At 39.1% G+C, this 110,715-nt stretch overlaps 5 protein-coding genes across 14 annotated transcripts; 4 read left to right on the top strand and 1 right to left on the bottom strand.

Moving 5' to 3' along the window:
* The first annotated feature begins 6,352 nt into the window (after window positions 1-6,352).
* tmed8 (transmembrane p24 trafficking protein family member 8) lies at window positions 6,353-17,668 on the top strand. Of its 3 annotated transcripts, XM_012967991.3 has the most exons (7): window positions 6,353-6,565; window positions 9,803-9,905; window positions 11,929-12,025; window positions 12,458-12,596; window positions 12,766-13,062; window positions 17,006-17,247; window positions 17,398-17,587. In XM_012967991.3, exons 1-6 carry the CDS (start codon window positions 6,430-6,432, stop codon window positions 17,221-17,223), a joined length of 990 nt encoding a protein of 329 aa, XP_012823445.2. In that variant the 5' UTR covers window positions 6,353-6,429; the 3' UTR covers window positions 17,224-17,247; window positions 17,398-17,587.
* A 6,946-nt stretch (window positions 17,669-24,614) lies between these two features.
* Window positions 24,615-36,978, top strand: LOC100490271 (tip elongation aberrant protein 1). Of its 3 annotated transcripts, none has more exons than XM_018096708.2 (12): window positions 24,617-24,880; window positions 26,347-26,520; window positions 29,840-29,945; window positions 30,304-30,420; window positions 30,553-30,769; window positions 30,866-30,988; window positions 32,322-32,509; window positions 33,136-33,326; window positions 33,476-33,573; window positions 33,657-33,731; window positions 36,130-36,227; window positions 36,472-36,563. In XM_018096708.2, the coding sequence occupies exons 1-11, from the start codon at window positions 24,723-24,725 to the stop codon at window positions 36,225-36,227; spliced, it is 1,545 nt and encodes a 514-aa protein (XP_017952197.2). In that variant the 5' UTR covers window positions 24,617-24,722; the 3' UTR covers window positions 36,472-36,563. The 3 variants fall into 3 exon arrangements, with proteins under 3 accessions (XP_017952198.2, XP_017952197.2, XP_002938910.3); XM_002938864.5 differs by having other exon boundaries at window positions 24,618-24,880; window positions 33,671-33,731; window positions 36,472-36,978; XM_018096709.2 differs by having other exon boundaries at window positions 24,615-24,880; window positions 36,130-36,564.
* Window positions 36,979-37,734: 756 nt separating this feature from the next.
* Window positions 37,735-57,118, bottom strand: gstz1 (glutathione S-transferase zeta 1). Of its 2 annotated transcripts, none has more exons than XM_002938867.5 (9): window positions 57,022-57,118; window positions 52,655-52,706; window positions 50,653-50,720; window positions 49,738-49,818; window positions 44,801-44,926; window positions 42,059-42,134; window positions 40,854-40,906; window positions 39,580-39,629; window positions 37,735-37,992 (listed from the first exon to the last, which is right to left on the bottom strand). In XM_002938867.5, exons 1-9 carry the CDS (start codon window positions 57,037-57,039, stop codon window positions 37,866-37,868), a joined length of 651 nt encoding a protein of 216 aa, XP_002938913.1. In that variant the 5' UTR covers window positions 57,040-57,118; the 3' UTR covers window positions 37,735-37,865. The 2 variants fall into 2 exon arrangements, with proteins under 2 accessions (XP_002938913.1, XP_004917111.1); XM_004917054.4 differs by lacking the exon at window positions 57,022-57,118 and adding an exon at window positions 52,962-53,079.
* pomt2 (protein-O-mannosyltransferase 2) lies at window positions 57,087-83,039 on the top strand. Of its 4 annotated transcripts, none has more exons than XM_012969186.3 (21): window positions 57,087-57,171; window positions 60,611-60,695; window positions 63,558-63,662; window positions 64,366-64,474; window positions 65,692-65,800; window positions 65,994-66,153; window positions 66,873-66,979; window positions 69,189-69,271; window positions 69,357-69,466; window positions 69,576-69,642; window positions 69,732-69,792; window positions 70,844-70,922; window positions 71,086-71,231; window positions 75,075-75,166; window positions 76,274-76,350; window positions 76,446-76,517; window positions 76,718-76,777; window positions 76,861-76,966; window positions 81,596-81,736; window positions 82,089-82,200; window positions 82,435-82,778. In XM_012969186.3, the coding sequence occupies exons 2-21, from the start codon at window positions 60,636-60,638 to the stop codon at window positions 82,538-82,540; spliced, it is 1,962 nt and encodes a 653-aa protein (XP_012824640.1). In that variant the 5' UTR covers window positions 57,087-57,171; window positions 60,611-60,635; the 3' UTR covers window positions 82,541-82,778. The 4 variants fall into 4 exon arrangements, with proteins under 4 accessions (XP_012824640.1, XP_002938909.2, XP_031748225.1 ...); XM_002938863.5 differs by lacking the exon at window positions 57,087-57,171 and adding an exon at window positions 57,178-57,427 and having other exon boundaries at window positions 82,435-83,039; XM_031892365.1 differs by lacking the exon at window positions 57,087-57,171 and adding an exon at window positions 57,178-57,368.
* A 6,593-nt stretch (window positions 83,040-89,632) lies between these two features.
* On the top strand, window positions 89,633-104,652 carry ngb (neuroglobin). 2 transcript variants are annotated; one of them, XM_031890486.1, is made up of 4 exons: window positions 89,633-89,709; window positions 97,687-97,798; window positions 102,081-102,200; window positions 103,885-104,652. In XM_031890486.1, the coding sequence occupies exons 1-4, from the start codon at window positions 89,636-89,638 to the stop codon at window positions 104,041-104,043; spliced, it is 465 nt and encodes a 154-aa protein (XP_031746346.1). In that variant the 5' UTR covers window positions 89,633-89,635; the 3' UTR covers window positions 104,044-104,652.
* Window positions 104,653-110,715: the final 6,063 nt, after the last annotated feature.

Genomic DNA, 110,715 nt, shown 5'->3' with positions numbered 1-110,715 from the left:
CGCTCCAAGTGAAATCCTGAAACTGTATTGAAACTGCAATCAGTAGGAGAATATTAAGGAGAATTAAACGGGAATCGTGGTGCCAGGAGAAGTGGTCATGAGTGCATGTCAGTCTGTGGCAATAAGGGTGTTCTTTAGGATCCATTTAGTATGCAGTGCCAAATCGCTCCGTTGATTTCTATAGCAATTACCTGAAAGCTCTAGTGCAATTGCTTGCCAACTAATTGTTGCTTAAAAGTGCTTTATGTGAATGCAAGGCAGTCAATGGCGGAAGCAATGTTGGGTGTTTTGGTTTTGCCTCTTGGGCTAATGCCACACATTGTGTATTCTCGGAAAGCCGAAAAACGCTTGCCAATAATACACCCCTACACTTGAAAGAACTTCTACTTGGCCTGCACCGGAAAGCATTAAATATGCTTGAGTGCAGGCACTTGAAGCCGATATCCACCCAAATTAGAGACTTTTTCAGCAAATATCAACTACATGTTCCTGCAAGCTCATTTAAAGCTTCATGCCAATCATTGCGTAGTCTCGGCAAGCCTAAAAAGCAAAATATTGACTGCACATTTAGATTGGAATTTGGATCTCCATTCTTGTGTTGAAATAATTGTTTTTATTGGCTTTGTTGCACTACTTGCATTTTGGGTCCCCTATGATAGAAAAACAAATTCTGTGTATGCAAATTCTGTGTACAGCCTCCCTGGCTTAGGTGGATACTGTTCTCAAGCTAGTCTTGGTTACTACTACCCTGGCCTTGGGGACAGAGCCACCGGTTTGGCTGTAAGAGCAGTTCTTTGTTTTTTTTGTACTGCGGAGCAATATTCTTATGTAAAAAAAAAATAAAGTCTGTAAAAAGCCTGTGATGACAATATACCAGATTTAGATGAGGAGATGGGGGAAGAGGCCCTTGAGTGCCCCAACTCACTATGTCAGCCAGGGACAGGTACATCCGGATTAAGTTTATCCATAGAGTCTACTTGACCATCCAAAATATATCAGGGGGTCTCTGACCATTGTCCCAAATGCCAGAATTATGTTGGCTCCTTTTTCCACGTGTTTATTAAGCTAAAAACTATTCTCTTAACTTTGAAGTTGAACACTTCTCCCTCTCACTCTGGAAGAAACTAATTAATTAAACTCTCCCTAAATAAAAGCTAGTATTCCTTGCTAGGGCATGTCTAGAAAAATTAAACAATCTGGGAACCCTGACTGCAACAACAGGAACAGAATTAGAAACTGTAACTGTGTTTAGATAAACAAGTTTAACAGTGAAGCATGCAAACATTTATTGGTTCTAATTATTTGCAAAAATTAAAAAAACAAACCATACTATAGCAAACGACGAACAGGTGCATCCCAGTGCCACATGGTCCCCATAAACCTCCCTCCTTACGCCTTTCACACCATTAATCAGGGGAGGTGTGGCATTCACAGATCATTTTCTTTTATTTACCCTCCATTTATATATTACACAGCCACAACAATGTATTGAGCATAAAATTAAAAATTCTCACCAATACTATGTAAAAAGCCACTTAAAGGGCACAGTAAAGTATATAAAAATGCACTGCACAGAGCCCCAGCCATAATCCCGCATTCCAATATAAATTTAACTTAATTTTAGGGCAAAAAATAGAGTAAGAGACCTTAAACAGACATCATATTTCATGATAATCACACCATACTGATCTACCCCCAGTATTGCCATATAATCATACTCCTTATCATTAGACCATTACAAGACCATTAATATTAAATGTTACCATATTCACTATTCATATATACAAAATAAAACTTCAAATACATATAGATACCATATTTCAGTTTACGTAAAGTGCATAATAGTGCAAAAAATTGTATTTAAAACTTTAACAATGCCATTTATCATTAAAATTCCTTCAAATATCCATAAAAATAAATTATTGCCAATATTTCTGTTCTCTAACACCCTGATCAGTTTTTGTTATTATTTTAATCACATATTTTATCATATATAACTCAACAAATACATCACTGTCCGAATATCTATTTCCAAACCGACACAAGCAAAGCTTTTTCCCCCCAGGCTCTTCTTATCTTTCCTTTTTCATTTCTTTCCTCTGTCTTATCTTCTCTTGTTGTAATGAATGTTTATTTGAAAAACTTAAATAAAAACTTGAAAAAAAAAACCCTGTGAATTCTTTGTTCTGACTTGAAAGTGCAGATCCTTCGCAGAATGTGTTCATTAATTAAATGATTAATATACTTTGTTTATCTGAATTTTAGTTTAACTGAATTTCCCCGACACCTACATGCCATATACCTGGGTAATCCTATGCATATTCAGTATCAAACTGTTCACAAGACGCCTGGCACTAATATTTACCTTTGTAAGTAAGGATATGTGGGAAATAGAGTGCTGTAAAATGCAAAATTTGAGGCAATTTTTAGAAATTTCATTGAAACTTTTGCAAAACATTTCAGTTTAGTAGTTTTAGATAAACATATTTAACGTTTTTGAAAAATATATGGTTTAAAGAGTCAGCTTTTTGAGGGGTGATTTTCAAAGTGTTCATAAAATCTGCTAACTTAAGCTTTGCACTTGCACTGGTAGTTGGAGTAGAAAATATATATTTACCCATTTTGGAGTTGTCAGATTTTGTATTTTACAGGATATATGGTTTGAGGTCTGCGTGGCAACTCTAGGGCTGCTGCCTGAGGCACCCCCCCCCCCCCCTCTCCCGCTCTGCGCTTACCACAATTTGGCTGGAGCGTGTCCAGAGGGGGCTGCATCACTAGTGTAGAGAGCACTAATCCTCTCCCGGCACTAGCAGAGCCAGATTTTGGTTTTAAAAAATGAAAATTAGGCCCTTAAATTTGCCAGAGGAGGCTTTTTGCCGTCCCTGGTAACCAGGCCCGGATTGGTGGAGAGGCCGCAAAGGCCCAGGCCTAGGGCGGCACAAATTTGGGGGCGGCATGCCGCCCCGCCGCACCACAATCTTAAGCTTTTTCATCCATATGGAGCAGTGGGGACCTCTCCCCCACTTACCTTTTCTTGCGCCAGGGGGGCCCATGGCTAGTGCAGAGCTGAATTTCAGGGTTAAAAAACAAATTTGGCTCTTATAGTTACCAGGGGCAGGTAGGTGGGTAGGGTCCAAATAGGGCAGACTCCACTGACCCCCAATAAACTGCCTGTTAATTAGCCTTTACAAGTTAAGCATACTCCAGCTCAAAACCTTTGCCCCTAGCTGCATTCACAAACCAGATTTTTAGGTTCCTGTGCAAGCTCTGCAGAATGTATGTAAAGAAAATTCCATATGTAAGCAGACTTTTTATAAATTTCTATTTACATACTACAATCCTGCCTTGTCAAAGGCCAAGCCAATAACCTTATAAACAATAACAAATCTAATCCACGATGCCTGTTTTCTATATGTAATATCCTTCTGCATCCCTCATCAACAGAATAACTCATGCACCCTAATCAGGATTTGCTGATCTCTTCAAAAACAAAGTAGACCCCATCCACATTCAGATTCCCACCTCTACTAACACAAACCAGCTGCTTCTTCTTAAGCACCCCTTCTGCATGTCTTTATTCTTTACATCCTACAGCCTCCAAAGTCTTCTGGCTTCCATTCTCTTCCCCACTTACAACTTGCTCTCCTGACCCTATGCCATTTTCACTGCTTATACTCTGTGCTGCTGAGCTTACTCCAGCTCTTACTCGCATCTTCAATTCTTCACTGGCTTTTGGAACATACCCCTCTCCATTCAAACAGACCTGTGTCAAGTGTATTTTTAAAAAGGCCATGCTAGACCTGTCCTGTGTCTCTAATTACCATCCTATCTCGCTTCTACCACTTCTACAGCACACTCTACTGAGACTGCATTATGCAGAGTTATAAATTATCTTCAGGTTGCAAAAGCCAGAGGTCATTTCGTCTAGCCTAATCCTCCTTGACCTATAAGCGGCATTTGATACAGTTGACCACTCCCTCCTGATGCAAATTCTGTATTCACTTGGTATTGTTTTGCATTGTGGCTCTCTTCATACCTTTCTCATCTCCAGTTCCACAAGGCTCTGTACTTGGTCTCTTGTTGTTTTCATTCTACAGTCTTTGGGAGATCTCTAACTGCCTCCTAGCAATCTCCAGCTGGATGGCCACCTTAAACTGAAGCTTACAAAAACTTAAGCCTAGTCTTCAAAGCCCTTCATTCCTCTGCACCTCACTACATCTGTTCTCTTGTGTCTCCATACGTTCCCCACTGCCTCTTCCGCTCCCCTCAGAGCTTGGTTACACCCCAACTACTACTTCTGTTTCTCGTCTTAAAGGACAAGGAAAGGCTAAGTCACTTGGGGGTGCTGTTCTCTCCTAACAGGGGCACCAGCCCGGGGGAAAAGGTAGGCGATTAAAGTCACTTGGGGGTGCCTAACATTTTGGCACCCCCAAGTGACTTTGCCTTTCCTTCTCCTTTAAACCTCTTGTGAAAATGTAAATTTGTAATGCCATCCCTGAATTTCTACAGAGAGAATTCCCCCTGAGTTTTTTCAGAAATAAACTCAAAGACTACCTCTTGGAGCATCTGCATGGCACCTGAAAAGAGAACTGGCACTTATATTGCAATGTAACCAGCAACAATAAATACCTCATATTTGTATCAGTAAGTTACTCTGTAAGACCTCCATCCGCTTGTTTATTTTGTGGAACATTCAGTCACTGCCACCACCTACCATTAACAGGTGATAGAAAACTAATATGAATATTTTCTTGCTCTCGGGTACTATTTTCCAGTACACAAAACATATCACACACTCTCTCTCACTGTAGTTAGGGTTAGCTTCTACTAATTCAACAAGTACTCTAGCAGCCAAAGGGTTAAATTACAGTCAAATACTCTCTCCTGCTAGCAGCTGGCTAGTTAATTAGCATATAAACAGATTCCCTTTAGGCTCATGCCACACGTGGCATAGGGCTAATTTTTTCGGCAAGCGGAAAAACGCTTGGCGAAAATTCAGCCCTACACCTGCTACTTGTGCCTGCACCCGAATGAATGGAATACGCTCGGGTGCAGGCACATGTAGCCGATATACGCATGAAAACGCGAGACTTTGCATTCTCTCTCGTTTTCATGCGTATATCGGCTACATGTGCCTGCACCCGAGCGTATTTCATTCATTTGGGTGCAGGCACAAGTAGCAGGCGTAGGGCTGAATTTTCGGCAAGCGTTTTTCCGCTTGCCAAAAAAATCAGCCCTACGCCACGTCTGGCATCAGCCTTACATACAAACAAGAAGTTGATACATTGAGGCACAAACTTTTATACAGGTGATGAGTTCTTTTAGAGCAAAAGAACAAAATGTACTCAAATTTATATTTAATATTACAAAAAGTAAACAGTGCATATAAAAAAAATATTACAAGGAAGAGACATACAGGCACAAACAGTAAATAAAATAAAAGGGGAATAAAACACAGAGAAAACCTAGGTAATTTAGAAAGTTTGGAATTTCCTTTGTGTCCTCCTGATGTATGAGAGAAACCTTGGCACATACCCAGCCCCTTCCCCCCCAACAGAATTGGGCCTTCAGGTATGAGCTATAATGGTTAGCAGTTACCCCTTTCTATAGTCTGCTGGGACAGTATCCCCTCACCCTCACCTCATTCCGACTTTCACTTATTGATAAATACACTTTTAAAAATCCCATAGGAGTTAATAGGATGGGCTTGAGTTTTTATGTATTGAGCACCAAACTGACATTTTGATAAATCTGCCACTAAATGTTTCCAGTGTTAACCCCTATAATGCCAGCACAATACTGCTCTGACATGACACCTATTAACAACATTATGATGAAGCGTCATTGTTACTGAACAGGCTGGTAAAACAACCCCCAGGTTGCAATCATATGTACTTCTTCATATTATAAACATTCTGTATTTAGAGCTCTATAAACATATTTGGAAAGGTTGGTATGAAAACAATTAGAGATATATATTTTTTTAGCAAAAAACAAAGCACAACATGTCTAAAACAGTGTGAAACGCTGCTATCAGCTGCTGAGAGGTTAGAAAGCTGAAACAGTGTGGGCGTGTTTGTCTACAAACACATTGTGGCGAGCAGTCATTTTTTTTTCCCTAATGCAGGACAGTGATGCTAGAGGATACAAGGAAGAATTAAACTTAACGAACAGTTGTGTTTTGTTTAAGGTAAATCAACTATATAACTATTATTCTCCAACTGCTACACATGAAACAATAGCCCGCAAAACACTATAGCAAAAACTCGGCTTTATTCGGCTCCCGTCGGCTTTTTTCGCCACTGCACGTTTTCCCCGCCCAAGTTTTTTACCTGCTTTTTTATCATAGGCTGACATTTTCCCCACGTTCGCCTGTCCCGCCCATTTTCCGAGACTGACGAACATTGCTGAGGCAGAGGAAGCGGTTCCATGTCTGCAGCTGAGGATGCAGCATCTTTGCCCGGCGAGGGCTCAGACACTGGTGATACCGAGAGCAGTCAGATGGTCGGCGTGGGAGATCCGGAAACGGACCTGCGGCAACCAGAAGCAGAGAAGACCAGTGGCGGTGAGTTGAGTCCCTAGGCAGAGAAAGCCAGAACCCCTGCTGTAGCTAGTACATGTACCCCGCTTCCGGGTCCCCTTTCTGTTGCTAGATCTTATTTGCCTTTACCCATCATTCAGCTATTGCTGAATCTGACATTTATACAGCTCTTTACTCATATTTAATGCACTTATGTCCTGTTCCAGACTGTGAGTGTGCTACTGCCAGAGGCTATTCACCCTTGGGATGAGATTATTGCTGTTTTCCCTGATATTGCCTCTGCATACTGCCTCTGTTAAGCCACCTGCTGGAAGGCCCCACCTGAATACTGCCCCTGCTAAAAAAAAACAGCCCTGTTGACCCCTCCTGTACAGTTCCCTGCTGAAAGGCCACACCTGAATTCAGCCTCTGCTTATCCCCTTACTGAAAGACCAACCCACCCCTAATGTGTGCAGGTGAGACAGCTGGAGGGCTGCCATCTTATGTACTATTGGATAATGATGGTGCCCCCAGCTGTAACAGAACAAGAAATGCCAGCATCCTTACCTGGAGGTAATTAGGGACAGCTGGAGGGCCACTTTCTCATAATATTAGATGAAAAAAGTTGTGATCCTCTAGTTTTTGAACACAAACTGTTTGTGCCCTTGGCTGGAGCTGAGGCATAATGAAAGCATAGAAGCCATCATGGTTATAAGAAGGGCTAAAAGTAAGGCATGTGGATAACTTTTGTTTTAAGTTCCAGTTTAAATAGGTTGGGAGCAGAAACATGGGGTGGAATTTAGGCTTGGAGCAGAGAGCCATAGGGTGGGACTTGACTTAAGGTGGCCATACACGCACCGATATTATCGTACAAAACCTCGTTTCGTACGATAATCGGTGCGTGTATGGCATGTCGGCGAGTCGACCGATATCGCAGGAAGCTGCTGATATCGGACGACTCGCCGATCGGACCAGTTTGAAAATTTTGATCGGGCGCCATAGAAGGCGCCTGACCAAAATTCTCCCTTCAGAGCTGAATCGGCAGAAGGAGGTAGAAATCCTATTGTTTCTACCTCCTTACCTGCCGATTCAGCCCTGAATGGTGTGTGGCGGATCTTACGATGTTTCGTGCGACCGATGGTCGTACGAAACATCGTCAGATCGCCACGTGTATGGCCACCTTTAGGCTTGGAGCAGAGTGCAACTTGAGCAGGGTGGGACTAAAAGTGGCCATACACGTTGCAATCCACTCGTTTGGTATGGTTGCCAAACCTGCTTGATCAAGACCTGGACAATTTTAGTCCAGATGTCGGCCGGGTAGGCCCGTCGGGGGCCGATAAGTTGCTGAATCAGTGGGAAGGACCTGGATGTGTAGCTGAAATCTGCTCGTCTATGGCCACCTTTGTTCCTGGAACAGAAAGGCCTGGAGCAAAGAGCAGCAGGGTGGGACATAGTCCCGGAGCTGTATTCTGCTTGTCACTTACTGACATCACTAGTTTTAGCTGCTAGTGCAGGAAAGCAGTGGTGCTGAAGATATTTGGATGTTTTGGAGAAACTGGATGCAGGAAAATGTGATGTGGTACAATGGGCTGGCCAGGGTCTCAGACAAGTGATTTATAATCACTGAGGGGTGCCATAAATATACATTGAAATATAAGGTTTATCCCTTTCATGGGATGGTGAGTAATTCCTGCAGATAAGAGACAGAGTTTGCTCCTTCTGGCAAGTAAGATGGATAAAGTATGATTATTCAGATCCATCCAGTCTTCATGCACCATCAGTATTACTCATATACCAAGAAGGTATTTTTTGTCATGAAATTGAATAGCATAGATCAGTGCTGTCCAACTTCTGCGGTGCCGAGGGCCGGAATTTCTCTTGCATACATGGTGGAGGGCCGATAATGGAAGCCAGTTTTAGCCACTCCCCCATTTTAAACCACACCTACTTCAACCCACACCCATTTTATCACAATGGTCGCTGCAGGGATATCAACCATCATTCATATGTTAAAGAATTATATTATGTCATATTAAGACACACCCTTAAATCCATATGCCTCCTCCTCCCCTGTCATAGCACAGCAACCCACAGCACATAATTACACACCTTAGGGACCATATAATGGCTATTTCCAACTGCTAACAAACTCCCAGAACAAACCCCTGCCAGGTTCACCTCCCACATGCAGCATAGGGTAGGCAGAGTGTGGCATATACAGGCAGCACTCTGCCTGTCCTATGCTGCCTGTGGGTGCCAAACCCTCCCTGCCCTATGCTGCCTATGTTCCATACTCTGCCTACCCTATGCTGCCTATACACAGGCAGCATAGGCCAGGCAGTACATACAATGTCTGAGGTGTGAAGAGGTGAACAATGTGGGTGATTATAGCCTGAGCCTGAGGTGTGAACAGTGCTGAGATTGAAAGGTGTGAACAACACAGGGGATTACATTTTTAAACAATACAGAGAGATTACAGCCTGAATCTGAGGTGAGAACCATGCAGGGGGCCAGTTAATCTCAGTACTGATACCATTGAAATCTTACACAAAGTTAAGCCATCAAAGCAGCCAGACAGGTGGGGGGGGCACACAGAGGGGGGTCGAGGGCCGCCAGTTGGACAGCACTGGCATAGATAATGTTTTACAATTTCTCTGCTAAGAAAAAAATATGTTATAGAAAATATGTTTTCCACCATCTTCCATTATTATTCCTCTTCACTTTACTCCTTGCTTGCCCCAGCCCATTACAGTCTCACCTGCGCTTCTCACCTGTGTATTTATAATTGCTTGCAATGATGAAACAAACTTGTCAGCCTCCCAAGGGTACTTCTATTTCAACTGCCTCCCTAGAGGTGGGGTTGTTCCATAGCATATAGTCTATCTCTGTATGACTATTCTTGCATCTCTTCTGAATACAAGACCCTATTTATATGCAGATGTGAATTTGTTGCATGTCTTACATCATGTAAGGTGTTCATTTAGTACAAATGCAAACTGTTACATTATTACTAATCCAAGATAAATGTAACATTATTTTCCAACAAACAAAAATCTGTCTTTACTGGACTTTTACTGGAGTGTTTTCTAGCCCTCTTCACCTCTTGTATCGGTTATTGGTTGCTTTGTATGTAAATCTGTATGTTAAGTGTATAACCCACTAACTTTTAGATGGGGATTTTTTTACATTCAAGTGTTTTGCGAATAATAAATCTCGAACTTTCAAACAAATTCAAATTTGTGCAAAAAAACCTTAGAAATTACCTGCAATTTTTATTCCCAGACAATGAGGGTCAACATAATGAGGAGTGCAAGGCTGAGGAGGAGGAGGTGGCAGCACTGTCCTTGGAAGAAACAGAAAAAGTAGAAGAAATAACATCTGTGAGGTAAGAATTTGAGTAAACTTGGTCAAAGTGCTCTTCTATGCATCAGTTTTAAAGGTTTTACATGTGTAAGCAGCTTTAAAGGGGCTATTTGCCCCATTTAGACAAGTCTCCAGTTTTGACTGATTTTTTTTTTTTATAAAGAAAAGCCCAGGTTCCAAGCTTACCATTTAAAAGATAACATACCATATTCTGCTAAATGGGGCTTTCTGGCACTCCATAAAGTAGTTAATGCAAATTTACTTTAATTTTATTTTGGGTTTAAAAAGTTAAAAATATGCATCAAGTCCAAGTGTGCTGGGTTTACTCGGATGGGTTGAACTTGATGGACAATGGTCTTTTTTCAACCCTATGTAACTATGTAACTATTAAAGTGTACTACCCATCATTGTTGATTCAGAGAAAAACAAGAAAATCCACACAGCACTTGCCAACTGGTCATTATACAGGGAGTATACTATTACTGGTGGTGTATGTGCATAATTCATTTAATTACCTTCTCTTTCACTGACAATTTCAGTTACATTTTTGCCATGTTATGTGCAAGAAATAGTACATAAATGTTTCTTTATTAAAACAATACATGAATGTATATTTAGCACAAGCCCTATTTATTGAATGTGGTCAAAGATGTGTTCTGTTACTTTAATAAATATGCTACCTGTAACCCTGAATATTACACCTGTTCAAGAAGATATGGTCTCAACTAAGCATAAGGTGAATCTGTTATCACGGCATCACCAAGCAGAGAATTCCACAGCTTTTACACACCTTTTAGACATTCTAAAATGCCCCCCAAGGTTTGCTTGTAATTTTTCAGAGAAGACAGCCACCTGCCTTGTAAGTCTTTCCTAGCCATTAATTTGTTGTTGAAAATGTATTTATTTTAGGTATGTCCCTGCACTTTTCCAGCTCAGTAATATTTTTACCTATTAATATGAACTGAAACTGTAAATATTGCGCATCCAAGGAGGTCTTACCATTAGTTTATAAAGGAGCATAAATATTCCTACATCTCTTGTGGCATACAAAAAAGTACTTTACTAGCTTTAGCAGACACTGACACTGTGTCCTGTTTATCTGTGTAAATGTCATATCATAAACATCATATATGCACAGGGCAAACTGAATTTACTCCATGTTTGGTCCTTGTGAGGTAGATAATTAGATTACCTGTATACAACAACAGCTGAAGAAATAACAAAAAAAACATACATTTTTGTTATTAAATCAAAAGCATGTCCAGCATTATCATTTTTTATATAGCACCAGTAAGTTAAACAGCACTTTAATTTATATAATTTACAATAATTATATAAAAAAGGGTTTACAATGTAAAGCACAAGCCCTCTTCATTGAACTTGTGCTGAACAAGAGGGTATGCTCAGCGTGGTTTTCTCTTTTGGCCGCCCCCTTTCTCCGCCCCCTTCCCTTTCGGGATTGCGCGCATACAAATCCTTGTAGCTCACATACGGAGCACAGGGGACAGGATGCGCTGATGTTTTCTGCGTGTTTGGTGCCCGGGGCTCCGTATGTGAGCAAATTTCACATTTATTCTGCCCTAGGCCTGGGCCTTTTTTTGCCTCGCTACAAATCCGGGTCTGGGTATGCTGCCCTTGTAACAAGTATGACTTAAGTTACTTCTGCTTCACCATATTTTCTGACTACACCGCATTCCAGCAGACTTGACTACCAGTTGTTTTCTCTGTGATCTGTGTGAACCCTTAAGCATTTGTGTTTCCAGTCTGAATGTAAAATGATGTTAGAAAATATGTGGCGAATGGGACACTGGAAGGCAATGACTTTAGTAAAGTAATTACTTTAGAATTCTGTAATTGAATTCAAGTCATTTGCAGCCTTTAAACTAGGTACTTCTTGTCTTTGTAGTTGTACATACTTACTGCTTTGAGTGGAAATGTAGCCAGTATCTGCAAACAGTTGTCTGGTATTTTGTTTCTACCAACCTTTTCTTTTAGATGTGGACATGACATAATAATCTCCCTTTTTTTTTTTTTTTTATAAAAAGATCTCTGCCTAACTCAGAGGAAGGTTCCCCTGATGGATCTATACAAAGTTCTGACATGGTTCTGAAACAGGATGTCAAGAAGTCCACATTAGAGCAGGTAACCTTATCTTTACATGGATGTTTACTTATTCAAACAGGTGATGGGTACAGGTATGGGACCCTTTATCCAGAATGCTCAGGACCTGGGGTTTTCCAGATAAGGGATATTTCCTTAATTTGGATCTCCATACCTTAAGTTTACTAAAATATCATTATACATTAAATAAACCCAATAAGGTTGTTCATGGAGGATTAATTTTATCTTAGCTGCATCAAGTAGAAGGTACTGTTTTATTATAAAAGAAAAAAAAATCATTTTTAAAAACTAGTATTATTTGCTTATAATGGAGTCCATGGGAGATGGCCTTCCGATAATTTGGAATTTTCTGGATAACGGGTTTTCAGATAATGGATTCCTTACCTGTACTTCTTTTGTTATATTTGTCTGATATAGTGTCTTGCTCAAAATACACATTAATTTGGTTGTCAGGAGCTGGAAATTATTCTATCTCATTGCTCTCTGGAGTCCAAAACTGATGATGTCCTGATGATCCAGTCAGAAGACAGTGGTAAATTCGATATTGTGAAAGTGGAAAAAATCCAGAGTAACACAGAGAAAGGGGAAAAAGGTAAGAAGAGCAGAGAATTTGTGGGAACAAAGGAAATAACAGGCAGGAGGGTAGGAGTTAGAGATTTACTGGGGAGAAATAATGCCAGTGCACTTTATCAAAAATCAGGGTATATTTTCCTTTAATGCACAAAACTCAGGCTTCCCCTTTTTCCCCCTTTTCTATAAAGCACCTCCACCTCCTCTGGCCCCACCATCCACCTGGACAAGCGCTAACCTGCGTGAATTTAAGAATCGCATGGCAAAGGAGAAGCATGGTGTTCTGACTGTACGAAGAGGAGAGGTGCTAACAGTCAGAGTTCCCACACACCCTGATGGAAAACGTCTTTGCTGGGAATTTGCTACTGATGATTATGATATTGGCTTTGGCATTTATTTTGATTGGACCACAGTCACCAGCACTGCTGTCACTCTACAGATAAGTGAGTCAAGTGACGAAGAGGATGAGGAAGAAATTGAGAGTCCCTGTGAGTAGATAAGTGAACTATTACAGTAATAACAGTACCTTGTAATGGCTATAACAGTATTCAGAGTACATTACTTATACACTCTCTCCTTTATTTTAGATAAAGGCAGAGTTTTTAGTGGAAGAGGTGCCAGTGCACTTTCCTGTAATTTGAAGTTATAACATTAAAAATGTTTTAATTCGAAATACAAGTGACATAGACTTCCCGGCCTTAGTTCACTCTTTCAGGTCCAGTCTCTCCTCCTTTAACGAGATGTCTGACCCTGATACCCTGGTTAGCGAGTACAACAGCATACTAGCCTCCACCATTGACTCCTTTGCAGCCCACACGCAAGCGGACTTTATCCATTATAAATTCCTATTGGCCTGCCTCAACTCTACCTTGTCGAAGGCTAAACGGGAATACTACAATACCCTTAGAAAAAATAATAAATCCAACCCGCAATGCCTTTTTTCTACATTCAATACCCTTCTGCATCCCTCATAGACTCCATTACCTAACTTCATGCACTCTTCCCAGGACTGATTTCCTCATGAACAAAGTGAAGACCATCTGCAATCAGATTCCCCCCTCTACTAATCCAAACCAGCTCCTCCTTCCTCAGCCCCCTTCTGCATGTCTCTTGGCCCTGTGCCTTCTCTGCTTAAACACTGTGCTGCTGAGCTTACTCCAGTTCTTCATCACATCTTCAACTCTTCTCTGGCTTCTGGAAGTTTCCCCTCTTTGTTCAAACATGCCTGTGTCAAGCCTATCCTTAAAAAGGCCACACTGGACCCTTCTTTTCTCTCTAACTACCGTCCTGTCTCGCTTCTACAAACCGGATTCCAAAAAAGTTGGGACACTAAACAAATTGTGAATAAAAATTGAACGCAATGATGTGGAGGTGCCAACTTCTAATATTTTATTCAGAATAGAACATAAATCACGGAACAAAAGTTTAAACTGAGAAAATGTACCATTTTAAGGGAAAAATATGTTGATTCAGAATTTCATGGTGTCAACAAATCCCAAAAAAGTTGGGACAAGGCCATTTTCACCACTGTGTGGCATCTCCCCTTCTTCTTACAACACTCAACAGACGTCTGGGGACCGAGGAGACCGGTTTCTCAAGTTTAGGAATAGGAATGCTCTCCCATTCTTGTCTAATACAGGCCTCTAACTGTTCAATCGTCTTGGGCCTTCTTTGTCGCACCTTCCTCTTTATGATGCGCCAAATGTTCTCTATAGGTGAAAGATCTGGACTGCAGACTGGCCATTTCAGTACCCGGATCCTTCTCCTACGCAGCCATGATGTTGTGATTGATGCAGAATGTGGTCTGGCATTATCTTGTTAAAAAATGCAGGGTCTATGCATATGTTGTTCTAGAACCTGAATATATTTTTCTGCATTGATGCTGCCTTTCCAGACATGCAAGCTGCCCATGCCACACGCACTCATGCAACCCCATACCATCAGAGATGCAGGCTTCTGAACTGAGCGTTGATAACAACTTGGGTTGTCCTTGTCCTCTTTGGTCCGGATGACATGGTGTCCCAGATTTCCAAAAAGAACTTCGAATCGTGACTCGTCTGACCACAGAACAGTCTTCCATTTTGCCACACTCCATTTTAAATGATCCCTGGCCCAGTGAAAACGCCTGAGCTTGTGGATCTTGCTTAGAAATGGCTTCTTCTTTGCACTGTAGAGTTTCAGCTGGCAACGGCGGATGGCACGGTGGATTGCGTTCACTGACAATGGTTTCTGGAAGTATTCCTGAGCCCATTCTGTGATTTCCTTTACAGTAGCATTCCTGTTTGTGGTGCAGTGTCGTTTAAGGGCCCGGAGATCACGGGCATCCAGTATGGTTTTACGGCCTTAACCCTTATGCACAGAGATTGTTCCAGATTCTCTGAATCTTGGGATGATGTTATGCACAGTTGATGATGATAGATGCAAAATCTTTGCAATTTTTCGCTGGGTAACGCCTTTCTGATATTGCTCCACTATCTTTCTGCGCAACATTGTGGGAATTGGTGATCCTAAAATATTAGAAGTTGGCACCTCCACATCATTGCTTTCAGTTTTTATTCACAATTTGTTTAGTGTCCCAACTTTTTTGGAATCCGGGTTGTACCTCTTGCCTCCAAAATCTTAGAGCGAATTGTCTTCTCCCGTATTACTAACTTTCTTAATGGCCATAATTTATTGGACCCGCAACAATCTGGCCTGCGCACTCTACTGAGACAGCATTGTGCAGAGTTACAAATGATCTTCAGGTTGCCAAAGCCAAAGGTCTATACTAATCCACCTAGATCTATCTGCTGCGTTTGATACGGTCGACCACTTCCTCCTAATGCAAATTCTGCGTTCGATTGGTATCTGTAGTCAGGCTGCAACCTGGATTTCTTCTTACCTCTTTAACCCTTCACTATCTCCTATGCAAATAAAACCTCATCTCCAGTTTCATTTAATGTGGGGGTACCCCAAGGCTTTGTACTTCGGCCATTGTTTTTCTCCCTCTACACACTGTCTTTTGGAGATCTTATCCATTCCTTTGGGCTTTAAATATCATCTGTATGCTGATGGTATCCAAATGTATTTTTCGACCCCTTCATTAACAGTTGAAACTGAGACTCAAATCTCGAACTCTCCTAGCTATCTCCAGTTGGATGAACTAACGCCACCTCAAACTGAAGCTAACAAAAAATGAACTAATGATCTTTCCTCCTAAGCCTGGTCCTACCCCCCCCTTTACTATCTCTATTGATGGCACCCTCATCAACCCTGTCGATTTGGCACGTTTGGGGGTGATCTTTGACTCCTGTCTCTCCTTCTCTGACCATATTAACGCCACTGTCAAAACCTGTCACTTTTTCTTATGCAATATTGCCAAATCCGTCCCTCTCTCTCTACTGCAACAGCTAGGCTGCTCATGCATGCTGTCATCCTATCCCGACTTGACTACTGTAACCTGCTACTAACCGGTCTCCCTAACTCCCATCTTTCCCCCCTACAGTCTATATTAAATACTGCTGCCAGAATTCTCTTCCTCTCATCCATCTCATTCAGGCCCCCCCCCTGCTAAAGGTCTTATCGTGGTTTCCCATTAAACAAAGAATATCTACAAACTCCTTCACTTAACCTTCAAAGTTCTCCATTTCCTTTCTGCTTTGCTTCCCTTACATTTGGGATGCCCTCCCTGATTTCCTCCAGAGAGAATCCTCCCTCAATCTTTTTAAAACTAAACTTAAAGACTACCTCTTGGAGCACTCGCACAGCACCTGATCTGGGAACCAGCACTTATATTGTAGTACCACCCACTGTGACCTACAGCACTTATTTTTGCCTATTTGTGTGTCTGTAAGTTACCCTCCCATCTAGATTGTAAGCTCTATGGGGGGCAGGGACCTCCATCCTCTTGTCCCTTTGACTCGTAACTTATTGCAACTGTATCTTGTATTTATTTGTATTTGTTATACTTTGTATTTATGTATCTTAATAACTCCCTGTTTGTATTAATGTATTCTACTGTACAGAGCTGCGTACATAAGTAGCGCTTTATAAATAAAGATATACATACATGCAAAAAATAAAATTTAAAAATTTGCTGTTTCACATAGCTTATCTTTCTACTGTGGAAAGCCTTTCCAGTTTAAGGGACAAGGAAAGCATAATTCACATAGGGTCAATTTGTTTTGCACACCTCAGCAAAAAGAAGCACTTTATCCTCAGCTGGCACTTCTCTTTTGTTTAAAAAAAAAAAAAAAAAAAACAACTTGTGGTACTTCACTCTTAGCCATGAGTACAGATTTTCTTTGGATCTCTGATCACTAATAGCAGCATGCCTCAGATTATTTGCCTAAACAGTAGATTTAATTTTTTTATTTGAGTATACATTGCATATCTATTTTATATAGCATGTGTTTTGCCAGTTTTTCTTTACATCATTTTTGTTTTTTTCAGGGCATGGACGGGAAGGGGACGTGGAGCGAGGTTCCATGTACAGGCTACGTAGTCGGTATGGGGAAATTGTGCAAGTTTACCGCAGAGACAGTCACAGAGAGGTGCAGGCAGGTAGCCACGAGTACCCTGGAGAAGGGATTTACATGCTCAAATTGGACAATTCCTATTCCCTTCTGCGCAACAAGACTCTATACCTTCATGTATACTACAGCAGCTGAGACATCCAGTGCTGGGGGTGTGAGGTATTTTTTGTTTTTAACACAAAGCATAAGTGAGATAGTTGGCATTTGTGTTTATTTAAACAACCAACTTTTCACACCAGCAGAAGTACATTGTTCCACTTTGTGTGAATGTATCTTCCCATTTTCCTTTTTCTTTTTTTTTCTTTGCAGGTCAATTCCATGCATATGGGTGTATGTGACAACCTGTTCCCTGTGATCATTTTGATTCTTTTATGCTTATGCTTCTTGCATGATAGGGCTGGAAGGGTGCATCTTGAGCAGGCTGCCAATCTTCTGGTCTTCAGTCATGTAGGAAATGGTCTATTTCTTTATAAAAACAAAACATTTTTACATGTGTCAATGCCTGTGTTTTTTTGTTGTACTGATCACATATTTTATTTTCCAAAAATTCTTAGAGCAGCAAGTGTGATATGTAATAACTTAAAAGAGGTCTTGTAGTGCGAGAAACTGTTAAATTAGGTTGTGTTGTTGGTATTTAATCAATAGATACTTTTTTAGTTGTGTAATTTTAGTTTTCTAACTCAGGACTTAAGTTGTGAAAGATGTGATCAGATTTGTTCTGTCCTGAACGTTGTCTGTTTGGGTGAACCGAGCCTTCTCTCCTGTCACTTACGCTTTGCTAAGGGAACATATAGTCAGTGGCATGCACAGAATACAGGTACAGTGCTAAATTTGATTTCATTTATACTGTAATTAAAGGAACAGTAACACCAAAAAATGAAAGCGTATAAAAGTAACTAAAATATAATGTGCTGCTGCCCTGCACTGGTAAAAGTTGTGTGTTTACTTCAGAAAGTCTACTATAATTTATATAAATAAGCTGCTATGTAGCCACGGAGGCAGCCATTCAAAGGAGAAAAGGCACAGGCACATAGCAGATAACAGATAAAACACTATTGTACTCTACAGAACTTATCTGTTATCTGCTATGTAACTTGTGCCTTTTCTCCTTTTTTCCAGCTTGAATGGCTGCCCCCATGGTTACAGAGCAGCTTATTATATAAATTATAGTAGTGTTACTGTAGCAAACACACCAGTTTTACCAGTGCAGGGCAACAGTGCATTATATTTTTATTACTTGAAAGCTCGTTCATTTTTTGGTGTTACTGTTCCTTTAATATAGATTAAAGGACATGTCAACCCCCAAAATATTTTTTGCCTAATAAAAGAAAATATAATTCTAAGCAACTTTACAATATGAATTTATTACAAATTTTCAGTGCTTTAATTGTAAATGGAATTGCTATTGAAAGCAGCATTTGCTGAACGCCTGAACATTTTAAACAGTGTTGCAAAGGACAGTCTCCTTCAGCAAGTCAGGTCTGTCAATCTGCTGGCTTGTGTTACATTGTTTCAAGAGTCAGAGCCACCAGGGCAGAGAATAGAAAGGACAGACAGACACTGCTTTTAATAGCAGTTATATACACAAATTACTCAAAAACCATTACAAATTTGTAACAAATGTATATTGCAAAGTTCCTTAGAATTTGTTTTTTTTTCTTTAAATAGGCAAAACATGCCTTTAAATTAATACATGCCCCAAAGAAATCATAAAATTTATTTTTCTTTAAGTATCAGTATATCTAAATATGATCCAAATATTGCTAATTGCTGTGAGCCTCTGTGCACTTTATTTTTTGAAGTCCCAGATTAGACGTTGAACAGCTGCTGTGCTTTGATTTGGTTACTGATCAGTCTGATGATTTATACCAACTTTATTGGATTCTTCACTACTTTTAGTTACTCCACTAAAAGAAACAAACAGTTAAACATGCTTCAGCGCCTCTGCTGTTTCTTACCTAAACTGTATATCTTCTCTAGTTTGTACAGATTTCTGCACCAGCTGTCAAGGTTGCTCTTTGATCCATGTCATGTAGTTGTTAGCTGCTAACAAGGCAAAATGAAAGACAATGGCAGGGTGCTGTAGGATCTATGCTGGCAGCATACTTACAGCTTTTATCTTCTGAGGATCAGAAGGATTCTGCCTGTGTTGCTGCCTTTTTACATCAAAAGAATCCATTATATTAGCAAATAAGTGTTGCAGTAGTCAAAGCAAGCATTTTTTTGCATGAATGAAGCCCACTAAAGTATTTTGAGCCACATTGCTGGTGGTTCATATTTCTGCGTAATCTGTGGACCATAAGCTTTTTAAAAGTGCTTTTTGTGATTAATTCAGTCCTCTCTGTGAAGTTACACAAAACTCAATATTCAACAAAATCCAATTCATTCATTGGAGTAAATGAGCTCCAGCAGCAGGTAGGACATTTGGATATGCATATATGGACTGATACATTTTATGTACTTTGTGTGCTAGTGGTCTTTGATCGTGTTGCAGAAGGGAAAACTGTAAAATCTACAGTGCCAGTACTATGGTATTTAAGAAGCATCACCATTGATTTTATGATCTGCAACACTTCATGGATCAAGGGATTTTTTTCACTGTGCAACAGTGGAGAGCAGGGTGATTGGCATTTGCCGTGTTTGGCCTTTCCAAGGTTCCCTAGCAGTAATCGGCAAGCAGCAGCATGTGCGCTGTAAGCCAGGACCAGGTCATCTTCCATTGGGAATTCTCCTACTTGCCAAAAACCACTGCAGGGAACTCTATGTGACATAACTTAAGCATAAAATAAATATAGCCTCCAGTGGTTTTAGCATCATCTGACAGCCCTGTCTCCAGTCCTTGTAATTAACTGCATAAGGTATATGAATTCAAAAATGTAATTCCCCCCCCCCCCCTCAGTTAAAAACACAAATTTTGCTATTTTATATATATATCACAAGAATTAAGCAAACCAAAGTTTTCTTCAGAAAAAGTGGTCTTACCCCTGTCATTCATTTTTTGCTTATGCTGTGAAATGTTACAACCTGCAAGCATTTTTTTTTTTTTCAATCTAATAAGAATCAAGAGAGACTATACTACCTTTAAGCTACAAATGGTAAAACTGAAAATAGATTTATACTTCACTATGTATGGCTTAAATGGTTATATATTATGTTGGATGTTTATAAAAATTGGAAATTGTTTGATATAATGTGTTTTGAGTGCCTAGTTAACATGTTTAATGTATCAGAATTAAAAATGGGCAGGTGATGTAAATTCCTCCACAACAAACTAGGCATTAAAGGAGAAGGAAAGCTACTCTAGCATTTATTGCCAATATATTAGTCACATTTTAGCTTGGGGTGACTTCACTTACAGGCAGCAGCATGCAGGCAGGGAACAGCTCTCATCTTAAATTACAGCAGAGAGGAAGGGGAGAGAGGACAGAAGATCAGATTGAGCAGGCTGGTGTCATGCCCTGAAGGATTTTTCTGAGAGCAGGAAATCTAACACAGAATGTCATGTATACAGAATAGAAGGGAAGAAATGTGGTGTTTCTTTTCACTGAGGACTCCGAGCAACAGATCTGTTTTTACCTTTCCTTCTCCTTTAGGACAACTTAATAGATACCAGGTCCTGGGAAGGAGATAACAACTTACCTTTTAGCCAATGCTTTAACTTGTTCAGGTAGTTTGGCCCTCGTCTGCATGGCGTAGGACTGTGAAGGAATATTCTTTAATTTATTATCCTTTATATTAAAGCACTAGTGTATACTGCAAAACATAAATATATATTTAAAAAACACCTTAATTTTAATTTTCAGGCTACTGAAGTTACATTTTGCAACACCTTTGTAAAACTCGGAATTGCTAACATAAGAATATTTCTCTACTTAATCTTAAAAATATATATTTTAAAGGAAACCAGAGCCTTTTTAAGTAAGGTTTATCATGTATTTATTTTCCTTGAACAGAATTTGATGTTTAAAGAGCGGATCCTTAGTAGCAGATTTACCGCTTGTATAGAAAAAGAAATGTTCTGTTCAGTGGTGTGGTGGTGGTCCACATTTGCTTTTAAGATATAAAAATATATATAGAATATATAGAATATAAAATACATGATTTTTCAATTTCCTTGCCTCATTTGGCATCTTAGGATTCTCCATGAAGCACATTTGCAGCAGCCATTAGGCCACTGCTTACTAGTTCTGAAGGAATATGGCAGCTTATATGCATGATGTATAAATGCAGATCTGCAAAGGTGAAACGTCAATATACAATATGTTTTACATCAATATTTATTGTGTAAGGGTAACTAAACTGGGTATATTCCCTATTAAAATACACCAAAGTGCAATTAATTAACATTCTGCAAAATGTCATTTGATACATCACTCTTGTATTAGATATATTTGTCTGTAATATTGTCATTTGTGTGTTCTTAATAAAGCTATAAGAGCCTTTGTTGTAGAAAATAAAATGTTACATGTAGTTTCAAGCTGTATTGATTTATTTTATGCACAGTCTTGTGAATAATATAGTAACCTAAGTATTTTCACCATTTTCTGTTTCTGATCTTTTGCCATTGTCTACAGCACTGGCAGATGTATTATTTCCTTCCAATTTTTCTGACTTTACTATTGTGCAAACACCACTTTTACATACTGGTATCCATTGGCACTGCAATTGTGGCTAGAAACTTCCAAGGCTAATCTACTGATGTGGTATAGAAATACAAGCTGGAATATAATCCTTTAGCCACAGAGGCAGGCCAGACTCCTGCCAAAACCAAGCTATCTTATATTTTCTGAATAACTTTAGATATGAGAGGATGTAGAGAAATAACAGTATAGTAAGTGCTTCTACATAACGTGGTTTAACTCCCAGACTGTTGGGGTTGAGCAGACGAGACCTTTGACTTTGCTAGTGCATGCACCTGACCACCCATCAGTCCCTGTCTCTACCATTGTTGCTGAGGGCTCTATATAACATCACAGTACACAACATAAGTCTACATCATGACCACGGGCAGTGCAATATTCAAGAGGATTGATTAAACCTTCTGCTTGTTGCAGGCAGCTGAATCAATCTGCTCTAATATAAACTAAAGTGTGGGAAAAAGAAAGTATATGAATGGATATCTATTGCAAGGTGACTTTTTAAGGCATTCTATCAGAATCTAAACACTTTGAAGAATGCATCTAAATCCCTGTTTATGTAGCAACCAAGCGGTAATGTGAATAGTCACTCTGATTATTATTGAGTAATTAGTTAAATGATAATTGTCTGATAATAACACAATCACACGTAATCATTTGCAAAGATTATGTAAATGTGAATTGCTCCTGAAAGCCATCCAATAAATTTGTAATTGTGTGCACTTTGGAGAGACCTATTGATGGGAAAACTTTGCTGACCTAAACTAGCTCATCACATCTTTGGAGTACTGCTATGATCCAAGTGTGCCATGGTTGGTGATTACCTCCCATGTGCTTTAAAACTAGTGTCAATCCTGGATAAATAATGTCATTTCTGTCATATTACTTTATTGTAATAATACAAGTCACTAAGATGAGCTCATGCTCAAAGGTTATTTTTTGTATTAGAAATTAAAGAAAGCAATTCCAATTCAGAAAATATAATTTCAGCAATGATTCTTTACCAAGTAGTGTTTTATACTTTGGTAAGAGTAGGGCTGTACCTGAGGCATTTTATGGGAGCATGAATGATGCTGGCTCAGGTAACCGAGAGATCCTGTAGTTTTAGGGCTATAAACACAGATCATAAGGGACAAGGAACAATTAAAACTGCTGTACCATGCATGTTCATAGAATTATTTAGTTAATATAGTCTGCATGTAGCTGGAGTGTTGTCTCAACTTGCTTGTGCTTTCACCAGTCTGCAAGTCTAGTGAGACCTGTGCAAGTATCCCAAAGATTCATAAAGCAGTGTGCTGCCTAACAATCAAGAAAAAAACAGTTTTAGTGCATGCCCATCAGCAGCAAAATGCAGGGCCAGTAACTATAATAATTCAAAGCACTGTGCATCCCTTTGCATCTGAAATGTATAACCAAGTTCAAGTTTTTAAGCATATTTTTTAATTCATGTAAGATTGGCAATGTGCTAAAATACATAGGTGTAGATATACTGTATCTGTACATGCTGTAAACCCTATGTTGATTATGCAACCCTTATACATAGCTGTGTTTATCATAGCCTCTTGCGTATCAATCACAGTTCAACTTCCTGTGTTAATAATAAGTGCCGAAGTGACTTACCTTTTGCGTTGAATAAGAATCCATGTTAGCAGGATGTGGAAATAAATCGCCTTTCCATAATGGCTAAACCATGACATCACAGCTGAAGAACAGTTATTAAATTGGGAATTTTACAAAACATTTTGGCAGGGCAGAAGTGGCAATATCCAAAAATGGAGTCATCTGGAGTAGTTACCAATAGTAACCAATCAGAAAATTGCCATTTGTTAGTCATTGCTATTTAGTACCTATGGGTATAAGCCTATGAGCAAATTCCAACCAGAGTATCATCATCAATTTAATAGTAATTGTCAAGCCAAACACATAAAATACCCATGCACCCTGGCATTCAGTCCTGAATACAAACTGCATCATTTTCTAGCTCAGAACTGGCAAGATGGCTTCTGAATGATGGAAGTTTGAGCTTCTGCTGGGTCTCTACCCATTAATGCTGACACTGGTTCAGCCTTGTACCATGCTGCTAAATTACTACAATTTTTCTTATGCACAAAGGCAGAATGGCTGCTATCACATATAGAATACAATTATGCATAAGGCCTTGCTCTAACATCCCTTGAAGTCTGTTAAAGGGCATGTCAACACACAAAAAAACTTTTTGCCTTATGAAAGAAAACTAATTCTAAGCAACTTTCTGATATGAATTTATTTAAAAATTTTAGTGCTTTAAAAATTATTTGCAAATGTAATCGCTATTGAAGCAGAATTTGCTGAACTCCTGGTTATGACTTTTTAAACAATGGTGCAAGTCTCCTCCAACAAGACAGGTCTGTCAGTCTGCTCACTTGTGTTACACCTAGTGATGTGGTAATGGCAGATTCTGTTAATGCCTTTAAGAGGGGCCTGGATGAGTTCTTGATCAATCAGAATATCCAAGGCTATTGTGATACTAATATCTACAGTTAGTACTAGTGGTTGTATATATAGTGTATGTATGTGAGTGTATAGATTGGTAGGTGTGGGTTAGGTGTGCTGGGTTTACTTGGATGGGTTGAACTTGATGGACACTGGTCTTTTTTCAACCCTATGTAACTATGTAACATTGTTTCAAAAGTTTGGGTTAACATATCCTTTAAAGTTAAAATAACACTAGATTCACAAAAGTTAACACAAATTTGTCTTAACATCACTTTTGTGAATGCCCTCCAGGTTACTCAGAATCTGACCCTTAGAATCACTTGTGAAACTCAGAGCAGGTGGAGCAGCAAATGAAACATGTTTCAGTATTTCCCCACTCACACTGAGATGTTAGCCATGGTGAATATACCCTTTATAGCCATGCAGGAGAGAGCAGCACAGGTGAGGCTGTTAGTTGCCTGCTAATGAGGACACCTGTTAAAGTGATCCAGAAAAGGTGCCTTTTTGCTAGGCGCTGGAGACATGTGCGAGAGCTGCTGGCAGAGGCTGCTGCCCACTGATCAAAACGAGACACTTTTTTCTTGTTGGCCTTTAAGTCCTCTTTCACCATTCTATACAATGGGAAGAGTAGAGTTCTACGCTCTCTGGTCTCTTTTGGAAGCTCCTCGTCAACTGATCAGGTGAGGGAAGGTATAATCTGGGGTAGTCATGTTATCTCTTTAAAACTGGATGTCTCCAGTATAATGTAGAAACAATGCATTGCTGATTAGTTCTGCTGGATTTAGTAATCCGTGTTATAAGCATTGTGTATCTCAACATTACGGTCATGCAGTATGTTTTAAAGGCATCATTGGATAACTGTGATAATCCAGCTGCTCTGCCCATTATTGCGGTTCATCTCCCTGTTTGAGAGCCTGTTTATTCTTACACTATTGACTTCTTGTGACTTTCACTATTTCTGGAGCACTGCAGGCCATAACATTTGTTCCACCTAAGAAAGCATTGCTTATGTTGCTTGAATAAACCTGTTCCCACTAATTAACCCCTTGCTGGACTATTTGACTCTTTTTTTTTTTTTTTATGATACATTACTTATGGCAAATGAATGGTGATTGTTTTGATGAATTTGTATTTACCATCTTGGAAACTTGCATATTTAGATATTCATTGATTTATAGTAATACATTCTGTTAACAGAGGAATGCAGCATTTCTTTTATATTGCGATTTTTCTCTTCACTTATTGGGAGGCTATTGGTTGCTATATTGGCCCTGGGCAATGCTGATTCCACTTTCACATTGTATCATCCCTTATGTCTATGCTTTATACAGAGCTGCAAAGATGTCCGTATGTCTGTCAATACAACACTGTCAAGGTAACCTATGTTATAGGTGCTTGATTTGTCTTGTATATTCAGTCATGGTTACTGCTATACACCCACTAGCCACCCCATGTAATACAATAAATGACATACCATAATAACATTATGTAGGATGCAATTGCTTAAAATGGTAGGAGGGATGGAATGAGCCACAATACAAAAATATTACCTACTTTTCAACATGGGCAAAAGTTCTAATTGTAGGTGTTAAAATTTTGACAGTTGAGCTACATTAGTGCTAATGTGCACATTTGCACTTTTCCCTGTGTTCATAAAACACAAACATCCGATAATGAAATGGAGCGAAATGCTGTTGTGCTGAGCGCCATCTGACCCTTTGTGCAAAGATGCCTATTCAGCTTGTGCTCGCAGGTTTACCTGGGAAATGTATACACCACCCTTTGCATGGTAGGTTCAAGTCTTGTGTACTATAACTGGAAAGAAGTGGTTGGTTTTTCTTATCAAAATATGAATGATATTATTGGTGTTAGGAATTTTTTTAAAAAATGGGTTGCGGATGTTGTCACCTCTATACTGCTCTGCTCTCACTTAGCTTGCACTGTACTGTTATTATGGCATCTGAAGCAGAGTGAGCAACAAGTAGTGGTGATCTATTGAGGATATGACTATGGTCATTGAGTTTATTCACTATAAATTGTTTTATAGTTGCAGAGTTGGCAATGGTAAATCAGTCACAATACATCATGACATAGAGTTCTATAAAGTGTCTGAGTTTACAGTTCTGTCCCCAATATATTTTTGCAGCAAGGGAGGACGGCTGAGTTTCCAACTTCCACTTCCACCACCCCTTCCCAAACAACTGATTGTCTTTGGCCTTGGCGACTGGAGCTCTTACACCATGGACACTTGTATCACAGTGCAGCTCATAACTGGAGAGACACAGAAACAGCCTTTAGGCATGCTGTCGGCTGACTCCAGGTTGGATACCATCATGACATAGAGGGGTAACAAAGCAAACTTACAATATTGCTGATTTAATATGCTTGCTTGCCCTGGATGAAGTTTGTACACTTTCCATTTTGCCTCCAGCAAATACATTTCCAGAATACATTAAAGGAAAGGTAGCATCAAAAAATAAAGTGCATAAAAGTATTAACATAATGCACTATTGCTCTGCACTGGTACAACTGGTAGGTTTGCCTCAGAAAGGCTACTGTAGTTTATATAAACAAAGCTGATGTGTAGCCATGGGGGCTGCCATTCAAGCTGGAAAAGGCAGAAAAGGAGAAAAGGCACAGGTTACATAGCAGATAACAGATAAGCTCTGTAGAATATAATGGAGTGTTGTCAGTTATCTGCTAAGTAACCTGTGCCTTTTCTCCTTTTTTTCCAGCTTGAATGGCTGCCCCCAAGGCTACACAGCAGCTTATTTATATAAACTATAGTAGCAAATCTGTAGCAAACACACCAGTTTGAACTGAGACAACCAGACATAAGACAACTCGGGCATATTATTATATATTATACTTTGTACTGATGGCATACATCAAGCTCTAAGTTACATTATTTCCTTTGTAATGGATATTATCTTACACATGTGGAATCCGATTGTTAAAAAAAAAAAAATTAAAAAAAAAGGCTTAAATTTGTTGGTGTTCCTTTAGTGCAGCGGTACACAGGGAGATTAGTCGCGCCTCGACAAATCTCCCGCAATGCCATCCCACTGGCTAGAATGTAAATCGCCGGTGGGATGGCATACGCGGCGCCATGATTTACTGAAGTTGCCTTAAGAGGAAACTTCGGGCGACTTAGGCAAATCGTGGCACCGCGTATACCATCCCACCTGTGATTTACGTTCTAGCTGGTGGGATGGCATTGCAGGAAGATTAGTCGCTTGCGACAACGAATATTTGTTGCTCGGCGACTAATCTCCCCGTGTGTCACTGCCCTTAAGCACCTCTCTGTTGTTTTTTAGCAACTATCTGTTTAAAAGATGCAACAATGATCTCCCTGTCTGTGTTAGTCATGGCCAGAGGAGAAAGGTGAATTGTTTGGAAATTATATATAGCAGTTGATCTCCATAAGGTTAAGGCAACTGCCACCCGGGGGTAGGGGGGATCATGAGCTGCATTTATCTGCAGTAGTTCATTAGGCAGAATAGACTAGGGATGCTCCCAGTTTTATTGGGACTGTTCAGGTCAGCCTTGTAAAACCTAAACAACAATCTGGCTAAAAAATGAAAGCATTTAAATATTAAGAAACTGACCATTTTTTCAGTGAACATGGCTTTATTCACATCATTTACTTTTAACTTTTCATTTCAGAAAGAAAAAGCAAATCAGTCAAAAATGAGGAATTATTTTTCTAAATTAGCATTGCTGTATTTCAGATCTTTCTGGCTTCTGTATAACAGGTCACATACCTTTAATTAAAGCAGAAGGAAAGTCATTTTGGCATTTTACTGCCAATAGATATGCCACATTAGTGCCACCTAGAACAATAAACAGGTATTTATTCTGCAGAAAGCATTGCCATACCTGAGTAAACAGCTTTAGAAGCTTTCTCTGTTTGCTTCGATTGCAGTTGCCATTTTAAGTAGCTTCCTTCTGCAGCTCTAACCATTATAGCTCAGATCACAAATTCCTAGGGGGGGGGGAAGGGAGTTGTTAGCATTCTTGTGGGAGGTGGAGCAGGAAAGGGAAGAGGAGAGAGCTGCCCAGACTCTGGCCCAGGGAATTAAGGAGTTTTCTGAGACAGGAAGTCAGACACCAGAACATCATGTTTACAAAAAAAGACATAAAATACTGTGTTTCTTTTGATAGAGGACTCAGTGCAGCATAAGAACTGTGAGTTCTTATGGCTGTATTTACATAGACCTTTCTGATAAAGCTTACTTAGTTTTTACCTAAGTCCACTCCTTTAAAGGACTGGACTTGCTCATCAGGCAGAATATAGATAGAGCTAGGGTTGCCACCTGTCTGGTTCTGAACATCCCAGTTTGTCAAAGGGCTGTCTGGTTCAAAGGTTTCTGTTCAGTTAAGAACACTGAGAAAAGTGGCTAGAAATAAAGCCAGTTGCTTCTTAGGGATGCAGTAATGTCATAACCCTGCCCAACATCATCGTGCCCACCCCTGACATCATCGTGGCCACCCTCCGCATCACTGCCCCACCCCCAATACCATGAGCCCCCCTTTGTTCAGGTTTAGCCACTGGCAAAGGTGGAAACCCTAGAGTAGACAGAAATAGGCAGAAGACTAGAAGCGATTCTTCCTCTCAAGCAATATAAAAGGGATACACTGGATCAGCATTTGGATTTGGCCTGTTTGCAGATTCATATTTATCTGAATTCCTTGTATTTATTGATGCCACAACTGAGCCCAAGATTTTTATGCAACAAAAAGTGGCTTTTATTATGATGTAGTATTGTGGACTCTGCTGGAATGTTAATATGAAAATTACAGTTTTCATTTGTTTTGGAATTGAGACTAATCTTAAATATGGATATGATGTATCCACCTTTTCTGAGAAAAATACTGGACTTCCTATATTTTTGTCTTTTTTTCCCTGTAAATAACATTGGGATCAGCATGATTTGTACCGGCCAGGTGGCAACCCTAATCCCTACTAACATGCAGTGATTGTTTCCAGTGAGATCTAGTGCAGTGTTTATATTCCATTTGTACAGTTTCACAAAAAAGTACTCTCAGATTTTCCCCCAAAAAATGACACAGAAACAAATAACCGCTTTTTAGAACATGGTATTCAAAGGGAAGACTTGTTCAAATTATATTAGTAATAATTTTGGACTTTGGACAGATTTCTGGCACTTTAACGATTTTTTGAGCACTTGCAAATGTGTACCTCTAGAAAGGGAGAGGATTGATCATACCCGGGGGAAAATTCTACAAACCCACAGAGATAGATGCTGAGTGCACCCAGTTAGTAACTGGGAAGGGCAATGATGCCACATGATCAGAGCACTGAAATATAATTAGTGGCAGAACCTGCATGAAGCAGAGGACCTGGAAAAGATGCCCTGTGGGAAAAAAAGATGGAGACTTCATGCTCTGTTATCTTCATAGATGAAAAAATCTCAGCCTTGGAGCTCCACCCTCTCCATACATCTTTTAGAAGCTAATGGATATTACATGCCAATACATGTATAAATAATCATGGATCATTGGGCTTGCATACATGCACAGATACATTTTGTATGATTTTTATCTGTGTGCATATAGCAACCTTATGAATGTGTTTTAAAAAAAAAACAAAAAAAAACCCTGTTGTTTCAATGCAGGTCCCTTGTGTGGGAAGGAGAATGGAGTCGGAACATTGTCATGGAATGTGTAAAGCTGGCAGCTCAAGGAATTCCAGCAAAGCTTTCCCTTATAGTTACTGGGCAGGTAACAGTGGTGGTAGATTTGATAATCATACCCAACGTTATCACTATGAACAAAACACTATGTAAATATAGTATTCATGTGAGATGAGATAGCTGTCTCCAATCCATCATCCTTTCTTGCATGAATTCCTCACACTCTCCTTCTGGCGCTTTTAATCTTGGTGTAATATTGTTCAACAACAGTTTAGCTGATGTCTTGTCTGCTCAGCCACAAACCTAAAACGAATCTCACAATACACACTGCCAATGACCGTTTTAACCAGTCATCCATTTCTACCTTACCTCATTAACACATTGTATTACCTTCCTCATTGTGGATCCTATGCAGCAGTCAACTTGGTGTATTTGCCCTTTATTAGGTGCTGAAAGCCCCAGGGTTCAGCAGCAGCACTCCAGCTAGAAGGCGACTAAGTGTGGGTCTACCCAAATCCCCTTTACTGTCTGAGAGTACCATTGCACCTGTCAGACCTCTGGAGGTTGGTTTAGTTTCCCTATTTTGTAAATTGGTTTATTTTTAGCTTCCTTTACAGGGCAGCACTGCAACTTAGAACACTAGAATATGTTCTCTTGCACAAAATAAAGATACATTTCATATGTCTCTCTAACAGGACAAAAGTCAGCCAGGAGAGGTCATAGGACTGGTAGTCGGTGGCACACAAAAAGATTCTCCCCCTCTTAAAAAGTTAGCTGTAAATCTACCTCCCCACAGTATACAGGGAGGAAAAGGTGGCCAGGAGAATCTTAAGATGTCAAACTGGAAGCCAAGGAACCCCCGAAGACTACGCTTTAGCAGCAGAGGGTCTGAGGAAGGTTCTGACTCAGCAGGTAACGCAGATTATTGTAGACTCCACCATAATTGTAAACACTTGAGGGTATGAATAAAGCCTGACCCTTATAATGGAAACTGTTTCTCCCATTTAGTGTGCCCCTCTCCACGGTGGTACCATTGCATCTGTCTTTGTGATCCAGAAACTGCAATCTTGATTGGTGGGGAAGGAGCCAACCAACAGCCCTGTAAGGACTCTCTCTGGAAGTTGGAAATTGGTAATGTGCGTCTTTCATTATTGTTATAAGAGCTATGCTTGGTTCCTGGGGTTTTACTAATAAGGGACCTTTCCGTAATTGGGATTGCCATAATTTGTCTGCTAAAAATAAACCTTAAAGGGGACCTGTCAAACAGACTTACAAAGCTGTATAATAAAAATCTTTTTTAAATTAAAGTAGAAGGAAAGGTAAAATCGGGTAAAACTTTAGACGTCCCCCAGTGAGTGTAATCGATTACCTTATACCCGGGGTTGTTAGGAGGAAACTGCTTCAGCCAGGGTGGCTGCAAACAAGCGATCATCTTCCTTCTATTGTCTATCTTTGAAATCCCGGAGCTGGTGCATGCACAGTAAAGTGAAAAAGTTGGCTTTTTTGTTAAAGTTCAGCTTATTACTCTACTCCGCATACATAAGTGGCGCAAAGATAGAAGAAGGAAGAGGATCGCTCTCTAGAAGGTACCCCTGGCTGATGTGGTTTTCTGCTAACAGGAGCACCAGCCAGGGTATAAGGTAAGTGATTACAATCACTGGGGGTGCCTAACATTTTGCCTACCCCAATGATTGTAACTTTACTTCTACTTTAAACATGAAACCTAAATTCTTTATTAAAGCATTAATACCTGTTATAAAGTTATATAAAAATCTCAAATCAATCATATATTACCCTCCACACCTCTATGCATAGCAATTACAATTACTTTTTATTCTGCACTAGATGTCACTACCCCTTACATGCCCCACCCTCCTCACTGTGTAATTGTGTAACCTGTAAATGGGCATGGGCATTAGGGCCTCCTTTCTGGCACATATGCAAGATTTTGGGATGGCAAAGCTTGCCTCTATAACAGTGTCCACAAAATGGCATCAGCTTGCTGTAATTGTAAATTCTAAGACCGAAGGAAACAAGATTTAAATAAGTAATATAGTGTAATTAAAGTGTATTTCACTTTTAAATTATTTCTTGGGGTGACAGCCCCCCTTTAAATAAACCCAATAGAATTGTTTTTCCCTCAGTATGGATTTATGCAGTTTAGTTAGGATCAAGTAGAAAGTACTGTTTTTTATTATTTGAAATAGACTCTTCTGAAAGAGTCCCTTCCTGAAATTCTGAGCTTTTTAGATAATGGGTTTCTGAATAAGGGGTCCCATACTCCATTTTAGTCCCTTTAACTTAGACATGTAGCTGTAATTGATTTGCATTAAAAAAAGCTTAGGTACTAGGTGCTAGGTACAGTCTGGGAGTGCTCAGTATATGCTTTTTAGTGGCTTTCATTCACTGGAATTTGTTTTAATACATCCTCAAAGTTAATCAGTACCTTCTGTTAAATTTCCAGACAACGATTTTTGGTTCCCCATGGATAAACTGTGTGCTGGCCCTTTCCCCCAAAGTTCTCGAGGCCACACTGCAACCTTTGACCCGGAAACAAAAAAATTGTTTGTGTACGGTGGTATGAAGGAAAGAAGTAAGTTTAACAATGTCTACATACTGGACACTGTGGAATGGAAGTGGACACTGGTAACTGTGAGTATTGTTATACCTTCGTTATAATGCCCCTTGACTACACAAATACCTTTTTATATCTTAGTTGGGAGGCAAGGCCTTTTTAAGGCCTGTGGTACATGGGGTGTGTTGTCTACTGTCTAAAAATGCCAGTGGAGAATATGCCTCTTGTGCCATAGGAGAAAGGTGCTTATATATCGCACAGCTTGATAACTAGGCTGCATTTTACACAGCAATGCCTGGCATTCAGATGCGGTGTGGTGTACAGGTATGGGATTTATCTGAGAACCGGTTATCTAGAAAGCTCCGAATTGTGGGAAGGCCATCTCCCATTATAATCAAATAATTCAAACATTTTAAAATTATGTCCCTTTTCTCTGTAATAATAATAACAATACACTTGATCCCAACAACAATATAATGAATCCTTATTGGTGGCAAAACAATCCTATTGGTCTTATTTAATGGCTAAATTTTTTTTTAGTTAGAAAGACCCCTCGGCACAGAAAGGTCCCCTATACCTGTGTATGATTGCTTGATAACAGTTCCCATACTTGTATATGATTGCGGACTTTTTTTTTTTTACTTAATAAAAATGCCTGTACGTGTACTGTAGTAGGAGTTTGTCTATCTCCCTCTCTCTGCAGGCAGTGGGAAAGGTGCCCACATTGTCCCATCACAGTGCTACAATGTACCAGCGAGAGTTGTACGTGTTTGGAGGACTGTGTTCACAGTCTGGCACAGAGAGCTGCTGCAACTCTCTTTATATCTTCAACCCTGATTACAATATCTGGTACCAGCCCATTGTTGAGGGTGAACGGCCACTTCCAAGGTTTGGGTGAGTCACAGAACAGAGTTGCATATCAAGGCAATTCTTTGCCATTAGGCACTGGCACACTTCTTAGGTACCAGAAGTAATCACTTGCTTTTCAATTTGTTTTCATCACTTTATTATACTTTTTTTATTCATTGTTCTATCTTTTGTAGTCATACCGCCACATTGCTTGGGAATCGTGTAGTGATATTTGGGGGCCGTCGCTCCCCTTCACCAGTTTATCTTAATGACTTGTACATCTTGGACCTTGGTGAGAAGCATCTGTCTTTATTCTCAGCGAGCTAAATTCTATTGCTGGGTTCCTTTTCTTGCTAAGTAAGATCTCATTTATAGCAATTTATCTGCAGGTTACATGGAATATTCAACAGTTTCCATTTCTGCTTCTATGGAAAAACCTTCACCACGCAGGTAAGATAAAAAAAACAGCAACTACTGTTAGTCTTTTTTATTTATTTCTTTGCAAGATTTCAAAAATCCCAAGTGTGGGAAAACTCATAAGCTCCAACTTATGTTCCTTAATGTGTTCCTTCACAGGACACGTAGATTGACCACAGTTGATAAATTACCCTTATTTTTTTCCATGTCACAATCCTTAGGTAATTGATTTTCTCACCTTTTTTTAGATGGTAGATGACTCGCAGTCACCTTTTGCAGTGTTCGACTGGGGTTCATCCCCTTACCCCAGTCACTAACTCCTCCACTAAACCTGCCACCGGCTTCCGCACACAAGCCCCCGGCATACTTTTTACTTCTACTTGCAGCTGTAATTTGGGGTGGAGAAGAAAAATTTCTGAGCACAGAGCAGGCCTGGGTCGGTGGGGTCCACAAGCTCCAGGGTTTACTGGGTTTTTTTCCTGGTGCTTGATGGTTTTATTATCACAAATTTCTTGGGATAGTCTGTTTTATTTTCACAAAAAAAAGTCAGGTGTGGAATATATATGTGCCTCCCAAAAAGAATAGTTTTTAACAGAGGCTGATAGGATAATGCACTTCTGCAACTATATCACAGTCCTACCAGCTTGTATAAGAAATATTCTAAGGTCATAGTCATACCTGGCATACAGTCTGTTTCTCTCTGCTTGTTTTTTGTAGGCAGGTGGAGAGGAGCAGATCTGCTCTCTTCCGCAGCTCCATATAGCTGTGCTGAAAGGCACTGTCACTGACTGCTTCTTGAAGCTGCACTCAGGCTGAAGCTGTGCCTGTAAGTGCAGCAACACAGATTGATGGATGAGAGCGGATCTGCTGTTTTCCACCTGCCTACCTTCATCTGTGCATGATGCTGGTCAGCCTTTGCAGGGGTAATATTATGCATACATTACTTTCCTTGTCCTTTTAACACTGTGAAGGTGAAACCCATTTTATGTGACACAAAACATAAACCAAAAAGTATTCATGCTACCCTGCTTCTTCCTGGATTAGCAGTAAAACCACTTTTGGCTGTGGTTACCTAGCAAAGTTACACACACTGTTTGGGTCAAAATCACTCTTGTTCTTCAAGGCATTTTTTTTTCTGTTTAGGTTAGTATGATGATGGATGTGCACCTCAATTTTCAAACCGTACAGCAGACTATAAACTGGATTGAAATCAGTTCTTGCATTGAGCTATTATAGAACGGAACAGTAACATCAAAAAATGAAAATATATTAAAGAAATTAAACTATAATGTACTGCTGCCATGCACTGGTAAAAGTTGTGTGCTTTCTTCAGAAAACACTACTTTATACTACTACTGTATATAAAAACCCTGGTGTGTAGCCATGGGGGCAGCCATTCAAAAGGTAAAAAGACATGGGTTATATAGCAGCTAACAGATAAACCCTGTAGAATGCAAAGGTGTCTTATCTGTTATCTGCTATGTTACCTGTGCGTTTTCTCCTTTTTTTCCAATTAGAAAGGCTGCGCCCTACACAGCAGCTTATTTATATAAACTATAATAGTGTTCCTGAAGCAAACACACCAGTTTTACCAGTGCAGGGCAGCAGTACATTATACTTCACTGTAAAACATTTATTTTTTTTTTGGTGTTACTGTTTCTTTAACTTTTTTTGTTCTTACTCCAATCCAGTCTTACTCTTGTTAAACCAGGCTTGACTTATTTGTAACCTAGTAGTGATCTACTAGTAAACCACAATTTGCTTTTGGCATTTCTATTTTAAGCTATAGGATTACTGTATCTTGAGGTGATGCAAGTGGTAATTTTTGTCACCCTTGCTATATCTCTTCCAGTGTGGGTGACAAAACATCAGAAACAAAAGTCTGTGTGGATCTCTGAAGTTAAAACATTTGAACAACATAACTACTGGAAATTGCAAGAGAAGGCATTTTCTGGCGAATATGCGATGCAAGTGTTTTAGCCTCCTCCTGCATTGTGGGCAGGATGTGTTATTGCCAAATATTACCCCTTTAAATTATTTTGTTGTCCCTGCTACAGAAGATTTAGTGTAGATTATAAAACCTACACTAAATCTTTTGCATTTGTTATATATTTATGACCACCGGAGACGGGAAAGGCTTAAGCTTTTATACAACAGGATAAGGTGAGAAACTACACTAGAAGGTGTGGGATACATTTATTTAAATTATTATTAACTGACCTCCAGAGGATCAACAGAATTAACTTTCTGTAATGGCTCTTCTCTCCCCTCTTTCACTTTTAGCTACATTTTTTTTTTTACCTCACTATGAATTTCTTCTTGCCCATTCTTTGACCTTTGCCACTTTGACATTTAACTTTAACACTCCAATTTTGTTCTTTACCATTGAGCACTTTTCTTGCATTTAACTTATTTTCCTACCCATTTCAAGTTTTCATGCAGCAGTACAGGTCTCTGATCACAAGTTTCTGGTCCATGGAGGCTTCTCTTTGCTTGGGCCCCTTAGTGATGCATTCATCTTTGATATAGGTGAGTGACTAGATCTGGTTTTTATATCCTGGGGTCCAACAGGTTTTGACAAAAATAGTTTTGAGTGTCCAGTTAGTAGTTGTGTTCCTCTTTGTTTTGATAATTTTTTTAGTTGTTGGTACTTGTCCAGAAACCACAACCCATTAACTACAGCTACATATTTATAATAAAACGATAATAAGACTCTCCCAAGCAGAAATGTTTTGAGTAATACATTTTGGGTAAAAATGCTTTCCTCTTGCAGATACTTTGTCTTGGAGCTCTGTTAAGTTTGGGGATTTGCCACCCATGTCTCGAGCTGGTCACACTTTACTGAACCTCACCTCATATCATCTGACTGATGCTGATAAAGAGAAGCACAGGGGACGTAGTATTTGCAGTGTACTTATCACTGGAGGCTCAGATGGTTCTGGAACCTTCTACTGTGACACTCCTAAACTGCAATTGGGTATTGACTGATCCACCTATGCCATGTTGTGTTAAACACAAAAAATAGAGTTTTATAAATATAATGCACTACCTTTTGATAAAAAGTCCCAATTGTGCACTTGAACAATTTAAAGGGGTTGTTCACCTTTTAACTTTTAGTATGATGTAGACACTGGTACTCCAAGACAATTTGCAACTGGTTTTCATTTTTTATTCTGTGTGGTTTTTCAGTTATTTAGTTTTGTGTTCATTAGCTTTTCAGTTTGGAATTTCAGCAGTTATTTGGTTGCTAGGGTCTTGTTTACCTTAGCAATCAGGGAGTGGTTTAAATAAAAGACTGGAATATGAATAGGAGAGGAACTGAATAGAAAGATAAGTAGTAAAGAGTAATAATAATAAAATTATAAGATCACAGAGCAATAGTTATTGGCTGTCGTGGTTAGCAACCCCTATTTAAAAGCTGGAAAGATGTAGAAGTTGAAGGCAAATAATTTGCTATACTATAAAAAGTTGCTAGGAATAGGGTATTCTACAACACAGTTAACGTAAAGGTGAACAACCCTTTTAAAATATATATATATATATATATATATATATATATATATATAAAGCACAAGTGTCCCTTTAAGAGTTGTTGAATCCATTGAAGCTCTTTTGCACTTCTTGGTGTCACTTTCTGATCTAAAAAATGGACTTCTGCAACAATAGCAGTGTATAAACTTTTTGCATAAATGTTATCAGGCATAAGAAACTTTCTCTGTAGTAAAATGGAGAGGTGACAAAAATGGCCTCCTTTGAAGCATGAAGGAGTGGGAGGGGACAGCTAAGCAAACCACACACCCAGCATGGAATGAAAGATTATGATGAGCGCTATAAAGCACTGACTAGTTTATGAGTAAAATATACTTGGCCTTGATACATGATCATCTGTGTCTAAATATCTATATTTAGTCCATTGCAAAATGAGAAGTAGAGGCTTGAAGCACTGTATACTCTTAAGTAGTTGCATTCAAGAATGCCATTGGCTTGGTCAAAGCTGTTCCTCTGCCCTTTTGATTTTTTTGCATTACAACCCCTCTTCATTTCTCATTAAACTTTATTGTTTATAAGTGGAATGAATTTTGGAAGGGAAAGTCTGTCTTGAAGCAAGAGCAAATAAAACCACCCAAACATGATACTCATGATTTAAACAGGCTAAGAGGGTTGAACTTATGCTCTGAGTTCCTCCGGTGTATCAGGCTGGCAAGATGGGTGGCTGACCTGAAAAGCTTCCAGCTGTAGTAGAGACTCATTTATCCCCACAATTGTGGGATAGGGGGCAAGGTCAACCTTGAACCTGAAAGATTTAAATAAAAAAATCAATAAAAAAGTTATTCAATATAACTGGAAGGTAAAAAAAAACAAGGGCTTGAATACAGATCTCCAATAATCATCTAGCCTCAGGTTTACGGACTAACACCCAAATAGCATGTTTCATTTCAGGCTGCAGAGAATCAAAACAAAAAGGAAAATGTTGCTTACACTTATGTTAAAATACTGCTGTTCAAGTTCGTGGCCTGAATTATTATTACACTGATCAAGCAAGGGTTGGACTGACATAATAAAAACATAATATTGGGCTCTGGACTTGTGCATTGTTTTCATAGTAAAAGGAAACTTGTAAAACAAAAGCTTCTGAATGTGTTTCTGATACAAGATGCCTGGTGGAAGCCAAATCATAAAAGAAAATCGTGTGAGAAAGATAGGATGGTTAATTAAACAATGGGGGTTTAGGGGAAAGACAAAAGCCAAATGTATTGTCCAAGAGAATCCAGGAAAGCTGTTATTTATACAGGACTGGTGAATGAGTTTCTCAGGGAGAAGTTGACAGACTGGACCAAATACAACCATATATTCGGTGCTGTAAACAGCACAGGTTAGAGGTTTGACCTGTTCCATGCTCACTCTGCAGCCTGTGTGTATGCCCTGTATTCTCACACAGCTTATACTAGCAAATAAAGCACACTTAAACAAACCGCAAGCAGCTGCACTGGTTGCTCTGATATCTCTAGGTATAAAATATTCCCCATAGGCCTTAAAGAAAATGTGTTTTTTTTTTTATTACTTTTAATTATTTTTAAAAAATTATCACCGCAAGATTTGTTACTAGTACATACACAGCAGAGGAATACACTATTAAAATGTTGGTCATGTCATTGGGACTTTAGAGGTTTTAAGTTACAGAGTTCTGTTTTAAGAACCTATGGTGTAGAATCGAGGTAAGGGGGAAGAGTTGAATGGGGAGAGAAGATGAGAAGGGGAAAACAGGAGATAAACCTTATAAATAAAAAAACAAAAACAGCAATGTGTTGTTATTGTCTATAAGCAAATATTGTGCAGCTGACCAAGAAAGTTACATTAAAAGGCATGGATCCAGGGAATCCATATTTGATCATATTTGTCCAGTTTGTCTTTCAGAATATACATAATTTTCTCATTAGCTGCAATCCACCAGACTTTCCATTCTGACACCTGTGGTTGGGGGCCAGGTCCTTTCTACGCAGAGGATAATGAAAATGCGATCTAGTCTAAATACAAATTGTTTTCAAAATAAGCACCTACTGTAGCTGGTTATATGAAGCAGTAACATTTGGATAACAACCTCTTACCGTGGGCATACTGAGTAAGAAGAAAATGTTTTAAAGAATGGCTTATGATTGGTGGGCCCTTTATTTCAGGTATCCCTTATCAGTGCAGCAACAACAAAAAATCTAACCTGATCCATATTGATTGGCCAAATATATAGTTAAATCCTACAACATTCTCATCTGCTATTATACATGCATTTGAGATGGGTATAAATATTATTTGTCATACTAAATGGTCAGTGGCAACTAAAACACATATAAATGATGATCCCAGCTTGCAAACAATTGTGACTCACCTGACAGCATTTGCCACTTGTGGAACAAGACACAGATCAGCTATGGTCACCTGCATGGCAAAAGATTAAAATTTGTTGAAGTTGGTTAATTATCTAATCTAGGACAAGTGAAATGGACAGTACGAGAAGGGCTCTATGTGCACTTTCAATAGGGCTGTTATTAATAGACGGAATGGTTTATTGCACTGGTCAGCCAAGATGTATGCAAGATTTGTATTGTATATCCTACAGGGTCTTGTAACAACACTGAATGTTAATACATTTATACAGAACTGCAGACCAAGCTAATTTTTTTTAAAATCCAAAGAGATTATTGAGGATGAAGACAAACTTTACAGAGGATTCAGTTTGATAAGAAAGTTATGCTCATGAAAACCCAACCTAAGTTAATGAGAAATGATAAGTCACAAATATAAGTCTATTCATCAAAGTCCAAGCAGGGACCACATACTGGAGAAAAATCAGATTAGGGCTGTCCTTCCAGTTGTATCTATAATATACAGGTATGTGATACATTATCCAGAAACCTGTCATCCAGAAAGCTCCAAATTACAGGAAGGCCATCTCCCATAGATTCCATAATTAATTTTTTTAAAAATGATGACCTTTTTCTATGTATTGATAAAAAAGTACATTGTACTTGATCCCAGCTAATATATATTTAATCTTTATTGGAGGCAAACCAATCCTATTGGGTTTATTTAATGTTTAAATGATTTTTTTGTAAACTTAAAGGGCATGTAAAGCCTACATTTTCCTACCATGTATATTAATTGGGCACATCTCCCCCAACCAAATTATTATCATTTGTACTGATTATATCACCTCCATCACATTTTCTTAAAACATCAGCTTTAACCCGGCGCCCATTTTCCCACTCACACATCTTCAGCAAGTGTGCAGTAAAATTCATAGCCCTTTAAGCCAGCAGATATGTACCTTTTCTGTACCTTATGCTCTGTACAATATTGAAACATGCCTGCTGTTTTTTATATCCAGGGCCATATTTTTTTTATAAAGTCACCAGAGGACCCATGCATAGAGTGGCAGGATTAGAGAGGGGGCCCTTGGGTGCCTATATATAAATATATATGCTTTACAAAAAAGAGAAGTTCCCCCAGCCTGTCACTGGACACTTCTGGCTATATAGAGCTGCCCGGTACCCCTCCATTTGTGATTGGTACAAGTGTTGACTGTACTGCACATGCTACAAACACAAATACAGCCCTGCTCATATTCCCTAGAGTAATATGGGACCCCTATTTAAAATGTACCTCATCTCCCACGCAATAACGTCCAGCGGTGGTCTGCAGCAACTTTTCCAAAGCTGAAAAGGGAAAAATGTCAGTCAGACCATTACCATTACCATTACAAATTTTTCTAATTTTACTTTGCATCGCTTCAGTAATCTGAATTTGTGCAAAGTTTTCTCCTGCAGGCAACTTCGGAAAATGAAATGATGCAAAGGGCTTTCCAACAACGACTCCTATTGTTGGAGGTGGAAAGCCTTTTTGCGGCAGTTTGATGCCTGTAATAGCAGAGATCTATCGTGGGCAACTGAACCGCTCCATGGGTTCTTACCCTTATCCTTCTCCAGATTACCCCCCAAATGGAAAAAGATCTTGTTGCAGGGTATTGAGGAGGTTAATTTGCTTACCTCTGGCTTGGAGGCAAGTTTTGGAAGCACAGAGATGCAATTTTACTCCAAGCAGAGCCTCCTGCAGGCTAGCAGTCCATATGGATCACATGGAGCTACTAAGTAGCCAATTACAGGCCTTATTTGACATCCCCAAAGACATTTTTTCATGGTTGTGAGGCTTGTAAAGTGTCTTTCTATTATGGGTTTTATCTAAGGTGATTTAGGAGATGGATGACCAGAAGCATTCTGTGTTCTGAAACTTCCTGTATATTTACTTGGTCAACTACTCAGTTGATATCTGTCCTAAGATTTCCATAAATAGTCCCTAATGCAAGTTAATGTGCAAATATATACTTTTTCCCTTTTGGAGTAATTTATCAATGGTCAAATTTTTTTCTCGATTTTTAAGTTTTTTTTGTGCTTCAAAAACTCGAATTTGAGTTATGATTCGAAAACTCAAACGTCTGGGATTTATTAAGTGTAAAAAAACCCCCAAAAACTCAAATATAAAACATTCGCCATGTAAAAGCTTGAGAGTTTCTATAGAAGTCAATGAGAGTTGTCATAGGCAAAGTCAAAGCCGTATTCTAAAACTGAAATTTTTTAGTTTTTAGAGCTTGTAAACTTTTACAGCTCGAGTATTCTTTATTAACAAATAAGGAAGCATTCGATATGCGAGTTTATTCTATTTACAAAAACAAACTCGAATTCACACACACAAATATTGATAAATAAGCCCATTAATGTTAGGTTATCTAGGACCATTAACTTCTAGTAGATTTTTGCTGTGTTTTTGACTGGCCATAACCTTTTTGTCTCTGCACAAATCAATTACCCTACCTTGAAAGCCACGTGTGATGAAATGCTTTGCCCATTCCAGCTTTGTCTCTCCAATTTTCTGCAGAACACAGAGATTCTGTAAAGGCAAACAAGACCACAAAAATGTTTTTTTTTGGTTTTAAAGTTATTTGTAATTGCTCTTTTGTTTAGGAAAAAAATTTAATTTTGAGCAACTTCCAATACACACTCATTATCGTTGATTTTAATGGTTTTAAAGGTAAATGCTATTAAAGCAGTGTTTTTCTGGATGTTTTTTTCTGCTTTCCTGGCGCTGACTCCTGGAACAATGTTGAAGGCCAGATGATTTAAGGGGTAGTTTAAAGGGGAACAATCTTGAAAAATGTTTTATAATATTGAAAATATAAAGTGTACACAAACATTTTGACAATTTATAGCTTTTAAATTGTCCCCCTCATGAATCTCTGATTCACTGGTCTGTGTCATTGATTCAGAAATGGGTGAGTGACAGAGAAAAGTGAAAGCTGATTTGGTGTGGCATGTTATGAGGCCACAGCCCTCATGTGCAGAGGGGAAGTAAAGGAACGGGACCAGGCTGGTCTGGGTGCTGATGAAGCCACATTTGTACATATAACAGTAAAGCAGCTTATTGCTTATATCCACATATACACAGCCCTTCACCCTCCTGCAATTTACACATGTAGCCTTTACTCTGCTACAGGGATTTATGCCCAGCCCATATACCATGGGGAGAGGTTGAACTGTGCCCGACAATGTATAGGCAAACCAAGGGAAACCTTTGCACAAACACTATAATTCAGTGGTGTAACTATAGAGAAAAGTCAGGTGGTTGTAAAGAGTTGTAGTTTAGCTTTGCCTAAAAAAGATCAGAATTCTAATCAAATAATACTGCATTTGTGATAAATATAAGGACTGTCACACACACAGGTGCTTTCTCCAAAGGCATATCAACACTAGCGGAGAAATGCCAGTCCGCATCCTTCTGCCATTACTGTGAACTGACATACACAGCACTGGCGTTTTATTACACAGACAAGGCCAATTTTTGTTGCACCAACATATTCTGTGGAGTGCTGTGGAATAGATGGATGTTTACATCTATCATACAAATTACATTCAAAAAGTGATTGATGCAGGAGATGTCTCAGTAGAGCTTATATTAAGTGGTAAATAATATTCTTGAGTTGTATAATTACCGTATATACTCGAGTATAAGCCGATCCGAATATAAGCCGAGGTACCTAATTTTACCTAAGAAAACTGGAAAAACTTATTGACTCGAGTATAAGCCTAGGGGGGGAAAGGCAGCCGCTACTGCTAAGTTTCAATAATCAAATAAATAACTGATAAATAAATAATAGATAACTTTAGGGAAAGAAAAATGCTACAGCAGCAGACAAAAGCAAGTTTGGGAAGGCTAAGGAAGCTGCCATACTAATTATCAAGTACCAGTATCAGTTCACGTGAGGGGGTGTCCTCAGTGGACCCCAGTGTAAAAGTCCCACCACAGTACTACAATAGTAGTTACTAGGGCAAAATAATTCTTGATGCTGGACTTAGTACAAATTGAATTTGGAATGGATCAGTGGGGTGAGTGTCCATGAAAAACTGATTTACGTGATAATTTAATGAAGAAAGAGTTGTGACATTTTTTTTCCCTGGGTGAAGGGCAAGGCACGTTGTTGTATTTAACTGTGGTATAAGTCAATTTGTAATACTGGCTCCAGCATTGGCTGGTATATTGGCTGTAATACCCTTAAACTTAGCCCCTGGATCACCAATTTAAGCTCTCAATTAGTCCCAGTTTTACCTTTTCTCACCTCTCTCTGTCCAGGACCTGTCTGTTGTGTCTAGAATTGAAACCTGCCTGGCCTTATGAAAACTGAGCTGCTGGGGCCAAAACTGCCAATAAGGATTTACACATTTAGAAATCAGGACAGGACTTTGTCTTTCCCCCAACCTTACCCTCACCTAGCATTCCTTCACTATACATTGTATGCCTATGCCACATCTCCACTAGGGTTGCCCCCTGGCTGGTAAAAATGAAGCCTGATGCCAAAGTTATTAATCCCCCATTGATTTGTTTGCTGCTGAGCCAGCACTACCAGGCTGCTTATAAAAGCAGAATCTCCATGTTAGCTGGGATGGCAGTGTAACTGCGCTGTACATATTTGTATACACCTACCCGGTCCTCAGTTCTCATGACGTGCCGTCCAGCACTTCCCACAGCGAAATGCCTTTCTGAAATAACTCTGACGTCTCCTCGGTCTCCGGCCCTCGTTACCCCGGCAACAGTTACTTCTGGCTCCTGTCTGGTGCAATGTGTAGAGTTAACGCGCTCCTTGCGTGCACCCCACGTGGGGTTTGGGGTGCGCGCAAGGAGCGCTTTAACTCTACACGTTGTACCAGACAGGAGCCAGAAATTTGGGGGTTTGGGGTGCGCGCAAGGAGCGCTTTAACTCTACACATTGCACCAGACAGGAGCCAGAAGTAACTGTTGCCGGGGTAACGAGGGCCGGAGACCGAGGAGACGTCAGAGTTATTTCCGAAGGTGTTGCGCTGTGGGAAGTGCTGGACGCCACGTCATGAGAACTGAGGACAAGGAGCACGTTAACTCTGCCAGACAGGAGACAGAAGGTAACGTGTAGCTGCCCATGCCTCAAGTATAAGCCGAGGGTTACTTTTTCAGCACATTTTTAGTGCTGAAAAACTCGGCTTATACTCGAGTATATACGGTATGTAAAGCAGTTTGACATTTTGTACCTGCAAAGGCTGGATCCCTGATGCAATCTGGTCACTGATCATGCGAACCTGTGCCCGTTTCTTGGGATCACGTGGAAGTAGAGGTGGGTTAGGGCGAGTTTCCTCAAGATATTCAATTATTGCAAGCTAAACAAGTAATGAAAAATAATAGAAAAATGTCAAAGGTGGAAAATAACTATAAAGTTATAGTCTCAGTTATCCAGAATGCGCTGGACCAGGGGCTTTCCGGACAAGGGGTCTTTTCATAATTTGGATTCTCCAAAAGTCTACAAAAAAAAATCATTTAAACACTGAATGAACCAAATAGGATTATGTTGCCTCCAATAAGAACTAATTATACATTAGTTGGGATCAAGTACAAGGTACTGTTTTATTATTTCAGAGAATAAGGAAATCATTTTTAAAAATTTTAATTATTTGTTTAAAATGGAGTCTATGGGGGTGGCCTTCCGGTAATTTGGAACTTTCTGGATAACGGGTTTCCTGGATAACAGGTGCTATAATTGTACTAATATCAAAGATAAGGTAGTTTTGTATTTAATCTTTCATGGCCCTTTTAATTAAACTGCATGTATTTAACCCATGGGAATATAGTGTCAAAAGCTACTTGGTGTTTATGAACTTTTAGATATTGTCTGGTATATTCACACCAAAGTTCTACAAGAAGAAAAAAACATTGGTTTTAAGCTTTAAATTAGCATTAGGGAAATCTGGAAAATTGCTCTCTATATGCAGAATATTAGAACCCAAAAATCAATTTCAGTCAGTCCACAATCACCATTGCAAGTAAACACAGTGCTCTGTTCACTTGCAAATGGCATATATCCAATCACCAGAATGCTCCCAAAATAAAATTTAAACTTGTTGAGACATAATAGAAAAAAAAATGAACAAAGTGCACTATTATTATTTATAATTTTCTACACCACACAAATTGTGTACCAGAAACAGTGTGGTTTCAAAATTATATCACTGCATTTAATAATCCGTTTTTCAAAAACACAAACAGATTTTTTTATATTTACACACCAAAATTACAACTAAAAAAATACATTTGTTGGTTGAAGAATACAATTTTAAATGTTAGAGTGAATTATTTGCTATGTAAACAGTGTAATTTAGAAATAAAAAGTATACCATAAAAATCATGACATTATCCCTTTAAATATATGTACTGGAACAAGGACAGCACTCCTAGGATTTAAAGAACTGTGAGCAAAATGTAAATGCAAAAATAGAAAGGTTTATTACTCGACGTTTCAGTCTCACACAGAAACCTTCATCTGGAGTGAAAAACAAACATATATGTAAGTATAACTGCCTGACCCAATTTAACCACAGAAAAATAGGAACTTTTTACTGCCTATTTGAATGTGTAATCTATATGTGATAACACTAAAGGTGGCCATCATACACGGTAAGATCCGATAGCTCAGTGCTCAGTGCCAGGCGCCCTAGGCAACCCAGCTGGCCACCTCTAGAATCAAAACCAACATACTGCACAGGAATAAAACAGCAGGAGGTCTGGCACTCCCAGATTATATCTGGTACCAGTGGGCAGCAATCCTTAATAGAATTATATATTGGTCTCACCATCTAGACCAGTGCTGTCCAACTGGTGGCCCCCCCTCTGTGTGGCCCCCCACTTGTCTGACTGTTTTGATGGCTTACCTTTGTGTAAACTTTAAATGGGATCAGTATTGAGATTAACTGCCCCCCTGCATTGTTCACACCTCAGATTCAGGCTGTAATCCCCTGTATTGTTCACACCTTTTAGTTTCTGCAGTGTTCACACCAGCCAGCATTTTTTCACTGTGTGTACTACCTGCCGATGACGCCTGTGTGTATGGCACAGGCAGGGACAGCATGGCACACACAGACAACATAGGGCAGGCAGAGAATGGCACACACAGGCAGGGTAGAGCAGACTGAGTATGGCACACACAGCAGCATAGGGCATGCAGAGTATGGCACACACAGGCAGCATAACTGTTCACCCCCCCGCCCCCTAAAGTCAGTACTTTGTAGAGCCACCTTTTGTGCCAATTACAGCTGCAAGTCCCTTTGGATAAGTCTCTATGAGCTTGTCGCATCTTGCCACTGGGATTTTTGCCCATTCCTCAAGGCAAAACTGCTTCAGCTCCTTTATGTTGGATGGTTTTCGCTTGTGAACAGCAATCTTCAAGTCTGACTACAGATTCTCAATTGGATTGAGGTCTGAACTTTGACTAGGTCATTCCAGCACATTTAAATGTTTCCCCTTAAAGGGCATGTCAACACCAAAAATAATGTTTTGCATAATGAAAGAAAACATAATTCTAAATCCAGTGAAATAATTAAAAATTTGTAACGCTTTAAATATTATTTGTAAATGTAATTGCTATAGAAAGCAGAATTTGCTGAACTCCTGGTTGTTACATTTTAAACAATGTTGCAAAGGTCTTGCTTCTCCAGCAATACAGGTCTGTCAGTCTGCAGCCTTGTGTTACAATGTTTCAACAGTCTGAGCCACCAGGGCAGAGAATAGAAAGCACAGGCAAACACTGCTTCTAATAGCAATTATAAATACAAATAACTCAAAAACCATTACAAACTTGTAATAAATGTATATTGCAAAGCTGCTTAGAATTTTGGTTTCTTTTATTAGGCTAAAAATTATATTTTGCGTTGCCTTGTCCTTTAAACCCCTCAAGTGTTGCTTCAGCAGTATGCTTCGGGTTATATTTCCTGCTGGAAGGTGAATCTCTCTCCCAGTCTCAAATGAAAGGCAGACTGACACAGGTTTTGCTCAAGAATATCCCTGTATGTTACCCAACTACTTAGACTGTAAGCTCTACAGGGCAGGGACCTCCTTCCTACTGTGTCTCATACCACATGGCACTTACTCCCTGTGTATTTATACTTATTTATTGTATTTATTACATACATACATACATTTAGCACCATCCATCTTTCCCTTGACTTGGACCAGTGTCCCAGCTCCAGACATAGCATCTTCCTTGGTGGCTAAAAAGTTCAATTGTACTCTCATCTGACCAGAGCACCTTCCTCCATACATTTGGGGAGTCGCCCACATGCCTTTTGGCAAACTCAAAAGTGCCTTCTTATTTTAAGTAATGCCTTTTTTCTGGCCACTCTTCCATAATGCATAATATTGTGGTCCTATGGACAGATACTCCAGTCTCTGCTGTGGAACTCTGCAACTCCTTTGTGGTTACCTTTTGTCTCTGTGCTGCCTCTCTGATTAATGCCCTCCTTGCCCGGTCTGTGAGTTTTGGTGGGCAGCCCTCTCTTGGCAGGTTTATTGTAGTACCATGTTCTTTCCATTTAAAGATGATGGATTTGATGGTGCTCCGGGGGATCCTCAAAGATTTGGATTTTTTTTATGACCCAACCCAGACTTGTACTTCTCAACAACTTTGTCCCTGACTTCTTTGGAGAGCATCTTGGTTGTCATGGTGTGACTTTTGAAGGTAATTGGTTGCACCAGAACTTTTTAGGAGCTTCATGGCAAAGGGGGTGAATACATATACACGTGCCAATTTTCAATTTTTTATTATTCTTTTTTAGAAATATTTTTCTCATTTTACATCACCAACTTGGACTATTTTGTACAGATTCATCACATAAAATAACATTAAGAAACATTTAAATTAATGTTTGGAATGTAACAAAACATGAAAAATACTTTAGCAAAGCACTGTATATTATGTCATACCCTTAAATCCATATGCCTCCTACTCTCCTGAGAATAGCACAGCAACCCCCAGCATATAATTACTCACCAACACCATATAATGACTTTTTCCAAATGCTAACAAACCTCTCAGAACAAACCCTGCCAGGTTCGCCTCCTACAGACAGCACCTTCTTGGGCAGGCAAAGCATGGCACACAAGCAGCATTGGTCAGGCAGGGTATAGCAAACATAGGCAGCACAGCAGCCAGACAGGTGGGGGGCAGCTGACCCTGTGTCGGCTTCCCTCCAGTCTGCCCCTGTGCTGTGGTATTATACCTCTGTGCCTATACCACAGAAGCCAGGCCAGGTAAACCCCCCCCCCCCAAAAAAAAAAAATAATTTATTGCACTAGATTATGTTTTTTGTTTTACATGCGCTTCCATCTACTTGATTGCATACAGGGAAAAAAATACCTGCGTGAGATTGTATTCTCATTTTATAAAGTCACACTTTGCTTACATGTACCATGAGTGAAATCTCATACTGATTCAAGTATCTTCTTTCCTTGATTCTGGAGCCAAATGGGCTCCAGCACTGTTTGGCTGTAGCTGCTACGGATATTTGACCTGCCAACTCAGCTAGCTGTTTGTCCTTAGCTGGCTACCTTGCCTATTGGTACTGAGCCAGCTACCTTGTCTGTTGGTCCTGAGCTGCATGCTATGCCTGTTGTTCCTGCTGCCCTGCCAGCCTGACTAAAAGCTTTTTTCACTGTTTACTCCTGATTGCCTGTTTGTCAGTCTCCTTCTTAGGCCAAAGACACTCAGAGGCTCCACTTTTCTCTGTCTGCATTTTGTTCCATAGCTCAGCGTAGCTGCATTTACAGTCACAGCTTTGGCCTGAGTGTAGCTTTATGGAGCAGAGTGAAATTTGACCCAAAAATGTGAAAGAAGGCATTTTTGGCCAATCTCCTTGGTGCTCTGTGTAGAGAGTGGATCCACCTCTTTCCAACTGCCTACAAAATGCAGGCAAAGAGAAGCAGAGACAATGCTCTTTGTGATTTTGGCCTTATTCCCTACAGCCCCTGAATCCCTGCTGCGGACCCTAGTGGCCATTTGCAGTACCCCTCAGCCACTGGTTCTATATTTTCTATTTTCCATACAAGTTTCCATTTTACCATACAGGATTTCATATTTCAGACATATTGAATTTGGGTTATTTGAACCCCACCCCATCAATAATGCATATATTCTTTGACTTACCGATTGGCTCAGAGTCACGCCATCAATGCACAGAGCTGGCACCTGCTGCATAGGATTCACCTGCTTGTATTCATTAGATAACTGCAACAAAGACCCAAGGACAGAGTGGTTAGCATACCTCCAAATTTAATACTCACTCCCAAACTGAATCAATTTAGGGAGTTTATGCCTTCAGACTTAAAATAAACATGGAAAAGGTACATTCTATTCTTGCACTGTTGTGGTTCCATGTTACAGGTTGTTAGATAACTTTTGTGTTTGCCAACTCTTTAGCCTCCCAAGAAAGTTTTTGTCAGGTGTAGAATTCTGAAAGTGTTCCTTGAAGTCAGTGGGAATTTTTTTATACATAGGATAAAATGAAAAGGAGGAGGAAAGGCATATTGGCATTTTATTGGCAATAGATTAGTCACAATAGTGAAAGCTAGAATGCTATCTTTATTCTGTAGAAAGCTTTACCATACCAGAGTAAAAGGCCACAGAAGCTCCCTTTCTTTGTTTGTTTAAGATAGCAGCTGCCATTTTAGGTTGGTCTCAGTAGCTTCCGTGCTACTGCTTTGGTTACTGGTAGCTCAGATTACACAGCACAGGTGGGAGTGGGAGCAGAGAAGGGAGGGGGAGAAAGGAGCAAACTGAGCAGACACCTGTCATGCCCTGAAGGATTTTTTTGAGAGCAGGAAGTCTGACTCAGAAAAACATGTGTACACAAAAGAAGAAAAGACATTCTGTGTTTATTTTGATAGAGGACTGTCTCTGTCAGTGTTTATGGCTGTATTTACATTTCTAATAAAGCTTACTTAGTTTCCTTCTCCTCTATAGTGTGTGTTATTTATACTTGACAATATCTACTTGACAATATTAATATGCCCAAAAACACAGTTATACATACATCATGACATCACATTCTGAAGTGATTACCTGCATTCCACCATCTTTGACTAAATTAATGACCTGCTGATCATACTCAATGCCCTTGAAAGCCAGAGCTGCAGAAACAAATACAGACACTGAGTAGGTAAAAGTTTATTTGGTATAACTTCACTGTTATTCCTCCCGTTTTTAACAGAAGCATGCAGGCAAGTAGCAAAACACAATGTTCTTTCAAACTGCATATAGGCATGGCATATGTTATCCAGAAACCCGCTATCCAGAAAGCACTGAATAATGGGAAGGCCATCCCCTATCCCCTCATTTAAATAAAAAAACTCATAACTCAATTTCAATTTCCCGTTTCTCTGTAATAATAAAACAGTACTTTGTACTTGATCCCAGCTAATATATAATTAACCCTTATTGGAAGCAAAACAATCCTATTGAGTTTATTTAATGTTTAAATGCTTTTAAGTAAACTTAAAATATGGTGATCCAAATTACAAAAAGATAATTTATCTGGAACACGCCAAGTACTGAGTATTCTGAATAAGAGGTCCCATACCTGTACCTCCTATTGCAACAGAACAGAAGCACTTAGTCAGAGGAGTGACATAATGACGAAACCTGCACTAAGAAAATCTCCATTTATGCCCATAAGTTCTGACTGGCCTATAATGGACTGTGGTCCAGTTACAGCTCACATATTCACAACACTGAATTAGTCTCCCGAAATTACCATCAACCATTCCGTTACAATGTACTAAATTATTCTTTGGATCCCTTATCGTTCTAAGTCGTTCTAAAATTCTGGTCTGGGACCTACAAAAACAATTGTCCACAGTTTTTCTACACTAACAAATACAGGTATGGGATCCCTTATCCGGAAACCCGATATCCAGAAAGCTCCGAATTATGGAAAGCCCATCTCCCATAGACTCCATTTTAATCAAATAATTCAGATTTTTAAAATTGATTTCCTTTTTCTCTGTAAAAATAAAACAATGCTTTGTATTTGATCCCAATTAAGATATAATCAATCCTTACTGAATGCAAAACAATCCTACTAGGTTTAATTAATGTTTTTTTGTTTTTTTAGTAGACTTAAGTATGAAGATCCAAATTACGGAAAGACCCCTTATCCGGAATACCCTTGGTCCCAAGCATTCTGGATAACGGGTCCTATACCTGTACTACTATTCAAAATACACATCACTACAGGGGATGCAAGAGCTGCTATCCTTTCTCAGGTCAGCAAACCCAGAGGGTCCTACAGGCACAAAAAATGGTCTTTACAATATGAGCAGAAAGAAATAATAATGTATAAGGATAAAGGGACATGAATTGTCAAGATGATGAGCATTAAGTTAGTAGTAACTGGGGTAAGGGAGCTGGAGAAATAAGGAGGCGGCCCTGGCTAAAATCTAGTTCCCAAACATATAGACTTCTAGTTATGCCACTGACATCCAACCTCTAATTTTTCAATCAGCTTTAATTTTAAACAGGCTTTACCCAACATATTCTAAAAACATTTATTAAAATCACCAAAACAAAGTTACATACAGACCAGAAAGCATTGACATATGTTTAATTTAAAGGTTTATATTTTGTGACATTTTTTTGCAGGAGGAAAAGATAAAAGGGCAAATGTATGTCCGTTATTGCAGTTGCAAAGAGGTGAGGCTCTTGATGCAATTGTGTCTGATGTGCCAAAATTAACTGTGCGCAGATATTGTCACAAATTAGCTTCAACAAATATTTTCTAAGTCTGCCTGGCATCATTTCTGTTGTTTGACATGTGCTCCCTATTCTTTCAGCAAAATTGAACGGTGCGGATTGAAGATTGGAGCTACGGCCCGGAGGCAGTGGTAGCTCCAAGCTTTTAATCAAACTGAGCTCCAAGCTTTCACTGTGTCAAAGGGTGTACATGAGCCTCAACAAATCCTGAAGCTCCAAAGCACCTCAGACAATTTAGATATCTTTAGCATTTATACTGCCTATTATACTTGTGTGTCTGGAATTTGCGACAAATTAAATGATATTAATTTACCTATCCGTACTCTCCATGAGCAAGAACTGCGAAAGTATCCATACAGGAGAGGCTAAAGAGGAGAGGAAAATAAAGAAAAAAACATTAGAGAAAAAAGCATCAGTTAATTCTCCAAAACACTGATCAGCAACGTTCCATACGTTCCATGTTATGTGCTGAACTTGTATCCTTAAATCTCTCTCTTTGTTTACTTCTTTTCGCTCTCTCTCTTTCACTCTCATATATTTTTCTGTCTCTGTACTATTTTGCCTTACATTTTGGCTCAGTGCAATAACCCTGCATGTAGATAACATTGTGCACTGCTTACCTTCTGAGCTTGCTCCATGTTTCAGGTGACGGGGGTTTCTGTACATGCTCTGGTTTTTGACATGCAATCAGCCAATTGGAAACTAGGTGAAGACCCGCCCAAGACTAGTGTAACTGTGACACAGCATAAAATTCCTAGATAGACTTTATCCCATGTGGAATCTATTAGTGCCAGAGAGCACTAGGAAGAGAACAGGCAGTACATTTTATTACTGCCAGGAAGCACTAGCAAAAGAATAGGCAGTACATCGACTGAATAAGGAAATGTAGTTAGCATTTACACTTATTTACTCCTGGCTTATTTTCTAAATGCAAGGTTTTGGGCAATTAGGTGCAAGGGAGGCCCAAACAAATTTCAAACATACACATACAAAAACAAAACACCCATGTGTAAGGCTCAAGCCACACGGCCAATTCTCACTCTGCATATAAATACAGGTCGAGAATCCTCCCCTATGCTTTAAAAATCTTATTGTTGTGGCTGCACCCGGAGCTATTGAGTTGGCCCAGATGCAGGCACTGCAAGTGTAATTCAACTACATACATAAGCGTTAAAGAGTTTATCTGCCCTCCCAGCCTGCGACCTTACACTGCCGGCTTCTTGGTTCTGCCGCTTTTATTTATAGGCATTTTTTAACGGAGAAGGAAAGGTAAAATCACTGGGGGGTGCCAAAATATTAGGCACCCCCAGTAATTGTAATCAATTACCTTATACCCTGGGCTGGTGCCCCTGTTAGGTTGCAGCTACCCTCCTGTCAATCTACTGCGTGCACACAGAAGAAGGAAGATCGGTTTTCTCGCTGTTTTCACCTAACAGGAGTACCAGCCCGGGGTATAAGGTAAGCGATTACAATCACTGGGAGGTGCCTAACATCTTGGCACCCCTCAGTGATTGTACCTTTCCTTTTGCTTTAAGCCTGTACAGAAGTCCCAGAATGTGTTTCTTTCCTTAAAATTACCAGGGGTGGTGTTCTGCTGCTACCAGTAAATTGTCACCTGAGGCAAGGCAATTGCATTGCCTCTTATCTAAGGGCTCTGGCACACAAGGGAGTTTAGTCTAGTCGCCTGCAACAAGTGAAAATGTAAATCGCCAGTGGGATGTTATATTGGGGAGTTTAGTCGCCCGCAACAAGGGAGATTTGTCGCGGGTGACTAAACTCTTTCGTGTGCCAGAGCCCTAAAGCATAACTGCAGTTTTTAGTTTGAATAGTCCCTTGGAGAGTATAAACAAAAATACAAAAAGATAATAGTACTGTTGTCTTGCTAGCAAATGCTGCACTATTAAATGACAACTGTTTCTACAGAGCCCATTAAGCCTGTGTCCCTAATGTGTTTTCTTGTGAATTACAAACAAAAAGTCGTGTTAGTTCTCAGATGGTAATCTGCTGAGTACAGAAGATTGGTTTGGAAAAAAGTACATAACCCTGTAAAGGGATACCTCATGAAGACCTAATTTATTTTAAAAGATAGCAGACAAACAGCAATTATTCACTTATCTATTTTTGCAACCAGTTTTCAACTTAAAAATTATTAATTACCTTCTTTACTGCAGCTAAACATTCTATAACTTTAAAAATACACAGAACTGAATATTAAAACTAAACATTAAAATTACGGACTGCCATATAGATTGGTGCAGATAAATGGTTCCCTTTTGGACCTTGTCCTTTGTAGATATTGGTTCAAAGATATGAAGAGTTTACTCATCTCCTCTCTATCTGTATTCATTTCTGTCATCTCTGGTGCATCTGAGTTGGATATCTTTGACAGCAATGCAGCACTTCTGGAGACATCTACATACCCCTAAAAAAGGGAGGTCTACTCAAAAATTATTTTGAGTCAGGGGTGGATATGTGCATAACTTGATCTAATTATGGTTAAGTGAACCAGGGTTGTGGCTTATTTTGTACTGTTTTTTAATTTTTAGACATTGGGGCTTCAAAACTCTGTAGCCCAGACAATAATATTTAATTTTAACCAAACAGCACCAGGTAAATCCATATGGTCTGATTTTAAAACAGACACAATGTATTACTGTAAAGTTTGGACCCACACACACACAGAAAGCTTTTGCTGTAGGCTTTATTTTACAAACTGTAAGGCTGTCAGATCTGCTCACATGGCTGTATCAAAACCATAGTGACAATGATACTATCTGGCTTGCTGGAAAGGGTGCCCTCTAATGTCAGTACAAACATCTTATAACAGGGTTGCTGTTAAACACTACAGACAACCCCCCTGAAAAAATCTTTAAAAAGGGCCCAGTATCCAGAGCTGCCTGGCCCCTCAGCCCTCATCTGGCACATGTGCATAAGAACCTGCTATACTGCACATGCACCGATCTCTACGAATTAGGTACCCCACCCTACCCGGATTTAATCAAGTATCCAGCACTTGGAAGTGTTCTACAGTATGCGCATACAATTTTTTGCCTTTTTTCTTGTGGAATCACCATTTTGTCATTTGGTCCAGGGTGGCAAAACATCTGGGGATCATGTCTACTTCAGTAAGCATGTTATATTTCTTTACTGCCTATCTTACTATATTGAACTTAGTGTGCTCTTAGTTACTCTATCACAAATTTCTTGGGGCAGTGGGGGCCCACCAATTAAATTTTGCCCAGGGTCCGGGCGCTGGTACCTTAAAGTAATACTGTCGTGGGAAAACATCAGTTAAAGAAGAAGGATAATAAAGGCTAATAAAGAGTTAATCTCAATCTGCAGGCATACCTTCAGTTCTCTCAATAGTGCCCTTAAGTCTCCCCATATTTCTCCCGGTCAGATGATCAGAAGCTTCATAGGAAAAAAAACGCTGAGCTCTGTAAATAAAATTCCCATAATGCCACGCTCCTGCACCAAGACCAAGACCTGTGTACATGCTCAGTTTGTAAGACTATGAGGAAGCTTCCTGCTGATTGGCTCAGCTCACACATTCCTAAGTTGGGGGAGGGAGTTCTTAGCATTCTTGTGGGAGGGGGGAGCAGGAGAGAGAGCTGCGTGCCTCTGGCACAGGAAAACAAAGTGACAAGAAATCATTTCTTTTAACAGCGTTTCTGTAAGTGCTTATGGCTGTATTTACATAGACCTTTATGATAAAGCTTACTTAGGTTTTACATTTCCTTCTCCTGTAATAGTGCTTCTCAAACAGAATCCTGCATTGAAATCTGTTTTTCAAAAACACTGACATATTATATTTCATTCATTTTTCATTTCCTAGGGTGCCATGGCCATGTGACCTTTGCTTTGATAAACTGCAGTCACACTTTACTGCTTAGCTGCAAGTTTGAGTGATATCACCCCCTCCCAGCAGCCAATCAGCAGAACAATGGGAAAGTAGCAAGTAGCAAGCAAGTAGCACTTAATAGTAACAAACCCAAGTCTAGATTAAGACTCCTTCAGTTACATGGGAGTAGGAGAAACAATAGGTTACCTAAAAGCAGTTCTAATGTGCAGTGCTTGCTCTTTCTGAAAGCTCAGCCCTTGTTGGTTCAAGAATAAAATTTAAAATGGTAGAGTGAATTATTGGCTAGTGGCGGTGATTTTTATGTACAATTTAGGCCTCTAAGGGTTGCGCCCTTAAAGCTGCTACCGTAGGCACTAGCCCTCCAGTGGCTATATAACAAAGCTTTGTTTATACATTTAAAACAACACAGAAAAGTAAGTACTTTCCCCTTGAGAAAAGCTTTTGTGCCGAAACTTCAGGGTAATTCTCATTTTGGCTTTTGTATCTGTTTCCTTGTACTACTTTTTGTCCTGTGCACTGTGTTGGGTGGAACATAACTGGCACTAAAAACTGTGTGTGGTCTAAGTCCCTCATTTGATAAGTCACATGTTAAGAGGTAACATTTACTATGTAATACTTAGTGTGACCACCCACGCTAATAGAAAGCTATCGGCATACTACAACTCGCTGGTTCTGTTCCACCATATGCTAAAAGGCTCATTTATTCACACAGCACGTAATACTGCTCTATATTAAAACAATACACCCTAAGATTACAAGCACGTGGCACCCCTACTGACCAATAGAAATGCAGCTTTCTGCACACGTGCAAACCATACCTTTCCCAGCGCCGCCATGTTGTGGGTAGGCGTAACCTTTTCTTGCCCCGCCTTTTTTTTAGAAGATTGTCTACAATATGTCTTTGCTAAGAGTCCGAGCTGTCAGTCTTTTACACTGGCCCAATCGTCTGGCAAATGAGTAACGTGTCGGTGCGTAAGGAGGTGGCTAGGTGTTTGTTGCTATAGTGATTGAACTGATGCCGCAGTCTGGGCTGGCTGAGCAGAGTTCGGCTTTGGGAAAGAATGAAGCAAATAGAAGAGAAAAAAGAAGGAAAATGCAGCGGGCGAGCATTGAGCTCCGGAACACAGTGCAACGGGCCCGGAACAGTTGGAATGCAGCACTGCTTGTAGCACTTTTATCCTTCTTTACTCGATTCTACCGCTTGTCCGAACCGCCTCATGTGTGGTGAGAAAAGTAGCCCTCTGCAAGGGGGGCTAGCAAGAAGAGTAGCCCTCTGCAAGGGGGGCTAGCAAGGAGAGTAGCACTCTGCAAGGAGGACTAGCAAGGAGAGTAGCACTCTGCAAGGGGGGCTAGCAAGGAGAGTAGCACTCTGCAAGGGGGGCTAGCAAGGAGAGTAGCACTCTGCAAGGGGGGCTAGCAAGGAGAGTGGCACTCTGCAAGGAGGGCTAGCAAGGAGAGTGGCACTCTGCAAGGGGGGCTAGCAAGGAGAGTAGCACTCTGCAAGGAGGGCTAGCAAGGAGAGTAGCACTCTGCAAGGAGGGCTAGCAAGGAGAGTAGCACTCTGCAAGGAGGGCTAGCAAGGAGAGTAGCACTCTGCAAGGAGGGCTAGCAAGGAGAGTGGCACTCTGCAAGGAGGGCTAGCAAGGAGAGTGGCACTCTGCAAGGAGGGCTAGCAAGGAGAGTGGAGTGGCACTCTGCAAGGAGGGCTAGCAAGGAGAGTGGCACTCTGCAAGGAGGGCTAGCAAGGAGAGTGGCACTCTGCAAGGAGGGCTAGCAAGGAGAGTGGCACTCTGCAAGGAGGGCTAGCAAGGAGAGTGGCACTCTGCAAGGAGGGCTAGCAAGGAGAGTGGCACTCTGCAAGGAGGGCTAGCAAGGAGAGTGGCACTCTGCAAGGAGGGCTAGCAAGGAGAGTGGCACTCTGCAAGGAGGGCTAGCAAGGAGAGTGGCACTCTGCAAGGAGGGCTAGCAAGGAGAGTGGCACTCTGCAAGGAGGGCTAGCAAGGAGAGTGGCACTCTGCAAGGAGGGCTAGCAAGGAGAGTGGCACTCTGCAAGGAGGGCTAGCAAGGAGAGTGGCACTCTGCAAGGAGGGCTAGCAAGGAGAGTGGCACTCTGCAAGGAGGGCTAGCAAGGAGAGTGGCACTCTGCAAGGAGGGCTAGCAAGGAGAGTGGCACTCTGCAAGGAGGGCTAGCAAGGAGAGTGGCACTCTGCAAGGAGGGCTAGCAAGGAGAGTGGCACTCTGCAAGGAGGGCTAGCAAGGAGAGTGGCACTCTGCAAGGAGGGCTAGCAAGGAGAGTGGCACTCTGCAAGGAGGGCTAGCAAGGAGAGTGGCACTCTGGAAGGAGGGCTAACAAGGAGAGTGGCACTCTGGAAGGAGGGCTAGCAAGGAGAGTGGCACTCTGGAAGGAGGGCTAGCAAGGAGAGTGGCACTCTGGAAGGAGGGCTAGCAAGGAGAGTGGCACTCTGGAAGGAGGGCTAGCAAGGAGAGTGGCACTCTGGAAGGAGGGCTAGCAAGGAGAGTGGCACTCTGCAAGGAGGGCTAGCAAGGAGAGTGGCACTCTGCAAGGAGGGCTAGCAAGGAGAGTGGCACTCTGCAAGGAGGGCTAGCAAGGAGAGTGGCACTCTGCAAGGAGAGTAGCCCTCTGCAAGGAGAGTAGCCTCTGCGTGTCAGTGACTGGCATGCTCTGCTCTCTTCTCGTCTTTCTGAATTCTATTAATAAAATATAGGGTGGAAACATTCACCGCCAGTCTTGATAGTGTTCCTCTTAAAGGGGAACTCCACCCAAATACGACTTTTTTCAAAAGTAAACATAATTTCAAGCAAATTTACAATATATGTCAATTATTGTGATAATGTGGTTTGAAACAGTTATCTAAGCCTGCCCCCCTGCCCCCTGTTCTCCTGGTGATATGGCTGACTACTTTGTTTTGTTTTTTGTTTTTTTTTGAGTCTCAATGTAACACTAGTCGACTGTAGTGATGAGCGAAATTTTTCATCAGACGTGTATTTGTGGTAAATTTTCGTGTTCGCAATTGCCGGATATTTTTGCGAAACGGGTGCAAAAATTAGTTGCGACAAAAAAAAAGTTGCGCACATCAACAAAAATTGTTGATGTTCTGTATTTTCTACATTTCTCTACGGCAAAGCGAAACAGGACCGATTTACTCATCACTAGTCGACTGTCCTCAGCCTGCATCCTCCAAATTCCACAATTCCCTACACACCTAATGACACCTAATGTCAATAGTAAACAGTGCAATGCAGTATGCTGTTTCTGCATGCTGTCTGTAACTGTTGAGAATTTAGTTCAATTTGTAACATCAGAGTTTTATTTCCCCTTTAAATTGCTTTAAAGAGGTTAATCATAGGTTTCTTTGAGCCTATTTGTTTTCAATCTTTACATTGTTATCTAAGAATTCACTTTTAGTATTATGTCGACATTGACATTCTCAGACTTGCAATTGGTCTAGTTGGAGGGCACACTTGCCCTTTCTGCACAAAAAGAGCTGAATTTTCTGTTCAGAGCACTTTTTTTTACTTTTATTACTCTATCCAGTTAAAAAGACTTTATATTTACATGGCTGGTTAATGAACATTGTTTAAGGCAGGGGTGCCCAGACTTTTTCCCCAGGCAATCTACTTTTGACTCCTCCCCAAGTATGTACGCTTCGACGTGGTCCACCAGAAATCCAAGGGGGATGTTCTGGTGGTCCGCGATCAACATTTTGGCCACCCCTGGTTTAAGGAATTAGGAGAGGTGCTTGAGAAAAAGTATATAATTTAGGAGGTTGTAAAAGGGTTGAGTCCCAAACCATATCCTGGATTCAGTGCTTTTTTTACTGTGTGGTCCTTTGCTTGTGTTTTACATTAAAGGAGAAGGAAAGGCTAAGTCACTCGGGGGTGCCAAAATGTTAGGCACCCCCAAGTGGCTTAAACCACTTACCTTTTACCCCGGGCTGGTGCCCCTATTAGGAGAAAACGGCACTAGCCCGGGGTACCTTGAGAGAGCGCTTCCTCCTTCCTCTTTCTTCTGTCGCCTAAATGCGCAGTAGAGTGAAAAGCCGACTTTCTTGTTTAGCCTTTCACTCTACTGCGCAAAATAGGAAGAAGGAAGCGCTCGCAGGTACCCCGGGCTGGTGCAGTTTTCTCCTAACAGGGGCACCAGCCCGGGGTAAAAGGTAAGCGATTAAAGTCACTTGGGGTGCCTAACATTTTTGCACCTTACTTAGCCTTTCCTTCTCCTTTAAATATGGAGTATTTTCCATATTCTTCATTAGTAAAGTTTTGTTGCTTTATTTTAAGCCTGTAACAGCGGCAGGACACCTGGTGTAGATTATTTGATTTTAGGATTGTACTGTGCTTCAGTTTTTTGTAAATTAATCAGTTTGTGCTTTTGCTTTGTTTTAGCTGGGATGAGACCCATTTTGGAAAGATGGGAAGTTATTACATAAACCGGACCTTTTTCTTTGATGTTCATCCTCCTCTTGGAAAGGTAAGAGTTAAACTGAGTTTCTTGTTTCTTTAGGTCATCAGACCTAAAGCTAAAATGGTTTACAATGTGCTGCATAGTGAAATGAATTAATTGGAAAGGGGATGTCCACCCGAAAAAAAAAATGTAATTCTATACTTTATCAGTATACATTAACATTTTCACTGATTTCCAAGTTGGTTGAAAAACCCAACATACTGTTCTTCCACTTCAGCTTATTCTTACGCTTTTTCTTCTTCTTAGCTCCCCCCATTTTCTAAACGCTACTCCTCCTACAGTTTTAGGGGTACAACCCCCAGGCTCTCCACCCTTCTTCGCCCTATAGCGGAGCAAGTTGCTTGTGCTTTTGTAAACAATCCAACCCCCCGTCTTTTTGTGGTGCTGCTCCGAACACCCCAATTTTCCTATTGACGTTGACAGGAAAATTTTTCAAACTGCTGCCACAGCATTACAGCTTTGAAGCTACACTCCCAAAACTTGAATAACATAATCATGGGTCACCTTGAATGAAACAGTGACATTTGTCGGATGACCCAAAGTGGGAGGGGCCAACACCAGGCAATCAAATTTCACACATTGACTTTAATGGGGAAATTGAAACGGCTGTCAATCTTACAGCTTTGAGGCTACACTCCTAAAACTTGAATCACATAGTCATGAGGTCAGCTTGAATGAAAACATTGTTGGATGCCCAAAAGTGGTAGAAATTCAACCTGCTGCCATTCTCACAGTAATAACACCAGGTACCCAAAACTTTGCAGAGTTAGGCACCAGGTAACTGTGGGTCAAGGTTAGAAAAAGTGGGCAAAGCCACAAACAGCCAATCAGATTTTACCTATTGACTTTTAAATGGGAAATTCAACCTGCTGCCATTCTCACAGTATTAGCACCAGGGTCCCCAAACTTTTCACAGTTGGTCACTAGGGGACTGCAGTTTTAGTTTTTAAAAGTGGGCAGAGCCACCAATAGCCAATCAGATTTCACCTATTGAATTTTATTGGTTTGTTGCCAGGGTTCACAAACTTTGCACAGTCAGTCACTGGGTGACTACGTACTCAAGGTTAGAAAAAGTGGGCGGGGCCGCCAAAGCCAATCACATTTATTTCATTGTTTACTGGGGAAATTTTAACTGCTGCCATTCTCATACGTTTAATTCCCGTGTCCCTAAACTTTTCACAGCTGGTCACTGGGGGTTAAAGGTTAGGAAAAGTGGGTGGAGCCACCTACAGCTAATCCATTTCCACCAATTAAATTTCATTGGTTTATATTTAAACTGATGCCATTTTTTAAGTATTAATTCTAATGCTGTTCAACTTTGCAAAATTAGTCACTGGGTATTTGCGGTTCAAAGTTAGATAGTGGGCGGGGCCACCAACAGCCAATCACATTTCACCTATTTACTTTCAATGGTGAAATGTAAAATGCTGAGTCCTCAAACTTTGCAGAGTTGGTCACTGGGGGACTGCAGTTGAAAAATAGGTAAAAATGGCTTGGGTCACTAACAGCCAATCAGATTTCATCCATTGAATTTGATTGGTTTAAATATAAAATGCTGTCACTCTCACACAATTTATGCCAGGGTGTCCAAACTTTGCAGTTTGTTACTGGGTGACTTCGACTCAAGGTTAGAAAAAGTTGGCACACCCACCAACCACCAATCACAATTCACCTATTGACTTTTATTGGTTTCAATTTAAACTGCTGCCATTCTTTAACTATTAATCCTAGGGTCCCTAAACTTTGCAGTTAATCGCTGGTTAACTGCAGTGTCTGGTTCGAAAAAGTGCATGGCTCCACCAACCGCCAATCAGATGTCACTCATTGACTTTCCAGTGGGGAAATTTAAATTGCTGCTATTTAGACACTATTAAAACCAGGGTCCCCAAACTTTGCACAGATTTAATTCAGCAACTTAAAGTTTTTCAAGGCAACATGAAATTGTTCTTAAACTTCCCTTTCTAGTTTGTAAGTGCAACTGCAATTGCAAATCAGTGTCTTTTTATCTATTTCTCTTTTCTGCACTCAATTTTGGTTCTGACTCTCAAAACAATGTAGGACATACATTCTTCCTCCATGTTTATTAATTTGGCTTCTGCTGCATTCTTTCACAGACAAAAAAACCCCCCCAAAAGATATAGTTTTTAATAGCAATTACAGTATAGCAATTTACAACTGAACTGCATTTGTACATTAACAATTTTTTTTGTGTGAGTCTCAGTGCCCTGGTATTTCTTATTGTACTAATTTCTCATGGTGTGCTACTCCTTAAAGGAGAAGGAAAGGTAAAAAAATAAATAGGCTATATGAGAGAGGTCTATGCAAATACAGGGATAAGCACTCACAGAAAAGCTTCACTGAGTCCTCTATCAAACAAAACTCAGTATTTTTTTTCTTCTTTTGTGTACATATGTTCTTCAGTATCAGACTTCATCTCTCAGAAAAATCCTTTAGAGCACGGCATGAGTCTGTTCACTTTGCTCCTCTCTCCCCCTCCCAACTGTGCTGTAATATAAGCTACCAGGAGCTAAAGCTGCAGCACAGAAGTTACTGAGACCAAGCTAAAATGGCAGCTGGAAGCTTCTGGGGCTGTATACTCAGGTATGGTAAAGCTTTCTGCAGAATTAATATAGCGTTATTGCACTATTGTGTTTAATCTATTAGCAGTAACATGTAAAAATACCTTTCCTTCTCCTTTCAATTCTGCTTTTCTGTTTGCTGTTGATCAGGAGTAAGATGTACACCTATTTTTTTTTTCAATTGTCATTAATGTGACAAAAGTTATGTTTAATGACCTTGTTTTTAATAGAAAAAATTATTTCTGTAGCAAAACACTGAATTTTACATTAACCCATGCTTTTCTTGTAGATGCTTATTGGACTTGCTGGTTACTTGAGTGGTTACAATGGTTCCTTTCCCTTCCAGAGGCCAGGACAGAGCTATGAGACTCATAATTACTTGGGCATGAGAGGGGTAAGAGTCAGTAATTTAGATCGTATTCATAAATTATATTCTTACTACTCACAAAAGCTTGATATTAGTGCTTGAACCCCAAGAGCCATATCTCAAAACATGTCATGAGAACAAAATATGCCTGCAGCATAGATTTTGCATTTAGTGTACCTTGTTCTACAAATCATATCTTCTTTGTTGATATTAGAATTGGGTGTCTAGAGAACAAGGAATGCGCTATTTCTGGCTCCCGCTTCTCTTTTTGTCAAACTTCTCACCTTCCATTTCAGTATGATGCAAAATTCTATAACATATTCAATATTTAGTAGCAGTAAGTCTAAAGCAATTGGGCTTGCTGTTGTTTCACCAATAACCCAAGCCGCAGCTTAAGTTTAGCTAATTGTGATTTGTGGCTTTGTTACTAGTTTTTACATGGTTGGTTTAAAGTTTGCCTTATAAATGAATGTTGATGTTGTGACAAATGACAGTAGAATGTTGTGGCTGACCCATTTTAACATTTCACTTGAGTCAGAGAGCTGATGGTGGTGAAGATGTAGTCTTGTGAATGGTACTATCTGAACAATGGCTTCTGACCAATCGCATCTGTACATTGGCATTTGATGGGCAATTCTGGCCTTTTGACTTTTAGTAGCTGGAGGTTTGCCACTTGATTGTTGGTAGCTTGAATGAAGAAATATTAATGCACTTGTTGTTACCACTACAGTTCTGTTCCTTCCTGGGATCCTTTCTTGCACCCTTCTCTTTCTTCATTGTGCTGGAGCTGTCACAGTCACTTTCTGCAGCTTTGCTTGCAGCAGCACTAATTATCTTTGGTAAGTGAGTTTGCAAATGATGTTCAAGTAATGATGATTTTCATTATTTATTCCCCTTACAAGGGCAAAGCTTTAGGGAAAATATGGAGGCAGCAGAAAGTACATAAGGTTTCTGTAGAGAAATCTGACTCAAATTTAAAATTTCCATGTAGTGGAAGTTCCTCTGAAGAATAGGATGATTTATCTTCATATAATTGTAAACTAGTTACTGTAAGTGTAAGAACATTGTTTCATAAGGAACATGGTCACTCCTACCATGGGGCAAGTTAAAAAGATTCTCTCATGTGGCAGTGCCCCTCAGGTTACCAGCAGTAGCAAAAATCTGCAGAAAAAATGCAGGGTGGAATTGGCCATGCCTCCTCACTGTCGCACACCGTGCTGAACCACATTTGAATGACTTACAAATGTTCATATTGTTAGTAGTTTTTGATACCTAACTTAAGCCATGAAAACCCATTTAAAGGAGGGTCTCTGGATAAAATGGCAGAATAAGACTATATATCCCAAAAGACAATATTGTGAGCATTAGAAAACTGCTCCTGATAATTTGTTGGGCACAGCACAATCTATATTGCTGAATAAGAGTGCCTACACGTCCTTGTGATTTTTTTCTTTAGTTAAAACAAAAAACTTAATGTATGCTTACTCATTAAAAAAAATTTGTATTTCAAAAACTTGATCATGAAAAAACATTTCAGTGCAGTAAAAATGCATTTAAACAACTAATTTGGAAAAGAAAAACTCTTGGATTTTGTCTAGGAAATTGCCCATTGACTTTTTCATGAACCCGCCAGCTTTTAGATGCTGCATATTTTTGCACTTAATATATCTTGAATATTTGTGTTTTGGAAACTCTCACTCAAGTTTGTGAGTTTTAGCATAAAACAAAAACCCTCAAATTTGAATGTTGATAAATCTCCCCTTAAATATCGGTGAATACAGTTTTGTAGTATTTTTGTATATAATTTTGTATATACAAGCAAACAACAAATATTTACCATCCGAGTGATTGTTCTGCATTCTGTCTTTAGTGCAAGATTCGGATTTATGTGTAGCGCTATGGGCATGTTTTTATTAGCTCTGTGTAGTCATTTTGTGTAAAGCCACTTGGTCTGCAATCTTAGGGTGGTCTTACAGTCTCCAATATGGAGTCAGTTGTGAAATGTCCTTGGATTTTGTTTGTTAAAATTACCTTTCTGATTTATTTTTTTCTTCAGACACAGGGTGCATTACTCTGTCCCAGTACATTTTGTTGGATCCTATCCTCATGTTCTTCATTCTTGGGGCATTGCTTAGCATGATAAAGTTTCACTCCTGTGCAGACAGGTGAGTAAGCAGTGTAAGGGATCCTTATTTGCTTTAGCCAAGTAAAGGTCCCATTTTAGCATGTGGTGGTGGAAATAGAGGTGACAACCTTGCACATGAAGTGTTGATATTGGCAAAAAGAATGACGTAATGTTTTGCACATGTGGTATGTACATAACTAGTTAAATTTAATTATTATCCCTGGTCTTTCTAGGCCCTTTAGTTCAGTTTGGTGGATGTGGCTCAGCTTGACAGGTGTGAATTTAGCCGGTGCTCTCGGGGTGAAATTTGTTGGCCTTTTCATAGTTACCTTGGTTGGTATTAATACAGCAAAGGAGCTTTGGAAGTTATTGGGTGACCTTACTTTGACATTGGTAAGTCTGCTTGCAAAATGTTATTCATTTTTAAGTTTTTAGGTTTTATTCAAACAAATTTTCTGTTAAGCTGTGTGTGTGTTTTTTTTTTTTTATTATGAATACAGTTTTAGACTAATATATGCTGCCACTTAAATTGGACCTATTGTACAGATTCTTGTAGTAAGCAAAGCCAATTGGCTTTGCTTCACTTTCACATCACTTTTTTTTCATAATAAAATCTGCCAGATTAGGAGGGATTTTGTTAAGTAACCAAAAACTTAATGGTTACAATGGTTAAAACCGTGATTTGTACAATTAATTGCTGACTCCATACCATACCACAGGGATCCCCAACCTTTTATACCTGTGAGCCACATTCAAGTGGAAAAATTTTGGAGAGAAACACAAGTATGAAAAACGTTCCTTGAGGTGCCAGTGAGAGCTATAATTGGCTTATTAATAGCCCCTATGTTGACAAAAAGCTCTGTTTGGCAATTACAGTGGGTTTTTATGCAATCAAAACTTGCTTCTTAACCAGAAATTCAAAAATAAGCACCTGCTTTGAGGCCACTGGGAGCAACATCCAAGGTGTTGGCAAGCAATATGTTACTCATGAGTCACTGGTTGGGGACCACTGCCATGCCAGTACCATAGGAATACATAGTATTACTTTTACAAAGAATTTAGCGAACATTATTTCATTAATACACTTTATTTACACATTTATTTTTTCACAGGAAATGTTTCTCAGACACTTAGCTGCACGAGTTCTCTGCTTGATAGTCCTGCCTGCCTGTTTTTACTTTCTCATCTTTGCTGTGCACTTCACTGTGCTGAACAGAAGGTATTCTAAGTTGACTGGGTTCTTAACTAGTGGAAGTGGTGGCAGAGGTGGGAGAATGAATGGATCTGTAAAGGGAACAGTCGTTAGAGTGGAAGACCCACATAGTAAGGGATTACTCAAACACGAGTTTTTGTGGCATGTGTAGTAAATTAATTACAGCGTTACAATAGAGACATGAGTGTAGTAAAAAGCCTAAGCTGTGAGCGTGTAAGTTAGGCGTGATGGAGATGTTTACGGTTAAGGAAAAGACTGGTGAAAGTGTGGCTTTTGATGTGAGGAAATCATTTAAAGGGAGAAAAGATGTAGAGGAAAAAAATTAGTAAATTTGGGAACCAGTGACATAGCGGTATATTTGTAATAGAAGAGGGGGATAAAGTAGAGTGGAGGAAATACCCAATTAGTAGACACTGAATTAATGCAGAGTTTGTAGTAGTAGAGGATTGTCAACTTAAGGCAGTAGAAATATTTATACAAGTTAGGATGAAAGAATGTACCTTGGACTTGCAAAAAGAAGATCAGGCAAGTAGCAACTTTTGTCAGTGCTGTCATGGTGGAGTCTTTGGGGTGGAAACAAGTTTGTAGGCGATTGAGTAAGAGATGTTTTAGTAGTTAGTTAAGTAGTTTGGATTCATGTAGAAGAAGAAAGATTAATCTGTAGATGTATATCATTAGTGGGAACTGAGAGGAGGATTTTGGAAGAGGAGTATATATAAAGGCAAATGGAAAAACACTAGGCAGATGATCTATCAAAATTCAAGATTTCACAGTTCGAAAAACGCCATGAAAAACGCTAATATAATCAAGATTATTCTTGAAGGAGAACTAAACCCTAAAAATTAATATGGCTAGACATGCCATATTTTAGATAATGAACTTATTGAACCAGCCTTAAAGTTCAACATCTCTATAGTAGTAATAATCCAGTCCTTTCTCACAGGGGTGACCATACTGGACACTTCTGTTAGACATGTCTGCGACACTCAGTGCACTCTGAGCAGCTGTTGAGAAGCTGAGCTTAGGGGTTGTTGTAAATTATCAACCAAAGAAAATTGTTTGTCATATAAGCTGATCCTAACGGCTGATGATTAAAGTCTGATGCTAAAAGCACTGCTTTCAGAGTTGCCATGCAGTAATTGTCTCTGTTAATTACTAATCAGCCTTATATTGTGATATTTATAACCTATACAGTATATTGTGTGTCGGTCCCTAAGCTCAGTAACTGACGGCACCACAGAGCATGTGCACTGAATCAGTAACAAGAAGATAGGAAGCTACTGGGGCATCTTTGGGGCACAGATCTTCATTGCTAAAGGGCTGTTGTTGTCTTGGGCTGGTACAGAAGCACAAAACATAATTTACATTTCTAGCCTACGTCTTTAGTTTTCCTTTAGGAACAAAATATCTAGTAAAAGTTAGCGAGGTTCAATAGAATTCAATGAGAATAATTTCTATCAATTTTATTTATTTTCCCCAGGTTATTAAAACATTTTTTTTTATTTTGAGTTTTTTAGCCTCATTGACAAATGAATGGAACAAAGGGATTCTTGCCAGCACGTGACTTTTTTGTGAGACAAAATGCACTCGGGAATATTCTGTTGTGCTTTTCTTAAGCTACCATTCAAGAAGAAAAGTTGTTCATGTTTTGTTGCTGTGTTTTTTTTTCTTTTGTTTTTTTGGGGTTTTTTTACACAAACTCACATGATAAATCTGCCCCTAAAAGTAGCATGGAAGAATTTTTGCAGATAACTAAAAGTTACTTTTTTAATTAACACCTTTATGAGCCTGTCTCAAGTGATAATAGTTACAATTGTTACTACCTGAAAATGTTTATTGTTAAAATGCAAGCAATAAAAGTGCTTTTGAACAATAAATAAATAATGAAAATCAGAGTGCAGCATTCACCCAGTTGATAAGTATACTCTAACTTATTTGTCATATTGTAATCAGGTAATATTACAATATTTTTTAAAATAACTTTACTGTCACATTGGGGTATTAATTTTTACTGATTAATATGTACTAGTGTTGCAGGCCTGCACTGGGGTGTAATGGCATGAGGGCATATGGAGTTGTGCACTCAACAGCAATTCGGGCAGTTTGATATTGCAGTGAAAAAATTGGTGAGGCTGTGTATTAGTGTTCTTCTTTTTAGTTGTTTTTAAGTATTTTGTACAATACACTTCTGCCTTTTATTTTTTTTGTCTCTCAGTGGTTCAGGCGATGGATTTTTCAGCTCTGCCTTTCAGTCCCGTCTGATTGGAAACAACCTGCACAGTGCCTCAATGCCAGAACGTATGTACCCTGCATATTGTCCACACTAAATTCCATTCCCCTTACCCCTCCCAAATAAAATTTGCCACACATTGTGTTTTAATAGATCTGGCTTATGGCTCCACCATCACCTTGAAAAGTTTACGTACAGCTGCAGGATACCTGCATTCACACTGGCACCTTTATCCAGAAGGTGTGGGTGCACGGCAACAGCAGGTCAGTGACTTAGTGCCGTTTAGTTTGTATTTGCCTAAAGTATGGCCTCTTTACGTAATACAGACTCTAGCTAGGGTTGCACTGTAATTTAGACCACTTTCTTTTCAAGGTTACTACATATTCACACAAGGATCAGAACAACCTGTGGATCATAAAGAAGCACAACTCTGAGAGTGGTGAGAGGGGCATGGTTTAGTACTGGGCTTGAGTTTGTAAACCAAACAGTTGAATAAACATTTCTGTGTATGTCTTTGTTTTAATTCAGATCCAGCATCACCAGTCGAGTTAGTGAGGCATGGAGATATCATCCGTTTGGAACATAAAATGTAGGTTGCTTTTGCTTGGGCTGTAATGAGTCCTTTTACATGATTTGGCTTTACAAAAACTAGTAAAATAGTTTATTTGCAAAAATCTGGACAGAAAGAGATCCTCCCTGTTCATCAATATTTGTATATCAGCATATTTTATGCCAAAATCTACTGAAAATATACTAAAGAAAAAATGCATTCTTTGATCAAATATTGCAAAATCTAATAGATGGCCAACTGAATTAATCATCTGTCCTCTCTCTATTTCATTTGATTCAAGTTCAACACATGGTGAAATGAAACTTGAGTCACAGTGTTTCGAGGGTGGCCTACCATAGAAATGTGACATGTAATAACAGTTGAGAGCAGTATTTTTTTTTTTTTTTTATGCCTTTTTTGAAAAAGGCATTTAGTTCTGCTTCAGGTCTGTTAATTTGGCTGGCTTGTGCTACAGTGTTAGTCTGTGTGCTTTTGACTTTTTTAACATACCTCTTTTGAGCTTATTCGTGGCAGGCTGAAGCATAATATGGATGTGTTGCCACCTGAACAAAGCACTGTTACATATAAGTATGTAAATATAAAGTATAAAAAATTTCCTGTCTGAGGCACATACAGGTGTCGATAGGCTGACTTTTCTTATAAGCAGCAAAGGAAGTGTTTCTGGGTGGAGGCTAATGCATTTTCTATGTGTTTCTATGAAAGCAGTGACATGTGATTTTGGTCATTTTGCCCATTAGTATTCTACACAAAACACAGAAGCGATTTAAAATAACTTGTGTGCTGTTGCCCTTAAAGTACCCCCAAGCAAACTCTTGGTATTTTTGCAGCATATAATATAAACCAACCAAGTCGGTCTTGTTTTCTCATATGTGCTTTTCATATGTAAAAGCTATCTTTTATAATTGTTTTTTGCTTGTTCACCTGCAAAAAAATACTGTTAAAAAGGTTATTTATTGCCCCAATTGTGTTCCCCACAACTTTTTCATTTTCTTTATTTTCATTACTTTACATCATTTTGTTTTTTACACCTTTCTCTTATATAATTAATATTTTTGTTTATTTTTATTAGGACAAGTCGCAATCTGCACAGTCACCAACGGGAGGCTCCACTTACTAAGAAACACCTGCAGGTGACAACATATGGAATGGTGAGAAATGTGTATTAATAACATATACTTTACTAGTTCTGATGCCTAAATTACTGTGTTTAAGAATTTTACAATCTTAGCAGAAACTTCCTTTTATTTGAGCCACTTAGCAAAGTGTATGTCAACAGAGGTGATAATTTAGGTCCTGCTCTCCCCTACTTAGAATGGAACAGGAGATTCCAATGATTACTGGAGAATAGAGGTGCTTGGCAGCAGAAGTAAAGTCAAAGTTCTGCGCAGTCACATCAGATTGCTTCACCTGTCAACTGGATGTTTGCTTGGCTCCTCTGGTAAAACCCTACCAAGATGGTAAGATTTGACGCTTATTTCCCCGGGTTTCTATGATTCTGCCATATTGGCATGGTGCCATCTGCAATTGGTTAGGTTGTGTAATATATTTTTTTCACTAAATATATTAAGTACAATATATACATATATAATATATAAAGTTCAGTTTTCATGCAACAAGTTGAAACAATTTGGAATTTTCATAACTTTTGCAAGACTTTTCTTGAACAGACTTTTTCATTTTAGATTTTTTAGTAAATGCCAGACATTCGTGGAAACGAGTTTATTTGAATTTTAAAATAAAAAAAAAAGAGATGTTTTTAGTAAATCTGCCCCTTGGTGTGTGTGCTATTTTTGTTTTGTAGTCTGGTATGGTCCCAGGACTGGTTTTCTCATGATAAGCAATCCCTGGTGGTATTAAATTTATGGGTAGACTTAATTTGAATAAACAAAGAAAAGGATGTCAAAGGAATATCTGTGGGTCAGAGAGTTTAAATTAACGGTTTCTCATTTCTGTTATATCTTATTATGAATTCATTCTTTTAAATACTTATTATTCCAGGGAACATGTCTGTATGTATAGGTTTTCTTTGATAGTGGTGGAAAGGTGCAATGTATTTGTTAATAATTTGAATGCTTAATTAAGTCTGTATAGTTTTGGATTTATGGCATGTCTTGCTTTTTACTAACATAAAGATTGTATTTGAGGAAGCAAGGTTGAAGACCATATAAACTGTAAATACACGAACATGAGTCTACACGCCAGTGTTATAACACAGATTAGGTACTATCTGTTATTATTGAAAGAGTGACCTAATATCAATTTTTCTTGTGCTGTCATTTAAGGGCTCTGGCGAAATGCCATCCCACCGGGGAAAATGTAAATCGCCGGTGGGATGGCATAAGCGGCGCCGTAATTTCCCCGAAATCACGGAAGTTGCCTTGAGAGGAAAGTACTAGCAAGATATCTCCATCCCAAGTAGATGAATGCCCCCGCTGCCACCAATCCCCAGCAGACTTCATCCACATGGTTTTGACCTGTAACAAAATAGCAAACTTCTGGACAGAGGTGGCAGACTATATATCCGACCTAACCAGTACCTCCATTACGGTAACACCCTCTGGAATGCTATTAAACCAAATTACCAATCTAGCCCCAACAATTGTTGAATCCTGCTAGCATACGCTCGAAAATCTATAACAATGAAATGGAAAGCTCATTCAGCCCCATCCTACAGTTCTGGGAAAACCAAGTTAACCAAGCAATGCCCACATATATAGACTACTATATGCCAGGAGAGGATGTCCAAAAAAATTTGAGAAAATTTGGTCCCCATGGCTAGACAAACACAATATGGAAGGTTGATACCACCTCAGCTACAGCACAAAATGCTCCTTCCATCCCATCACCCTCGAAGTCCTAATAAATAAGCGTAGGCAATGCACAGTTTGAGTTAATGTAGTAGTTAAAGGTAGCATCACTAAAGCAGAAAAATAGTGAAACACAGATGCACAGGGTATGTAAAAATATAATGAGATTCACCAATAACCACTGGTTGTGTCATAAAAGACTGATATATGCTTTGTATCATAAGATCTCTCCTTTGATGTCCAGATTGAAAACTCTGTAATCTGTATCTCAATAAAACTTAATTGTTATAAAAAAAAATAGCTGCAGCCATTTTAGCTTGGTCTGACTTCACTTCCATGCAGCAGCATACAGGCAGGGAGCTGCTATCAGCTCAGATTACAGTAGAGAGGGGAGAGAGAGAGAGAGAGGAGGAAGCTGCGCAGGCTCCTGCTGTGCCCTGAAGGATTTTTCTGAGAAAAGGATGTCTGACACAGAAGATCATGTATACAGAATAAGGGCTCTGGCACACGAGGAGATTAGTCACCTCTCAAGGCAACTTCGTGTTTGTGGCTGTATTTACATAGACCTTTCTGATAAAGCTTACTTGATCTTTACCTTTACTTGTCCTTTAAAAAACTTATAAAATGGCAAGGACATCATTTTTTACTCATGCATACCAAGCTTAGTTAACCTACTGAAAAATAAAATCTACCCTGTATGATTTACAGTAGTTGTTCTCATAAGCGCTACTCTTTAGGAGCAAATGTTTCATACAGCCCTGCATATGTATCAGGATTCTAACTAGAATTATACTGGGACAGAAATAAAATGTTAAAAAAAAATAAAAAATTCTTGCTTTATGACTATTTAGTTTTTTGTATATCACAACCCTGCTTTACCCATTTGTTGCTTGTACTAATAATCAATATGTGTATGAATTAACAATGGGATGTACCAAGCAATGCACATTATTCACGAAATATGCTAAATTAAAATGTTGGCATTTTTATCAATTAAAAAAAAACTGTACTCCAATACTTTGTTGTTATGTTTGTCTTAAATGATTAGTAAGTTTATGTAATAGGCCACTCTAATATGATATAAGCTGTTAGTTTAGTATTCATTCTGGTGGTATAGTTCTGCTTTAAAGATTGTTTCCAGGATATCTCTGTCTGCCACCTCCATTGTGGTAACAGTAGGTAGTTGAGTAAGTTTGGATACCACTCTCATTGTTTGCTGTAAACATACTGTTTTACCAGCAGTTCAATAGGTGTTTTAAACTTAGCAAGTAGGTGCCAGTTGTGCTACAAATGTAATTTCGCAATACAGTTCATTAGGGCGGTTCAAGTAATAAACTTAAAAAAACAATTGCCAATCCACTTTCCTTTTAAGGTTTGCAAATAAATGTAACTTTTGTGTGGTCCAGCTGAATCTTATCTGTCCTCAGAATATGTTTATGTTACAAACCTTTTCTGTGCTGTTGTAAGAGGGAATATGTGAGTTAATTGCTTCTCTGGTTATGTGCACACTTTACCCAAACACTATTAATCGCAAAGCTGTAGTATTATTGGGTCTGTTTATTTCTCTTGCACAGTATGCCGGTTCAGTTGAGGGCTCTCTAAGTATTTGTTTGAAGAAAAAAGTATTAAGAGTTTAGAGAGCACACATTCAATTCACCACTTATTTTAGCCTGCCTTGTACATTTTATGGTCATCAGGAAAACTACTAAGCAGGTCTATGGCTTTTATATTGCCTCTGTTATTTACAGGGATGTCCATTCTGTGGCATTCTGGGTTCTCTGGAAATGCATCATAATTATTACCATATTGTATATTAGTTATAAAGTAGCACCATGGTCTTAATGGAGACCCCCCCCCCCCCAGTTATATGACATTTCCTTCTTCTTTAACACAGGGTCCTGCCCAATAGAGCTTACTAATCCAAGCAAATTAAACGGCATTGCTAGGAAACATCACTTCTCTGCTGTAAATATATACACAGAAATCATTATTTCTAGTGTGCAAGTGCTAGGCTTCCCACAACTTGCCTTGTTGCCCTAACGTTGGATATATATTGCCTGCTTAATTGGCAAAAGAGCCAGAAGAGGGGCATTCAAGACCATTCCTGCCCACAAATAAGCCGATTACTGGCAGAGAATATGTCACTCCATAGGTAACCAGTATTCTCAACCCTTTTTTCTCCGTTAAATCTCTCACTGTTATAAATTTAAAACTGAAACCATTCATATACATACAAGCTAAAGATGTTCAAGCCCACTGCATAGGATAATTATAGAGATCAATTGGAAAATTGGTCTGTAAGGCCACTTATATACTGACATGGGTCCTTTTTCTTCATTTGTGTGTTTTCTTCAGATTATTTTGGTGTTTTCTTTCCAGGTGTTTTACATTAATTATATTTATGCTACTTCTCCTTGCTTGCTGCCAAGTATTACATGTTTCTTTCAAAACATTTGCACAGTTTATTCTTTGAACTTTACCTCCTACCATTAGGGGCTGGGAGCAAGGCGAGGTGACTTGCAGTCCTTATGTCCGTGAAACCCCCAGTACTCTGTGGAATGTGGAAGACCATGAGAATCCAAAGCGTAAATATTGCATTTATTTAATCATATTATGTTTACTCTACGTTTGAAGTAGTAGGCTACCTTAAAGAGATACTGACACCAGAAATGAAAACTTTTTTTACATCAATCATAACATTGTCTTTACATACTATTTATAATTTGCCATAAAAGTATTTGATGGCTTTTCCACATATCTGATACCCCATTTTCACCTATGAGGGGGCTGCCATATTTGTGCAGCAGGAGTCTGTTAGCATTAGAAGCTATAAATGACAGGTTGAGAAGGGACAGTCAGGTTGGCAAAACAGTCAGGTTTAGGAAATAAGTAACAATTACTTATAAATGCAGCCCTATCAGCAAAAAATGGTCAATATGACCTATAGCTAACTTTTTGTGTAGATTCATATTTTTGTTTCATATCAGTATCACTTTACCTATCAAACATCTAAAGCAAAGCCTGGCAAAGTACAGACCCTGAATTTTTTGTCTTCAATATCTCTTCCTTTTCTGGAAGAAGCAGTTGGGTTTCTGCTGGAAAATCCATGATTCCCTGATCATGTGGGCAGTCCGCAGCTACCAGCTAAAGTGTAAGCTCTAATTTGGAACTTATCCCCCCCTGTTCTCTCTTCAGTAACAAGAAATACATTTATATAGAAATATGAGTGTAGAAAAAATGCAAACACAAGTAGTGGGGCAATTAATAGTGAGTCTCATACTTCTGAATTGAAGCAGTCTAGAGCAAGTAGCTGGACCACACAGGCTGGCAACTTTTATTCTATTACAATTGAGAGCTTATTGTCCTAGAAATTCTGGCACACTTGTCAGTGTAATTCAAAGCAACAAATGCTGCACGCTAAAGACCTAGGATATCTAGTATAAATCAATCTAAAGCAACTGGACTTGTTAAGTAATCATTGAAAATGATTACTTAACAAGTCGAGTTGCTTTAGATTTATTTATACTAGATATACCATGACCTGGATGAATGAAAATCTTCGTAGTCATAAAGACCTAGGATTAACTTTATCAAAGGAATTAAGTCAGGGTGTCTGTCTTACCTTTGATAAATGCTTGTGTGAGTGATTGAATAAATGTTCTTAAACTTACTGCTTGTGCTGTTTCCTCCAGTTGCAAATATCAGTGTGTCTATCCTGAAACCAAACTTTCTAGAGATTTTGCTGGAATCTCATATTGTTATGTTTCGGGTAAGTTCATATTTAACTGCAATATATACTTGTAATTCAGCATAACTGAATCAACACCGGTAAAAGGTAACAAAGCGGTCACTCATCTGTTGTAGGCAAACAGCGGGCTTAAACCAAAGGAACATGAGGTAACCTCCAGGCCTTGGCACTGGCCAATAAATTTTCAGGTAAGTAGATCCAGGGACAATTTTAGGCTTGTATGTAAAGTAGACAGGTAATAGTAGGTATGTGGCTGGTACTTGAGTGTTTTATGAAAGGTGCTGCAGGTTTGATATTTTATTGATACAGGGCCATTATGCACACAAATAGAGTGATGTATTTTGATTATAAAACACTTTTTTTTCCTTTTTTTTTTTCCTATCTGTAGGGTCTTCGTTTTTCTGGAGTTAATGCCACTGATTTCCGTGTATACTTATTGGGAAATCCAGTAAGTATGTAATCAAGTATTTGTTATTTCCTAGACCATTTACATTCCAAGCAGTATTGTAATTTTGCAGTCTCTCTGTCAAGGTCATATGGTGGCTGAATCTGGCCTGTCTTGGGATTTATGTTATCTTTGGGATCTGTGCTGCTGTGTCTTTGAAACGAGGAGTTCCTGTGTCTAAGGAAGTGGAAGGTAAATAGAAAAGTAGTTTTTATTTCAACAAGCAAAAAAAGATTTATTATCCGGTGCACCAAAAATCAAGAGGCTTCTTAGACATTCTGTGCAATTGCTTCTTTAGTTTTCAGCACAAAGGAATATACAGGGACCAATTTAAAGGCCTGCGGTGGGTCAGCAACTTGGCAGCTTTAATTGACTTTTATTATATTTTTTTAAATGTTTTCTATTTAAGTTTGTGGCATAATAATGTTTTAAAGGGGATCTATTGTGAAAATAAAAATTTACAAGCTTCATGTGACTGAAATAAGATTATTTCTAAATATAAGCATTAAAAATGATGTACCGTTTTTGAAATAATCATTTCTCACTCTCCAACTCTCATCATCTGTCTCTTTTAATTCTCTCTTCATGCATTAGGTGGAGTCAGGTTTTCATCCCCTTTTGGGGGGGTTTACCCCTTGACTAGAAGAGGTATTAGAGCTCATTCTTTTAGGGTAAGAACCCACGGAGCGAGTTAGTTGGCCACCATAACAGAGATCTACTAACCGTTCTGAAAAGACTTTCCACTGGCTAGAATAGCAGTTGCCGTTGTAAATACCTTTGCATTGCTTCGTTTTCTGAAGTCGTGCTAATTTGCCTGCAGGAGGAAACTTAGCGCAACCTTGTATTACTGAAGCAATCTGAAGGGCCTTTTCGTAGCGGTTAGTTGCCCACAGAGATCTATCGTGGACACCTAACTCGCTCTGTGGGTTCTTACCCATAAAATAACCAGCTCTGATGGAAGTCATGTTTCTCTACAAGCAGGATGTCCAACAAAGTCTGTTATTTTGTTTGTGCTGGAATCGGTTATTCGAGTTAGCTCTAAAGCTGGCCATACATGCACCAATTTAATACATTTTTCTGGATCATGTATGGACTTCAAATTAATGTCCAGATAATTTGCATACTATGTCGACCGGTCAGGTTAGAAAATTTCAGTTGGATAATGATAAAATCTGCGCATGTTTTGTGTATCTGTTAATCCTTGGGGGACCTAAAATGCATTTCTAGGAAGTCACTTTCGTACAATTGGTGTCTGAACATCCTCCGATTTGTTATTTTTAGGGCTTTATCCTACAATTTCAGTCTGAATGTTAGTTCTAGATCATTGCATTTAAACGTACAATTCATATACGAACGTTCATCGGAAGAAGACTAAAATCTGAAAAAGGAAGCTCCCCTAAAAAATGTCTGAAAAAATCTGACCCCAACTTCTGCATGAAGAGAGAATGAAGAAAGACAGGTTGCTGAAAGGGAGATAGTGAAGAGCAAGTTGATTATTTAAGAAATTGCTAATAATTTTTAATTGATTATATTTAAAAAGTTTCATATTTCCTTAAGACAAATTTTATATTGCATTTTAATTTTTGCGATAGTTACCCTTTCATTGTTGAGTTAACTTTGTTAATTGGGGGGGCAGATCTAAAAAAAAAATGTAAGGATTCTCAGAAGTTCAAGTTCTGTCACATTTATAAGCACTTTCCTGACATTCAGGAAAGTGTTTTTTATTAATTGACATATTTATCAAAGCAGATCATTAGGCATTGTTTAATTTACTAATTCTGGGCTAATCTGCACCTGGGAAGTGCATATAAAAAGATAAAGCATACAGTGCTCTCCATAATGTTTGGGACAAAGATGCATTTTTATTTGATTTATTCCTCTGCTCCTCAATGTAAATGTTTAAATCAAACAATTCAGACATGATTAAAATGCACATTCCAGACTTTAATTTTAAAGTTGTTTGCATGCATTATAGTTTCGTCAAGTAGGGATTAACAACACTCAGGTGTGTTGCATTGCTTCATTAGTGCAGGGATAAGATTTCCTTCTTCTACCTTTTGGAGTCTGTAGTTGCAGCTGTTCAACAAGAGGAGAAAAGCTGTGCCAACAAAAGTTAAGGAAGCTGTTAAAAGGCTGAAAAACAAGAATAAAACCATTAATGACATCAGTCAAACCTTAGGATTACCAAAATCAACTGTCTGGAAAGAATGCACTGGTAAATTCTGTAATCGCAAAGGGACTGGTAGGACAAGGAAGACTTCCACTGCTGATGATGAAGAATCCGCACTATGGTAAAGCAAAATCCTTATCCCTGTCCAACAGATTAGAAACAGACAGGTGTGTCTTTGTCAGAGACTGCTGTCTGCATAATACTTTATGAACAGAACTACAGAGGCTACACTGCAAGATGCAAACCACTAGTTAACCACAGAAGCAGGGTGGCCATATTACAGTTTGTGAAAAAGTACTAAAAAGAGCCTGCAGATTCTAGAAAAAGGTGTTATGGACAGACTATACCAAAATTAGCCTGATGGCAAGAGGTAAGCATGGAGATGAAAAGAACCATCTGTTAAATGTGGTGGGGGTGATATGGCTTTGGCATGTATAGCTGCCACAGGTACTGGCACATTTATGGCACAATGAATTTTGAGGTGTATAGAAACATCTTATCTGCTCAAGCTGCTCAAGTTACAGTCTATTTCTTCAAACCTATTGGTCTGTGCTTCATCCTGCAACAAGGTAATGATCCCAAACATGCTAAGGCAACACAGGAGTTTCTCAAAAATTTAAAGTTCTTGAATGACCAAGCCAGTCACCTGATTTAAATCCAATTGAGCATGTCTATATGATGAAGAGGAAACTTAAAGCAGGAGTTGAAGATGGCTTCAGTAGGGGCTTGGCAGAGCATCACCAGAGAAGATATTCAGCACCTGGTGATGTCTATGAATCCAAACTTCAAGCAGTCATTGCTTGCAAAGAGATATACAACAAAGTACTAAACATGACTGCTTTACTATACCTACAATTATGTTGTCCCAGACATTATGGTGTACTGAAATTAGGGGGATTATGTAGAAAAAGTGTTGTCATTTCTACATAGTGAAACTGAAATGTATGCAAGTAACTTTAAATCAAAGTCTGGAATGTGCACTTTAATCACATATGAATTGTTTGATTTATTATTTTACACAGGAGAAGAGGAGTAATAAAAATGTGTATTTGTCCCAAACATTATGGAGGGCATTGCTGATTTGAGTGGTTGTCATGGCTTACTGGGCAGGTGTATTAAGCCATGACAACCACTCAGCTGAGTGCTAGTTAATTCGCTGTTACCGAGTAAAAACAATGGTTATTGCTTGTTAAATCTCCCCTGTGATGTGTTTGTTGATTTATTGCAGAATAGTTTTTGTAACTGACCTTTGTTTGGAGCAGTTTGGAAATTATGCATAGGTTTTGGCATAAACTTAGTGTTGGGTTTATCTTAGTCTGGTGTACTATATGTATATATGTATGTATATCTTTATTTATAAAGCGCTGCTTATGTACGCATCGCTGTACAGTAGAATACATTAATACAAACTGGGTTATTAAGATAATAATAGATAAATACAAAGTATAACAATAAATACAAAAAATACAAGCTACAGTTACAATAAGTTAAGAGTCAAAGACAAGAGGATGGAGGTCCCTGCCCTGTAGAGCTTACAATTTATATGGGAGGGTAACTTACAGACACAAATAGGCAAATATAAGTGCTGTAGGTCACATTGGGTGACATTACAATATAAGTTCTAGTTCCCAGATCAGGTGCTGTGTGAGTGCTCCAAAAGGTAGTCTTTAAAGAATAAGTAAACCTTTTTTTTCTATCAATAAAATTACTCTAAATAGCCTCCAGAATTACCTACCTTTGTCCCAGCATTCTCTCTGACCTGGTTAGAAGTTGATAGTTTCCTTTGCTTCCTTGTGCAGGAAGTGGGGGCGGGGCTTCACTCTGCACAAGGAAGCAAAGGAAACAATCAACTTCTAACTGAGGTACCAGGTTAAAGAGAATGCTGGGACAAAGGTAGGTAATTCTGGAGGCTATTTAGAGTAATTTTATTGATAGAAAAAAAAAAAAAAGGTTTACTTATTCTTTAAATTTAGTTTTAAAAAGGCTGAGGGAGAATTCTCTCCGGAGGAAATCAGGGAGGGCATCCCAAATGTAAGGGGCAGCAAGGCAGAAATGTGGGAAACAGCAGTAGTAGTGGGGGGCGCAACCAAGTGGTTGCTCTGCAAGGAACGAAGGAGTCGGCCAGGAACGTACGGAGACACAAGAGAAGAGATGTAGAGAGGAATGGAGGGCTTTGAAGGTTAAGGAGAAGAAATATGTAAGATATTCTTTGTTTAATGGGAAGCCACGATAAGGACTTTAGCAGGGGAGGGGCCTGAACTCTCCTGGATGAGAGGAGGAGAATTCTGGCAGCAGTATTTAATATAGACTGTAGGGGGGAAAGATGGGAGTTAGGGATGCCGGTTAGTAGCAGGTTGCAGTAGTCAAGTCGGGATAGGATGAGAGGCTGCGTGAGCAGCCTAGCTGTTGCAGTAGAAAGAAAAGGACGGATTTGGCAATATTGCATAAGAAAGTGACCGGTTTTGACAGTGGCGTTAATATGGTCAGAGAAGGAGAGACAGGAGTCAAAGATCACCCCCCAAACAACGTGCCGAATCAACAGGGTTGATGAGGGTGCCATCAATAGAGATAGTAAAGGGGGGTAGGACCAGGCGGAAAGATCATTACTTCAGTTTTTGATATGACGTGTAACTTTTAATTCTGTGTTTCAGACAGCTACCTTCTTCTCCTGGAGGGTGGTGGGCAGCTGATGCTGGGGTGGCTTCTGCATTACTGTCCTTTCTACTTCATGGGACGTGTGCTCTATTTCCACCATTATTTCCCAGCTATGCTTTTCTCCTGTATGCTAACCGGTGAGTATTGTGTGCTAATGTTTGGAACTATATGGCTTATACTCCGGGAAGATATAGCCATATATATGTGTTGCTAATGTATATTTAATCTGTCAAGTTAGAAATTATCTGGCTCATTTACCAGTCCCACATGCGCAATTCCTGTACCTGTTAAATCCTATCCATGGTACACTAGGGAGCCTTGTACGTAATGGCTGCCAAAGGTAGGAGGGGTCCCGCAGCCTTTCTTTTTTGCATACCTGAAGGGCACATGTTCTTTTCTAGGAGTGTGAAAACCTGTGTCTCCAAGTGCAAGAAGTGGTGCAACGTTGTTCTGTGTTATTTTATTGACGTAATTTCAATGTGTCTGTAGGTGTAACCTGTTCCGTCCTGCTCAAGCTCTGCACTAGATTCTTACCCTCCACTGTGCACCACTCTGTGTATATGGCTGCAATGTGTTTTGTGCACCTCATCCTCTTGTACAGGTAATGTTTGCAAATCATTGTCTAAAAGATTTTGAAAGGGATTTTATTGCAAGAACCATCCTGACAAGTATATAAATATATACTTTATATACCATATTGATTTTTTTCATTTTCAATTATTCTTAGTATGTTAAACAGAAAACAATAAGAATAGACATAATACATATATATATTTATATATATTTATAGTTTATCGGGACAACTCGATATATTTATCCTTTTTTTTTCTCCCAGCTTCTACCTCTTCCACCCACTTTCATACGGCATGATGGGAACTCTTGCAGACAGTCAAGATAGCCCAATGTTTGGTCTACGATGGATGGAATCATGGGAATTCTAAATTGAATTCTTGACTGAGGAGCATGGGAGGACATCAGAGTGAAACTTCAGTTTTACCATCATGTGTATTTGAAATGGATTACCAGATCTTATCTTCTAGGAACAAAATAAACTACAGTGTATATGTGCCATTTCAGGGGTGATCAAATGGAAGCATCTTCTGACTGTGGAGAAAAGGCCATGCTTGGATGTCAAAACATTGTTGATCCCTCTGCCCAAGATTTTTTTTTTTTTTTTTTTTTTTTAAAAAAACAAAAAAAAGAAATAAAAGACTACTTTAACAGCTGGGAAGTAACTAACACATGTTGCTTATCTGACATAATGTGACCTACGCTCTATGTGGGACACCATAATGATGATAATGTGTGACTACATGAGGGAATGTTTTATTAATTTTGTTCCATCACAGATTATAGATTAGATAAACCAACAGTGAAATAACATTTGGACTTATTTTATATCTTGCCTCCATCATGAATAAAAGTGTGATGTTTATATAATTTTTCATGTGCCTTACTGTTAAGTTACACATGGATGTGAGTTGGAAAATGTGGGCTCGGCATATTTTTTAACCTGTAAATTTCTCCTTAGTCGTATTATAAAGTTTGTTTATGGTTCAGGTATATGATGTATTATCTGGAGTGCTTGGGACCTGGGCTTTTATGGATCCCTTATCTGAATCACCATACTTTAAGTCTGCTTAAAATCATTTAAACATAAAATAAACCCAATAGGATTGTTTGCCACCAATATGGATCTGTGCAGCTCAGTTAGAAACAGATGCAGAGAAAAAGAGCAGAATTTTTAAATGAATTAAATAAAAATTGGTACACTACTATCACAACTAAATCAACCTGCACACCATGCCCTATTGCCTTCTAGGATTTGTACTAAAACAGGCATCATAACAAGTAATTCCCACAAAATATTGCAGGAGTTTTCCACATACTATACAGTACCTCATTATATGCTAAACAGAACACTTTTATTCCCTGCAACTTCCCAGCTTCCAACACAAGCAGAGATGATTGATACAAACAATATTACAGAGGAGATTGCTAGGACAATCCAAAATCCTTAGGGGATTCTGTCACGAGAAAACATGTTTTTTTTACAAAATGGATCTGTTAATAGCACGCCTTCATCAGCATCCTGCATTGAAATCCATTTTTCAAAAGAGAGAATAGATTTTTTTTTTTTATATTTCATTTTGAAATTTGACTTGGGGCTAGATATATTCTTAGTATTCCAGGTGCTTTTAGCCATGTGACTTGTACTCTGATAAACTTCAGTCCCCCTTTACTTCTATACTGCAAAATGGATTATTATCCCCCCGCTCCCCCTTCAACCGATCAGCAGAATAATGGGAAGGCAGCAAAATAACCTACCCATAGGTTCATATGTGAATAGCACTCCGTAGTTAAAATCCAAGTCTGTCCATGACCCCTCCAGTTACACTGAGTAGGAGTAACAATAGCTTTTCTGAAAGCAGTTCTGTTAAAAGCCAGCTCTTTTGGAAAACTCAGGATCAGACACAAAGAAAAATACATCTGTTGGTTCAAGAAGAAATTCAAGAAATTATTTGTAAACAGCATAATTTATCATTTTAAAGTGTACCATAAAAATTATGACAGAATCCTTTTTAAGGGGACATATTGTGTAAAAAAAAAAAAAAACATTTTTTAATTTTTTTTTAAATAATTTTTATCCCAATATGAAGCCACCCCCATATTTTATTCATTACTCACATGCTCAGTGGGCTCTGGGCAGCTGTTGGAAAGCTAAGCTTAGGGGTTGTTGCAAATTATCATGCAGAAAACAAGGCTGGTCTGTTATTAGCTGATGCTACAGGACTGATTATTAAATTCTAATGCTAATTGCACTGGTTACTAATCAGCCATATATTTGTGTATATATATATATATATATATATATATATATATATATATATACATATATACACAGTCAGTACTCGAAACGTTGGATTTTTTCAAATAAATTTTTTCACTAATCACTAAGTCCTTGTGCGTGCGGCTCTCTCTCCTTATATTTCCTCATTTTGCCAGCACCCAGGGCATTTGAGCCTTTGTAGGGTGTGCTCCACTCTTCCTTATATATATAAGTTCCAAAAGGTAGGCACTCACGAAAAAGAGAGATTCCATCACCTGGGTGCAGTCCTTAAACCTCTGGATAGTAACACGAACAAACGGGCTGCTCCACACAGAACTTATGCAGAATAAGACACTATTTATTTCAGACTATAACAAAGACTGGCGTTTCGGCTGGACCTCCAGCTTTGAGAAAGGCTGGAGATCCAGCCGAAACGTCAGTCTTTGTTATAGTCTGAAATAAATAGTGTCTTATTCTCCATAAGTCCTGTGTGGAGCGGCCCGTTTGTTTGAAATGGCAATGAAAAATTACAATTCCATAGATGCTTCTTCAGAAGTCTGTTGAAAGGGTATTTCACCTTTAAACCAACTTTTAGTATAATGTGGAGAGTGCTATTCTAAAACTATTTGCAATTGGTCTTCGTTTTTTATTATTTGAAGTTTTTGGATGATTTAGCTTTTTGTTCAACAGCTCTCTGGTTTGGAATTTCAGCAGCTATTGGTTGCTAGGGCCCTAGTTGACCTAGCAATTTAGGCAGTGGTTTGAAAGAGAGAGACGGGGTTTTGAATAAAGAAGGGCCTAAACAGAAAGATAAGTAAAAATGTTCTGTGAGGCTACAGTTTTATTGTCATTATTTTTTGGCTGCTGGGGTCAGTGACACCCATTTGAAAGCTAGAAAGCATAAAAAGAAAAGTGCAAATAATTAAAGGGGTGGTTCACATTTTAGTATGTTATAGCATGGCCAATTGGTCTTCATTTTTTATTTCTTGTAGTTTTTAAATTCTTCTGACTCTTTCCAGCTTTCAAATGGGGGTCACTTGCCCTGGCAGTCAAAAATTGTTGCTTCATGAAGCTACAGTTCTATTGTTATGCTACTTTTTATTCCTTATCTTCCTATTCAGGCCCTCCTCTATTCATTTTCCAGTCTCTTATCCAAACCACTGCCTGGTTGCTCGGGTAAATTAGACCCTAGCAATCGCATAGCTGCTAAAATTCTAAACTGGAAAATAGTTGAACAAAAAGCTAAATAAAAAACACTCAAAAATCATACTAAAAGTTAATTTTTAGGTGAACAACCCTTTAAAAAAACTATAAGACCAAATGAAAAGTTCCTAAGAATAGACTAGACTATTCTATAAAGCTACATCATCCCTTTAATCACAGCATGAAAGGCATTGTGGGAAGTGAAAGCTTGGCTGAAATAAATGCTGACTTATGTTGCATTGTTTCAAGAGTCAGGAGAAGCAGTGCAGAGACACACATATTAGTTCTCACAGATGTAACACGTTGTTCCCATTGTGCTGCAGAAAATAAACAGAGGTGAATCCCAGTCTTAGCATATGTTTCAATATCAACCAGGCAGAACACACTGGAATCTGTCCTGTCATGTTTTGCTTACTGGATCAATACTGCAAGCTGGAAAGCCCAATCTGCATTAACTTCCCAACTGCTTCTCATGCTGTTCTCTTGCTACAGTCTTCTCTGTAAAAAAATGTCTTTACTACTTGCAGCCATGCAGCTATAGATGCTTGGATTTGCCCTTTACAATAACTTATGGATTGTAATTTTTAACCTGTCACTCTTCCTGGCTTTCATTTGCTTGCTGTGCTCACTGTTCTTATGTCTTTCCTTTGCATCACTATATCTTATTTATGTGCATGGTGAGGTACCTGTACTTTGTCTTCTTTGCCTTTACCATCCAACTATTCTCTCTTGTTGCCTGTTTATATGCACTCCCCCTGCTAACATGCCCCTTTTAATCATCCTTGCCTCTCATTGGTTGTTTTTCCTTTGCTTTCTGTATAGCAAAGGCTGCCTGTCCCTCAGCATTCCAGTTCTTCTCTCATTAACACTTGTTGTTATTTTATACTATGTATAATTCAGATTCTATGCAGTTTAAATGTTCAGTGTAAATGAGCCACTTCTGTCCAACAGTTCTACAGTCTATTTCCCTCTGTGCCTGGCTCTGATGTTGTAATGGCCTGTAGCTTTGCTATCACATTGTTGTTTAGCCCTGCTTTTACATATTTCTATTTCTGTCTCATGGTGTAATGCTGTGTCTTTCAGCCAATTCATGACTGGTGGCCTTATGTCCTTTCCCCCTAGCTCTGGCTTCTGGCTTGCATTTGTGCTTTGGCCTAATTCTCAGTCTTTCTGCTTCACTTTGTCTATTGGCCTAATGCTTGGTCCTGCTACTTAGCTAAGCTCTTGGCATACTTGTATGTTCTAAAGAATGGAATTCTTGTGATGTTATCAGAAATGTACATTAGTGATATGCTGGGAATGCCATTAGCATTGCTTATTATGCAGGTGGAATTGGTATGTTTCAGAAAGCAATGCACAAGTGTTCCAGCAAAAATAATAGGTAAAACTCTACTTAGCTCTTACTTTTGACTTCATGGCCTGTCTCTGGGCCTACTTCTGACTTCTGCCTAATGATCTCAACAGCTCTGCTGCCTTGTACCAAAGCAAGCTCTGTCTTTATCTCTGCCTAAAGCAAAATCAGTCACATTCTTTGTATGTTGCATATTTGATTGTGTCCTTTTCAAATATGTTTCTGCAGATTTCAGTTTTGCTCTGCTGTTATTTTTTCAGTGACCTGGCAGTGAATGGGTTTGTATGCCTCCACCCCCATTCTACAGCTGCCTTATGGTCATTTGATGGGGTTGCCATGGGAATGAGCCCAAGACTGGAAGAAAGAAGCAGATTAAGAAGGACCAGAGCACTCTGCCTTCCGCTGGGCAAGGGGGACAATTACAGCTGGAGGATGCTGTGCCGGTAATTGTATCTAACAGCTTTAACCCATGATCGACCAAATAGAAAAGAAAAACATGTATCAAATGCACACATGCTGTTCTGTCTTATAGATGTATGTTCTTGCCAGCCAACTACACTGTATTAACATGCATTGCATGTTTGTGTGTAAATAAAAAATTTATATATATATATATATATATATATATATATATACATATACATATATATATATATATATATATATATATAATGTTATGCAGCAGAGGCCAGCACTCTCGTATAGAACGAATACAGATGCCTGGGTGCAGTTCCACAATTTTGTTCACAAGTGCTCGAAGGAAGGTACCGCTCACTCAGGTCTTAGGTTCAATTTTGTAGGTTTATTGAAGAGGCAAGGGAACTGACGTTTCGGCTGCAACACCAGCCTTTGTCAAAGTTACAAATACAAGTGAAAAAAAACCTTATAAACAGTGTTTGGCGGGAACACCAATGTCATCACATTTGTGTATATGTACTGTCTGATGTCATCACATTTGCATTTTTTGGGGGGTGTTTTCTCACGCTCACGTTATTGTCCGTTGGTGTTCCCGCCAAACACTGTTTATAAGGTTTTTTTTCACTTGTATTTGTAACTTTGACAAAGGCTGGTGTTGCAGCCGAAACGTCAGTTCCCTTGCCTCTTCAATAAACCTACAAAATTGAACCGAAGACCTGAGTGAGCGGTACCTTCCTTCGAGCACTTATATATATATATATATATATACATATACACATACCCCATTTTCATGTAATGTTCATGCTCTGTGCTGTATACCAGTATATGCTATAATCATAAGTCATTACTCCGGAATGTAGTATGAAGCATTATCACATGACTCTAAAATCAGGACTGCCGTTAAAGCCTAGTTGCTCAATGCAATAAAGGCAGTGAAGGTTGGATTGTAAACAACATAAAGTGAGGATGCATTGCAGGCATATTAATAAATGAGCCAAAATCAAAAATGAAACTGAAATGATACTACAGCAGAAAGTGATAGTTTGTCATCCAAAATTATAGTGATCCATAGCAATTATTATTTATGAATGCAGAAAACATTTAATGGGATACAGTCATAAAAAAAGTATTTATTTGTGCATGGAAACAAAAAATGTTGCTTTTAAGAATGTGATTTATTAGGCTTCTTAAAAAGTTATTGTTTTTTTTGTGCTTGTGTGAGAGTGTGTGATGAGCACATTTTTTCGCCAGGCATGGATTCGCAGCGAATTTCCGCATTTAGCCATTGGCAAATTGTTTTGCAAAACTTCTGTGCAAATTATCCGCGGAAAAATTTGTTGCGCAGAAATTTTGTGGGCAACAAAAAGAATATACGCGGGCAACAAAAAAAATGTGCAACAAATGCATTTTGTGAATTTTCTTGCCGTTTCAAGAATTTTAAGGCGAAGCGAAACGGGACAGATTCGCTCATCACTACTTGTAATCCATTATTTCCTTTACTTAGTTTCTCCAAGAAGGTCCAGCTCATTGTATTACCGAGCAAGTGTTGGGGTGGTGTGAAAGATTTATTACAGTTATGGAGTGCACAAGGTATATAACTAGAATGGACAATGCAGCTGTTGTTTTCCTTTTTGTGTTTGGTGCTTCCTGCTGCTGCAAATTCCTGGCCAAACCTCTCACTCCTACCTTGGAGAGAGTAAGGAATTTGCAGCACACACATGGATGGTGTATATACTCACATAATGGATGCAGAGGAGGAAGCATTTGTTTATCATTGCTGGTACCAATTAACAAGCACAGGTGTTTTGGAATTGATATAAATGGGCCCCTTCCAAAACTGCTTAGCTGCCACTGTGGAAGCTAAATATTTTGTGACAGCCTTCTGATTAAAATGTATTGAGGAACCACAGATATTGCCCTTTGTCAAATGTCTCATGCATCTGACCCAATTTACTTGGATGGCAAGAAAATTTCATAGACTGGCATTTTGGTGACAGAAATCTTCTGTAATTGAAAATAGAAAGTCATTGGTCCATGGCAGACTGTCTGAAGCATGGCTAGGCTTCCTAACAGCAAAGGCTGATTTTCCTGATTTCTCTCATGCCATTCTCTTATAACAAGGGCTTCTTATTAACCCTTCAGCCCTTTGCTTTTTCTTGATCATTTAAATAGCCTACAACATCCTCTTTACCCAGAAACACCCAGGCACCATTTTGGTTTGACTAAATTGTACTTATGGTGCCCTCAGGAAATGCCACATTATTTTTTACAATGTTGAATGTATTATTAATTGGTGCTGTTATGAAAGGGTAAGTATGGCAATCTTACAGTCTTTTTAGCAGTGTTTGGGATTAACCTTAACCCCTGAACCTTACCTTTTAGGCCATAAAATCAGGATTCTGTTTTGTTTATTTTGTTTTGTAAGACTACTAGTGCCACATGGGGCTGATTCAGAATCTGCTCAAGCGCCTGCTTCTGCCTGCACCTGTTCCTTCACTCTCAGGCACTTAAGTGCTAGCATTAAAGTGGGTCACATTTACGGAGCACTAACTATGATTCTACTTGTTAAACTTTTCACATTTAACAAACAATTAACCCAATCTCCCTACATGCAAAACAGAATGGGATTCAACATTTCAAAGCAGTCAAACTGACACAGGTATTGCCTTTTCTAAAACATGTCAACATGCCTACAGTGAGAAAAGTTTTAATTAATAGGGGCAATATCAAATTGCTGGGAATCTCTCAGGATTGCCATTTTGATTTGATAAGAGTCCATGTGATTTGTCTATGCTCTGCATATGAGTTATCTCAGTATCATTTTTGGAACATAACATTAACTTGTTATATTTGACATTTCACTGAACTTTAGATCAAACTTTAATCTAGTTAAAGGTTTATTATCAGTTTTTAAAAACAACAAGATTTCAACCACAAAACAATGTGTTAATTTGATTAGAGCTGGAATATACAGTTTTTTTTAATTAGTAATTTTTTCCACTTTCATAAACGCATATATTTCATTCTCCCACCTCCCAGTCACAGAATTCTAGCTATTTGTAGCAGCTAATTAGCTGTGGTCAGTGGCCCTTATCTAAAGCCCCAATTATAGCTTGGGAACATAAAGCATATGATTCTGTCATGCCCTCCCCCACATTTTTTGCGTATACAAATCATGCTGTAATATAAGAGAGCATAAAAACTGTTAGGGATTTGGTACACAAATGTTTTCTCTGCTGGCATAATTCAGAAGTAGGAGAAGCTCCTTAAAGGACTTCTCCCAAAAGTATCTGTATTGGTGCTTACTAGCATATATTTACGTGCAAAAAAGTACCTGTTCTGGTGCTGTTGGGCATTTCCCATTCAAATGAGTGGGAGGGGACTGGGAGCGCTTTATTACCAGCAGAGAAAACACACCACATGCCATCAGCCTTAAGCTTATAACTACCATATTGGCCATCATGCTCCTCTCCTGTAGCCTCAAGGGTTCTCATAGCAGAAACAAAACAGCAATAATGTAACCACTAGTGCCAGGGCACACTCCAGTCACACCCCAGTAGTTCCACCCCTGCAAAACAGTCAAACTACTACTAATAAATGGTCAAAATGTGCTACTTTTCAAGTAACCCACAGCAAAACAGGTAGCACTGATCAGCTGGAATGTTAATGGAAAACATTTACATTGTGACATTAGATTTGCCACAATATCTTTCAGCAGATTCCATATACTTTTTTTTAGACCAAAAATGCAGTGTCAAAGTGCCTGAAGCAACACCCCTTAGCCTCGAATTAAAGTCCTTGACAAGTGCTTATGTCAGCCAGAAATGATAGTAGAATATTCTTTCACATGCACTGACCAAAGCATTTGTTAGACTATTTATTTATATTAATGGGGGAGGGGGGCACCCCATTTTAGCCTACCAAATAAACTAAATGCTTAAGCATTTAAAGTAGCACCATATGCTATCATACTAAGGCTGATGGCACAATAGGCATTTTCTCCTTCAGCGTGCTATAGTGCTTGTTTATGTAGATAAGCCATTTGCAATTTGCCTAGTCTTTGATGATCCATGGGTGATGCTGGAGGCCACCAAATGTTACCCCAACACTTAAGGGCAGTGGCGGACGGGGAGATTAGTCACCCCGTGACAAATCTTCATTGCTGTGGGCGCAATTCCATCCCACCGGCAAGAATGTAAATCACCGGTGGGATGGCATACGCGTCACTACGATTTCCCTAAGTCGCCCGAAGTTGCCTTGAGAGGAAACTTCGGGAAATCGTAGCAAAGCGTATGCCATCCCTGCGTACTTGAAATGCCAGGGCCTAGTTTGAAGCTCAATCAAGACCTGTCTGCTCCTGTGTACAGACTCTGTTTGCTACATTGGTTGATACATTTCTCAGCAGCATCTGTGGCACTTTTTATCAATAATAACAGCTGCCTTTAATAAAAGGGTTTATGCTTAGCAGGGCCAAAGATAAAAAGTGTATTCGCTAATGTGTCAAATTGGAACAGTTTACAAAGTAGGTGACACCCTGTCCCTATCACAGAGCTGGAGAGAGAAAGTGAACAATGAAACTTTAGACTTCAATATTAGAAAAATTATCAAAAATAAAAAAGGGAAACTACAGAAAAAGGCTCTATTTCTGTTGTGTTATCTAAAAACAATGTAATAATGTTTCTGGATATAGTGCCTCATAGACCTTGTGCATTTATGCATATGCTAATGCTTTTTTTTTTTAATATACATCTTTTAAATAACACTGCTGCAGTATGTTTTGACTGTGTACTTCTAATTAAGGGGTCTATTTATCATGCTGTGTATAAAAATAAATGGTGACCAAGTACAAAACATAATTTACAGCCTTGCTTGTAAAAAAAAAAAGGTGTATAAATTATCATTGTAAAAGTTTTTCGTGTAAAAATCCAGCATTACAGGCAGCACCTGCTTTTAAATGGTGGGTAATAAAACAGCAATCCTCCAGCAAAAAAATTGCCATTTTTACCTCAAAGTTACTTGCCACACAGTCATTACACAAAGCCTCTTTTTAAACTTTTTTTTTATTTGATAAGAGATCTTATGCTGTATAAATATTAATATACGGCTGTTGGCTAAACAGATCTGCAAAGGAAACATTTTGTAATAATTTACTCTTATCCCAACATGTCCTGGAATTGGGATAAAATGAGGTGTAAACAACATTAGACTGCCCTGTGTACATGCCCTAAAGCCCTTATTGCACTTGCTGCTGCTGATAGACTTCTGGTTTCTTAATTTGGTGCTCACTGTGATATTCACACATGACTATTGTGCAATCCAACTGGACTGCAGTCTGGTGCTCCTACCGCCTGCTTTTTCCATGATCTTATATTTGGGGACACCACTTTTATAATTCCTGTGTGCCCTGAGATTGAATGATCAGTTGGAGGCCACTCATATCAGACAATTGTAATTCCACATCTTAGAGATCCAAATGATTCCTTTCACAGGCATTTACACAGAAAAATATTAAAAATCAACTAAACATCATTGTAATAACATATATTTTATGGGCCACATTTTAAGAGGTTATTAGGTTACCAGATAACTTTATAAATCGGGCATGCTTGTAAAAAAATGCAGCCACAGGGGATAAACTGATTGTACTTGATGTGAATGCATTGGCAAACAGTGCAGCCCAGGAAACTGTCTGTTGTCTGTGGACAGACTTGTAGCTTCTTGTTAGGAGCACTGTGACTTTAAATGCAGAAAAGGATGCTGTGACAGGGAGGGGAAAGGAGGGGGCAGGCGATGCAAAGCCAAAGACAGGCAGAGGATGCACAGAGAGAAGGCTGTAGTGACAGGAGATAAAGTGAGGGATGGTATAAATGAGGAAGCAGTGGAAAGGAAAAGACAAGGGCAAAAGATAAAGGAACACATTTTTCCTAGTCTGCTGTTTTGAGACGGTCACACTTCTGGCAAATGTTCCTTTCCTAAGCGTTTAGTGTCCCTGGGCAACTCTGGACCCTGGGCTCTGATAGGTAGGTGCAAAACCACAAAAACAGGTTATAGTGTTACATACAAGAAATAGCAAAGGGGGAAAAGTTAGAAGGAACTCAAGCCTTAGTACCATGGAGAAAGATCAGCTGTCGGGACCCCAAAAAGAACTGATTCGTGAGAGCTGGCAAACAGTAAGCCAGGACCAGCTGCACCATGGAACAGTACTATTTTCCAGGTAAGAGACTGGCAGAGTCAATGACCAGGTGAAACATTTTAGCAAGCACCTGGTAACAGTGACATTTTTCAGTTGAAAAGGTAAGACACAGCAGTATTGGCACAAACTGGTGTCTGTAACTATAAGTGGACTGTATTGGTCATCAGAAGTTCCACGTGAATGTCTGATACGTGTAGTTCACCAAGTAAAATACTGGTACTATGGCATCTGCCAGGTAAGTGCATTTTGCTGGTAAGGACAATGGTGTGACCTGCAGATGAGACACTGACAGCAAGTGTTTTACTTTGTGAGAAACATAATATTGTTGTATTGTAATGACAAGTTACAGTGATATGCACATAATAGGTTGCATAGAATTATAGGGGATTATTAGACTTTGCTGTTCATTTTTGTAATCTTGCATCAGAGTAGTCCAATAAAAGAAATATAACTGAAGAAGAAAATTACATTTATAGGGGAGCCTTGCAAAGCTATATAACTGATGGCAGGTTAGGGCTACTGGATGACTTGAAAATTAAGGGACATATCTAGAAAATCTAGCTGTGCTGGTTACAATATAATTTAAAGGCAATTGGTGCATCCCTAAAATGTGCATTTATTTGAGGTGTCCCTACATTTTCAAGGGTGAGAAACTGGCATGTTCAGAGAATATATATATTTTTTCTCTCTCTCTCTCTCTCTCTCTCTCTCTCTCTCTCTCTCTCTCTCTCTCTCTCTCCATATATACATATATACATATAATATATGAATGACACAAGACAATTTTAATGTTTATTAGTTATATAGTAATCAGTACTACGATCTGGCATGATGTGCAAACAAAAATGACAACATTGTGACAATAAATAATAGAATCTGGGGTTATCAGATATTTATAAAAAATGGTATTTATGGAAAAGCATGGTGGGATTATTTTATATCAGACCACAAAACATATGTTTTGCATCTTAACTCTGGCATTTTTATCTGTAAGCGTGCATATTCTTGTGCTCTAGCTTTCTACATGAGAACTGCAGCTCTTCTCCTCTCTGATAACCTTCCCTCACATCTCTAAGACTTCTCTTCTGCTGGAATTCACTGGCAAGCTCCAGATCAGTTTTCTTACTAAAACACATTTCACTGGCACTGATTCTAGTTTTCTGCTGTCTCACATAAATCTCTAATTATACTGACTGTAGCAACATTCTCAACTGAACTGAATAGATCAATACTAAAACATTTCATATGTTTTAATATTTGTTATTTAAACAAATAACAGTTTTAAACAAATAACAGTGGCTAGTTATATACATGGGTGAGTAGTTAATACTGGAGGCATCCCTTATTTTGAATAAATAAGGTTAAGAGAAATGTTGGACTTTATTACAGATAGATTTTGATGCTGAATTTAGAGGATCAAGTACATGAAAGATCAGTTATAAGACTGATACAGATGCTTTATGGTTGATTAAATTCTGATGGGGTCATGTTAATTGTATGTTTCAAATAAATTAATAAGCCATTCAGACACAAGTCCTTTATAGCAGATTTCAATTATACTGAAATTCAGTGATGTAACATGACTGCCAGCACATCAAAGGGAAGCTAGCTACTTGCTGTCGGCACATTTAATATGCTGAAGAGGTACTCTTTTGGATTGTGTGATCTGCAACATAGGGACTTAAAAAAATGTTTGGAAATCGTGACCATATAACATGTATATTGAATCAAAAATGATAACATTCAAAGGAAGCTGATCATGGTACAAGCATCAATACAATAAAGTAATTGCAATGGCACATTATCAGATAAAATAAAGATATAGATAATTTGGTAACATGCAAGTATGGACATATTTTCATTGATAGGATGGGGTGAATGTTTGTGAGAATGGGGATGCAGAATACATTTTAAAAAGTGATGATGTCGGGGGAAGTCAGGGCAGAAAAAGAACAGTATTCTGAGGAGAATGTGGGTGAGAGTAAAATATAAGGTGTGGCAGAACCCCTTCACTCATCAGACCTGGGGAGCCCAACTTTCTTACCTGTGAGCCACAGTCAAATATAAAAAGACTTAGGGAGGTGCCAAATAAGGGCTATTTGGTAACCTCTATGCAAAAGCTCAGCTTTGAGGAGTACATAGTGTTCTTATTTAAGAAAACTTGCCACCAACCCAAGAATTCAAAAATAAGCACCTGCTTTGAGGCCACAAGGAGTAACTTGTTGCTCACAAGCTGCTGGTTGGGGATCACTGCATCAGTCTATACTAAATACTGTTTCTCTGCCTATAACACCTCCATATTGCATACCAAGGGAGTGAAAAATAAAAGGTTATTAGATATTGGGGTCAGCAAAGATAAGTAAAATAGTGAAAGGCTGGCAGACTAAAGTGGGTGTAAGAAAACGTGATACCATGCCAGGCATCTAGAGATCGGTGGGTAAGGATTGCAAATAGGTTAGCAGATGGTACAAAGCTATGTGGTGGAGTCTATCCAATATGTTTTATCCTTGACCGTGTTTTATCCAGATTTCCTAATAACTTGTTTTACTTATTTTCCTATTCCTAATGGCCTATTATTGACCTGATAGTCTGCTTCTAGCAGCATGTATTTTCACTATTATTAAAATAATGGACAATTTACCTTTATTTTCCCTTATTTGTAATCATGCATGACATATTATTAATAATAGTATTTGTTTGTGTAAGCACACTTATTTGCATTTCCATTTTAAATTTCAATATATGGTTTCTACGTTAATTAGGCCTTAATATCCAGAACTGTAAAAAAAACAAACAAAATATAGAAATGCAGAGAAAAGAATGCATATTATTTTAGAATATTTCTGCTTACTCCATACTAAAAAATGTAATTTAAACTAACTTTATGCCAATGGATTCTGCCCCCCCACATAGTAACATAGTAAGTTGGGTTGAAAAAAGACATACGTCCATCAAGTTCAACCATAATGCCTATATATAACCTGCCTAACTTCTAGCTGATCCAGAGGAAGGCAAAAAACCCCATCTGAAGCCTCTCTAATTTGCCGCAGAGGGGAAAAAATTCCTTCCTGACTCCAAGATGGCAATCAGACCAGTCCCTGGATCAACTAGTACTAAGAGCTATCTCCCATAACCCTGTATTCCCTCACTTGCTAAGAATCCATCCAGCCCCTTCTTAAAGTTATATAATGTATCAGCCAGCACGACTGATTCGGGGAGGGAATTCCACAACTTCACAGCTCTCACAGTAAAAAATCCTTTCCGAATGTTTAAATGGAACCTCCCTTCTTCTAAACGGAGTGGGTGCCCTCGTGTCCATTGGAAGGACCTACTGGTAAATAAAACATTAGAAAGGTTATTATATGATCCCTTTATATATTTATACATAGTTATCATGTCACCTCTTAAGCGCCACATCCACACTTCCCATAGAGATCTTTGCCTACAGCAGACATAGAAAAGTTGGGTAAATTGCTACTCTTTAAGTCTTACTTTGCCATTCTCAGTTTGTTGACCACTGTCGCAGGACACATTTGCCACATATTCAGCCTGGGCACAACAGCTATTACAATGGACTGTATGCTGTAAAGCTTAATTAACAAAAAGGGCTTTTTTAAAGACCTCCAGTAGAAAATGTCTCTTTATCCAGGGCATTCTGGTAAAAGATGAAATCCCAATACCAAGTAACCATTTTGGGTCCATAACTGGTAACATAATGCTTTATTAGCATTTCTCTGCCAACACTGTGCCTTTTTAGTGATTCTGGGAAAAAATCTTAAAAATATAGGTGTGAGGAGGAAGATTAGAAAAGCAATGTGTTTAATTTATCGAGAGAATTCTCAAATCCAAAGACCAGGGCCACATGTTGATAGCTTGCATAGCGAGGCTCTACTATAGATAGTTCAGGTGAGAAGCTTGCTACGTGTGGCCATGACATCATTTCTGACATCAACACAACGAGCACTACAACAGGCTGCATGGTTATGTATTTCAGTGCAGTTTAGTTCTAATGGCTGACAAAACTCTTGATTGAATTATATGCTTCCCAAAATTGTGGTTATTTGCATGATTTAATGATATCTCTTCTTTACAGGCTATTTGAATTGGAACCAGAGCTGGTCTTCCTTTTTCAGTACAACTCCTCTCATTTTTCTAAAGTGCAGGATTGCTTGAGCTCAGCTGAATTCACAGAACATATCCGTAAAGTGAGTAAAATACTAAGGAAGGGTTTGGCAGCTTTTTGGGGGCAGTGAAATATATGCTTGCATTTCAAAATATACAGAGTGAAAGGGGTGTTCTGAATCAATACTAGTAGCGTGCTAAATGTGAAGTCAGTCTGACATGTGATTTAGAGAATAAAAGTAGTTGTGAACCTGATGCAGAAAGCTTTAAATTATGGCAAGACCATTTCCCATAGAGACCATTTTAAGCAAATTGTTCTAATTGTTTTGAAAATGATTTCCTTTTTTTTGTAATAATAAAACAGTACTTTGTAATTGATGGTAACTAAGTTACATGAATCCATATTGGTGGCAAAACAATCCTCTTGGGTTTATTTAATGTGTAAATGTTTTGATATTATGGTATGCTGATCCAAATTCTGGAAGTAGCCCTTATTGGAAAGCCCCAGGTCCCAAGCATTCCAGATGATAGATCCTATACCTATTTAATTCTGTGTTTGCACCAGTATGAAAAAAAACAAATATATTAATAAAGACCAGAACAGCCTTTTAGGATTAAAGGTCAGCCTTATATGTTGGATTCTTATATCATATCTTATAAAGACTGGCTTCAAGTGACTTCGTTAAATAGAACAAGGTATTATTTTCTAAACTTGCTGCAGAGCTGGTGCTAACCTGTGGCTCCAGGCTGCGTATCTGTGCACTGGATAAGTAAAGGCTCTCAACTTATTTAATATGAGTGGGTGAAGCAATTTATACATCCAGTGAGTAGGTTACATTTGTGCTTCATAATGGATTTTGATTTGATGCTGGACCCTTTGCTCTTGTTCCGAGACTTATACCATTTACTTGAGCTGTATGGTTCCTTGGGTGTGTGACAATGTTACCATTAATGTATATGCATAGGACAGAGCCTAAAATGAGGACAAAGCCAAAAAATGAATATGACTAGAATTGCTATATTTTATATATTGAACTTACTGCACCAACCTAAAGCAGTGGGCTCTGGGCAGCTGTTGAGAAGCTAAGCTTGAGGTCATCACAAATTATCAAGCAGAAAAATTGGGCTGGCCTGTCATATAAGCTGATGCTACAGGGCTGATATTTACATTATGATACTAATTGCACTGGTTTCAGAGCTGCTTTGTACTAAAAATCTGTACTGATTATTAACCAGCATTTTATTGTGATAGTTATATTCTATGTATAAATTAAATTGTCAGTCCCTAAGCCCAGGTAACTGACAGCAGCACAGAACATGCACAGTAGATCAGGAGGAAGATTGGGAGCTACTGGTGGGGGGGATCTTCTTAGATGCAAATCTTTCCTGCTAAAGTGCTGTGGTTGCCTTGGGCTGGTAATGGAAGGCCAAAACATAATGTACAATATTTCTGCCCTACTTCTTTAGTTTAGCTTTAGTTCTCCTTTAACTCTTTTACTGCCAACGACGTATGGGATATGTCGTGGCAGTAAAAGGGCTTAAATGCCAACGACGTGTACCATACGTCGTTGGCATTTAAGGGCTGCTCTCTGCAGCGGTGGCAACGTGCCAGGGGGGCTGTCATGAGGGTCCTGCGAGCGATCGTGTCGCAGTACCCTCCAGGAAGTGATGTGATCGCGTCTACTGCTTCCTTCTTCCCCCCCTAGCGCCGGCCCACTGAGGAGGAGGCGATCAGGTCTTCAGGACAGGTAAGGAGTTTTTTTTATTTTTGCATTTACACACTTACACACCATTTATACACACACTTACAGCACACATTTTAGCAGTTTTTTTTGTTTTTTTCACACCTTTATACACTTATTTACACTCATATACACACTTACACACTATCACACAACTTTTACACATGTACACACATGTATACACAAACACTTTGGGGTTTTTTTTGTTTTGTTTTTTTCATTTTGCCACTTTGTTTTTAGTTTCTTTTACCTAAAAACTGTTTATTTTGACAGCGTGACTATTGGATCAGATATTCTGACCACTAATTACACTGTCATGTGACTTATTTTGTCGTTTCACTGATTTGCACAATTTTATTGGTTTTATTGCATTTTTATCCCTGTATAAGTGTTCCTAATCTGTTTTTAGCGTAGCTTTGTCAGGTGTAACTTTGGTGTACAAAAATAACTTTGCCTATTTTGAATTCATCAGAATGTGTTCTTTCCACAAATATATGGTTTTCTGGGGGTCTCTGTATAGTTAGGGGGGTTACTGCACATAATACGCTGTCAGGGGGCTCTGTGTGCAAAAGCTGAGTTGGCAGGCGAGAAATCCATATGCGCTATTTTCATTTTGGGTTCAGTACATACCGCAGACTTAGGTATATCTATGCATATTGGGCATCAAACTGTTCAGTAGACCTTAGGTGTTCCTATTTGGGGTGACTTGCCTTTGTATGCAAGAAATTGTGTGAGATAAATGAGGCAAATTGCAACATTTTTAGGCGATTTTCTGAAATGTCATAAAAACCAATAACTTTAGGAAAGCTTTGTGGCTTGGTACTTTGGTGTAGAAAGGACTCTTTACCCTTGTTGGATTTGTCAGAATGTGTACTTTCCAAAAATATATTGTTTTGTGGGGGTCTCTGTATAATTAGGGGATGTTTCGGCATGCATATTGGGCATCAAACTGTTCAGTAGACCATAGGTGTTCCTATTTGGGGATTTGCCTTTATCTGATCTTTATCAAGAAATTGTGAGAGATAAATGCGGCAAATTGCAACATTTTTATGCGATTTTCTAAATGTCATATAAATCTGCAAACTTAGGAAAGCTTTACAGCTTGGTACTTTGGAGCAAAAAGAAATGTATTATTATATTATAGATTCCATTATAGATTCGGGGGGATGTGTACTTTCCAAAAATATATGGCTTTCTGGGGCGAGTGTACTTTTTTTGGAGCATTATCCCACATAAAGGATGTAAATGTGTTGATTTTGCAGGAGCTGAAATGATACATCATATGGGGGTATGTTCCCATTGGGGTCCCTACATGCCACATACTTAGGTAAACCTATACATATTGGGCATCAAACTGGACCCCTGGCGTTCAAATTTAGGGTGTTTTATCTTGGTACCTAACACTATGTGGGAGATAAGATGCTGCAAAGTGGAAGCTTTGAGGGGATTTTTGGAAATGTCATCAAAATTGCTAACTTTAGAAAAGCTGTGCGGCTTGGTACTTTGGAGTAGAAAGACATAGGTACCCATTTTAGATTCGGGGGAATATGTACTTTCCAAAAATATATGGCTTTCTGGGGTGAGCATACTTTTTACTAGCTTTATCCCACATATAATGATGTAAATGTGTTGATTTTGCAGGAGCTGAAATGACAGAAATGATAGATCATATGGGGGTATGTTCACATTGGGGCCCCTACATGCCACATACTTAGCTAAACCTATACATATTGGGCATCAAACTGTTCAGTGGACCCCTGGCGTTCATATTTAGGGTGTTTTATTTGGTTACTTTATGACCTGTAGGAGATAAGATACTATAGAAAGATACTATGGAAGCTTTGAAGCAATTTTTAAAAAAAATCACAAATTTTGATAAAAACCAATAACTTTAGGAAAGCATTGCGACTTAATAGTTTGGAGTAGACAGACAGTTATGCCTATTCTGTATTCCCCAGAATCTGTTCTTTCCAAAAATGTAAATTTTCTGGGATAAACCTTCTGTTAGTGGAAATTTTGTCCTTGAAATCTAAAGTAGCTTTCTGGAGCAGTGCTTTGGAAATTTGTGTACTGCTGGGAGTTTTTGACCTATACAAGTGACTAATCTCCATAAAACTATATATATTTGGTATTGGCACGTTCAGGAGACATGGGACTTTCTAAATCAGTTGTATATTCGTGCATAAAATAATTTGTTTCTAGTATGTGTGTTTATATTATGGAAAATTTGGGGTTTTTTTTGCATTTTTAGACATTTAGAAGCCTATATCTTGTTACAGAATTGGAATTACACAAAAATTCTACCATATTTTGAAAGCTTAGGTTGTTCTGAAAAAAATTATATATTGTTTTCCTGGGTAAACTAAGCCCTGAGTCCTCCTGTTGAGAAAAGTGGCGGGCCAGCAGGGGAATGAATGATGAAATTATGTTTGCTACTAAAAGTAATATATATGGAGCTGGAATTATGTTTTTTTAAAGACAATAAGTGATCTGAAAGGAAAATCTGTGGTGGTTGGACTGAGGCCATCACATAATAGGCAATATGGAGCATTAAACAAATAATTAGTTAGCAATCATTTATTCTGAAAGGTTTAACTATGACATATTTTGTTTGATCTGACAGGTTATGACAGTGATTGATGCTGCCGTCAGCAGTCTGGACTGCCTGTCTTCCCTAGATGAATATCTGACCAGCCTTGGGAGAAAGCACAGAGCTGTAGGAGTGAAATTGGAATCCTTTAATGTAAAGAGTTTTACATTTGACACCCTCTATACAAGTCCATCTATTCCCATCTAATGTCTATCCATCTATTTCCACTAACTGCTTATTGGTTAACCTGCACCAGACATTCATGCTCGGATGCCCCTCTTTATCACAAATCTGCTTCTACAGCCTAACTCTGCAGTCTCACGCATATACTAACGCACACACACAAGCTTCTCAGCTGTACCCCCATCATATACAATCTGTCACACCACTTCACATGCATTACAACAAGAAACTTACCTACCGTCTTATCTCCCCCAAAAAACACATCTCCTAAAAACACCTTAGCACACAGAACCACAAATCTGTGACACACACACAGCAAAAAAACTGACAGCACATTCTATCGAGTATTCAGGACTACATATATTTCCATATATAACTTAGTAAACAAAAAGTAACAAATAATCCTATGTATTTTAACATGCCCACCTTATTGGCATCAGAGTAGAAATAACAAAGATCCAGTAATCAAGATTTCTGTGGGTTCCTACATCCCTGAGTTGGAGTAAAGGGTTCCTAGGTGGCCCCCAAACTATCAAATAGATATTTTCAGAAAAAGCAGCCCAAATAATTAACTTTCTACTAATCTGTATTCACACATGCATTTACGACCAGAAATGCTGTTGTGGTTGTGCGAACCTGAACTTGCTGCACAAAAACGTTATATTTATTAAAGGTACTTGTGTCAAAACGAGTGCACTTAAGTATAGCTGTGTCTGGCAAATGCTACAACGTGGGTAAAAAATTTGGCAACTTGCACTAAAAGTTGGTTTTTGCACACTGTACTTGCAAATGACCCTGTACGGTGGTCCTAACTATTCACCATTGGTCATATTTTCAGAGGCTGACACCTCCCTGCATGGTAGCATTTCTTGGGAAAACTGTCTCCTGACCTGGGCATTGGTCTCAGTCACAGGTTTTATCTTCCTCCATAGCTTTTATGGGAGAGAGATTGGCAAGACCAAAGCATTGGTTTCACAGGCTTAATCCTCCCCACTCTGAAGTGAGCCAAGTATTAGGCTGCAGCTTAGGTATTTGGCTGCACTACATACATCCAGCTTTGGCCTTTTTTATGCTTAGGAAAGAGACAGAAGTCATCAGATGTGTCTCTGTTCTCTCCTAAGCAGAGCAACATGAGAAGAGTTTCTTCTCGAATTTGAAAGGTGCTGCTATTGTTTCTGTTTCATTATATTGGCAATGAGAAACTTGCTAATATTTTGAAATGTAGAAAAAGAATGTAAATCATAATAGAACTTTGAGCAATTTTACATTGGTGGAATCCAAACAATTATGCATTTGATGGATCCCTACAACCCTGCCACAAAAGCCTACATCATATCTCTTCAGAAAATCAGAAATAAAGTGATATTTAAATATTAATTCTTTTTAAATAAAATAACATTTTAGCTCTGCCAGCAAACAAAATCTAAAGGTCTCTCATTTTTAGATGCTCTGCTGATGTCACTTTGCCAGTGTTCTGTACTTGCAGCCCTGTGTAAGTGTTGCCATTGGCTGAGATTTTTGCTGTTTTAAATGTTTGGACTGCTTTGTCATCTAACCTGAAATTGAATTGATTATACACCTAATTATCCTTTGACGAGTCAAGGGTTTGTTATATGAGGATTATACAGTGTTAATAATAAGCTTTCCCTCTTAGACGGTGGGGGAATCCCTTCTCTTCGCTCTGGAGTCCTGTTTAGGAGATGCTTTTACTTCTGATACTCGAGAAGCCTGGAGCCTGCTGTATGCGAATGTGGTACAGTCCATGAGCCGTGGTTGGCACAGAGATTCCCAGGAACAGCGAGAGGGCATCTAACAGACAAGTAATATATATTTTCACAGCGTGAAGAGTTCATTCTTCAAACCCTTAATGGCAGGACAGCCGCTGTGCAGCACTTTAATAATACCCCACAGTGCTCTGCACACAGACATTCATCTTTGCAGACATCCAACTGCAGAGATAAAACTAGGGACATAATGCTGGGATTGTACAGAAACATTACAGATATCTGAAGGCTGGATAGAGTTTGGAATTTTAGAATACTCACTCATTCATCTACTGAAGTACAAATGCTGAAGTATACTGGAGCAGGTTGAGCTGTTACCCATTTTATGCTGTGCAAATATTCTGAGCACTGTGTTTCACTGTGTTTTTTCCACACTCTATAGATACATATATATATGATATTCTGAATATTCTGTATAAAACTGTGCATTTACCTTTGTGTCCAATACTTTTGATTGTGTAGACTACGTGCAGTAAATTATACCTGTAAATGAATTCATTCTAACTATAATCATAGTATTATACTGCTAAATGTGCTACCTATGCCTAGCCCTCTCAACACTGTTTCTCTAGTCTTATTTGTATGTCTTATCTATGATCTGATATTAATAAAATACAAAAATCCAAGAGAAAATATCAGCCACCCGATATCAATTTGTGAGGAGCAGTGTGTAAGGAATCTAATGATAAGTTTCTGGGCCTGGAGACTTGGTACATGGAAAGTTATGAAAGAGTTGTGGGGTTCTTTACTGCTACATTTAACTATGTATGTGTCCTACTACTATTGCCAAGTCAAGCATAAAAGGTACAACGCCTTATTAATATGGGGCCAACGACAGTTCTGTTGAGGCAGATTTACTAAACAATTTTAAGATAAACTTTTTTTTCGAAAATAACTCCCATAATTCATGTTTTATTAATGTTTAGTTAACTTTTTTTTTGTCAAAAAAAATTTGGCAGGTTTGATCCATCGAGTACCACTGGAGTCCTATGGAGGCTTAGTATAGTAGAGGAATAGTCAGTGACGGCCTGTGAGAAGTTAAACCCTCATTGTTTTCAGTTTCACCCAGCTTGAAGGGTTGAAGGGGGAGTTAACCCCCCCATTGTTTTCTATTTCACACGTTTTCAAAGGGAAGTTAATCCCATAATTGTTTTCAATTTCACCCAGTTTCAAGTGAAATTTAAACACATTATTGTTTTCCAAGAATGAGTGCCAATGCTCCAAAATGGCTGCTGGAGCAATTCCTGCTTTGGAAAAATAAAGAGGATTCATGGAAACAAACATCTGTTTAAAGGAACAGTAACACCAGGAGCTTTAAAGTAATAAAAATATAATGCACTGTTGCCCTGCACTGGTAAAACTGGTGTGTTTGCTACAGTAACTCTACTATAATTTATATAATAAGCTGCTGTGTAGCCACGGGGGCAGCCATTCAAGCTGGAAAAAAGGAGAAAAGGCACAGGTTACATAGCAGATAACAGATAAGTTCTGTAGAATACAATAGTGTTTATCTGTTATCTGCTATGTGTCTGTGCCTTTTCTCCTTTGAATGGCTGCCCCCATGGCTACATAGCAGCTTATTTATATAAATTATAGTAGACTTTCTGAAGTAAACACACAACTTTTACCAGTGCAGGGCAGCAGCACATTATATTTTAGTTACTTTTATACACTTTCATTTTTTGGTGTTACTGATCCTTTAAACTCAAGTTTTTCGCGTTTTTACAATACTTTCAACTTGAAAAATTTGGGCTTTTTAAATGTAAGCTCGAAATTTCAAGGAGTATCAAGCATTACCGTGACATTTTATAAATACAGCAATGATCGAGTGTAATTCGCATTTATACCATATTGAGTTTATAAAACTTTCAAGGCCAGAAAAAAAACTAATTTTAGTAAATGTTCCCTTATGTGAAAAATAGTAACTACTGGAAAATCAACATGGAAGAGTGGCTTTTAAAGCTGCTCCTACATTCCCTGACCCTACACAAGAGAACAGGGGAAGTGACCCCCTGGAGGTCTCTTTGCTTTTTGTGCCCCCAGCTCCCCCTCCCTGGATTGTGAACAAGATGTTGCCCCTCCTCAGGATACTGTGACCCTATAGCCTCTTCTCCTTGATTCCTTGCACCAGGTAAGCGTCCCACACACAAACCTTTTAAACTAACACACACACATTTAGTGGGTAAGGGAATTGTGAACACTCACATCACACAAAATACCACACAATACACTAAAGCAAAATGTAAAAGTGTAAATGTTTTAACCTTAAATGTGTATTACCAGTGTAACAATCGCACTCTAACTTTATTTTGGTAATTTCACATCATTTTTGGAGACATATAAAAATGTTTTTAATACATTTCAGTCCTGCATTGCTGCTAACAGATTGTTGTTTTCTGAAGAGAATTGAAAAAATAGGGAGGAGGACTAACATGATTACTGAAAATGGCTCTTAGCCTTTTATTAATAGCCCCGGATGTAACAAACATGAGCCATTTGTGAAAGGTGGAAAGTGCTCCTGAGTTGACACGCCGCCTACCATAACTAATAACACTGAGGTGTGCTAAGGTAGCTAGGACTTTTTTTTTCTTTCTTTTTGTTTTGTTCAAATGGAAGAGGGAGTAGGATTTTGTAGATTCACACTGCCAAGTTTTCTTTAATATTATTTAATTCTGCATTGTTCTTCATTACCTGTTTTTGCCAGTGAAAATGTTGTTAAATTATGTCATAAATTATGCCCCCCCCCCCCCAACAGTTATATTTAGGGTGTTTAATCTTTGGAATTAAGGAAATGTGAGTCATTAAGATGTTTTAAGGCAATTTTCTAGATCTCTGTACAAAAACAAAAAAAGTGTTTTAAAGGTAATAAGGTAATTAATACATAATGTACTGTTGCTCTGAAGGTAAAACTAGTGTGTTTGCTACATAAACACTACTATAGTTTATATAAATAAGCTGCTGTGTAGCAACAGGGGTTTCCATTCAATCTAAAAAAAAAAAAAAAAAAAAAGGATTAAAGGCTCAGGTTACATACATGCAGATAAATTCTGTAGAATACAATGATGTTTTACAGAGCTTATCTGTTACCAGCTGTGTAACCTGTGCCATTAAGGCCTAATTTAATTTGAGTGGCTAACCCCCTGGCTACAGGTTTATATGAACTATAGTAGCCTTTCTGAAGAAAACACACTAGGGGAATAGCACATATTAATTACTTTGATACACTTCTTACATATAATGTACAGGCAGTGTGATGGTTTTGCAGTAGATAAAGTGCCAACCATTAAAATTTGCATGTGGCATATAAACTTTTCAAAAACCACAGGCATTTGTAATTATTATGTTCTATCTTTATACAGAAAGGTTTATGGCATACATATTAGTGTGATGTGCAAGTTGAATTTGATACATTTTGTATTGTGTAGATTTGAAATTTGTCTTTATATTGGAGTAGAAATCTAAATATTAATTTTGACTGAAGATATATCTCTAACACACACAAAAAGCAAATACCTATAGATTCCCTTTGTAGGTCACACCCCATTATGCTAAAGCCCTGCCCACTTCCCCCAAGCGCCGCCCAATCCCAGAATCCCCTCCCCTTCACAACTTGGGAATCTCCGACCACTCTTGGGGAGCCCCTGACTAAAGTACCCCCTGTACCCTTAGAAGGCAATAAGGCACCATACAGCGACCAATAATCTGTAGTCTTGGTCTGGAGGAGCCACATTGGCCCAGAAGTGCTGATAGAAACCACCAGTGCCACTCAACTCGGCCCACCAAAAGCTGAATGGTGATTGGATATATACAGGGCCACAAATACAGCCTCGGCTTCCTAATCTATATAACTCCATGTCAGTGTCCCTGGCTCACAGAGCTTACATTCTAGTGTTTGCCCCGCCCCCACTGTATTATCCAGGGGTTCAGTCCCCGACAAGCAATGAAATAAAACAGCAACTCCAGCAGGGGAACTGAAACAATGTAGTCAAAGTCAGTTCTTCCCCAGGTCCGTTAGCCAGCCGGCCTCTGCTACATTGTATCAGGGTCAGAACCAGCAGTGCACAGAACAGAAACACTTCTGTCAGTGAGGAATGAATGGATATTGGGAACTTGCCCTTGAATTCTATTTTTATTAGACAAACAGCTGGCTGAACGCAAACGATCACTGATTGGTTGCTTAGGATTAATGCCCAAGTTTGCCCCATGTTCATAAATGAGCCCACAGTCTAAATAAATGGACAAATAAATCCAGCAGGGTCACTGGAGCAATAACCCCCTTGTGCCCACAGGGCTGATGTATGTCGACCCTCTCACACCGGCTCCACCTCAGCTTCTAAAGCCTCTGGCCCTAAGCTTATTTACCAACGCTAGTTGCACCCTCCCAGCTGAATAAGGTGCAAAGTATAGCAGGGTGCAAGGGGGCAGTGGGTTTAGCCCCGGCCTTGAGGAGGTGAAAATTCCAGGGCTCCTTTTGCACGTAACACTAAACCGGCTCGTTCCATTGCATTTAAAAAATATACATATTTACACCAGTGTTTGCACTCGTTAGTAAATAAGACCTACCTTAAAAAAAAAAATGGCTCTGGGGCCGACCAGTCAGTTGCACTGATTTAATATAAATTTACAGGTGTAGGGAAAGCTAGGCATTGTACTAAACTCCTGAGCAGCCAGGAATGCTGGGATCTGTAGTTCAGGCCAAAACCATAGAGGCACAGGATACAGTTATGAGATGCAGACACCATGCTCTGTAGATACAGTTCTGCCAGGAATGCTGGGAAATGTAGTTCAGGCCAAACCTTAGGGAACAGGATACAGTTATGAGATGCAGACACCATGCTCTGTAGAGCCAGTTCTGCCAGGAATTCTGGGAAATGTGGTTCGGGCCAAACCTTAGAGGTACAGGATACAGTTTCATTGGGAAGCATGAAACTCAGGCGAATGGAGAGGAACTATTGTTGCTCTATAGATACAGTTTTGCAAGGAATGCTGGGAAATGTAGTACAGGTGATGTTTAGACACACAGGAGAAATCGCTGCAACTTTAGTAGAACTGTACCCCCTCCTGCCTTACAGGTGCCAGGCCGGCAGTGCATGCTGGGAGTTGTAGTAAAGATAATCCCAGACCCACTCACCTTCCATGTTCCCAGACCTACAATGGGCATCTGGGCCCCGGTGTAGAACTGCACATGGGTCGGACCCTTCATCCCTGCGGCCGCTGCTGAGACTTCGGAGAACACTGAGCGCCACAACCAGAGACCGGAGAGACAGTACAAGTCAGAGGCGTCGCTCTGATTGGTTGATAGGTGGGTGGGGTCAGTCCTGATTGGTAGAAAAAACTGAAGTAACGAGCAGGCCTTGGGGTCATGTGATGCAGCCTCGCAGGCTGGGATATTAAAGGAACAGTAACACCAAAAAATGAAAGTGTATAAAAGTAACTAAAATATAATGTGCTGCTGCCCTGCACTGGTAAAAGTTGTGTGTTTGCTTCAGAAAGTCTACTATAATTTATATAAATAAGCTGCTGTGTAGCCATGGAGGCAGCCATTCAAAGGAGAAAAGGCACAGGCACATAGCAGATAACAGATAAAACACTATTGTATTCTACAGAACTTATCTGTTATCTGCTATGTAACCTGTGCCTTTTCTCCTTTTTTCCAGCTTGAATGGCTGCCCCCGTGGCTACACAGCAGCTTATTATATAAATTATAGTAGTATTACTGTAGCAAACACACCAGTTTTACCAGTGCAGGGCAACAGTGCATTATATTTTTATTACTTTAAAGCTCTTTCATTTTTTTGTGTTACTGTTCCTTTAAAGGGGAAGTAAAGCGGCGCCGCCTCATGTTGTGATTTATAGATCTGTGTGATATAAACTGGGAGAAGCATTACAGTGTGTAGTCTCTGGCTGCCTGTGTAACCACTCACCTTTAGTTTCACCTCTGTGACTGGAACAGTATATAACTCTCCTTATCTTACTAACCTGGTACTGCCCCACCGGCCTGGGCAATTATTAACCAACAAAGTTCACCTTTAAATGAACTGAAGTTTTATATCTATGTAGCTATATGTATTTATGAAGCAAGTGGGTCTCCATTATTTATTTCTTTTTAAGGTACAGGTATGGGATCCATTATCTGTAAACCCATTATCCAGAAAGTTCCAAATTACGGAAAATGCTTTTGATTTTTTTCTGTAATAATAAAACAGTACCTTTACTTGATCCCAACTAAGATATAATTACCCCTTATTGGGGCAGAACAGCCCTATTGGGTTTATTTAATGGTTAAATGATTCCCTTTTCTCTGTAATAATAAAACAGTACCTGTACTTGATCCCAACTAAGATATAATTACCCCTTACAGACTTATGGTATGGAGATCTAAATGATGGAAAGATCCCTTATCCCCAGGTCCCGGGCATTCCGGATAACAGGTCCCATACCTGTATATATAAAATCATTTATATACTGGTGGGTTAGCTGCTGCCTCTGGATGAAACTGAATTAGACTGTTAGCTCCTCTGGGTCAGGGACAAATAGGTACAAATGTGAATAATGAATAATCTGCATTATGTGCTGTGTAATCCGGTGACTTTATATAAAGTGTGTGTTTGGGCTGACTGTAGCTGAGCTCAGCGAATATAGCAATATAGCGCCATCTATGGTTAGGATAGAGGTAACATCATAGAGTTACAATTTCTCTC

The sequence above is a fragment of the Xenopus tropicalis genome, chromosome 8, assembly GCF_000004195.4.
Source record: "Xenopus tropicalis strain Nigerian chromosome 8, UCB_Xtro_10.0, whole genome shotgun sequence".
NCBI classification, from domain to species: domain Eukaryota; kingdom Metazoa; phylum Chordata; class Amphibia; order Anura; family Pipidae; genus Xenopus; species Xenopus tropicalis.
This window is presented reverse-complemented; position numbering and strand designations above follow the sequence as displayed.

Bases quoted from the DNA above. Each gene is read 5' to 3' on its own strand.
- gstz1 (XM_002938867.5), bottom strand. The intron at 50,721-52,654 runs GTAAATTAATAT...TTGTTTCTGCAG, and splicing joins CTCATGGAGAGTACGGATAG to CTCTGGCTTTCAAGGGCATT. The intron at 39,630-40,853 runs GTACATTTTAAA...TTTGCCATGCAG, and splicing joins GTTATTGCGTGGGAGATGAG to GTGACCATAGCTGATCTGTG.
- LOC100490271 (XM_002938864.5), top strand. From the start codon at position 24,723: ATGTGCGAGAGCTGCTGGCAGAGGCTGCTGCCCACTGATCAAAACGAG. The intron at 30,770-30,865 runs GTAACGCAGATT...TCTCCCATTTAG, and splicing joins GGAAGGTTCTGACTCAGCAG to TGTGCCCCTCTCCACGGTGG. The intron at 33,732-36,129 runs GTAAGATAAAAA...ACCCATTTCAAG, and splicing joins GAAAAACCTTCACCACGCAG to TTTTCATGCAGCAGTACAGG.
- ngb (XM_031890486.1), top strand. From the start codon at position 89,636: ATGGTGCCCTCAGGAAATGCCACATTATTTTTTACAATGTTGAATGTA. The intron at 97,799-102,080 runs GTGAGTAAAATA...TTGATCTGACAG, and splicing joins TCACAGAACATATCCGTAAA to GTTATGACAGTGATTGATGC. The intron at 102,201-103,884 runs GTAAAGAGTTTT...TTTCCCTCTTAG, and splicing joins TGAAATTGGAATCCTTTAAT to ACGGTGGGGGAATCCCTTCT.
- pomt2 (XM_002938863.5), top strand. From the start codon at position 57,219: ATGCCGCAGTCTGGGCTGGCTGAGCAGAGTTCGGCTTTGGGAAAGAAT. The intron at 69,793-70,843 runs GTAGGTTGCTTT...TATTTTTATTAG, and splicing joins ATCCGTTTGGAACATAAAAT to GACAAGTCGCAATCTGCACA. The intron at 76,967-81,595 runs GTAAATAGAAAA...TCTGTGTTTCAG, and splicing joins TGTGTCTAAGGAAGTGGAAG to ACAGCTACCTTCTTCTCCTG.
- tmed8 (XM_012967990.3), top strand. From the start codon at position 6,430: ATGTCTGCAGCTGAGGATGCAGCATCTTTGCCCGGCGAGGGCTCAGAC. The intron at 6,566-9,802 runs GTGAGTTGAGTC...TTTTATTCCCAG, and splicing joins AGCAGAGAAGACCAGTGGCG to ACAATGAGGGTCAACATAAT. The intron at 9,906-11,928 runs GTAAGAATTTGA...TTTTATAAAAAG, and splicing joins GAAGAAATAACATCTGTGAG to ATCTCTGCCTAACTCAGAGG.